Here is a 144,179-nt window from a genome sequence, read left to right on the forward strand (position 1 = left end):
TTAGACTCACAGTGGGAAAAGTAACCAAATTGTAGTAACCAAATTGTATTCAAGTAAAAGTATTGTTACTAGGGATGTAAAAATAACCGAAATATTGTGATATTGTATCGTCAAAGTTCTCACAATAATATTGTGGACCATCACAATATATAGAATTACAAGTCTCTTTGCTTAAATGAAGAGTTATGGTGCAGAAATAGCTAAAAAAAAAAAGACAGAGGGTATTACATAAACCATGATCCTTTGTTCCATTTAAGTGTCGACTACAAGAAGAAATAACAGTTCTAACACTTTTAAGTCTTAGTTCTTTGGATTAAGTCTTGTCAAGGCGTTTTAAGAGGAAGAAGTAGCATACTGACAGTTTTGTTCGCCTCCACAAAATATCGCACTAAATATCGTACCGTGAGATGTATATCGTGAAAATATCGTACCGAAAGATTTGGATATTGTTACATCCCTAATCATGAGCTTCCCCACCATATCGTGAGCTTTCCCATGATATCGCAATAAATATTGTACCGTGAGGTTCATACGGTGACGATATCGTATCGTGAGACTTGGATATCATTACACCCGTAACTGTTACCCTGTCAAATCTATTACGTACGCACGTATAAGTAAAAACAAGGGGTCTAGGAATGATTCTGGGAAGTAAAGCTGTATGTCACTCAAGTAAATGTGCTGAGTATATAACCGTACTACACACATCTGCAAACAATCAAATCAAATCCAATCATTTATATGTAAACCTCCAATGAAGCAAACCACTGAACCACAAAATATTGTTGAACTACCTACTACTACTGATTCAGCACAAAGTGATCAAGTACCTATGGAGTATCTACAGAAAGACCGACCAGAGCATTTATCAGGGAAGTATATTGTTACTATTTTCGCAAAGAGATATTTAAATGACCTCCTATAGTAAATTATGTTCCAACTTATTCTGCGACCTCCCAGGAGGACTATTTGTAAATGTTTTATATTTAATAACATTTTAAAGCAAATATTTAAGCCCCGTATAAAGCAATTATTTACAGTTATTAGTAATTTATTCAAAGTCATGCGCGTCCATAAATCATAATAGAGGCAGTTGCAGGAACACGGCCGAACATGTAAACTGACTCCCTGTGCAGGGGAAAGTTTGTGGATATGATATACTTGTGTGAGACAGCACACGAATAACAACACAGTCTCAAAATGAATGAGTTTATTATTTCGGAGTTTCCTTGAAAGCCTCAGAAAGCCTCCCAGATGTGCTGCGCTGCTGAGGAACTTTGTTGTTTCTATAAATTATAATGAATCATTGTGATAGATGATAGCGGGGGTAAGTGTGCGGTTGACAGAGAACCTTTAGTTTCCAGTGTGCAGCCATCATAAATGACTTAGGCTCTCCATCTGCTCATTCCAATGTCTTCTGTGCATTCCCAAACAATGTATGGTCTCTGCACTGGGGAGAAATATGTCTACATTAAAAACTTTTTTAGGAATGGAAATGTTGTGGAAATGTTGTGAAAATGTGATGATTAAAATGTGCCATCAGAACTTAATTCAGAACTTGCAAAGTATACAAGTCTGTCCCTGTGCCAATCCCATGCCTGCATAAATGAAGGGTTGCATTAGGATGAGCATCTGGCATAAAACTTTACCAAAACAGCAACCAGCATGAGTACTTTTAATGTTGTGTACTGTCAGTGGATTCACCTCTCAACTGATCTGATCTATAACTTAGCCTATGTTATTGGGTTCTTTTTTCAGACCAAGAGTTTGTTTTCATATCTGACAGTTTCGACTGCTCACTGCGTTCTTCCTCAGAGTAGTCACGTGATGTTGCTGTGACGTGTCTAGTCAGCTGACTTATACAGGTTTTGGCACTGTCTTCCTCTGTATAAAACAGAACAAGGGGATTTTTTACTCTGACACACCTGGGATACTGTCCTAAGGAAGTCAGACTGCAGATATACAGGTTTTGGCGCTTTCTTCCTACCTATAAACTACCTGACATCCTACCTCCTCCGGTAGGAAGACAGCGCCAAAACCTGCATAAATCAGCTGACTGGACATGTCACAGCAACATCACGTGACTCTGAAGAAGACCGCAGTGAGCAGTCGAAACTGTCAGGTATAAAAACAAACAAAAGAACCTGATAACATAAATTATTGGAAGACCACATGAACCTCATTAGACTGTAACTTAGCCTGTTGGGATCTCAGTGAAGATAGATAAGTTTAATGCTACTTTGGAACATTATAAGCAAAGCAATAACATCTCCATGGAGACAAGCAGGTAGCCGATATTCTACCAAAAAATTACATAGAGCAACTTTAACGCCTTTGTTCTTTTTCGGTTGTATAGAGTTTCACATTCTCACGTTCATGGAAGCATTTAGACAAAACTCTTTGTGTTTGAGAAATATGTCCACATTTATAGTGAGGCTACAGAACAGCAAAGTGAAGCAAATTGGAAGTGCTGGCCTCTGCTGAACCATATTACTGGAGAGCATATATCATTTTTTATAGGTCACCAGTGAGACACATCTGTTTCCACTTGGCTAAGTTTCCATAGCAAACATGTGAATGAGCCTCCTCACCTCTGTCTGCTGCTTGTCTCACTTGTTAGAGGTGACACATGTGTCATACAGCACAGGGCAGAGACAGAGCAGAGACAGAGCTGGAGCCGCAGCATCACAAAACTCAGGTCATCTTCAGAGTTTACTCACTCACAGGGCTCCCTCCAAATGACTTGTTTACTCTATGTGGTCTTTTCACAGTCAACTTATTTGACAGTTGTGCAGCCACAGCCCGGCGTGCCCACAGCGGAGTAGACCTGCCTCTTTTTTTCAGTTCTGATCTGCGAGCCCCTCATGTGTTTGACTTCTTTTTAATTGCTTCCTGTCTGCTGGGTCAATTATGAGTCCTGGCCCTCTCTCTTAAAGGGGCCTGAGGAGGGCAGTCTTTGGGCAGACGAAGGATTAAATAACAGAAATGTGAGAGCACACTGATTTGATCATATTTGACTGGGTGACACTGTGCTGAATATTAAGGGTCTATGTGAGTGTGGCTTTCAGTACTAGGGCTGTAGTCAAAGAAAAGGAACTGAGACAAAGAGGAGACTATTGATCTGAAGAGGCTTAAGACTGTATTTGCTCATATTGATTTTAGGTCAGGTGCAGCCTGGTGAAATCCCCACTAGTATTACTATATTTAACACTAAAAACCAGCTTAAGAGTCGTCAAACACAACAAAGACAAAATCTTAAGGTGGTTTAAAGGCAAGTCATGTCTGTCTAGTGAAGTGGAAATGGAATTCAGCGAAAAGGAATAAGTATAAAATGTGTTACATAGTTATAGCAAGTTATAAAGTATGGCAAAACTGTTTTTAGAACCTCCATTGAATATTTATTAGAAAAAAGGTTTTATAGACAGCAACTTTACGTAATTGTTTCACTATAGTATTGTATTTTTATGTGAAACGTGGTTTAACAGCTCAAAAATACCTCGAAAAACAGGCATTCTGACAGTGAGAGGGCTCACCTCTCCACAGATCTGGTCTGTAACTTGGTTTGGTTATGAAGATAGAAAGGTTTAATACTGTACTGTGACATTCCAGACAAAGCAATAACATTTCCATGGAGAAAAGCATTTGACCGATCCTCCTCCAGAAAAGTTACACAATGCACCTTTAATGATGTCTTTTAATATGAATAGAAATAACTACTGCCTGATCTGAAAAAACAAAACAAAACAAAAAAACATCATCAATAATGTGTGCAATCTCTGAGCCCATAGTTGGACTGGCCCTCAGATTGTCTCATGCTGCAGCATTGAGGTCAGAGCAGCCTAGTTGCCCTTAGCTACATAAATATTAACTTGAGTCTTGGCTGTATGGAGAAGAGCTGCTTTGATTATGACTGTGCTCCGAGTCTGATATCCAAGGAGACGGCAGTGACTAAACTGAGGAGCGAATGGACAGACGGACAGATAGGAGCTGTACAGAGTTCAAGGATTTTAAAACTAAAGATGTCGATCCAATGCAAATGCAACATGGGACATACTTGCTTCATTATAAATATATGGAGTACGTGAGCTCATTAATTTATGTGTTCACAGTCACATCATGCAGTGTACTTTTTGTGCTCAATCTATCAGCAGAAGTTGCACCAGGAAGGGCATCTGACATAAAACACTGTATATTCATACTTTGCAGCAGATGCCATCAATATTCCCTGGGGTTGTGATGCTAACTGTAGGCACAGCTCTGTCTGAGGCTTTATTAGACTTTAATCTAAGGTTTATTTTAACACATTACTGTTATAAAGAATTGACTTAGTTGGAACTACAACAGGTGAGCTGCTTTGTGCTGTTAAACAAGCCTCTCACACATAAAATTTCAGTCACAAAATAGTTTTTCAGTTGCCTGATTTATCAGATGGTTTCACTTCGTGGAAACTGTCTGACCTTGTAGCATGAGAATTTGTTCATTCAACGGTAAGCGGGTACTTTTTTATATAACCAATCCCTGCTATTTGGTCGCTACGTATGTAATGCACCAAATCCCGTAGGAAGAAGGACAATAACATCTTTCCCCTTGTTAAAATTCACCAAACATTCTCTTTATTCTGGCTTTAAATCCTCAATCTTGAGAATCGTTGCCAACACAGAATGTATGGCTCTTCATCTACATCCATCTTGACCGCTTTGTTTACTGTTGTGCTATACCACAAAAGGGACCCAGACAGGCGCTTGAGTTTGATGTCATGGCTTCACAGCTCTTCTCTGATTGACCGGTGCGTGGTCCACAACTTCTGAGGTTCTTGCAAACCATCTTGTGTATTCCAATTCCTGACCTTGTCACTGGAGAGAAATGAAATTGAGTGGAGGCACTAGGTGGCCCCAGCCTGGATAGTTTTTCAGTAGTCACTCTCACCTTTTTATTGAAAATCAAACTGCTAAACAGGACCGTGGACACTTGTTTTGATCACAGGCTCCTGAGAATGTGTTATTTAAAACCATTTTATATTTTTTGTGTTTCTTGAATCTTTTGCTGATTTGTGCATTGTGTCACCATGGTAACGTTCTACCATTAGAGATACATGTAGAACACCCCCAACATGATGTAACTGCAAACTATTAATTCTGCAGTGTTGCTTCAGAAAAGCTCTAAAGGGAAAAAAGTTTGATTAAATACTTTGTGAATTGTGCTCACTTGTTAAAATGAATAAATCAATAAATGTGAGGACAAATATTTTATTAAAGTTCAGTGATCCTTAAATCCATTCGCAGCCTCGTTGTGGGGGGCAGAGGGCTGGGACAGGGTCAGCCTCAGCCCTGTGACTTGTCATGTGAGCTGGAAATGTCAATCATGTGCAAATATTTTGGGAGAGAACCAAAAAGCTGAGAACTTTTCAAAATTTGAGCTCATTTAGTTCAGATCAAAAACTAAACCCAGTGGATTCAAATCAATGACAGACTGATACTTTATTCATCTTTGGTAGGGAAAGTTAAGTGTTCAGTTTTCCGGATTTCCACCACACAAAGCACATTCAATAAATAAAATAAAGCTGATGAAGAATAATGAGTTTTACCATTTTTCCCCCACATTAAAACACAAATAAGAATCTTACTGTGCTGATGTATTAGTAATATCTGAAAAGAACAGAAACATTTACAAATATAACTGTGAGATATAATGGTTTATTATCTAGAATTGAATTATTCTTAGGGATTGGTTTGTTTATTGATATGTCTTCCTTTAATCCTCTGTCAGTGCCATTTATTTTCATGTTTTTTGGCTTTTTTTGCTGTTTTTTTGTTTTTTTAACTTAACAAAATTGCGTGTGTTTATGCATCTCCCCATTCACACTTTTTCTATACACCCTGAAATTGTCGGCATGCACAGGTCAAGGTCATTCTTGTAGAGCTCACATTAGTATAAAGGAACTGTTTATTCTCCATTCACACATACTTGTCTGTACCTATCTGTCCAATTATATCCATTCAGAAATTCAATAAAAGTCTGATGCCCTCTGTTGACAATGTGGAGAGGAAGCAGGCTCCAATCTATTCGTGCACTCCGGGCTGCATGTGTTTTTCTTTGGGGCTTATAAATAAACATTTCCCCAGATATGGATGCCTGCCACCGGGTGACCTTTTTATTACATCTGTTTTCTCTTTTTTGTCCCGTACATGGGAAAAGATGGCTGTATTATTATGTAAAATTATGCTTATGAAAACATAAGTTTGCCCCCTCTCCGTTGTTCACCTTCACCTGGTAAGCATGATTCAACTTTACTTTTTTCCTCACTGCAAAAGCACTTCTTATTGGAGCCAGGTGCGCAGCCACGTCCTTTCTTATAATGGCTCTAGTCAAACTTCTCAGAGCAGATCATAACATGTTCCCCAACTCTACAAAAAGGATGTAAACATAAAGTGTAGAATCATTTTCCGATGCAAAGATAGAGCACCTAATGAAAATAGAAAAAGGCAGCTGTTTCTCTGGCTCTGTTGAATATGAAAGGACTTGCATTCCACTCTCTTACACACACATGCGCATTGGATCTTTTGACAAGCCTATAGCAATACAAAAGAGCCGTATCAAAGCCTGAATACTGAGTGTGCATGGCTGCGGAGTAATGCGCCCAAACTGTAGCGAGTGCAGGGGTCAACGTGGAAAAGCAGCCCAAAAAGTGCCCTTGAATGTGGAATGGTGTCATGAATCATGTAGGAGACGGGGGCTGGAGAGAAAGAGAGAAAATCTACACTGGCTCTCACAATGGAGATACTTAGAAAAAACACAGCCAGCTCTGGTCAAGTTGCTGTGGCTGGTAGCAGAGTGTTATCCTGTGGGGCCAGTCGCTGTGAGGGTTAAAAAGAATGTCTGTCTGTAGATTCTGTTTGATGCATGGTAGTATTACAGTAGAATAAGTCCTCTGTCATTGGCTGAATGGGCTGGACTTCCTGTGACAAAGCCAAAGTATGAATAAACAGAGCTGTGTAAAAAGATAGCCCAATATCCAGACTACAGCATTACTTGTACAAAGTCTGGAGTGACTTTCTTTAACTGAATGTGATAATGTACTGATGTAGTGCACTGACGCACATGCACGCGCGCGCACGCCGTCTCAGTCCAGGTGATGCCTACCGCTCCATGCCGGGTTTTCATGCGTCCCTACGCTCAGACGGCTCGTGCAGACGGCAGCCTGTTCTCCGCTCGCTGCTCTGGCGCTGTTTACTGGAAGCCCCTCACCGCCGCTGCTTCCACCAAGTGTCTCAACCAGACTGTCTGCGAGCGGGATCTTCACTGAGCAACACGCGAGAATGAAACAAACTTTACGCACGCACACGTAGGGACAGAAGAAGGCATCGGCGCACGGGGAAGGGAGAACTGACCATTTTTCATTGACCAGAACAAAAATCTCCTCTCTTGTCCACATCCAGTCACTGTTTTTGGTCACTACTCTGCCGCTCCTCCGGAGCTGAAGGCACATTGCACTTGTACGGGAGAGTGTGTGGATGGAACGCCGCTAAGGTGCTCAGTTAACACGGACTTCTATCTTTTGAGTCTTGCCATGGAAGTGTTGGTCAGACGCGGGGAAACGTGTGGACTGCAAGGAGGACAAGACGACTAAGTACCCCCAAATTCTCAGACCGGTGTCCCACATCCGAGCAGGGATCATGCCTGATTCATACGCTCTCCGCTGCACTGGACTTCCCAACTGACTGTTTCTCTCTGAAATGTGCACTATTTCTTCAATTACATCTGAACTCGCTTTGGTTTCTCAACTTTCTTATACGGTAAGTTAAATTAACTTTTACTGATTACCACACACAAGTGACCTGTAACTTTTTGGTAGTCTATAATAACGGGATCAGTTGCAAATTAACAGTAGTAGCCCACATTGCATTGTAAACGACCACATTCTCACTAAATGCAATTAAATCCAGATTTAAGTTGATCTTAGGCGTGTTTGTAGTCTTTTAAAATTACCCGACCGGCAGCGTAGCTAATTGAAAAATGGTTAATCAAAACATAACCAGATGTGGATTGATATGTGCGGCTGCCGACTTTGGATGAATGGAAACTATTAAAAATCGTGTGTATGTGGGTAGCGAGGGAGAAAGCTACAGCGTATTGACGTGATGTGAACCAGAACATGTAAAGGGGCCAATTAACTGTTCTTTTTAAAGAATTTACAAGGCGCTCGAAGTTTTAAATGCACTGCTCGCTCTCCAAATGGAATTTTCTTCGGATCCATGCAGCGAAATCATTGAGACTCGAAAGCATTTTTGTTCTTTATTAAAGTAGCTCTCGGCGTATCGTGTTTAAGTAAAATCTAGTGCTCAGTATGCAATAATAAGTTTGTGCCATGGACTCATGTCCATCTTTACGCGGCACTGTAGAAATAGCCTGAATGAAACAGAACGATTGCGAAGAGTTAAAGTGCTAGCAAAATTAGATCCTTTTACCGGACATTTATTATTTAAGTCTAGCAATTCTGAAAGCATCTTGTCGAGAATGTGTTAAAGCGAGCAGCAATAGCAGCACTACCAGAAGTAGAGGCTTTACGCACAAGCCGCTTTACGGTATATGGTGTGCGTCCTCGTCTCCCTCTGACCCCGACGGTACAACACATGGCAAAGCAGCGGTGTTCGGTGATCGATCAGGGCGGCTAATGTAAATGTAGAACGTACTTTGGTATCTTATTTTAGAGCAGACACTCCCCAGGTTTTCATTGCGCTAAATCCTCTGATGCTTTTGTTACATTAGAAAGATTATTCTTCATTAAAGTGAAGAGTTATAGACACAACTGGGTGTCTATATCACATATACTAAGAAGACTATTAATCCAAGAGCAACGAGAAGCTTTTATCTCCCCTCACTATACATAACAAAGCATGCATTCACCTAAAACCCCATTGAAAAGCCCCTCTTGAAATTTAAAGCATGTAGTCAGTGTAAGCATTATGGTACCAGGACCCAAAAGCTAAATGAAACTACCATTTTATTTTGGGATAATCTGAGTTTTATTTGAACATGGTAGACATTTTGAAAGAGAGAAAAAATCCTGTTGCAGAGATGTATTAGCATATGAAAGTGGCCACAGGACTTCTTCAATAGGAGTCAGTGTATTTGCGACTTGATTTAAGCCCTGAGTAAAGGTTGTGTGAGCTTTGCCTCCCCTGTGACATCTTGTTTGTAAGATACAGGGCTACGCAGAAAATCTCTTATCTCCTAGTATGAAAGACCCCACACTGAAAACATGCACCTCCAGTATAACCAGAGGTCCAATTGTTATAACAGGTGTGCGTGCATTGTTTGTTAATTCTCACTTTTGAATGAAGTATCAAAGGACATTTTTTGTGAAGTTTGTCTATTGAAGTCTCTAAAAAGCCATTACAATTGTGACTGTACTTTTTTTTCGGGGTGGACTCATTTCGCTGGAAGTGCGTCCGGTTTCAAAGCGAACTGCAAGCTTCTTGATCTGCCAGAGTACTGAATTTCTTCTCTTTGCTTCATCTCAACAAGCAAATCAATACAGCACTATTCTATACAGCGTGTGGAATAGGGGAGATAGAGTGGGGCACTGCGTACATGTATCACTCCATTCTCAACTCTTGATATCACACTCTGGCAGCACATGGGACTCTTAAGATAGTGAGTGTGAATGACTGAGAAGGTGTGAACACATCAAAATTTGTGATATTACTGACTGTTGCTTCATATTTTCCTCCTTCTCCAGCAGTGAGCCCAGGCACAGACTAGACAACACAGCGGGATTGTTAATTAGCCTATTTTAAATAATACAAAAAGTGCTGCTACATTTTCTTTTGTGTGAAGGTGCCATAGCGGCGTACTGCCATGTTGCTCTGTGTATGGCGGGGTCTGGGGCGCTGATAGCAGTCTGTTGTCTTTGTGTTGAGCTGCGATTCCATATGACTGGTGTAAAGGTTGTGATGTGACTCAAAGGATTGTATTGTTTGAGCCTGTACTAAACCAAAAAGGGGCTGTGCTGGGCTTTCTTCTCTGAGTACTACTGTCTTTGTAGGATCAATATGTAATTCATACAGTAGTGTGCTAGCTTATTCATGCTAGTGAAAGGGGTGCGTATGGACTAGGACGTGGGACTGCACTGTACTGTGGAGGCGATTAAACGTACATTCCATAGCTTATTTGCCGTGTAAATTGTTTCTTGTTGTTTTCAGATGTAATCTGTTGTGTCGCTAAAGCAGTTACATGGAGCCATACTGTGCAGATAAGTGCACACTGTTTAAGGGACTAAACAAGGCATACATTTTATGTAGGCTAACATGCAGGCAGTGGTGGCCCACTATACCTACTCTTTTATAACTAATTTTATTTTACGATTAGTAATTATAGGGAAAAAAAGAAAGAAAAACTGTGCGCGGTGTGTTCTCTTCCCTTCCATTTTGTAGAACATTTGTTTCCACTTGCCAAAGGCCCTGGTGCAGCAGGGGACTCGGTGCCCCTGAAATGGCAGGTGAAATGGCAGGTGAAACTTTCTGCTTGCCTAAATAATTTTCGAGAAGCAAATTACACGGCAAGGACACAGGCGGAGGGGAGGAAGGGTCAATTCAAACTCTTGTGACAAGGAACAACATGGATATTAGGCGATGGCTCTCGTGTAGCTCTCTGCTGCGTTTAAGTGGCAGCTCCACTGAGCTTATCTGGCATCTCTTTTCCATTGCCTCATTCAATTCATTTGCCTCGAAAAAAAGGCGATGGGAAAAGCAAGTGCAAAGTGCAGAACTTGGTTGTAAAAGTGCTTTGGCCTGGTTATAAAATAACTGAGTGTGTAACATGTTAGCCTGCTTTCTGATTGCACGTTGAGTATTCACGTCACACACTGAGTGTGTCCTACATGGTGTGAGCATACTGCTAATGAAATGTACAGTACAAAAATTGCTTTTTTGACTCAAATAAATAAATACAAATATTCCGTACATATAAAAATTGTTTCTCTCAGATAACTTCTTTTTTTTTTGTGCACACACTTCATGTGCGTTGTGTTGTGGATCCAATGTTTTTCAAATGTAATTTAAACTATAGGCACACACTCACACATCGACCGTGCCTTTTGTTGCCCTATACATGAGCATGTCTGGTTCTGATCAGTGCACAGCTGCAACACTATAGTAGAAAATATTCAATTTGTGTGTGACAGAGGAGAACCTGGACGAGCGGCTCTGAGCAAACAGCACTTATTGCGGCAGTGCCTTAGCAGGGAGAGCGAGGCCTGTCTTGTGCACAGGCAGCAGCAGCAGCAGAAGAAGAAGGGGGATCTGCGTACGTCTGCCAGGGGAAGCACTCACGTCTCGCCTGGATTATAGCAGCGCGCTGCACATTCACACTTAAAAGCCCCTTCTCTAACAAGGCACGCCTGTTATTTAGGCATGGAGGGCAAACAAACCACAGTATGGCCCCAACATACAGCCAGGCGCTATGGTCAGCGGGAAACTGAAACGGATGATTCTGTTTCATTTTTTAAATTACGTATTGAGAATTAATACCAAAAACTAAGATATAATGGAAACACATTGATTTCTTTTTAAAAAAATAAATAAATAAAAAATCAGTTGAATGTGTTGTGGGATTTTGAATGTGTAGATGTAGTTGTACAGTCAGTTTATCCCATTTAAGAATGTACAAAATAATACAAGCATTACACAAACATTTAGATTTTCATAGCCTCATAAACTTATCGTTAAGCGATAAGAGACAGTGATGCTAATCTGTAGTGATTCCCCTCAAAAGTCTGTCATATGCATTCCATATGACACAGTCAGTATATTCTGGGCTATTTCTCCTCTTAGTTCAATTGGCTTGGTGCAGCCCTGTAACTCACTTTCTATTGTACAGCATTTAGTTGGGAGTGTGAAAGCTTTGTTCTTGCAATGCTGCTGCCAAGTCAGATGGAGTTGAGCGTCTGGTCTGGGACTTTCAGAGGAATATCACAGGCATGGGAAGTCGCTAAAAAACCAAGCTAATCAACAAAATAATTGTCTGTTGAGTTGCTGGCATTCCGCAGACATCAAACATGGGCGCCGTTTGAAAAAACAATCAAATTATCTCTTAATGATAGTTCACGCTGACAGACTTTGACTTTGGGGTTTTGTCGAACAGAGATCTCGTTGGTGTAAGTTTGTGGCGGTGTGTAAAGCGGCTGTAGATTGTTATAATTTACATACAAATCCATCATCACCTGTAATGAAAAACAATTGACTATACTATGTGGGTCTTGGCACAGAAACAGAGGAGTGTATTAGTCTATTACGTTCCTGCAGTGACTGGTGAATCATGCTGCTTTTATCTGAGCTCTAACCTCCATGTGTGGTCTTCCAAAAATGTTTCCTAAAGTTTGGAGTCCTTATGTGTTCCCTCTCCCTGGCTGCCCCCTCCTCCCCCCTCGCTCCTCTCTCTGCGTAGATAATGTCTCCGCAAATGATTTAACTGCCCTCGTTGAAGCTCCTTCCAGTAATTGTAGCAGAGACTTGGTGCTTTACAGGAAAACAATAGTGGTATTATCAGATCTGTAGCACTCCAGAGAAATTCTGCTAAGACACGGCACAGTGTGGACACTTTGATGGGCTGTGAGAAACACAACGAAAACAGGTTTGCTTTCAAATGACATTTGGCTCAAAGAGTTGCATGCCAGACCTCTTTGCATGTCTATTTACATTGTGCATAATGGTTGAGCAGTTTTGAGAGCATGTGCAAAAAAACATAAAAGCTCAGTAATTACTGAGAATTGTGTTTTGTCAGTGGTGGATTTCCTTGCAGCAATAAGGCCATAAACCAATATCTATTATAGAAGAATTTATTGCGATGCATCTATAAAATATTTGACCCCGCGCTGGCTGAGCGTTGTTCATGCCAAAACACGTTTTTGTTTTTGTCGTCCTTGTTTGGTACTGGATTGCGGTTGTCTGAGGTGGCCCGAGGAAGAGCTGTTTCTGACAGAGATGCATTGTTCGAGTCTTCCAATAAGCTCTGCTCTGAGTGGCTCCATGTGTGGAGCTCCTCTTGTCTCCAGTGTGGGGCTACAGTGTCTACAGTGTCTGGGGCTAGCATTAGCACAGGGACTGTCCCTGCTGCACCTGCTACACCTGCCGGCTCTGTGCGTGAGCGAGCCCTTCTCTGCCCATGGAAGCATCACTCTAGAGCTCGTGACAAGCCACAGGCAGCGTTTGGCGCAGGTCAACTGCACAAGAGCTGCTCGGGAAAACATTTTGGAAATGTCAGATAGAAGGAGATGTTAAAAATGTGGGTCTGCAGGCTCAGTGTGATTTTGAATGTCACGAGTACACAGCATTAGATGTTGTGGCTGCTGTATTTGAAGTTTGTAATGCAGGTGCATTTAAGTGAACTATTCTTCATTAGTCCTTTGCTTCACTGTGGGGAAAGACTGTATTGTTATGGAAAGCAATATTTTAGCCCACACCTGTTGTGTAGACCAGACAGTGGTTTATTTTAAACCAAATACAAGGCCATATGCCTGCGAAACGTGCTGGACAGGGGTGTGTGTGTGTGTGTGTGTGCATGTGCGTGTGTGCGTGTGCGTGTGCGTGTGTGTGTGTGCGTGTGTGTGTGTGCGTGCGTGCGTGTGTGTGTGTGTTTGTGTATGTATGTGTGTGTGTGTGTGTGTGAGCTATGATTCCACATAGTGTAGATTAATGCAGGGGAAGATTGAGCGACAGTGGCCACTGACTCTCCTTACAGCTCTGATTGTACAGCTGTGCCAGGCCTGGCAGTCGCTACCGCCTTTTGGATCCAACTCCTCCTCCACTCCAATGAGCGGAGTTAAGAAATGAGTATTTTAAATACAGCTCATAAGTCACTGCTTATGCCAGCAACATGTCAAATTATTCACTTGTATATGCTAAAAATCCAACTGCTGAAAATTGTCATGTTTGTGTTGCCAATTTTTCATGTATAAAGGAGCTAGCATGTACCCGTACAGGAGTGCGCAGGTCAGCATGTGTCATTCAGATTTTGCTCATTTATTCTCAGATTTATGTGGCCACCAACCTAACCCACAGAGAAGCAGGTTTCTCTCCACGGTTTCCTGCAGTATGCTTCTCCTTTGGTGTGGCCTATTCTTATGGTAATATAACTTGGGTTAGATTGTCATCAGAAATGTCAATAAGATTTGTGTATTGTCGTATTTGTACCTAAAAGTGGGTTAAAACAGAATATGGTAGCTTTAAAGCATCTGTATTTTTATGGAACAAACAAATCCTTTAAAATCAAATATTTTAGTCAGGACCTTGTAATTATTCATAATTTTGTTTGGGTTTTGGAGCTCATAAACCTCCCCCGAAATCTGTAATTGCATTTGAATTGCAAAATATAAAAAGAAAAAAATGTTTTCGAAAATTATTTTGCACCAAACTCATCTTATTGGAATATTTTTATTCAGATGAAAATGAAACTTGGAAACATTTGGTAAATTGAATATAACATTAGCTAACATTATAAAAATGTTACTATTTTTAGATTTTATCTCCACTGGTGAAAAAAGCAAGTAGAAGTGTGTATGTCTTGTACAAATTGCTCAGTGATAAATGATCATAAAGGAAAATGACAGATAACAGTGAGAGGTGTGGATTCTCGAGCATTGGTTCTATAGAGCGCAGTGCGTTCAGTTGTAGCCTCTGCTGTTCTGCCTCTGCATGTGTAGTGTGTTTGTGGTGCTCGCTGGTGCGTGTGTGGACAGAGGCAAAGAGGACACAGTGTAGCTGCATGGACCAGAGACACTGGTCATCAAGTCTGAGCTGATTACTGCTGGTCTGGAATGAAGGGACAGGATGCAACTCCAATTAATTATTCTACGGAACGACCACACATGGGACTGGGACAATTTAGGCAAAACATGCTCGCTTACCTGAAATGACCCACACTTCTGCCTTTTATTACGGCTGGGCAATACCAGTGACTTTTGTTTTGATCCAATGCCCAGTAAATGGTTTGGAATACAACATAATGTCAATCCAGTACTAATGAGTTTTGTATTAAAAATTAATTGCATTGTAACTACTCTAGTATAAAAAAACAGATCAAAAATCAAAATAAAAAAAAAATATCACAATGCTTAATAATTTATATTTTTGCATGGGAATGTATTGATATACTGAAATTAATTCATCCATCACTGCCTATAATTTTAGATTTTTAAAAGACTATTTTGAAGTTTTGCCAAAGTAGATATTTTGTGCCCAGACTATGTGTGTAATGAAGCTTTCACAATCCAATTCATACAACTAGGGCATGCAGTAATAGCCTCAGACAAGCACTAATTAACACAGGGGATGAGTCGTAAAAGGGAAAAAGTTGACAGACTAAAACATCTCCACATGGCTGGAGATACACTACAGTTTTCGGTTTATTATGGGATGTGGTGGAGTGTATGATTGTACTTCAAATACATACAAAGAGTCATTTTTATCTGTTACATTTTTATATTCAGTTCAAGTTTGAACCAGATTAGATATTTCCTTTTTTTTTGTTTTCGTTTTAGTGTTACACAGTAATTATATGGCATATGTTCTATATCCTGCAGGAAAATATTCTTGGTAAAATAAAAAATATATATAAAAAAAGCATAATAATTGCGAGGTAGAAGCAGTAACATCATCACTGTAATTGATGGTCCAATTAACTGCATATTACGTATATTTTGGCTGTCTTGTTTGACGATCTAATTAAAACTGCCTTCTTTGCTGTTGATAATTTCACAGAAGCCATCAAAAGTGAACATGATATTTCCTGTATATTGGATTGTCGAATTTCAAGTCCTTCCATTTTAAGATTACATCAGGACAATATTATCACTTTTTCCTTTTTGTTTCTGACTGCTCCCCGTCTTCACTGGAGAGAATCCTTCTCCAGCAAGAGCTCATGTCAAAGCCTATCTTTTCCTTCTCTGACATCTCACACTCACTTCTTATTCATAGCCACTCTTTTACTTTTCTCATTATTTTCATAACGTAGCAGTCGCAATTACACTTTAGCGGATTACCTATGCAGAGATGTGGAGATTAGGATGATTGCTTTATACTTGCTCTAGTTCAAAAGTGTGACCTGTAAGTCTATACGCTTTCAGGTTGGAAGTGAACAAAATTGGTCAACCTTTTCCGGGTTTGTTTGGGAATTTGAATCCCTTTGGTATTCAAAACAGGGGCCCGTAGAACAGCCAGATAATTTACCGCTGAATGTTTTATCTCAGACAGGTTTTGACAGTTGCTCCTATCTGCGTCTCTCCTTGTGTCTTTTAGATTCTTTGACTTTGGTCCAGGGATGAGGAGAGAGAGAAGGAGAGAAGCTAGCCCAGTTTGCCCCCCTGCCCGTCTGTCTCTCCTTCCTTTTGTTATCGCCAAAGAGCAAACACATATTAAACATACACAAGGTGGCGGAGCGGCGATTGCCCTATCTGCCGTCCTGCTGTGGGTGGCAGGGGGTGATAACGTAAGCCACCAGAACATTTCCATATTTTTTAATCATCGGCCCAATGCTGGACACATTCTTGTAAAATAATACTTTTGTGGAGGAAGACATTCGCCAAATAAGTGTCATTGTTTTTGCCATAGCAGAGCTCGTGGATTAGGGCTGGGTATTTGCAGCAACCTGCCAGTACATTATGTCTGACTACGCCGAATACTATTGGGGTTGTCAAAATAAATGTATACCCAGATACTAATCAATAATAAAAGTAGAAACATTCATTCATTCATTGATACTGAAAAAAAAAAATCACATAATCGGGAAAAGTTGGACATTCCCAAAAAGTGTTTGAATGGGTTCAACTACAATGCAACAAAAAATGTATTTCAGTTGAACATTTATTTATTCTTTTTTTTTTTTTTTTTTAAGTTTTACCCTACCTTCTGCAATTACAAAATTATATTAAATCATTATTATTTTTTTTAACATTTCCAATTTGTATGTCCTTTTACGATATAATGTGAAATTGTGTGCATTTTTACACCGTAAGCCCCTCCATAGTGTGACTGTGTAACTAGTTTTGACATTGCACTCGGTTGTGTAGCAAACCAAGCCTCCTGCTACTGTAATCAGCCTCACCTCCTACGCCAGTGTTTCCTCAGTTCTCAAACAGTGTACAGTAAAGAGCTGATATTTTTCTAATAACCATATCCCAAGAGGAAGTAGAAGTTTGTAAAGTAATCCACAAAGTTTTGGGACATTTGTGAGACTTCTTGTATTCCTCACTCCCCAAGTAGCTGCTGGGCTGACAGTGAGATCCTACACCATGTTTAGTTATTAAAGCAGGGGGGAAGGAGTGGGCCAATCTGAGCTTGTTTGCATCACAATCCCCCTCACTGTGCTGATGTTATGCTAATGAACAGTGCGGGGAAGAAGGCGCAGCCCCAAAACTGTCCTCTCTCTTTCACAGCGAGAGGTGGAGAGAGGCCAGGCTACAGTGACACCCAAACCACACAAGGAAATCTAATGATACAGCCTCAGCGTTAAAAGCAACTTAAATTAGTCCAGTTTGTCACAATAGTGTGGATGTGTGTGCTATTAAAAGCTTGCCTTTTTAGCCCTCTTTGTAAGCATTGACTCTTTGTGCAGTCATGGTTGCGTGCCGTTGAGTATGTCTTATTTATCCCTGTAACACTTTAGAATAACTGATACTATTAAGGTGATTTAGCCTAAGGTAAGGCTAGACTTTATTGATCCACAAAGGAAATTACTTCGTCACAGTCGCTCAGTAGCATAGATAATAAAACATCTGTAAACTCAAGCCTTGTTTAAACCCTTGGGTAAAAATGAATAAATAAAATAAAATTGGCTAATCTTTAAGAATGTGATTTTTTTTTTTTTTTCTAGTTTTACGTTACAGCTAAAACGATTAAACAGAACAATCATGACTAGTCAATTATTTAATTAATCTAAGTCATATTTTCATAATTGTAATATATAAACAATTTCAATTTATTCAAAGTACACTCTAGAAACCTTCAGTAAGAAAATACTCACGTTCTTGTAATATAATACTCTTGTTAATATTCAATAGAAATAATCGTCTCAATTAATGGGAAAAAAAATAAAATAATCACGGGCTGCTTGACTTCTAAAATAATTGTTGGTTGCAGCCCTATTGCACATTTATTAACTCTTTACTTTGTGGTGTTATTTTTAAATGTCACGAAAATGATCCTTCTTTCAAAAGGCCGATCTACCTTCATTAGCATTAACTAAGCGTCACCTGTCAGGACACCGAGTGAACATTTAGACTGGCATGTGATTGCACTGAGCCACGACTACACCCACCTCCTTTGTGTGCCCCTGACGCTGTAGTTTGACATGCAGCGTCTCCGTCTGACAAAGGCATCCGTACCATCTTATAGATTGAAAATAGACGCAACATCACTGGAATAGGAATGTGCTTGGGTAACAGAGGATACAGCTGTGCCTCTCTGCAGTAAGGATGAGGTCCTAAATGCTGTTTGCTATTTCGGTCCATGCTGAGATTATGTGGTCTGTCTTATTTTGGTTGTTTTGTTGCTTCAAGCCGCAAAAAGGTTAAAAGCCCCAATTAGTCACCGAGCCAAGGTCACCACATAATGCACAATGCCTCTAATCTGCGAAGATTTTCACCCTTGAAAAGTTTAAATATCTGTAATGTTCCAGAAGTGCACCGCAGATGTTTTCAGAGTCTTAGAATATTTATACAAGAATTTAGAAAGCTTCTTCGTACAAGTCTTCTTTGATAGTTACCTTGAACAAATGTGTACATATGAAAAAGCAGCATTAAAGCTGTGGAATGGTAAATCCACGTAAAAGCTGTCATTAAGCCTTTACTTTACTGTCACAAAGCAGACCTGTCGAGGAACAAGTCAAAGCATACACGAGATTTCAAAGCTTTTCCGGTTTTGAGTACTGCACTCTTAAATTTCTTTTGCGAATATTCAACCTGAAAATTTTGCATATTTGTCAATGGATTTCCGAAACATACACATTCTGTCACATATTTTTTCTTCATATTTGAGCGAAATGTAGTTTGCAGTACCAATATGTTGTATCCTACTGAGATCAAAATAGGTTTGCTGTGTACACTGGAAAAAAACAATATCTAGGTAAGTTAAAATGACTTAAATTAGGAACATTATACTTTATTTGAGGAAATTCAAGTAAAATTATATACCAATGGAATAAATAACAAGCAACATTTGATTTTGTTTATTATTTTAAGTGCAAAGAGTTGTTGTTTTTTTTATCTTAAGTGTAGCAAAATGTATTTTCATATTTTAAGTACAAAACGTCTTATTCCCCTGGCAGATAATTTTACTTGTCAAGTGAAATTTACTCAAATCATGATACTCTTAATTCAAGTCATCTTAACTTGACCAGATTTTGTTTTTTGCAGTGTACCATGTGCGTAATGCTTTTTTTTGTTCCATAACTGCTGGTAGGGCGTGGTTAGCATGTTAGTTGTTGTTGTACCTTTACCAGGACAGTGAAAATACGCTCTGGTTTTGTTTTTTCTGAAAGTTGTGAAAGAAGAGACAATAATTAGATATGATTAGGATTATCATAATTAAGGAATATCTTTGGACCACTGCAAACCATTTCAAATGAACTAGATTTTTTTTTTTACTTTTTTAAGACAGTAAAAATCAGGTAGCTTACAGTGGATTTAACCAGCGTTTCAGTAATATCTTTAGTTCCATTTTTGTCCCAGTAACAAAAACACCATTCTGTATAGTATATACTTGGTGAGTGCATGTCTAATAGATCATAGAAATGTTCTTTTGGCTGTTGAGTGGCAGTTTTTATTACGGACCAAACCAAAGCTGCGCCCCATTCAACGAATAACTTCCTCTTTTCTAAACAAATGTGATGTTGGACTAGCACCAGAATACAAATGCTATTGTTACGCACAAACTACAGTGACCGCAGAGCTCTGACCCCAGTTGATTCTTGTTCAAACAAGTTTAAATTTGACATATTTAGTTTCACCCTGTTGCCGTGACAACTGGACATGCACAGCTGTTTATGTTTTGGTCTCTGCTTGTTTGACTTCATTACATTAGTTTTACTCGAATGACAAAATTGTTGTTATAACAGTTTGGGGCTGCTCCAAAGCGAGTTTTGTAAAGTGTGCAATTGCCGATATAATGATCTGTCCAGGATAACACATACTTATTTTATGGTGCCACTAATATAATGTATTCCCTGTAGCGACAACCCTTCAAAGCATTTCTGTGCACATGCTAATTGGTGTGGCAGAGTGAACATGGGGGAGTATCCATTACACACTGCATAGGCTGAATCCCAAGGTGAATAATACTATGTCAAGGGCTTCTTGGGTCTTGATTGGCACCCACTATCACTGTAAGATGCCCATATAATAGCAGGGCTCCTATTCCTGACCTTCCTATTTATCTTGCTGTATTAATGTCAGCCCATTAATTCCTAAGCGGAGGAACATTTGGCAAAGACACCGTTTAACAGTCCTGGCTGCATTCTTATCTCCAACTGGCCTGAAAGGAATAGTTTTGTGCTATCAGCAAGTGGAAATGACATTTTGAAATTTCATTCGAGATAATCCACTTCACTCCCCCAGAATAACATCAAAATTACAAGTACAAATGTATGGAACCTGTATTAAAACTTTGTCACGGTGGCAAATCATTTGGCTATAATCCATACGGGCAGACAGGTGTAGATATCTTTAGCTGTAATAGGATTTGGTTGCACTGCTAACGTGATTATAGCAATATAGATTCAATGTATTTTCGAAGGGCAGTGTATCACTCGGTGCACTGGGAGATGTTGAAAAATGAGTATAATAAAACATTTTTAAATTAACGTTTTCAAATTAGGACACAATCCAAGAAGCGTCTGGGATCTTATATCTTTCGTACAGGGAGTTTCCCCACAACACTTCCATTTTAGTTCCCATAAATGTATTGATGAAGCCTAGTGTTCCAGGGCTCATGATTGCTTTAAATAGTAGCCCTATGTCCGGACCAGTGGGGAGTAGTCTAATCGATTAATTGAGTGCCTCATAAAAATGATAAATGGTGCAAACAGTAAGAGCTATAACCATGACGAAGTGCACGCTCATGTCACACTCTCAGCCCTGCCTCTTACGTGAATCTCAAATACATGAATGAATTGTTTATTTCTTTGGACTAAATTTGTGTGTAGTTAAAATGAACACTCAGGAAATGAATTATAATAAATCAAAGTATAAAAGCAAGCACAGTGTGATGTAATTGAGTGTAATGTAAAAAGTTTATCTGGAATAAATAGAAATAATAATGGCCTGAATATACTGAAACTACCGAACTGAAACTAATTTTTGTGCCAATTTAAGATTTTATAGTAGTTTTTCCTTCTAGTACACAAATGTCGGGCATGTAGTTTTGAGAAATTGAGTATATTTGTATCCTCTCACTGTAGTATTTGTCATCTCTGTGCTGTATATTATGAAGAATAATATTACAACATGTATTTATTTTTTATTTTTTTTGCAAAAGATTAATGTTAAACTGTTGACTGTCCTGAAAATCCAGGATTAAAAACATCCAATAATTGTTTTTTAAACCTTGTACTATTACCATCCACCTGTTTCCCAAGCCCCTGTGTACTATTAATCTTGTCCCCATTCCTCCTGTCGTTCGTGTCTAGCCGGGCTGTTCTGTGTGTGTGTGCCCTGGTATTCCTCTGGCTGGGGTCAGGGACTGTGTTTGGGGCACCCATGTCACGGTGTTTAGTTGGGTGTCATTCAGCTCCTCTCAGGCTGGTGCCTCTCTCAATCATCCCGCGGGTGGAGAGGTCAGCGTCTGATTCGTCCCTGCCCCATATCTGGCTCAGCGGGGGTCTGCGCTCATCCCATCTCAGGACCAATCTCCACAGCCCCCACCCCCCTCCGCTCGCCAAATTTTCTGATTTACGCTTGCAAATTGTACATCTTCAGCACTGTCAAAGCGCGGAGCAACAATCTCTTTTGGGAATATATTTCTTCCACGGCTAAGCTTGTGTGTTCTGACACTGAGCTGTGCGTCCCCAGGTACTTCAGTTTTTCTCTCAAAATGGCGAAGAGAAACATGGATAAGAGGAGGCTTATACTGTAGTACTGTACACATGAATTCATGTATGAGGCTGTTGTCCAAAAGCCCAATAGAAACCAAATGTGATTCAATCTCCTCAACATAAGGATTTCAGTTGTATGGTAAAACGAGGAAAGTCAAAACAAGAAATAGAACAACTATTAGACCAAAACTAAGCTTTTTGTTTGATATGCCTGATTACCATGGAGTCCAGTTTTGAATATAAAACTTTTTTTAATCATGTATATATTGTATTATTTCTTTTTTTATGTTTATTCATTCATGTTATGTTTTCATTTACTTTTATGCTTATTTTTTGCATATAAACTCTTATGAAGAACGCATACACTCTTTTTTTTTTTTTTTTATTTCGGCTTTTTTAATGTTAAATTTGGCTTATTACATTATCTGCTTAGTTTATACTTATGACATGTTTTTATTTATATATTGTTATGGTTTTACTTTTAATTAGGACATTTTAATACTTATCTTGAACATAGAGGTCGACAGATATGTTTTTGTTTTGTTTTTTTTCATGACAGATGCCGATAATGAGTGTTTGCACAGGCAATATGGGGCAATATGTAGAGCCAATTTGGATTATTTTCCCGAAGTCATGTAATTTCAATTTACTCCAAACAAACCTGCAATCCCTTTTTTAAACATAAACCTTCAAGAGAGCTGTGTAGTGTAGTTATTTCTTTGTAGAAAACAAAGCTTTGTGTGAAAATACTTAAGATTTAAAGCTGATATGTTAAAAAGTGCAAATATCGGCTCGATGTATCAGCCAACTGCTGTATCCGCCAACTGTCTATCTCTACTTGACAGACTTTTTCCTTTGTTGTCTAGACACACAGCAGGACTTTACAGTGTACATATAGCTTTACATTTGTGTCTGTGGCCAAACTTCCCCTTCCTGTGCATTCCTGTGATGTGCCATGACAATTAACATCCCTTGTCTTTCCCCAGATTTGTTGAATACTTTCGGGGCTAATTCATGGGTCAACCAAGTCTTAAAAGCTGTCAATCTTTTATTGTTATGCGTGGCCCTCCCCCCGCTGAAGTTCTGACCCCCCTGTTTCTCCCGCCTTTTCCCATTCTCTTGAGACCTCATTTTTGGAGAATGGGCCTGTTCTTCCATGCTCTTCTTAACAGCCAGGGAGGGACATGGAAAAGCTTTGTCTGAAGAAGTTGTCCATTGTCTTACATCTGCCACTTGTTTTGAGCCCCCCCGCTGTATTCAAATTTCCCAACTGTCCTGTTCAATCAAGCCACATCCCCTTCTGTCTAATAACCGCTCTCCTCCCTTAAAAAGTTTGTCTTTTGAGGAGAACCAACTGGGCGCACGCAATTCAGAATTTTCCTCATAAGTGTTGCATCGTGCGGTACATATATCAAGCCTGCATATGGTGAAAGCCTGTGGGCGCATGCTCCTGTGGCTTCTCCATTTCTGCGAGTGCTTAAACATCTGTCTGAACCCACTTTGTATTTAGCCCCAACAGTGTGACGCCTGTTAAGTTTTTCAGCAATCTGTGCTTAACAATCAGTAAACAGAGCCCAGATTTGAGTTGTTTGGTAAAAATAGCTTCAACCATGAGGCGTGTTGACAATAATTTTGTGCATAGTCTGTGCGTCCACAATAAAGAAATGTATGAAGAAAAAAAAATGGAATCTAATTTTGTTCAAGTAAGTTAAAGGTGCACTATGTGGGTCCGTCACCTGCTTGTTTCTATGGACATGGCATTGCTCTGCTTGGAATGTTCCACAGTATGACATTAAATCACATGACCATAAATTTTTTTACATGTACTATTAGAGCTCAAAAATACCTAAAAAAAACAAGCATTCTGACTGAGCGGGATTGCCTCTCCACAGATCTAACCTGTAACTTGGTCTGGTTTGGTTTCCATGAAGATGAGGCTTAATACCACACTGTCATACATTCCAGTCAAAGCAATAACATCTCCATCGAGAAAAGTGACACAATGCACCTTTAATGTTGCTACTTGAGAATTTAGTGTAAATTGCACTACTAGTATTGTTAATGCTGCTGTTCATACTTTTATATTTGCTACTTTCCTTCGCAGCTCCAACCTTTTACACTATTTTACAAACCACTCAGCCAACAAAGTAAAAAAAATTTTTTTTTTATTCTGCATTTTGTTTTTTAAAGCTATCCAGAAAAATGTGTAGGTTCTTTGTCCCTTATCCTACTGGTTGAAAATCGTGAGTAACACATTTTAAAGTCTTTCCATCATCCCAAAACCACACCCAAAGTTGAGTTTTATTGAAGAACAGAGCCAAGGTGGGATAGGGGGCGGTTTCTGTTGAGATGCGCAGAAGAAAGGGTTACCCCCAGCTGTGAGCCGAGACCTCCACATGTGTAATGAGCATCGCACCAGTCTCCCAGTCTCCCTCCAGCTTGCCTCAGCATGTTAAACGCTCACAGCACGACACCAAATATATTAAAGTATACCACTGTTATCATCGATTTACACAGAAACCTAGCCCGTGTACTACCAACTACATCACGCATTTTATCAAGGCGGGGGGTCTGGACTGCCTCAGAGCTGTGCATGTTTAAATCTTTGTCTTTGAATCCTGACACTGGATGTCTGCGCACAAAGCAAAGATGACAGGAGAAGAAGAATAATCATATTGATTCTACACAGCGCTCCCAGACTCCAGATGTATAGAGTTTGTTGACATACGTAAACAGCAAGCACCCACATCCAAGCATGACAAACAAATAGGAATGCTGCTGGTCTGTCTACTGCGTATTTATAGTGGTAGGAATTACTTTACTTTTCTAAACTTTTCTATACATTACTTTTTGTTTGATAAAAAAAAACTAAAAACTTTTTTGCGCTTTGCATGCCCCACATTGCACACACAGCTCTGTCCTTGTTATCTTGGCCTTCGTCATCAGACTTAGACTTAAACTAAGACAAACTTTATTGATCCACAAGGGAAATTATTTGGACACAGTAGCTCACAGCATATTATAATACTGAAGAGAAATGGTATAATAAATTCTAAATTAGTAGCAGAAATAGCAAGAGACTGATGTCAAATAAGGCATAATTACATAAGCGTATGAAAAAATAAAATATAAAAATATAGTAATAAAAATGTAGCTCAGCTATATACGAGAGGTCATAAGGAAAACAACGATATAACAATGATAATTTTGAAATGATCAGAGGTATAATACTCCCTACAAGCCTTGAGGATTAATACCTCTTCTACAATTCTCAGCCATATCATTTTATTCTACTACAGTTTTACCTTGCATTACTTTGAATTTCTTTACATTATACCATACTTTACTTTCCTAAATAATGCATATGTATTTAGACTAGCACAGTGCTTTCCCAAATATTCCATAGGCTACTTTTGATTAACAAAATAGAATGCAGCATTCGAAAAAAAAACTTTCCAACCCTTTATAAAAATTAAAATTCCCCTGTATTTGTTTGTTCCTTTGGTCTTTACAAATCAAAGCACAGTAAAGGAATTGTTGTGCTGTGACAAAGCCCTACCCAGGACCATTTATTGACTGAATGGATGCTCACTGGCTCTCAGATCCCATTGTCGCTGCTATCTCCATATTATCTTTCTATGTGGACAAAACAGCTTATAGTCTGTGTGCACCAAAGATCCTTAAGCCAATAGTACAGCTTTATATACAATCTCCTTAAGGTCTCGTTATTCCAAATGAACCTAGATCAAAGCGAGATTATTCACTTGCCTGATAAATTTAATTAGGTCCACAGCCATTGGTCAGCTAAAACAAAGGCTTTGGGATTAAACGAAATGCTATACTCCCGGTTTGTTCAGTCCGGGCTACTTTCATTGAGAATATCCAGACTGCATATCATTGCATTTGATTTAAATACACCTTGGCTTGATGTGCTCCGCTCCTGTTAACCTCCATAAACGCTCTGAAATGAGAGGTCTCAGGTGAGGCATAATGTCATAGGAGATGAGCTGATTATTGCAGGCTTAATTAGAACTATGTTGGTTAATGTGTGCGTTTTCTTAATGGCGATTATTATGAGACTGCAAGAGTCGTGAGTTCCCTCCAGCCTGGAAAAGATGGTACGCCACTTGTACGCCCCTCCATGCAATTTATTAAACTAAATTTTTCGTATCACTCAATAATAACTACACTTATTCAAGTCTTAATAAAGTCTGAACTAAGACTTAATTCATAAAAATACATAGTTTATTAAGAATGATTCAGGCTTTTTAACTTCTTAGTGAATACTTAGACAAATTTCATTGATCCACAAGGGAAATTATTTGGACACAGTAGCTCACACAAAATATATTATAATAACAAACAGCAACAATGTAAATGGTCATAATAAAATAGCAAGATACTGGTGTCAAATAAGGCATAATTATATAAATGTAGACCTGCACACATAAAAATGAAATATAGAGAAATATAGTAATACGCATATATCTCTATACAAGAGTGGGTAAGGAGAGGTAAGGAGTTATGTTTTACATAAGGGTGAGATGTTGTATAGTTGTATGGAGTATGGTATAAATATAGTCCTACATCCTAACCCAGTGTTTCCCAAACTTTTTTTCTGGGGACCCATATTTTAAAAGTCACAAATCTTCGCGACCCAAGTCAACAGACATTATTTGTAAATCACAAAATAAATTTGACCATTATTGAACATTAATGAGGATATTTTATTGTTGACTATGTGATCGTGTCTCTCTGAACAATTAGTTTTACTCAAGTTTTAAACAATGAAAAACAGTAATTGAAAACAGAAAATTGGTTAGGCAATGCGGTGCTGCCAAAAAAGTGAGGAGTGGTTAGGGAGGGGTTGCGCGGAGATTCCGTGCGATGACCGTAGTTTTGTGAGGATTCACGTGGTTCGGAGGGACGTAGTCAAGGCAGGGGCTACTTGTTGTGCTGCGGGAAACACTCGTAATTGAACCAGCAATAAAAGGTTTCCATAAGGAGCCTATTTGGACCCAAAAAGGCGACCCAAAAAAAAATCTCCTATCTTGTAACTCCTATCCCATTAATTAGGTAATCACTAAGCTTGAATCATTCTAAAACTATTTGTTCATTATGAGTTAAGTCTTTGCTCATGCTTTATTGAGGCTAATTAAGGTGTATTCATTATTAATTAGTACTCATTTACTCAACACAACATTTATCTAGCAAAAAGGTTAAGAAAAATAAAAAAAAAAATTCAAGGGGTCAAAATTACCCAATCCTGAATCATCCAATTGTAATTTTGCGAGTCCTGATACATAATGGAAGCCTCCAAAAACATGGAACAAGAGATCTATAAAAGAAATTGTCCTAGCATCGCATCGGGAGAGTGGTCTCAACTAGCGCCTAAGGACCACCTCAACTCATCTCCCCTGAATTCCCGGTGTGTTTTGTTTTAGCTTCAAGTATTATGTGCCGCATCCACTCCTAGCAAATCTTAACCAGCAATCTCGGACTGGTGGACACCCAAATGGAACGTTGTTTTTCAATCTACTAAAAAGACGAACAGAAAAACAGTTTCTAATGGGGTCCTATGTGCCTTGTTGCCGGAGCGATGCCTTATCCCATGGTGAATGTGCTAATGGTTGATGGGAGTGAGAGAGCAGAGCCTGGGCCGGCAGTGTAAACATGCAGACAAAAGGGAGCCGTTCGGAGTGTGAAACGCATGCCTGGGCCCGCGCAGGTAGGCATTAGGTTTCACCCACTCTCTATCTGTGACAGGGAGGAGGCCATTTATGCCTTTGTAGCACATAGAGCAAAAACAAACACTTGAAAAACAAACTACCATAGGAACAAGTGTGATGAGAAAGAAAGAGGATTTAAACTTGAGTCACTGTGGCGTCTGAGTACTGGTGGGTGCAGGGAAGGGAGCGTAGCGGTCAGTTAAAATATGCAGACGTAACCAGCCAAGAGTTACTTTGTTTGCAGAGGCTTCACGGGCCATAAAGTGTCAAAAAAGTTTCATATTTGTATAGTTTTTTGCGGGTTTCTGTTAATATTTTGTTGCAAGTCCTTGGCCAAATCAGGAAATTAAATCTGTTTGTGTAGACCACAAAATCAGTTATTTTTGAGATCGAACAAGTCACAAATCTTCACAATATTTTTCCTTTTTTTTTCTTTTTTTTTTTTTCAAGGTACTGTCTAACAGAATGTGGTTTTGCATGTTTAATCATTAATAAGCCAACGTCAAAAATAGCTTTTATATGCTGCTAATTTTGAAGCATAGTTTTTCCCATTGATTTTTGGACATCTGCAAAGCTAATGCAAACCCATATTACTACAACATGTGGAGAAGCTTTTTGGATAATGCTTGCAAAGCTATTACCACGGATAATTTTAGCATTTACTGTTACCGTCAGCTTAATGAGCATTTCCTACATGAGCTTGTAATGTGGATAGTTTCCCCAAAGTTTCTTCTAGTTCCTCAATACATTTTGCGTTGTTATATATGATCAGTGTTGGGAAGTAACTTTATACATGTACTGAAAATACATATTCTGATCACAAATTTCGAGTACCTGTATTCCAGTACAGTTATTTGTCATTTGGTGTTATTCAGAATACAGTTATAGTTACAGTTATAGATAAAATCAAAGGAACATATGGCGGTACTTCATTTTGTACTTTTAGCTATGAATTGCACAATATCATTAGCCTGACTCATCAGCCGGTTTTACTTCGTTTCACTTCGGACAAATCGTCTGGCCTTAGATTTCGTTCACTCGATGGTAAGCGGGTACTTTTTATCATTTAACCAATCGCTGCTATTTGGTCGTGATGATGTAATGCGCCACTAACAGGGCTAACTGGTATATTAAGCTTTTCCCAAATCCCTTAGGAAGAAAGACAATAAAGTGTTTCCCCTTGATGAAATTCATCAAACTTTCTCTTTATTCCAGCTTTAAATCCTCGATCTCAGGAATCGTTGCCAACACAGACCATATAGCTCTTCACTGATTGGTTGGTGCCCGAACTTGCACTTCCGGGGTTTTTGCAAACCGTCTATTGTATTTTGATTCCTGACCTAGTTGCTGGAGAGAAATGAGCGGAGGCACTAGGTGGCACCAGCCTGGCTACAGTATCATAGTAAGACAAAAAGAAAGCGCGTTCTTATGGTGACTGCGTGTGCTACTTTTCCTTCTCTCATTACAAATAAATGAATGATTAGCAAATAAAAGCTATTTGTAATTATATGTGGTGTTTTTTTTTTTTTTGTGTAATATAATGCATTTAAGTGTAAAAGTATTCAGAATACAATATTGGCTCATCTAATTAAATACATTACATATACATTTTACGTCAGGTATTCAGTATTCTGTAACTAAACTGTCAATATTGATGATTTGACAAGAAACATGTTGCATATGAAATCCAGGGTTTTCTACAGGAGGCAATTGCAGCCCTCTTTAGCATGAACACCAAAATGTAACCTGACACAGCTCTGATAAGGTTAACATCACTTAGCTATGGGTCATGGGAGCTGGACAGGCCGTGCTTTATCTGTTTGATGACGATACCAGACAAAGCTAACCCCCCTCTCTCTCTCTGTCTCTCTCTCCTCCCTCTTGCACAGTGAAAATAGTTAGCATGCAGCTCTCATTTATACCAGGATGTCTCTTCACGGCAATATTGACCTTCTATTCTATTGGCTTACATTGGCTCTGCAGCGTGTCACCTCTCTGCCTGTGGAATGTCTACATATAGCATCTTGTGATCTGAGTGTGACTGGGAAAATCCCTGTATCTAAGAAGCATGTTTGTCCCTCTGCTGTCCAGGTGAAAGGGGGTCAATGATGAGCATCACAGAGAAGGCCTGGTGTGGACTTGTTTAATCCTGAACTTTGAAGCACAAACCCTGTCCACGGACCACCAGAGCCATGGCATGTGCTCTGTGGAAGTTACCCACCCTCTGCTGGTTCATCCTTACCTTAGCCCAAGTCCACTCTACAGAGGGTAAGTCCGATTCCTTTATTTCTTTTTCATTGTCTAAGATTTCATTTGGGTTGATTGTCTGCATATTTCTGATTGTGATTTGTGATTCACCTCATGTCAGTTTATGATGATGCCATTAGTTTGCACCTTAGGGAAAATTAATATGTGTGTACCTTGTGTTGCGTACAATATCGTCCAACAAGGTTCATTTAATCTTCCGATAAATTATTTTATTCTGTGATTTTTTTCAGACCAATGTTTAAAGTCTAGTACAATATTTGCGATGATTGAATTTAAAGAATGAAAATTGGTATGGACAAAAATGAATATCATGATATGTTTTGTCTTATCCCGATGCCAATATTGAGACAATATGCTTTAACAATATTTATAATTTTTCAATTTATCTTCCTGGTGTGAATGGAATACAGTTATGTTAGCGATATTAGCAGAGATAGATATAATGATTTACTGATATAACAGGCCGATATTTGCACTTTTTAGCGCACCGGCTGTCGGTCTAGCACAGGCCGATTTTAAACACGTAAAGCGTCAGTTGGACACTTCAGTACAAAAACATAACTTCACAACATGTGCCTGAGTTACATTCTTAAAGGTTTATGATAAAAAAAAAGGGCTGTGGGTGAGTTTGTAGTAAATTTAAATTAGATAATTTGGGAAAAATTATCTAATTTGGTCCTCCTTATTAACCTAAAGATATTGGCTCCTCAGGATTTAAATCGGCATCGGCATTGATCATGAGAAAAAATATGTCTGTATCAGTTGATCTTTAAATGATAGCAGTATACCTAATTCTTAATATTACTTTGCTTTAAGGTATTGCCTGCTATACTTTACTGCTTTATTGCACTGGATTTATATACAGGTGAAAAAATGTGTCAGCAGCCCTGATTTTTCGTATGCTAAAACATGTTCCTTAAAGTTGCTTATTTTAAAATACACTATATCTCACCTCATGTTTCTACGCCAAACCTGCCCAGTACGTGTGTGTGTGTGTAAGCGGTGCTGCTCTGAGGACAGCGTGCACAGACCGATGGGGGATAATCTGGCGTGCTTTCATTAGTTGGTAAATTGTGATTTGTCTGAGATTTTCTGCTTGGAAGCATAAGTTGTTCCCAGTGGCATCAGAGCTGGATCCATTTGTAAAACTCCTTCCTCTTAAATGTTCTGTCTCGTGGCAAAAGCGCACGCACTGATTCAACACCTCCAAAAGTCTAAAGCCTGAATATGTTTTAATCATAGTGCGTTTAGCGTAGATCTAATCACTCTCGGCAGTGTCATAATTATCATTTGTAGGCTGTAACTACACTATCCAGGGCTCATTCCTGTTTAATGAGAAGAATAACAGGCCTCTATTAGAGATATTGAATGACTGAGTTAGAAACCTGTAACGTAGGAAGGCAGGCGCCATCCGATTACTGTTCTCTTTTACCTTTTTTGTTGATTTTCAAATATCACACTAATGTAGGGATATTGATTCAGGTTAGGACAATAATGATTCCCCAAGATTCTTCATTTACACGGCAATCTGACTTGATATACAATATTGCTTGTGACATTTTGCCCAGGCTGGAAATTGATCATAAAAAGTATGAAATCTGAACCTTAAAATGCTGTGACAGAGTTTTATGATTCTCTAATTTTGACTTAATTTGGTAGGATAATACATGTTGTAAATATAAATTATAGTTTTACACCAATCAAGAAGCAATTTGGGAAGGAAAGTTGAAAAATATGTTTAAAATTACAGGAAGTAAAGAGTTCTAAAGCATATTGATGATATCGCCCTAGGGAGAATTCTGTCCAAAGGTACAGCACAAGTTACACATAAGAAAGACCCTTTTTTTGACATTTTAAACATGAGTTCAACAAATTAAAGATGTTTTCTTATATTTGTGAGATAATTATTTCTCTGTACATTAGAGGAGTGAATTCCCTAGTGTGATGTCACAACCAGGAAATACAATTTTAAACCAAAAAGTTGCCAAATTGAAAGTGTGAATGTTTTTTTGCAAAAATCTTAAATATAATGAATTTAACAGTGTTTTAGTAAAATGAGCAGCCTAGTCCTGACATAGGCACTTTAAGAAGCACGAAAATGAGAAATGCATTTGCTCGGTTAGGTGTTTGGTTGTTGTGGCGTGGTGCAATGATAAACCTCGTACAAATAGGACAGAATTGACAGGCACACTGTGAGCTTGTATTGACTTTGGCTTTACCAGGCAATACACAGAAATCAATTGGCAGTAGTCGGTGAGTGATGGTGTCATTAAACTCCCACTGGGTGCACTGGGTTTCCTCTGCCAAAAGACTGGAGCAGGGTGAGCCATTTTTCTCTTTGGATTTGAAAAGTATAAGAATTACAGTCTGTCAATGTCATTCAGTCATCAAGATCACAAAGATAGACTAGTTATGTCTGATCCATCCTAGCCCGCATAATTGACAGTCAGATTTGTAATATTGACAAGTGGAAAAATAAGTCCACCACATTTTGACAAAATTTTGGACTGAAAGCTCCAGAGAAACAGCTTGAAATCCACTTATTTAAACAATTTATCATTTACCTTCAACCCATTCCCTATTTGTGGTGCCGGGATCAGCCCAGACACTGTTCATTACAAACAATATCCCCAAGTTAACATGCTTCATTAAACGGCATCTACTGCTAATATCTTTTTAATGCATTTTTATAATTAAATGAAATGGGTTACTGGAATGCTGTCAGTGCTTTATTCTGTGGTCCTACCTTCTATTTTTGTTGTTGAGTCTCAGCCAAGATCGATTCTGTCTAGCAGGGTTAGTTTCTCTGTTGACCTAAACTATCAATACATTAGTGATTCTTTTCATATGACTTCCTGCAACAATCCTCCTCTAATTCTCTTCAGCTCAGCCAGCCATAAAGACATTTTAGTTATTCCCAATAGAACACCATATGAGTGTCTCTAGTCTCTAGTCAGTGTGAATTATTGTTGTCCTTGTATGTTTTGACATTTTCTGATGGCGGTGCCAAGTGGATTTTTAGATTATTTGAAAATGACATTCAGTTGTATAAAGGTGTCTTTATTTTGCCTCGGATCCAGAATACACACTTACTCAATACTTTACAAAGAGTCGGGTCAGCGGTGAATCTCCTCGTTTTCAGTTGGGTGTGATCGACAGGTGGATTAACCAATCAGGGACATGCGTGGTACGTCCATATCAGAGAAAGTAAAGGAACTAAAATATCGCTGGGAGCTGAAAAACATTCCACATTTCTTTAGAAGCAATGAGAGAAGCACTAAACTGTTCATCTGAGGTGAGGTTAATTTGATTTTATTTGTAAATCATAGATAACCAATGCAGTCCTTTGTTTCACATGTGTCACTAAAAAAAATCTGATTGCACAATTGACCAGGCTTGAGATTCAGCAGAGGGGATATCAATAAAGTTTCATTATGATTAAGGTATTGAAAATTGTACAAAGCCTTGACTATATAATAGAGTGTCAAATTTTAGTATATATTATTTTTGCAATATTATGATAACAATATTCAGACTACATTTGATGATGCTGGAATAATGTGCTAAAATGTACTTTGTCTTGGTTAAGATTCAAGCCTAGTACAAAATGTGAGTGGACAAACTATAGCTGTATAATTCCCACCTCTAGTCATAGTGTTTTAATTTATGCCTATTGCCCCAGTCTGTGTGCAACTGTTATTATCAGTTTGACCACCATGTACTTGCATTGTTGAATCTTTTACAGCAGTTAAGACAGGTTACAGACAGCAGCCACACCTTCGTCTGGCTCTAATGATGGTACTTTCCGTCCAACTGCTTTGAAACTATTTGCTTTTAGCCCAGGTGTTCCCCTTTGGCATTTAGAGCGTTCTGTGCAGCAGGTCTACCGTATTTGCCATTGTCCAATATGCATGTCACCATAGCAACCTGGCTGAAAAAGAGGTGAAGATGTAATTTGTAAAGTAATTTATTTTAGCCAAAAACACTGATTTATCCGGTGCAACACATGATTAAATTGGCTCACATGTCTTCCAAAATAATTTAGTCAAGTCTGGCCCGGTTGAAAGGATTTGTCTGTATCAGAATAACAATTCGCACCTTGCTCCCTTCAAAGGCTTTCTCCGCTGTGTGTGCGTTCACTGTGATGAGCCCAACGAGCTGCATTCTGGGGCACTCCTCTCACTCTCAGTATCATTGGTTTTCTCTTTTGGTTAAAATGGTTAAAACTGTAGTACAAATATAGAAATGCAACATGTCTCAGTTGTGTCCCTGCATCAGCCTATTTGATTTGTAAACTGAAACTGGAAAAAGTAAAATGAAATAAAAAAATATATATAAATAAATAAATACTAGAAATTTTATAAGATATTATTGCTGAAGAGGCTTCCTGGAAATCCAGACTGATATCTCTTTGTATTTTTTATAGAGATCAATATGAGTGTGGTCACCAACCCCTCTGCCAAATCTCAAACATGATCATTCAAACACATTTCTTTTTTCATTGACACATGTGAAACAGAGGAGCTCTATGATTTACAAATAAACTCAAATTTTTCTTACCTCAGATTAAGATTCTGCAGAAATTGAGAATGTTTTTTAGCCCTCCTGTGATATTGCTTTCCTTTATTTTTTCTGATATGGACAGACTATGCATGTCCTTGATTGGGGACATGCATAGGGGGAGATTCAGAGGTGAACAGACTCACATATTTGTAAATTATTGAAGAAATGTGTATTTTGGATCCCAGGCAACTGAGTAGGTGTACACATAAGAATGCACTAATATTAAAAGATCTAATATACTCCAGCTTTCCTTATGTAGAAGGCCTGTTTCAAATGTGCTATGGAACAGTATGGCAGGTGTTTATGTCACCATGTTTTGGGGTAGGTTCTGGCTGTGCTGGCTGTGTTTGTGAGCTGATTGCCATATAAAAGGAATGTCACAGGATAAAAGCTTTTCAATGGCACGGCCTGTACGAACAAGCCTAGAACAGGCACTTTTTGTCCGGCCCATAACAGCTCTAAACCATTCCATTGTTTCTGTGGTGAACTTAAAATGTTTGAAGTACTCAAAATTCTCAAGGGCAACAAGCAAGGGCACCTTTAAAAGTCCCATTTTTCTCTGGCATGAATGGAACGAGAAAGACTTTAAGTCTCAGTCTTCCACTTTCATAGTCATTGGAATGAAATAGACAATCAAGGTGCTCTGAAATGTAATTACAGCAGGTAAAAGCTCAGGGCTCAGTTTGAGAAAGAGCCTGTGAGAATAGGATCTGTCATCAACAGTACAACTCTGACTTTTCACAGAATAACAGGTATGTCTGTTTATTCAGGGACTGCAGGTGGAGTCTTGGCAAACAACACAGCATTAAAATACATTTTTTTATGCTAACTATAACTCTATACAACTGCATACAGTAAAGTCATAATTTTATAATATATTGAATTAAGTGCATTCAAGGCCATTGTACTAAAATCATTGTTGTGTAAAATATACTTAAAGAACAATAGAAATATTGGGAAATGTTTCTTAATCATGAATCTGTCCGGTTTTAATAACGGAGAGCTGCTTTGAAATGATTTTAGCCAAAGAGGTGAGCTTTCTCTTTGTGTGCATTTGTGTCTTTAGTAAACAGCCTGTGTTAGCTTTGTCTCCTTGCTCCCTCTTAATGTCCGGGGTTTGTTTGTTGGGGGTATAGGCTGTGCTTCCCTGTGGAGACGTGCCGGTGTGGGGCCTGTGTGAGACCTGGAGAGCTGTCACGTCTCTTTCATCGGCCTGGGCCAATAACAGATAAGGAGACAATAGGGCAGGGTGGGGCCACGCCCCCTGGTCCTCTCCCTGCAGAGCACTTCAAATCCTCATTAGGATTTTCAGCAGAGGAAGGAGGGATTTTCAGGATTAGGACTTGTCACTGTTGGCTCCAAGTCTGTGTTTGTCATGCATCTTTGAACCACTTTTATCAAAGCTCGAACCTCTATCACCTACTGTAGCACCTAAGAAAAATCTACTGTACAATAGGACCAGGCAGTGTGACAGTAAATATACTGATGATCTGATCCCTGAGACAATCTAGAGATTGTCAAATTACTATGCTCAAACCCTGAGACTTTTACCTATTGGTCAGCCTCTGAGTGGCAGATGCATTTAACCAATAACAGTGAAGTATGTACTCTCCGAAGAAACAGATGGTTTTAGTTACATCTTGAAAGCATAAACATACCATAAACATTCCAACTACATAAATCATGATAAAATTGTAATCTAGACTCTAGAAAATCGTCATAGGATCGGCATGGGCACTATGCCATTATGCCACTAAAAATGAATGGCATAATGCCCACCCTTACTGTACAGTATGTGAGTGATTGTGAAGGGCTTGTAGTGGCTCTTCTCTCACCATAGAAATGTATGTGAGGGTCATTTAAAAGCACCGTACAGGCAATTCCATTCTCTTATTGTTTTTTTTATGCCGTTTGCCAATGAGGATAAAATTTCCACAATTTCAACAAAAAATATTTCAATGACATGGCTAGATATTGTTCACTAAAATCAAATTACCAAGCTCAAGTTCATTTATAGCCTTAGTTAGCCTAGTTAAGCTCACACTCATCACTGACTATTCTTTTCCAGCCTTGGAAATGACCATGAGTTTAGAATTCTAAAGTTATAAATAATTTGCTTTTACAAATACTATAATTAGCAACACTAAAATTATGAAAATGTTCCCAACCCACTCAGTAAATTGTAAAAAAAAACAAACAAACAAACAAACAAAAAAAAAAAAACAGAAGCATGTTAAAAGTTTGTCCATTTTTGTTGCTCATAGTGCAAAAGGTCACGAGAAAACCAAAAAAATAGACTTCGCTCCCTTGCATTGAGTTTCTAATGCCTCTTTACTGACCTGAATTGCGCTTCTATCTAATTCCCTGAACCTGCAGCATCAGCGTCCTCCTAATGCTTATTTATACAGAGATAACCTTGGGAAGCATCATTAGTTTTTGTTTGCTGTCACTGTCTATAATTCACACTGAGATCTTTGGCCTTGACATGGTTGCAGGATTGTTCAACTCTACTCATCTTCCTGTCACAGCAGGGCCACCTCAAATTACATTTTTAACCAAGCAGCCATGACTAAACCAGGCCTGTTTTGGTTGAAAGATGCGGCCATTTTTGTTTTGCTTGAGGAACAAAGTATTCGCTGGACTATGCAACATGTGTCTCGCTCAACCTCTACCATGGGCCTTAATTGGTTTTCAGTCTTGTCTGGGAGAGTGGTCGGGGTTGACAGAGCTACAGACTGGCTTCTCCAATCATTGTCAGCACTGATGTTTGTGGATAATGGGTATTCACTCTGGTCCCACGAGGCTATGCAGGAATCCCAGGCACCCCACATTAGCCGTTTAGCTCCCTGTCCCTATCTGCCCTGTTTCGCTTTGTCTTTCTCTCTTTGCACAGGTAAGCATGCAGGTTCCTATTATGCGTATTCAGACCATATTGTGATAACCATACAATGTCCCTTATGAAAGCAAAACAACGGGAGAGAGATATCACTTATCTTTATGCTGTGGTCGAGCCAAAGAGCTTTTATTTCTAGAACCTCTATTGTTGCTTGATCTCAGGAAATGGGACTGTAGTAGTGAATGTGGGCTTCTTTGTATGGACAAAGTTAAATTGTTCAGAGTAATGTATTGCATTTGTTTGAAAAGTTGTGTTCCAGTATGCTGCTCACTCAGATTCAATATTTGGCACACTTCTACAGTATATAAGGGCTGTTTCTGAGTAATTGGGTCTATTTGCTGAACTTCTTTAGAAATTAGGATTTTGCTCGATTTATATTTCATGTAATTTTATAGCATTGCCTTATTTCAATTCATTTTATGTTTTATTAGTATAAATCCATTCATTATAAACAGCGTCCAAGCTTCTTTCAGATGTTGCTTTGAAATATACAAGAGCACAGCCTCACTTTCTATATGTTATTTAGAAAAAAGTGTCTTCCTCCCAAGCCTGGGTAAATAGAGAGGTTTGCATCAGAAAAAAGCATCTGACATAAATTACTATATGCAAAGTAGTGGAATATTTCCAGTGGCGAAGGGGAGCAAAAAAAGATTTGCAAACCAATGCAATGTGTCTTTGTTACAATTCTACCCAGAGTTCCAACAACGCTCTGTAGACAGGCAGCAGTGTATGTAACATAAAAACAACCTTTAGATAACTGAAATAGCACATTGGTGTCTCTTTAGTGACTGTAATATTTCCATTTTGGTGCAGCCTGTGTAGTGGACATCAAGGAGAGCGCCTGGGCTCATGTGAGGACTGCTGATGAAGTGCTGCGTGGAAGGGGCGGGTGGAGACTGGTTCTGATTATCCACTATAGATGGAATATCAAACAGGAGCCAGTGTGCTGCTCATGGACACGCCAATGGAACTAGGCCGTTTGACTGGAGCTGTGTCCGGTTTAGAGGGTTAGAAGGCAGGGATCAAATGAAAGACTGAGGATATTTTCACTCATAGAGACACATCCAGACTCAATACAGACAAAGACCAAAAAAATTTAGGGGTTTTACTTTTTTCCTGTAAATATATTTATTTTAATGTGTAATATATTTATTAATCATTATCTCTAGAATGACAGAACAAAATACTTATATTAAGATCCTTTGTAACAGGATTTCTTAAAGAAATGACAATGTGGTAACTTTTATATCAAAACATATCAAACAAATAACAAATATACATTTTTGGTACTAGTTTTTGCTCCAATTTTTTAACCGTTACTGTAGTGGTACATGTTATATATCCTATGCTAAAATGTTTTTGTTTACGCCAGGTGACAAAATGCGCACACTTTTAGTCAGATTTTGTTTTTGTGTGTGTTTTGTGTTCACACTTAAATAATAATTCCCCAAATAATGAGCATCATAGTCCTTACAGCAATTCAAAACAAAATAATTGTTATATTAATATTGAGTAATTATGTTTGCATCTATCATCTCGTACCAGCAACAAAGCCCAATTAATTTACAACATGCATGTGGTTAGTGGTGTGTGATCCCCATTATTTTCCTAATATCATAACGGTAAAACCAAAGAACATACTAGTACAGTGTAGCAGTCCCCAGTCACTGTCTAGGTTGGAGAGTGAGTTAGCAGATACTCCTGCTTGCCCTTTGTGGAATCCTTTTTGTCCTCTTGCTTTGGGTCCTGATTTAGAGCAGCCATAAATCGTGGAGAGGCTCCTGTAAACGATGGGTGGTGAAACTACATCCATAAATATGAAGAATTCAGAGGCAGGCCCTTTGAAGCCTCCCTAAGAGCCCATTTATGAAGCTTGTTCCTGGACTCGGTTACATGGTTTCAAGTGCATCTGCTGTTTTCCTTCAATTAAATGCTTTTAGGCCAAGTCAGCTTACACATGGAAAGTCTGTTCTGTCTATATGATGTGACATTAAACAAAATATACCTGGTTGATATGTTTATTTTTTACATCAAAAGATTCTGCTTACTCTTTGTACACTTTATTTGACATTTTTCAAATATATATTAGGGTTCAAGTGAGTAATTTGCTGAACTTTTTTGCTTGTTGTTCACTTGTGTAACCATTTAACTGTAACTAAGTAATTTCTGTAGAGATTGCAAAGGAATTTCGTTCATGCATTGCAACTGGAATTTGAGTTTAAGACTATAAATAGCAGCAGCAAAAATAGTTTGTAATTGTAGCAGTCATTATACCATAAACAAATGAGTATATAAATGATTTGAGTAATTCTTCTTCCACGTTTTAAGTGCAAGTTCAGGTGCTGTCAGTTACAAATTGTGCCTGACCCTTGTACTTTAACCTTTGACCTTGTGTGTCATTCTGACCTCAGGTCATGTTTGCTTGTCAGGAGCTACAGCTTACTCTACTGTGAATGATGGGTGCAGAATAGAGTCAAAAAGTAACTTTGGCAACACTAAAAATCTAGTACTTAAATTAGTTCACTATTAATTATTCCCTGACACCGGCACAGCTGGACAATTCCCCTTTGCTTGCAACTTGCTGTTTTCTAATTTACATAATATACTTATTCTTCCCACAATAAAAACAAGCTATAATTAAAGTTGATAACCACTAGAGACGTTTGATAAATCCTGAAATGACAACTTGAAAGTGCTCTGTCCCTTCAGTGTGAAGCCTAGAGACAGATGGAAAGCAGTAATATACTTTCCATTGAGAATTTCTTTTATTAAAAAAGAGAGAATTAGGAATCTGTATTTATAACATTATAACAATTACAAAAACAGAGAGATGTTCTAGTCTTTTTTATCATAATGAATCAAAGCCAGATCTGTGATTAATGTGCGCCAGACTGAATTGAATTATTTCTTGGCTTGTTTTCTGTTTGATTGATCACCTCAAGATGTAAAAATGTGTACATTATTAGATTATCTCAGAAAAAAATATTCTACTGCAACAACCATGTTTGTTATTGCAATGGTTAACTGGTTTCACGAGAACTGCTAAAACACCTCAACTTGAAATGGGCTCTTGTGATGTAATGTAATGAAAAAGCCTCTTGGATGAGTGGCGAAACATATTCACAAGGCCTGTCACGATAACAAATGTTGAAACACAATGTTTTGCTACAGAGATATACTGCGATAAATGATAATAATGAAACTTTTTTATGCCCCTGACACAATGACAACAAAGCAGGATAATCCCAGTGAAAACATATTTTTAAATAGGCAGTCTCATTAAAAGGAATGAACTGCAACAGATAAAGAAGAGAATGAACCAAGAATTAGCCATAAAAGTCACTTATTTATCTTTGCAAAGCTCAAAAATCTCCCAAATTTCTTCACTTTTACAAAGAAATTGTACACACGATAAATATTGACCCCCAAAATATATTGTTCCAGCTTGAACGATAAGACATTATAGCAGTTATTTACTACAAAAATCTTTGTCCAGTTGACAGAATTAAATTTATTTTGTGATGGAAACTACCTGGACGACACAGGGATTACACCTATTTAATGCAAGACTTCGTACTTTTTTAACTTAATCTGTTCTTAAAATGTACCTTAAATGTAATACCACCTACTTCCACCTCAGAGTATTAGCATTTGTCGCTGAACAATCATGTGACATAAATTCAGAACAAGAGCTAGGTGAAGAATTCAGTTAGAGCTGCTGTGCATGATGTCGCCAGGGCATGACTATCCGGTTGGTCAGGGAATTTAACTGGCAGGCGGGGGTCAGGAGAGGCAGGAGCTGAATAATGTACCACAAATACATACACATGAGACAGGGAGAGAGAGAGGAGAGAGGGGACGTGATGCTGAGGAGAAGGAAGTTCACTTGGGGAATGCAAAAAACCCAAGCAGATGGACCCTTCTCATTTGTGTGTACTGCCACTGGTGACCCATTGGGAAACGCTTCCTTATTGAATCGACGAGCATCAAACGGTTCATTGAAGCAGAGAAGGAAGTCTGGGCCCTCACCATGTATCTCAGTCTATTTATTGTAATGTAGGGTGTGATGGAGAGAATCAGGACATGGCAAAAACAACAAATCCAGCAGGAAAGGTGCTATAGGTGAAGTGTGCTGTGTTATGAGCTTAAGTGGCTGTCAATGGTAGGACTGGTCCCTTATCTATTTATGCATCAAAATTCTGGTTGTCAGTAAAAGTTTCTATAGATATTGATGGAACATGAGTGCTATTGCTTTTATACTACCATTCAACCAAAAGAGAAAATCCTGTTACTGCTCTACTCACTTTTAATACTGAAAAAAAAAAAAAAAAAAAATTTGATGACACAGTATCAGTATCGGGGACTGCTGTATCGATATATTACCAAGAGTTTTTTTTTTTTTTGGTATATTTTACTAAATTATTTTGTTACAGTGCTACAGTTTTGTTGCTTGTTCAGAGGAAGAAAACTCATTTATGCAACACATTTGACATTTTCACTGTTTTCATGATTTAAATGTTTGTGTTTCATATGAACTCTGCACAAGAAATGGTTTAACAAAGACTTTTAGTATCACAGCCATGATTTAGCTTTTACTTTTTACTGAACCGTATCGAATTGATATGAAATATATCGTATTGAACCGAAAGTGCACTGTAACGAGATATGTATCGTATCGTGGCCTGTGTATCGAGGTATGTATCGTATCGTGGCCTGTGTATCGAGGTATGTATTGTATCGGCAACTTCTTAATGATACCCAACCCTAATTGAGAAATACAAATCAATGAAAGCGATATACTGTGTTTCTATTTCACTGGCTGGTCTTGGCAATTCTCCAACACAAATATAAAATAGGAAATTAATTCATGAAGTGTGTATAATTTATATGAAATTACAAGTTATTATCACTGAAGGATTTTTGCTGAAAATATTAGAATTCTTATTAAATTCTTGACCCACCTTTGTTCTACTTAAGGCCAATTTCATTATCCGGTCTTTTACTGTCTGACCATTTGTTAAAACTGAATGGCGCACACTTCTTGGTTACTAGAAGATGTCCTTGCTTTTTGTATGTGACCTAAAAATGTGTATTCTGGTGTACACACGGATACTTACACACACACACACACACTTACACACACTGCTTCAGCTCCTGGCCTCAGGGCTATCCGATATTAGACAGTGAGATGACATTGTGCAGTCGTAGTAGCGCAGTGCTCCAACATGTGCTGATGATGTGGAGTCAATAATGCATTATGAAAAAAAGGGATTTATGACCTTGATGAGGCCCACAGAGCTTAATTAGGCCTAAAGGTTGATTTACATACAAGAGTACATGGAATCTGATGAGCCTGTCTTTTCCGCTACTGCTGCTGCTGTGCATTTGGATTGAGCTGATCTGAAGGAAATGAACATGAAAATATGAAATAGACTTATATAATATTCTTTTTTTTTTTTTTTTTCCTCCATGTTACTTTATTCCATGCTCTCTTATAGGGACATCACCAACAGCTGTACTTGCAGGGAAAGACATTAGTCATACAAATTGGGAGCTCAATATAAAAATTATTATTATAGATTAAATTTTATGAGAGACTGGAATTTGGTTTTCAACAAATGTCGACAATTTCAATTAAATTTGATACTACCTTGAAATATTACACAAAAGCTATTATCTTTAATTAGATTTGAGCAGCTCATGAAATAGTATAAGCAAATCTATTTATCTGGGTTTGATAATAACCACCACTCTGCACCTCTCTACATCGCAATCAATTTTTACAGTTTTAATGTTTTGGCTGGTGGGAATCCAGTTTGAAAAAAGAACCTGGAATAAACAGTACCTTTTTACAGCTCATGTTCAAAGCAAAATGACAAGATATTTTCTCGAGTCATGTACCTATATCAAAGATGCTGCTGATAGCCCCCTGCTGTTGCTATGGAAGTAGCAGAGATGTAAATGAACTGGAGTGAATTGGCTGGTGGAGAATACAGATGAGACGGAGGTGCTCATTCCCCTGCCTACTCCGAGCCTTATCTTTGCCCAATAGTGTTCCCTCATCTCCCTTTTCCCCTCTCACTTTCAACTACAGCCCTCTGGATCACCCATCATTATTCACACTAAAGCAGCTAATTCTGAATGTAAGAGAAATATTCATAGTGAATTTAATGGGAAGAATACTTTGAAAATGTATTTAGTTACAGAATACTGAATACAGACATTAAAATGTGTTTTGTAATGTATTCAGATACATGGTCCAATCAGAGTACTGTATTCCGAATACTTTGAATACTTTTACATTGAGCTGCATTTGAACTATAGTGTTAAAAACGCAGCGTAGGATTAAAAATCTGCTTGTTTGTTTCACTGTTTCTTATGCATTTCCTATCACTGACTGCAAAAAGAAAAATCACACATGAATTCACAACAAAAGTGGTGCTTTGTGTTTTTCTCACTAATTTAGTACAGTTTGAAGCCTAAATTGTGAGATCAAGTACCAGTTTTTATTCATTTGATTTTTGGAAAGTCACTGTATTCTGAATACTATCAAATGAAAGAGTAACTAACCATAATAGAGTTACTCACAGTTAGTATTCTGAATGCATTTTCTCAGTACGTGTATTCAGTTACTTTCCAACACTGATGGCTTTATAGTAGTGAAAAACTGAATACAACAAGTAAACAAAAAAGTGGTATTCAAAACTACTGGAGCACAGATATGGCTATTCTTCAGGTATTATAGCACAGCGCCTCTCATGCAATGGTAAAATCTATGGGTAAATATTCAATTCTATTAAGAGTTTTCACCGCTAAAGATTCCATTACAACAAACTTTTCTGAATGCAAATCAAGTGTACACTGAAAAACACTGAAAAACAAAAGAAAAAACATATGTACAAGTAAAATATAACTGGCTACATAATTTTATCCCACAATGTTCAAACTTTTGCTTATTACATTCTAACCATTATAATGCAATATTGTCAGATTCGTTTTCAATATATAGCCTTACTTACAATCTCATATCTTTTGAGGTTTAGATTACAAGAACTCCACACACAAATCTCATTTCTATAGATGTCTCAAAAACACATTTAAATCAGAAAGTTTTGCGAGCGTTTCCCAGCCTCAAAGTCATAGTTTGGACATTGCTTGTCACAAACTTTAATAATGTTCAGATGTTATGGGCTGAATTACAGGAGAAGCCAAAACCTCAACATAACTGACTGTCTTTTCCTGTCAGCCGCTTCCAAAAGTGACTTCAGTTTTCAGCATGCTACACAATGACACATGGACGCAAATAGGAACCCAGTGTCCAAGCGCGTAAATGAGAAATACGAAAAGGCGTTCAAAGAGTTTTTTTCCCCCCTGCAATGGCCACACAGCGTCAGCAGACCAGCCTCTACCCCGCTGTTTCCAGGAAATTTGCAATATTTTTCGTCTTTACCTCCCCTGCGTAGAACTGCCATGTTAAGAATACAGGATATCTCGGGATTATCGAATCAGCTCTGTTGGAGAACTTTTAACGTAGAGGTTTGCAAGTGGGGCACAACCTAGCTCAGACCTCAAGCTGGGTTTTCCTATGTCTCCACAGCTAGCGCCGTATACGCCACACTTTTCTTTTCACCTCAAATCCCCCCAGCAAGTAACCTCTGCTGCCCGTGATGCTAGCTCATTTACAAGCAGCTGTTTTGCCCTCATTATAAAGAAGCAGGCGAATCAAAGGCAAGCGCTAATGCAAGTCGACAAGCTTTCGGAGAGTGGACAAGCATTGACCGGGACCTCGACAGGAAAAATTATCTGCTTTCACATCAAAATAATCTGGAGACCCCCTTTTGTCCCCCCGGTCACAAAGATGGCAGCAGTGGAGTGGACTGAATAGAGCTTTTGATCACTCTCTGGGCTAACTCTAGTGGCATGAGCAACTCAGATTACAAAGAGGGTTTTGGAAGGGAAAACTTACCAAACGCGAAAGAAGTTAAAGATATTTTCGATCCGTTGCAGTGTTAAACCCACATTTTGAAGCACGGTTTATTGCAACACAGAAATATTGCGATAAATGATAATACTGAAACTACTTTTTGCAACTGTCAGAAAGCAAGATAATTCCAGTAAACCATTTTAAACAGGCGTGGGCCGCAACAAATAAATAACAGAATGGAGCAATAATTACCAACAGAAGTTATTTATTCTACTCTGCAGCTCAAATCGTATCGCCTTACAACTAAAATGACACAAATCTCCCCACGTTTGCAAAGAAAAAATATTGAACCCCAAAATATGTTCTTCCAGCTTTCATGTATTAAATGATATTTCAGTAGCGTAATTAACATGTCAGAGCTACGTGATATACAATAAATGTACGTAACAACTGAGGAATAAGATTAGTCTGTAACTTTTTGAGTATAGTATATACATTGAAACTACTATAGTAAGACTAACTTTTCGATGAATAAGGTATGAGAATAAATAAGTACTAAACTACAACTTTCTAAATATGTAAAACAAAAAGTATACATGCTTTAAAATTTTGGTGTATGTGTTCATATTCAAAAAGTGAAAAAACAACACCAAAAAATAGGGTATACCAGTAAATATAACTCAATACCACCATCAAGTCTCTATATAAATTGGATTTTCTCTTTGCGCATGAGCTGATGATTCTGTATTGACCCAACATTATTTTAAAGGTTATCCAGGACATGGCAGTTGGTGAAGTGAAAGACATACCTCATTAGAGCAGTGAAGTATCATGACCTATGAAGTGAGGGAGAATGGACCATGTTTGAAATCAATGGCATTTACCCATAGCATGCTCATGTTAATAGACTATTACATTAAGGTTGCCATTAAGTTTGAATATGAAGGAAAGCAAAATGAAAAACTGGCCATAACTGTTGAAAACTGTAGAAATATAATAGTTAGAGGGGACAGCATCTTTGCATAGTGACTATAACTCAAATTTAGCGCACAAGCTTTTGATTTTCAGCGCAGAGGTGTCCAAATTTTTCACTGAGCGCCCTGTGGTCAATATAGTTTGCCATTCTGATGCATTTTACAAAGCTATGATAGAGCTCTGTACCTTTTAATAAAGCTTCGAACAATAATAATAGGTCTGTTTCACAATGCAATATAATGCCATTGAGGTTATAGTGGTGGAAATACTTAAATTTGATGAAAAAGTACTACATCTGAGCTCTGAGAAACCCCTGCTGCAAAGAATAAAGTGACGTCTGCCTTTTCTATATGCTCTTTTTGATAGTTCTCCTCTAACTAGATAAACATTGCTTTAGTATTTTTGATACCATGTGTAATTGGACCCCTAAGCCTAATCAGACGTTTACTAGGCCCTATACAAAAGAATACTACTGATAACAAGCTTTATCTATGCTGCTGTATTTGAATCCGATTTTCTATAGATAGCTGAAGAGAATGCCTGATTAATACTTCTGTCAACAAGGCCACGATGAGGATCCCGCTAGTTTTGTCTCTCTGCTTGTTGCCATGGCCACCAGAGCGGGCGTCCTTCACTGCATCACATTGGATGTGATTAGTGCCTATAGGACATAGGTACATGTGATGGGGTTTGATTGACAGGCAGAGGTTGAAGTATTCTAATGGCAGCCTTCTTTGATATTTGGAGGAGGTGTTCTACATCCTGTGAAGAGGAAAGTGCTAAGTTTCCCTGGCAGAGTGTGAAAAGTGTGTGTGCGTGTGTGCCGCTGACAATCATAAGGGAACACAAATAAGAAAAAACATCTCTGCTTTTTAATCGCACAGATCTGTTTTTGCACCTCGCGCCAGTGTGTTGTGTGGACTCTCATTCTGTTGGCTCAGCATCCCTTTTCAGCACAAAAACATACCTCAATTACAGCAACAAGTCTCTGCAGCTTCTTTCTTCTTCTTCTTTTTGTGCAAATCCCCAACATATAGGAAGATTCTGTTTATTTATTGCCCTGCAAATAGCAAATAATTTACAGATCATGTTTTCCATAAATAATTATGCTAATGACACACAAGCTAAATCATGATTACTTTTCAGGCTCATTTGAATAATGATATTATTTGGATTAGCACGTCGAAGCATTGGGTACAATTTGAACATTGTGCTACATTGTGCTAGCAGATGATCGATGATGTTTGGCTGTCTTAATATTATCTGTATGAAAACAGGGACCATATAAACTCTGATTATACAATATAAAGGGATTTATGCAATTGTATTAGGATCAGATTTTGATTCAGCGTTGCAGAGTAAATATTGCGTTGTTATGCATTATAGATAGATCTCTTTTATTGCTTTCCCTCCACTATTTATAAAGCATTTGATGGCTCTTTCTAAGTTATGCTTTATTACAATAATGTATTTCTGACCATGCAAATGAGATGTGTAGAGTTTGAATCATGTGTCTTTATTAGTTTAATGCTTTGACATTGAAATACACTTAGCACTAAAGCGCTCGGCAGTTTTAAAGCTGGGGTCTGCACTTTCTGGGTCATTGTGAAAAGATCAATAATATCTTTCAATTATAATCCTATTGTCAATCTGACAGTTGACCCTATTACAGCACTATTGATAGCTGCTCTCTGTTGTGTAATTGAAGCAATAGTGGAAGAAGAGGGAATATATTGTATGTCTGGTTTGTGTGGAATAAAGACCTCACAAGCGGAAGGATCTGAGCATGACTGGGTTCAAGGGGATTCAAGCTGAAAGGGATTATATTTTTTTACATATTTTATTTAGTTGTATTATTATTGTGAAAAGAAAAATCACCATGTTTTTATTTATTCAATTTTATTTACAATTTGATCATGATTTTGACTTGGACTGTCACAAGAACACAGTTTGAAATGCAATACACTGCTGAAGTCAATATAGACGATAAACAATAATATTGAAACCAGACCGCAAAGCAGAATTATCCACAAAAGTATTTTAAATGTACAATATTGTTAAAGATTTTTGAGCTGTATAAATAATTTGAAGAATGTAACACAACACTTAAATTAATTTGTGTAATTTTTGTTCATAATTCAATCGTCTACAAGTTTTACAGCACAAATCTTGACATAGTGCAGACATAACAAAAAAATTTCCACTATTACAAAAAAAGTACCAAATCATAATGCAGTTATGCTGTCAATATAATGAGATAGCACATTTACAAAACATGTGGTGTCTATAATTTTGTATGGACTCATAGTTACACTGCAACAATATCTTCATGCATATAATCAATAGTGCAACATATAGACCAGTTACGATAATTACTATATGTGTACATTTTCTTTGCAATACTGGGAAATATATATATATATATTTGAGCTGTAGAAGGTTGAATCAATAACTTCTGTTATTCATTATAGACACAAACTCAGTACAGTAAGTGTTTAATTCTGCTTTTTCTTTATTACAGCTCATGTTTTTTGTCACAACATTGTAGATTTAGAATAGATTTTGTGGTCTGAATCTGCTGTTGGGTTTTTGTGTCAGTGGCATTAATTTGTTTCAATATTATCGTTTATATTTAGCAATATTTCACATTTAAAAATGTGTTATTGTGATAGACTTAGCAGCATATAATGATTTAACAGCAAAAGTTAAGATCTTTTTGGTTGGGTTTCCTTCACTTGCCACAGTATGACATTAAGCAGCTCTACCTTACATTTATTAAATAACAGGTGGTTTATAGCTGAAAAATACATAGAAAAACAGACATTTTTTTCGGTGAGTGGGGTTGTCTTTCCATAGATCTGACCTGTAACTTTGTCTGGTTTGGCCTCTGTGAAGATAGAAAAGTTCAATACCATACTGTGCAACATTCCAGACAAATAATGCCATCTCGACGAAGAAAAGCATTTGACAGGCCCTCCACGAGAAAAGTTACACAATGCACCTTTAACGTGTGTGTGAATGGCCGGTGGGGTTATCTTTGTCCCTTTATTGATTCTGTCTGTGTCATTCACATATCTCCTGCTCCAAAAATACCCGTCAACAGTGGAGTGAAAAAGTAGTCCAGCCTCGAGCACAATCAATGAAGAGAGAGAGAGGCTGTCCACTGTTGTTTATGACCACGCTTTGGCTCTGTCAGGTCTAAACCGTGCTGACAAATAAAATGTCCTTTAAGCATGGCCCATTTAGTTTGATTTGCAGATATTTGAACTGAAAAACATCATATTTTTCGAGTTAGGCCATCAGCGCATTTGTAAAGTTGCGAGTACTTTTTTTTGGGTTGTTCCATGTTTTGTAGCACACGTTGCGTCAGCCTGTTTTTGTACTTTGTTTTAAATTGTAGAAGCAGAAGTAGAGTCAGCCTTGCCGACTCATTTAAGTGTTTTAGCAGCGTTCCCGGGACACAGTGAGCATCCGTGGTTTTGGAGGAGGATTTGGAGATCAAACCCAGAGGACTTAAACATGGCCCAAGAAGTAGATCATATGCAGCTGCAAACTAGGCCAGAGTGAACGGGCGGATCTCACCAAGTACATGACGACTGCTTCACTGACCCATGCAAACTTCTGTAAACAAGAATTTGAATGAGGATTAGCAGCGAGAGAATCACACTGTGAAACTACAGAACTTGAGGCAAAGTTTTTGGACCATGCCGTTTTGATATTGTAGCATGCGAAGTTAGTGCATTTTAAACAAATATCAGCCACATTGAGTCCCAGTTAAATATGATTTGTGTGTTTGGACAAAAATGGATACCAGGATTATTTACACAGTCTAATTGTAAGAACAGAATAAAATAAAATAATCATTAGAATGTTTAAGTAAAAATAAGCCGTTTCAATTCAATCTTCACAATAAAAAGTAAACGTAATTGTAAAGTACTTTCTTATCTGGCTGTTTGTGTCACATTAACAAACTTTTTCATTCAGATTTGAGTTTGGTGTCGGTGTCAACAATTATAAATAATTTTAAATCATTATGTTTCTTGTCACAATAATCGAAACATAAAATTTAGATATTGCGACATCCCCAGGGACAAAATATCAAAAGGAATAAAATCTGATTCAAGAAGTATTGTCAGAAGAGTACTTTGACATTTTTACCTGAGTACTAGTCCTGCAAATCACTCCATAAATCTGTAAATGTTTGTAATGCATGATATTTGCATTTCATTTCCATCTGTCAGTGTAATTAGGCCAGATCTATTTTGATGATGCGACATGTGAAAATGATAGTGGAGAGTTATTCATTTAAATTGAATTCATTACATCCTCGGAGACTTGGTGGTTTACAGCAGCAGGGATCTCTGTATTTTTAAACAGCCGGCATGTTCCACCAATTAATCAAGTGCTTTAAAACTTAAGATTTATTATTGTCATAATTGGGAAGAGGAAACCACCAAGGACTAGAGAAAAATCTACAGATCTGCCGTGAAAAGACTGTGGTATTAATATAGCCGGAAAACTAAGCCCAAAGAGACACGGCAGAGATGCTAAACGGGCATAGAAAGTTTTATAATGGAGATTTTACCTTTTCCAGAGATGAATTATGTGACCAACCAAAATGAGAAGCTTCAACAAACCTCAGTATAGCTTACAAACCAGTAACCACATGTATTATTGTCGTAATTACAAACAGTCAAATCACCACATTTTATTTTATTGTTGGTGCAAAAGTTTTAAACCAGATACCCTTACTGCAAACAAATAATTTAGCTTACCTTGAGGAAACAAAATGTAACTTTTACATGATTCATGGTTTTAATATTTCATATTTTATAATCAAAAATCAGTTTGTTCAATTTTTCAGTGTGACAAGGGTCAAATGTGTTTATGTAAAGGGAATTAACATTTTGTATATGCAACATTTTAATAAAATGTAAAAGGAAAAAAAAAAACACACAATAAAATGCATTTAATACATCACGTGTGTTTTGTGCCGCTCTGCTCATAAAAGTGAATATTTGTAGATATAGTATTTGATGAAACTGCACATAAACTTGCATACAGTATGTTTTCTGCTTAAACATAATGTTTTTTACCCCCATATTTGAAATAACCACATTTAAATATCTCACATTCAACATATGCATTCAGTTTCTATATAGTGTCTCATACACTGTTGTAGCCAGTGAGAGCAGTGCCCTGTCTTTCACATCTGCTCCTTCCTTATCACTATTTAAGACATGTAATTTGACGTTGACTGATGTTTTACATAGGCCTATAGCATGACTACACATTGTATTGCTTGACTTTTGACGACGCTGCACTGGAGTGCATTGACAGGAACTCGAAATTGCTTGTCAGCTTCCCTAACACGTCATTTTTTTCTTTTTTTCCACAAGGGCTTGTATTTTTGTTCAAAATATACTTGCACAACATATCTGATAAATTGTTTATTACCTTAAGCAGTTGATTCTGACACTAGAAGGTGAGAAAGGCAGCAAAAATAAAATATGGCTGAAATATATCATATTTGAAAGCCTTTAGCCTGTTGGCCACTCGAGTAAGCCTGCTGTCAAGAATAGAGCAAAAAGACAAGAAAAATCATTCCCTGCAGATTGCACACACCCAAGTAAACAGTGCTGTGAAGGTGAGATGATATCTATTGTATATTGCTATTTCATAGCCCTGAAGTCTTTAACCTGATTGGTCCACGATCAGGAAATACAAAATGACATTTATCTTCCGTTACAAAATACCACTGTAGCCTTTTGCGAACAAGAGGTGCTCTACAGAATGCAAATTGCTATTATAGTGTTCAATCAGACTAAAGATAATTGTATTTAGGCTTAATTGATGAAGTATTCCAACAAAGTAAAATGAAGACAGCCGCTCAGCGGGCCAAGTGCACTGAGGTGAACTTAAAACAATCAACACTGAGCTTTGTAATTACGCACCACATAGTTGTCCGAGTGCTGAGGAGATTAGCAGTATGCTCATGTGGTGTCTGCAAATGTCTCATTTGACCTGTCCTTGTTGTCGGAGGAGATACTAGCTTGTTTTTAGGGAGAATATAGGTTAATTTTGCATCAGTTATTGGTAAGGTTACATGAAAAAAAAAAACACATAGAAAATTGTGTTAAGTATTATATATTATATTTATATTAATAAAACTAGTGTTGCCACAACTAACATTTCAAAGTTCATATTTGTACTATGTATGCTCTATACCCAAGTTTTTGATTCCCTACAAAATGTATATAATAAATATAATCTTTTTCTACAAGTTCTGATATTAAGAGACAAAAACACAGAAAGGTCTAAATTTGTTCTATTTATATCTTCCAATGAGTATCTTTTTCAATACTAGTTTTAGTATCAATCAGTATCTGGCTACTGATTTTCTCGTGGCTTTTGTCTGTAAAAAAAGAAACAAACTATAAAGAATGTATTCCTGTTATTCTTGTGTTTTGAAAGTCCCGTCTCCTGTATATTTCTATGCTGAGCCATGCTCTCTTTGTCTCCAGGGTTTAGCCGGGCTGCCTTGCCGTTTGGCCTGGTGCGGAGGGAGCTGTCATGTGAGGGCTACCCCATTGACTTACGCTGTCCAGGAAGTGATGTCATCATGATCGAAAGTGCCAACTACGGCCGCACGGATGACAAGATCTGTGACGCCGACCCCTTCCAGATGGAGAACATCAACTGCTATCTTCCAGACGCCTACAAGATCATGTCACAAAGGTGAGGATATAGAAACACTACATGGACTCGAGTGAATCTGATTTGACACAGTTATGTTTTTAATATGAAATTCACCTCTGGGCGTTACAGACTTGGGCACTTGTCAATAGTTGCAATTCCATGGCTTTTGACACCTTTTACATTTGTTTCGCCTTTGGTAGAAAAACATCTGCCAAAAACTGTAATAGCAGGCGATGCTGAATTGATTTATTCCATCAAAAATAGCAAACTGGAGTTCTAACTGCAGAGAAAATAACTGCAGTTTGTCAGTTTGATTAAATTAAAATAGAGGAAAGAATTGAGCAGCAAATAACCTGCTTCCTAGTGCAATGTTGGTGTGGCAGAGGCTTTAGTCCAGATGCCCTTTTCTCATACAATCCTCTTCATTCATCATACTGGCACTAATGGTACACTTGCTCTCTCTGGGTAGTACACTATTATGCAATTCACTACAAACGAGTAATACCAAGATCCTTTCGTTTCTAAGCTTTATTTAGCTGCACATTGGGAATGGATTGTATTTTTTAAAGAATTGTGTATTAAAATTAACGACCCTTAAAAGTACTTTGGGCACTATAGTCCCGATAGTTGCTGTATTAATGTATGCGTCCTGGAAATACCTCAAAGCCTTACTTAGCATGACATTTGGCTATACAAAACTGCATCTCCGGGCACCTTGGAAAGTACAGTAGTTTGTATAAAGCAAAAAGCAAAATCCATTTTCACACGAGATGAGCGCTAGCATGATCAGATAAAGTGAAAGAGCATGAATTTTAAAAACACAGAGGAGCTTCAATAATTACAACATGCTGATGTATATGGCAGAGGCAAGAGAGACAATCTCAATATACATAATTACTGAAACGTGATGAGTCAAATAAAACACAAAACACAACTTTAAAGATGGTATTTATAAGATTCTAGTATTATTTTTATATGCTCAAAAGCGAAAAAGCTCAGTTTAGCATATAGAAATATCCATGGGCTGCAGCGTGATGAAAAAGTAGCTTGGATGCCGTAGCAATTGACAATTCAAAACCAAATATTCGATCTTCTGAATGGTCAAATGTCCTCAAAATGTCACTTATAAAAAGAAGGCAAAACCATTAAACAGGACATATAAAAAACAGCTCTCCACACAATTTCCCCAATACTATTTTATACATCCCTCTCTCCCTAATCTAAATGTGGTTGCCTATTGCACAACATGGTCTTTATTCCAAACACATTTCCCTAAATTCAAATGATGCTCTTTTAGCCTGTGTTAAATCCTGCTTGGTCAGATTAAGGGCAGCTTCTTTGGCAGGGCGCACTCTTAAGACGCCTCATACATCTTAAACTCCCACTGATTGATCACTGACATCCAACCCCGAGCCTTGAGCTTTTCTCCTCTCCTCTCTCCCCTCGCCATCACTCAAAACCAGGATTATTTCAGGCGGAAAGTCAACCCCGCAGCCGCCAAGGTGTACGGACTTGCCCCACGAGCAATACCATCTGCATGAGACCTTAGACACGAGAGCAGTTGTCGCGTACAGAGATGCCATCAGAGCCCAAAATACAGTAGATGGAGGGTCATATGAGAGAAAGGGAAAGAGATATTGGCCCCGCTCCAGGAATGTCAGCATGTCTGTGGAAATGCATCCTGGGAAATAAAAAAATAAGAGGCGTTGTATGCAGGGGTTTATTGTCAAGCCAGGTTTGATGAACGCGGATAGCTCTTTTCTCACTTGTGGTCCAACGTATAACTAGTGCGCTAATGCTAAACCCGTCTGCCCAGTGCCGCTCTTATTGACTCGACAAAATCCAGGGCTAAAAAAGTTCTCACCGAGCTTTACAGACGAGTAGTTCTCAAACTTTTCACACCAGGTCAGAAAATATTTACCTGTCCTGTCTTTATGTCAAGTTCCTGTAGTGTATAGAAAGTTTAGGAGTGTAGGAATTGTGGGTTTTTTTTACACTATAGTCATATAAAATTACATTGTCCTATAGTTAAATAAATACTATTGAATGTATGTGTAAAAGTCATATATTACACAAAATCAATTCTTGTCCGCTTTAAGCCTTGTTGTAATGTTACCTCCTCAAAAACATACCCAGAGATTTAGTTTCATTCACACATAATCACATAATCCTTTATTATTAGTCTCTCTGCATCCTGCTCAATAGAGAGCGGCAATTCCAGGGCTGAAATCATCTAAATGATTCTAGTGAAGGTGTATGGAGTTTAAAAACACAGTGAAGCACTTCCTGTATTACCACATGAAACAAAACACAACTCTAGGTATGTTTCTAATGAGGAAAATAGAGTAATGCATGTAATTCATTCACAAAAGGCAACAAGAAGAACAAGAGCTGTTTCATCTATACATGTTGTAATGCTCTAAAACAAAGTGGGTTAGGGCGTAGAGTAGCCCTACAAGAGGATCTGTTGGACAGGTCAAGAACCACTTTTATGGAAAACTCAAATCTCATCCATTTTCTTAAAAAGCCAGGGGCCTAGATCAGAAGTTACTTTAAATATATTTTGGCATTTCAATGTCACTGAAAAAGCTATTGTACTATTTGAACAACATGAGAAGTGTGTGTTTTAAAGAAAGCTACTGGATATGAAAGGTCTCTCAGGTGTGTGGGCGGAATTATTCACACTCAAAATCCAGAGAGTGAAACATATTGGCTTCCAAAGAGAGCAGAGCTGTGCAATACTAATGCTGAAATGCCAGAGTGGGTTTACTACATCTGGGACATGTTCTTTGCATTTTTTCCTTTTATAATTGCCATAAAACTTTTACTACATCCTATGGTTTCTTAAAATGCAGTTTGTCATTTTGGAACATGACAGTTTGTTTTATGCCAGACGCCTTGCAAAACACTGCTCCTTAGCAATGAATACTGGATTCTTCTAGTAGATTTTTCTTCTTCACATCATTTGAGATTGTTTAACTACTATTATAAATATCTGTGTATTCATTAACTCATCAAGTTAAAATCAAATATTTATTTTGCTAGTAATTCTTTGTGTTTATTCACATTTACAAGAACAGCTACATGGTGTAAGACTTATTTTTGTCTACATTTTGTCTTGCTTTTCAAACCAATTGAAAACAATCAACCAGAAAGCCAAATGAGGTCTTCACATAGGGTTGCCAGATCCCACGACTAAAACCAGTTTCTAGTAAGCCTAAAATGGCTCTAATGATGTGTCAGCTCACAGCTTCTGTTTTTGTATTTTTTTGAACTATGGTAAATCTTACAAGTCTTACTTGTCATATTTTACACCACAATATACAAACACACAGCTATTTTCTTTTACGTGATTTCAGCGATTTGGACTGAAAATAGTGATAATAAAGTACACAGACGTTTTGTTGAAGAGAAATATCTGCCTTCATTTTCCAAGGTCCTCTATATGACAACATTATTTCCCAATTTTATCCATCAACAAAGCACGCCACGCAGCTGTATCATCCCATATGCAATTTGAACAGGGAGAAAACATATCTACTGTACCGTCTCCATTACTAACGGATTGAAGAGGCTAAAATTATTTGTTGCCATAATTACCCCGGCCTGTTAATTTTCAGCGCGTGTGTGGGGGAAAATCACATTAGCACTTGTGGAAAGCTGTGTTCACTTTTAAGCATGTGAAATTGATGTGGTCCTAAAGTGTGGAGAATTGGATTGAGGCATCGTTGCGTTTGAAACATCCTGTTGGCACACTGGCTTGTTTTTTTTTTCTTATTGTTTTTTTTCCTTTTTTATATCTGGCTGGTATTTTATATTCATGAGCACAATGATTTTTATGAAAATAGCCCTAGGACTGTTGTGGCTCAATTAGAACATTCAGCTGCAAGCAATTAGTCGACTCAAGTGGGTGATAATCTGTGGAGGAATTTTTCACATGGACACCTCCCCGGCAGATGTGAAACTGCAAGACTTTGAAATAATTAATTCAATGATAATAATATTCAGCGAGAAGATTTTTTTTTCCATACCCCCCCTACATTTTTTGTTTTTTTTTTCCCCAGAATTTTTAAATAATTACATATCTGGCTTCATAATAGCACTAATGATAATGGAAACAACTGCGGCCACTGATGAAAACACTTTAAACGCAATGAAAAAATGTATTGCAATCATATTTCTTAGTGCACAGCGTACACACTTGCCCATCTGGTTAGTTGTTATTGTTTCATTATATTAGCAGCCTGTAGGAAGCCGTAAGCAGGAGCAGAGAGCAGAGCGGTGCGTCTTCACTGATCATTGTCACTGGAGCAAACACATTAGGATATACAATATGAATAAGTGACCCACATCTATGGATTTTCTTGACTAATGAGCTTCAGCCTAAGTATTTGATAACAACATCATTGATTGCTGTAATATAACATGGCCGGTCCCTGCCACCACCCTGCCTCATGCGATATCCAAAGAGCATATGACAGACACTGTGATCAATGCAGATATGCCACTAAATGACTGCAGAAAATTGAATGGAAAATGACACAGAGCACAATATAATGAGAATATCCATTTTTCACATAGTCGCTGAATCCGGTCAGAATAGAAGAAAACGCTGCAGTTAGCGCTTAAAGGTGCACTGTGTAACTTTTCTGGTGGAGGGTCCGTCACCTGCTTGTCATCATAGAGATGTTTTTGCATTGCTTGGATGTTCCATAGTATGCACATTACTCTTATTTGACTCAAGCAAGCACAAGCAAATGATGCCAAAAGGCCAAGTTACAGGTCAGTCACAGAAGAATTCATGTTTTTAAGTTGATAAAAATGTAATTGTGCAAAAGCAAGATTGATATTTTAAACCATTCAGTACAAAGCAATAACATCAACATGGAGACAAGCAGGTGATGGACCCTCCACCTGAAAATTTACACAGTGCATTTTTAAAAGTGTTGTGGTGTAACATCCAAATCTGGGCTTTATAAACCCAGAATATTTTACACCGGAAAAAAAACAAACTACTTCTTTCTTCTACTACTACTGTCTGTATTATTTTAAAGCAGTTTGATCTCTCGAGTCAGTTCTCTAGTCTAAATGTTTCTAGTTTGTAAGTTTTCTGTCAAAAATAAGTAGGAATTGTTGAACATTCCCCATTGTAGTTTGGATTATTTAAATTATATTTATTTAGCTTGAATCGTCTTAACATTTACCAGGCCACAGTCAATATTGTGCTGTGTTTCTCAGTGCAGCAGACTAACTGCTGCCTGAACACTATTTATATCAGTGACAGGACTGCTTGCATGGCTCTCAGAGGAGGCACAGTGTGTCCGCCTGACAGCACTCTGCCTTGTTCCTGCTCTCCCTACATACAACCTCAGTGTTTATTTAAAGCTCTGCAGATTAACATTTTATAAAGAGCTGATGAGTTTCACTGGGACATTCACAAGTTCACCAGCCATTAAACCTGGCTTCATTCTCAAATAACTCAAACGCTCTTTGGTCAGGGTCTGTTGTAGGTTTGGGATGCTAGGAAGCTTACACTAACTTTTGCATTTTGTACAATGTTTTTTTTGTTTTTTTAGTCACATTTCCTTGGTTTTACATGTTATACTTGTTCAGAGTTTTGTTAAAAAAAAAGTAAGGGGACAGTGGCCATTTTACCTTTGTGGGTGAGGCAATATTTTGATTAAAAAAATTCAAAAAGAAAACAGTTCTGTCCTAGACAATACAACCAGAACCCCATAACAAATGTTAAACTTTTGGGGTATGACATCATATTAACATGATATAATGCAAATATATAAGTAATACAACCTTTCTGCCCAAACTACCTCTCTCATACTAAACATGACGCCTCTCTCATACTAAACATGCTTTAAGCTCATTCCATCAAATGTCACTGGACTAATCCCTTTGACTTTAGTAACATGGATTATACCTCAGCTAGTTTAAAAATCAATAGGTGTAAGTGATGGATGTGAGTCCGACAGGACCGTCCTGAAGTCCCCCTCCTCAGTAATAAATATAGTCCTGACTCCAGCATATGACAGTAATTACACCATTCTTGAACGCCTTAATCCAATATTGGGCCAGAGTCAAGTGGAATGTGAATGGTTAATTCCTAACTACCTATTTCCTGAACTGGACTGAGGCACCACTAGAGAAACAGCACAAAGTGTACTGGTGCTGCCAGTGATTGCACGTGTGATACATGTGTGTGTGTATAATGCGTGTGTGTGTGTGTGTGTGTGTGTGTGTGTGTGTGTTATATGGCGTGTGTACTCACCTCGACTGTTTTCTTTGCTGCCATCACTGTGGCCCTGGAAATGATTTAATTTTTCAATGGCCTGTCTGCTATCAACAGGCTTGCCTCTTGAGAGAGATGTCTGCCTTGATAATTGTGCCATGAACCTCATCAGCATTTCAGATGAAATGGAGCCAGACGGGTCACTTTGAGTTTAAGAGACGCTAATTTGATTGAAATTCTAACTGGGAGCACCAGGAAGTAGATTGTGCCTTTGCCGTAATGCGCTGCCCTCACTCATGCCGCCTCTGTGCTCCAGTTACACAGCGATTGTCTTCACTGCAGCGATTCTTTAGTCAAATTGAGTCTGTGAGGGAACTATTAGAGGGCACACAGGGAGCAGCCATAAACAACCTTTTGGCTTTTCAAATCAGTCTAAATTTAGCTGGGCTTAATGGTCATCCCATGGCAACCAGTACAATTTTATGTAATGTCAAACTGATTGTTCAAAGCTCACTTACTAAATGTTTTCCATTTATCACAGAACAGCAGTTGTTTTCAACGTTTATTTTCTTGAATACATTTGGCTCTGTTGTCGTTATAAAAAGCAGCTGAACAATTGGTTTCACCATGGAGCAAAATTGCAACAGCCTCATTTTACTTCACATTCATTGCAACCCATTACATTATATTTATTTAATTAGCATGTACTTTGACAACAAGCCCAAAATGAACTGACAATTATATGCACACACTTGTAAATTGAGACCTAACACAAGGCACAGTACAAGCTATTTGGGCCTGTTTCTATTGGTCTCACGAGGAGCCTGAGGTTTCACAAATGAGATGGAATCACATGGCCATAGATCAGGACACTCCGGCTGCACTGCGCCAAAATGAGGGCCATCCATCACAGAGCACTATCAACGCTTATGTCAACTTTGCTTTGAAAGAAATATGAGCCATTTGAGCTTATGTGCTGTTGTTTAAGACATCTGCTGGCAACATCTTTGTCTCATTAGTGTCATAAATTAGAATTTTGATTTTATTTTCTGTCATAAAAGTAATATTAAGTATGTCTTCATTTCCCAAATGGATCTGATGACTGTTTATATGGTATTCTTTACATGAGGAAAAATGTCATAATATTCAAAAAGGCCCTAATAAATCCAAGTTATGCTTCTTAAAGTTATTCAGACACGGAATTTAATGCTTGAAAGAACGAAAATTATAATAAAACAAACATTACAAAAACATGAAAGAAAATAATAACAAATACATTGATATGAATCATCTGACCTGATATCTTTTATGTCTTTGTTTTCTTTGTAAAGAAACAGCAGGAGTTTACTTACAAATCTCTAATATCTTCTTTTAATCATTCTAAAACATTTTTGTTTGTTGCCTGGTGAAAACAGCCAGTGTGTTTTACTTAATGATTCATTGCACACAAAGGTGCCATGCAGCTGTAGCTGTTTTAGAGCCAAAATAACACCAATTTCTGGCCTTTTGTCTGCGCTCTGTTGCCCACACCTCCAGAGTAACCAGTGCTAAAACACCTAATATTATATTAATAACATGTGGACACTGAGCAGTGATTACCTCAGCAACCCAAAACAAAGCCAGCGCACTCACTGTTCACAGTAATACATTTTCTAATGATCCACTGTGAGTGGACACACTGCTCTGTCATAAGACACAAATATTCTCTCAGGCCCCTGCTAAATCAGCAGAACATACTTATTGATCGGCCTCCTCACATTGCCAATAGAATTTTAAGTCCCAGTGGTAGCACACAGTATTGATGTCATTATCATGGTTCAGTCCAGCACAGGGGTCGTCACTGCATCGGCTTCACTACAATGCCTCTTATCCACAGTTGTTCACATATTCCTTTGGTACATTGTGCAATGTTTTCAAAGCTCAAGTTAAAATGTATGCTTTAATTAAAAAAGTATAATTCAGAAAACACCAGCTTGGTATAATCACGCTTAAATATCTACAAACTTATCCTCATGATATTTTCATAAAGTCTTCCTGAGGCTCAAGGATTTACATCATATTCTGTCCTTCGATGGGTTTATGTGGCAGCAAAGCAGCATCTATAATGAAAATGATTAAATCCAAGAGCTTCCATTAATTAAACGACATACACTGTCTACCACACAGTGAATTGGCAATCAACGCATATATTGTCTAATACTATAGCTAGATATTATAAACATGATTTACTCGCACATTCTAATAGCTGTGATTTGAACTCTTGAGAAAAATTTGGAGAGGTGTACAGAGCCTATCTTTCACACAGAGGAGAACACAGCTGAGGTCTGAGTGAAAAGCACTGACCCTGGCTTCAATGCTAACACGCTAAATAGGATAGCTGCAGCTTGTGGTAAAAGCACTTCACTGCACCTTTGTTTCCCTGTAAATGCAGCTGCCTGAGAATTCCTTCTCACCTTTATTAATAGGTGTTTGCATGAGTTATTTCTATTGAATCCAGCATTAAATGGACAGAAGAAAATAAAATGGTGAGTTGGTTCTAGGTGCAGACTTAAATGATCAAGTAAAAGAATGTCACATCAACCCACTGAGTACATGATGTGACAACCCTTAAAATACAAATCTGAACAAAGTATATGTACAATAACAAAAATATATTATGAATTATTTCGAGGAGGCAGGAAAATTCTAAAACCGTTTGAATGTGCTGATCAATCCCAAACCTAGATTAAAGGTCCTATATTCAACAAAATTGACTCTTGTGAGATTTTAATGTTTTCTCCTCATAAACATACCTGGATTTGTGTTTTACTTTATTCACACACATACATTAATCCATCTAGATCTTCAAAACGCAAGATGTTCTGTTCCAAATTGTGATGTCACGAGGCGATAGTTTATATCTACTTTTGGTCAATGGTCAATTCTAGGCCTGAAATCATCCAAAAGATTCTAGTGAAGGTGTATAGAGTTTAAAAACGCAGTGGAGCACTTCCTGTATTACCACATGACATCACAGGGTGCAGTATTTTATGCCTGAGAGAAAAAAACTTAGCCTAAATATGCAGGGTTTGTGTGTTTAACATATGTGAAAGAAACAAAACACAACTCCAGGTATGTTTTTGATGAGGACAAAACATTATAACATAAATCAGAAAATAGAGCAATATGGACCCTTTAAAATGTGGGTTGTGCCATCTGGTGTAACACATGTGGCTTCTGAATGCACCGAATACACATGTTTATTTTTCACTGTCATTGCTCAGTCTGGGTAAATAAAGACATTCATAGGTATTACAAATCTGCTTGTTGACTTTCTTGCAGGTAATTTCTATAGAACATACATCACATTCTATAATTTCTTTGTTTGTTTTTTTGTTCTTCCAGATGCAACAATAGAACCCAGTGCATTGTAATCACAGGGTCGGACGTCTTCCCTGACCCCTGTCCAGGAACCTACAAGTACCTGGAGGTCCAGTATGAGTGTGTCCCCTACAGTAAGTATAGCCTCCTGTCATGATTTGTACACCACCTCACTTACCATTCCCTTCACTGCTCCTTAATTTGTCTTTTATTAACTCCACCGGCTTCTTCTCTGTTCTCCTATAAGTCATTATTTCAATTTTTTCTGCCGTTTTTACCTCGTCCAGACACTCTCGCAACACCTTCCAGCGATATTTTTTTTTCTCTCCCCATCTCGTCCTTCATCTGTGTCACACTATGAACTTTTCATGAAATATGACCTGTGAAAGCCTTTGGTCCTCCTCTGTACTGCCTTCTATTATTGATGTACTCACCGTGTTTTCAGCCTGGACCTACAAGCCTGTTTATAGGAATGGGTAGAATAGAAGGGAAGGCCAATGTCAGTCTATGAGGCAGAAAAAGCAGTTACCATGATGTCTTAATATACATCCATACAACAGGTGTTCCGATATGCGCACAGATGTTTCATTATGTAACAGGCTTGCACTTGTAAGTCAACAAGTTGATAATTTCACCCATTTTCTCCACTCGTCCCATGCTAAATTATTCATCCCCAAATCACCCAACAAATAACATTTAGTCTGCCCTTTCAATTAAACACCTCTTTGTCCTTTAAGCTTTGAATGTGTAATTTTGACTCACGCCTTAAGTAACATTTACAAGATAGTTATTTCGAGCCTTTTTTTTTATTGATATGACAGTGAAATAGTATTTAGTTATATCTATAGATAAGATAAAGCCTGTATATAAATAACATTTTCAACCTTTTGCAACACACATCCCAGACTGCTCATTACTATCCAAGCTGTCCGAGTACATCTCCCTTACAGCTAAATCAGAACACATTAGTGAACACCATTAGATGGGGAAACTCATTACACCTTAAAGGTTAACCTCGCCAAGGCTTTGAGCACCTGTAATTAAAACTGGAATAAGAAATAAGTATTCCAAGTCACCTTTTTGAGCGGGCCCAATTTTAGCGCCCTTTACTTCTAGTGTTTTTGGCTGACTTGTGAGTGAATGTCTCATAAGTGCAGTATCGATTCTATGTCTTGCTACCTCAAGCCTTAATAGCAGGATTAGCCCAGAGGTGCATTTTACGTCCACCTACTGTTATCATCATTGTATTCTGCCACTATTTTTTTTGCACACTTACTAATCTTCTGCCCAAGGACTTTGTGCCCTGGCCAAACTTGCAAGCCGGTCCAATTCCAACTCACTTAAAGTTTCAGAAATGCATGTCTGTAGCCCCTCCGTCTTTTTTATGCTTCTCAAGGTCCATGCCCAACCAGAATAGGATCAAGAACTCAGAATGTTTCGTATCGCAACTGCCCCGGTAAGTGCTTAGTGTTCTCCCCGTCTGATTCAGTCCACACAAGCCCAGTCCAGTCCACTTCTCCCCCCTCAAGCCCCAAGTATATGTCCCGTTCTATATTGTCTTTTCTATAGGCAGTCCTCATATGATTTGCCCCTTACCAATCTCCAGTTTTCACCGATGTATTTCGTCAAAATTTTCCAAAAGAAATTGCGTTTAGTGCCATATTATTGTCAAATATCAAAGGTGCACTGTGTAACTTTACTGATGTAGAGTTCATCACCTGCTTGTCTCCATGGAGGTGCTATTACTGTGCCTGAATGTTCCACAGCATTGCATTAAACATGTCTCATGGGTGTTTTTAGTGCTTAAAAAGTTTCTCCAAAACATGAGTGCGATTGCCTCTCCACAGATCAAACTTGGCTTGGGGATGCAACCTATGCGTCTCTACGGAGATAAGTTGAATGCCATACTGTGGAACCTCCTAGGCAAACAAGAACATAGTAAGTAATTCAAAACGCTTCACGAAAGCCAAATTAAAATTCAATCATTAAAAATACAAATAATCATTATAAGAAAATTACACAGTGCACCTTTTAGGTTTTACAACTAACACCGTAGCAGTGGGGTCTAGCAGCTTAGGATCTAGCGGATTTTCTTTGGATACAAGACTTGAGAAGTTGTTTTGTAAGAAAACATATTAAATCCCTATTAAGCTGATCAACGACAAGCCTCTAGACAGTGCCCTATTTTATTTTTCTTAACCAAAGAAACTGCCATTGCATCTGTCTCGTATAAATTTACCCAGAAGTTTACCACAGTAGCAGATGTTATTTTTATTATACACTAATAAATAATAAACCTAGTCTTAGTGCAATTCCTGGAGATTCAAATTGCAAAGAAACGGCCAACATTTTCTACCGTTTTGGGGCTGTAATTCAGTTCCTGTCATCAACTGCCCTCATTAGCAACATTATCTCCATGTTCAAGCCAAGGATGTAAAATGCGCTTCCACCTGGCACTGACTCACCCTTTTGAATTGGCCCTAGTAATTGCACAAATCAGACGACATAAAAGTCAAGATGTTTCTTTATTAAGGTTGTTCAGCGCTCACTATGTTCAGATAGCAAGACCTAATAATCCCCAACTATCCTTATTTCAGATCGCATAAAACACCAACTTGAGTCATTGGGCACGCAGTCCCCGATGCTAAATATCTCATCTTACATCAAATGTCAGTAACCCTTTGTAACGTACAGTTCGCACTCCCCTTTATATCGTAGTTCGCGTCTCTATAAACAATAGTGTGACTGCAGAATCCCACGAAGCATCTCACGTAGACTAGCCTTTAATGTCTTGTGATTTTGAGTTCTTTATGGTTGGCGTGGGCTGGGTTGTGCCATGTCTGTTCTTGAATGTTGCTATTTTAAACTACTGATTTTTCTTCCCTTCCTTTGTGCAATTTTCAGGAAGCCTCATCACCTTTCTGAGATCCTTTCTGATTCCACTGCTCCGCTCTTTACATGTCTACTAACGTCACCACGTCCTTCGCCATGTCTCGTGCTTTCCCTTTCAGATGCTCACGGTTTCTTTGCCTGTTGTCTTATCGTCAAGGACACTGCAGTAGTTTAATTTGTGCGCTTGTTCACAATCTCTTTGTTAACAGGGCCGTTGAGTTTCCTTGGCAGAACTCCTGCTTTTGTGTTGCATTTTACTCACATTCTTTTCTTTTCTCCCTAAAGCTTGGGTCAATCTACACATCCATTTAATTAATTTGAAGCATTTTGGGACAATAAAAATGCTGCTTTCTTCTGCAGTTGGTAATTTAAAGTCATATGAGCTATAGTCTGAGAAACCAGTGACTTCAGTGGAAATTGTAATATAACAGATTAGTATTTGAAAGCTTCAAAGTCCAAAATGAGTGGAGCCTAAAAAGTTTACAGCAAATTATGTAAATTATGATTGTGGAACAGCAATAGCAACAGAACATTTTTTCCCTGAGCATTCTCATAAATTAAGCTATATGAAATGCATTAAAAGTGAATAAGTTATTTAAACGGGCCAAATGTGTAGATGATGTGTGGGTTGACCGGGCATGTCTGTAACATACACTGTCTCATGTAGAATTTTAGTTTTGCTGTTTGTCTGTTTCGATATTACATGTTAATATATGAGAAGTAAAGTCAGATTTAGTTTGTAACCTCATAGTTCTGATTAACTGCTTGGCAGAGTTTTAGCAAACTTAAATGAGTGCCTTGTTAAATATTTCTTATAATGTATGGAAGCCTTGCACACAAAAGGACAAAAAAAAAAAAAAAAAAAAAAAAAAAAAAAAGACTAATTACGTTCTATTGCTGAATTAATCCATGTTTCAACTGCCAAGTGCTTTAGAAATGGAGCTTGGTCCAGTGATTAACACTGATTACTTGTTTTCTTGATAAGGCCAAGTAGAAAGTTGGTAAATTAAAATGGCAAAACCAAGCCAGATTTGGCTTCTTGTGGTCTAATTGCATTTTACAAACATAGCAATTTATTAATTCCTTTTTGGTGCCCGCTCCAATGGAAGGCTTACAGTGGTGGGTGGATTAGCATGTTCACATTAACTTCATGTTGTTAAAATGATAAATATTTTTTGGCTTGTTTAAATAACCAATTTAGAAGTCCACAAAATATATCAGAGTGACAACTAGTTAGTATTGCTTTAAATAGATTATACAAAACTTTTATATTATACAAAACTGGTAATCTTTATGTCAACAGCAGTATAGTGCGTGTCTATCCTTATTTCAGATCGCATAAAACGCCAACTTAAGTTACTGTACTGTAGTACCCATGTAAAAAGAACAGAATGAATATTGAATTCATAGTCATTACATTCTTGTCATATTTTGGACATCCTCTATGGCCCCGATGCTTTGCGTTCTTAATAAAGTTGACTTGAATTGATTGGAAAAGCCCAAAGAAATGTCATTATTATTTGCAATGGACAATCTGCCACCCAGTTAAAATAATTAATTGTACTGATTGTGTGCCATGTTAAATCCACAGTAATGTTAAGGTATAAAACCAGTATGCTTGGAAAGTCATAAGGAAAGTCAAGCATAGCAGTAGCAGTTAAAGGGCCCATATTATGCTGTTTTCTAATTTTTGTTATAATGTTGTTTTCTCATCAAAAACATACCTGGAGTTATGTTTTGTTTCATTCACACATTTTAAACACACAAATCCTGCATATTTAGGATTAGTTCTTCTCGCAATCTAAAAACACCCTGTTTCACCTTGTGATGTCATATGGTAACATAGGAAGTGCTCCCCTGTGTTTTAAATCCATGTACCTTCACTAGAATCATTTGGATAATGTCAGCCTGAGTATTGCCCATCTCTGAACAAAAGGTAAAAGGTAGCTGTTAACTTGAAAACTACCACTACAGGGCATAACAAGGTGGAACGGAGTATTTTAAGCTTTGGTGAAGTAGACAGCATAACAATGAAAGGTTACTCAAACATGTATGAATGAACCTAAACACAACTTCAAGTATATGTTTGATGAGGTAACAGTATTATATAACAAGGCTAAAAGCTCACAAGAGTCAGGAGTTGCTTAATATTAGACCTTTAAATGATCCTGCCTCACACCACTGTAAACCTTTCATGTACTGATGATGACCACATGATAATATACACGGCCTTGGCAGTTGAATGCCTTGTATCTCACTAATACCTTACCTTCTCTAAATAGGTCTCCTGGACTTTGTCAATGTCTCCTAACGTTTTTCTGCATATGTAATCATATAGCTCTAGTAGTTAATTCATATTAATCTCTTCTTTTTCCCTTGCACCCCTTTCATTCTCTCTCCAACGCTTAAAATAGAAGTGGAGCAAAAAGGTAAATAACAGACACGATCCAAACCCTAGCTCCTTGTTTTGTGGCATCTGGTTGTAAACTTCCTATTTCTCCCATGGTGGCCCCTACAGCCCATCACAGACTATCTCCAGATTGGTCCCGACTGTAATGCTAAAACGCCTTTTGTAGTGCATCAAGGGAAGTGAGTCTGGTCATTGCAAAGACAGCACAGAAGCAGCCAAAAATGTAAATGGGGGCATGTTGGCTGCGGTCCACAGGGGCTTCCTTCTCTCATTCTCCCTGGGTGCTTTTTGCTACTCAGCAGAATCTCTCATATTGCCTGGCTTTCAAACCCTCCTCCATAGCATGCCATGGTAACAGTGATTCTTGGCCCTTGTTCTTCAAAGCCTATTGCTTTCTACTGTCCCTATTTTTCCTCCTTGAGCCCACATCTCTTCACTCTTCTCCCCATTTTTCCACACCTGACCACTTGCTGCTTTCTTCTCTGTCAAGACGAATGCCTCCAACAACCAAAACCACCTCAGCAGATATACAAACTTGCCTTCTTTAGTAGTTCTTAAAATTTTCACCACTTGACAATGACACACACCACAGGTTTATAGTAAAAAGGTGGTGCTACAGATACAACTCTGCGTATACATTTTTCAGACTGTGGTGACTCCTGCTCTTTCATAACCTCTCCCGTCTTGTTGCCAAGTGACTTTAGTTGGCTGCAGTATTTTTTGTTCACAGGACCAAATGTTTTTTCTGTATTTTTTATTTTAGTTTTTTCCCTTATTTCTGTTTTTACTCCCAACAGTAGATGTCTTTGAGGCTTCTTTTTATTTCAGATTTTGTAATACCTCTATATATACATCCACATTCTGCTTAATAACTTCTAGTTCTGTTTTTCTTTCTATGCACAATGCCAAACACCTTGTAATACTTTTTTTTTAATTATTGGCTATAGTGTTAGTTGTGTTTTTGGCCACTTTTTAATGTGTGTCTGTCCCCCACTCCTCATGGACCTGCTAAACAAACTGGACATAGAGATTAACATGATTGTTTAGATGCAAATTATAATGGGTTTCTTTTCACATGTTAACCTGTATTGTTTTTTATTTTACTCTTCTTCCACCACTAGTTTTTCTTTGTCCTGGGACTCTGAAAGCTGTTGGTGATCCTTCATTTCTGTTTGAAGCGGAGCAACAAGCCGGCGCCTGGTGTAAAGACCCCCTTCAAGCCGGTGATAAAATCTACTTCATGCCTTGGACTCCTTATAGGACAGACACACTAATAGAATACTCCTCATTGGATGATTTCCAAAACGCGAGGCAAACTATCACGTACAAACTGCCCCACCGAGTAGACGGAACTGGATTTGTGGTCTACGACGGCGCTGTGTTTTTCAATAAGGAACGTACGCGCAACATTGTGAAGTTTGACCTGCGGACTCGAATCAAAAGTGGAGAAGCCATCATCAACAACGCCAATTACCATGACACATCGCCGTACAAGTGGGGCGGAAAGACGGACATCGATTTGGCTGTGGATGAAAATGGCCTTTGGGTGATTTACGCCACGGAGCAGAACAACGGCATGATGGTGATCAGTCAGTTGAACCCTTACACCTTACGATTCGAGGCAACTTGGGACACGGCCTATGACAAACGCTCAGCTTCCAACGCGTTCATGATCTGTGGAGTTTTGTATGTAGTGCGCTCGACCTACGAAGATAATGAGAGTGAAGTCAGCAAGAGCCTGATTGATTATATTTACAACACCAAACAGAACCACGGGGAATATGTAGACATCCACTTTCCCAACCAGTACCAGTACATCGCTGCAGTGGATTACAATCCCAGAGATAATCAGCTCTATGTATGGAATAATTTTTACGTCCTGAGATACAATCTGGAGTTTGGCCCACCTGATCCAGCTCACGGTAAGAACTCACATACCCCTGTGTAGAGCTTAATTTCAAAATGTCTTCCCGCTGTCTTTGATAGCATGATCTGATTTGTTGCTAACGTTCCAGGAACATCTTTCTATTTCCAGTAAAGAACAAGCCCACTTTTTATGATGTCATAAATCTGTGCTGTCACCAGTCACTTGACAGAGTTAGTAAAATTGTAATTGAGCTTTGACTCTGGATTGATTTAGGTTTTAATGTTGAGCTGTAGCATATATTGCAGTCAAATCGAAACTGCAGTTTGAGTTGGGGCAATTCTCAAATCACAAAGGCTGCAATTATTTAAGATTAGCAAATAACAAAATATACAAATGTATTTATTTCTTTATTTATTTGTTCCTGTAGTTTAGACCTCTATAAACATATTTAGATGTATTTATTGTTAGATTAATGGTATTTTAAGAAGATGACTCCTTCTTTACCTTGGAAAAAGAGACCACAGGGATGTTCCTGGAAGGTCAGCAGCATGGAGAAATCAGATCTAAATCCCATAATGTATGTATCAGGTTCCTCAGTCGACTGATTTTTAATTTAGAATGCAATATGTTGTAGGTATGTTATGGTTGCTTTTGCAGTCAGCAGCCTATATAGGGTAAGAGTGACTGGACCATAGTGGTAAACAACACCTCAGAGCCATTATCTTAAGGGACTGGCCTCTTGAGGATTTGGGCAGGTTTACTCTCCAGGTTTTCTCTCAGTCCCTGTTGCCTACCATACAACTTGAGGGACCCCTGCTAGCATATGCCTTTTTTTAGGTACAGCGAGAGAGAGATACTTTCACCTCTTGCAAACATACATGTCCGGACAGGTGCAAAGTCTGGCCCCAGGCAAGGTTGGATCATTGGCCCTGTGATGCCAAAGCTCCAAATCTCCATTGGCTATTATAAAAAGACACTTCTGAAGGTGTGTGGATTCAAGGTTTCTGAGCTGAAGTGAAAGAAAAGTATGCGCCACAGAGCAAAGGTTCAATCATCCAGGGTCATATCAGCAGGGCATATTTTTCATTTAACTGTCAAGAGCTCCGGCACAGCTAAGGCATGTGATAGCCTTTACACTGAGAATATAATAACAGTAATTACGCTAATCCCGTTCACACCCACCGTCCTAAGTCCTCGTAATGCTCAATACAAACGCTGATGAGGCAACTTTTCTGTCGATAATCCCAACAGCTCATTTTTTATAGTGTTTGATAATCCACTTCTGTATTGACAGGAGTGGGAAGGGGTCGCTCTTAAAAAATAACAACAATAATTCATGATTCTGTATAGCAAGGTAAAGCATCTTAGGCTTCTCACTTCTGTGTATTCATTCCAGATGATACACAAAACAGATGAAGTATAAAACTCTATAAATAGATGAGAATATGATATCAAAGTTAACTGCTCTGTTCTACACACAATTTAATTAATAGTAGCACCTTTCTGTTGCAGTATCACTTTTCAAATGCAATAGTATAGATAGAAGTCACTCTGAACATTTTTCACTTTATTCAACAATAGTGTAAGACATTTCAATATACAAACTAAATCCTAAATTGTGTTTGCCCTTAGTATTTCAACACATGTGAGGTTTTACCACTCTTAAAATAAATAATTTTTCATTTACAATGTCTTGCTTTATCTACATTGAAATGAACAAACTGTAGTTGCAAGTATTATCTAGTGCTGAAAAACCAAAACAGCAATATCCCATAATTTATTCACAACAATACATTAATGTTGTTATTATTAGGCACTGTAACCTACACAATTGCTTCTATTCCTGGTGTGGCTCTTACAGATTCCTGGAATAAGCTGTCGTAGAGGCGAGCTGCATCACAATTGATTTATTCATTTGTTGAATAGACAATGAGCACCGACTTAGAAATCACAGTGCTACTTCCCATTGAACATCCTGTACTATACGTTTAAGAATGCACACGGATACGGACTCACTGCATTAGCTCAGGCAGCTGCCACGTTTACAAATCTTTATTCCACTGTCAACACCAAGCCTGCTCCATCCTCTTGACAAATGAAAGATGCAGGCCGGCCACGCTCCACACTAATGTATGTTGAGGCTGCAGTCGATGAGTGCAAGCAGAATGGTCCAGAATGATCATCAAGATGTCAATAAACTTGTCCTCCCACATGGCTGCTGTTGACACATAAATGATGGCACTTTCTTCTGCCTGTCACCGGACGCCCTCACGCCTGATATCTTGATGCTCCATTCTGTGCCTGCTTCGCTACACACTGTAACAAGCTCCAAAAAAGGACCCCATTGCTTTTGTGGTAGTTGTAGTGAAAAATAGCTATATTGTGGTAAATCTGGTGAGTGTGCTAAAGGAGCTAGGGATCAGATCTGACCTAATGAAATCCACTTCAATAGAGAAGTTACAGTTGCCCTTTATAGGAGAGATCCAATATTGTTGTCTAGATGAGAAAAGGCTTTGCAAGTGGGTTATGGAGTCAAACTGGAATTGAGATTGAGATTCAGTTATGTGTTATGGTCAAGGATATGTTTTGAACTTTTTATCCGAGTCTAAAGCCTGTCTTCTGTCCATAAATGTATGTGATTTGAAGCAGAGTTCAAACTTCGAGGAAAGAAATGTAACTTTTTTTTTGTGTTAAACTGCAATTATTAAGACATTTGTATACTTTTTGTTCAGGAAATGAATATTGAAAGAACCTTTTAATAAAACAAAAATTGGTTTGGAAATCGTGAGTAATATGAGGAGAAGATATTTTTATGATGTCTCCTTGCTTTATTTCAAATACCCACGTAGTGCTGTTAAGTGTAGGTGACATTGCCTCTCATGAGTGAAAATAAAAGTGAATGGTTGTTAAAAATTGTCCAGCTATGAAATGTACCTTATGCAATGTCCTGGCCATGCCCAAACCACTCATAATCTCCATGGTGATAGTGATAGATAAGTATAATACCATACTGATCAACATTGTAGGCAAAACAAGCTCCATGGAGATAAACTGACACACACTCCACCAGAAAAGTTCCACAGTGCACCTTTAAGCCTCAGTGCAGTATTAGTTCACAATCATGTCACAGCTGAGACCCTGTTAAACGCTTGCGTCGCTGTCCAGTGCAATAACCGACGGGTGTTGAGGCCAGATCATCTCTTGTAGGATTAGGGCTGAGGGCGGATGGGGTCACAGCTCACTGGAAGTGGACAGTAATTGGGTCAGTAAGCCCCTCTTTTGGCTCTAAGCAACATTGTAATCCATTCATTTAGCTGCGCTTTAGTTGCCTCTCCTTTTATATCTAGGCAACGAAAGATAGACTTATTCCTTTGTCATATGTTTTCAGTTAAATGTTGTATTCCTTTCAGGGATGCACATTGTATTACTATTGAACCAAAATCACAGTTTCAGTTGGTGCAATTAGTCTCAAAGGCTGCAATTATTTAGATAATAGAATGTGCTCTGCAAAGAACATAATATCCAGTCTCGTTGATAGAAACATTTTTGTTCTACCTGTAGTTTTGGTCTCTTTGAACATGTTCTGAAATGCATGGGATTCTTGTATTAGTTTGTCAGCTCATATTTCAGTCTTCTCTCATGAACAGAACCCTATTTCTAATGCAAAACTTATCACATTTGCAATATTGATCAAAAAAAGAAACCCCAATTTGAGTTTTCCTTTTCTTCTGATGTACATGTTGACAAAAACGAATAAAGCCTGATGACCCATAAACAACTACTGATGTGGCAGCAACAGTTATTATCAGTATTACTTTTGAAGAGTACATTTGCACGTACCAAGACCATTTCTCGCTAAATTTCTGCCAAGGTTTAGTGTGGCCTCCAACCACTAAATAAGCGTATAGAAACACATTTTTCATTAAGTATGCACAAATGGTTCTCTCAATGGGACGCAGGTGAGCTTTGAAAATCCCTCATTTATCCCACATTGCAAAATTAGATTCAGAAGCTTACACCCACACAAATGTAAGTTTTTCAAATATTTAATTGTTGGAATGTCTGTTCTGAACGAAACAAGAATTTAACAAACAGATGTACAAAGAGGAGAATAACCCAATTTGTTGGAAATTACAAGCTACTTCTCACCGACGCTACTTTAGCCAATTCGCTCCCCAAACGCGGTATGTGGCCACAACAATACTCCTGGAGTTTGTGCACCGCAAAAATGCTTCCCCGTGCAAACCCGCTCAGCTGTTCTGGACCCCCGTGAGTTGTGCGCATTAGCCGTTACCCCTGAGAGCCCGCCTTTTATAGTCTGATGAATATACAGCTCCTCTAATAAGCAATGCATGATTCATCCCTGTCCTGAGCTGTGCTTACATGGAGGTCAGCATCGTAGCGTTTAGAGACAAAACAGGCTCAAACAGACACAGACAAAATGAATTGCGAAATAGTTGAAATTTGAAGTTTTTTTTCAAGTGGCACTAAGAGCAACTATTTAGTCCTGTAGGCCAAATGTCTCTCACCATTGTGTAGAAAATAAATATGAAAGCAATGAAGTTACAATTTTATGGATCAGATTTGTAATATAAAACCAAAAATCAACAAGAAGTCTACTCAACTTACAGGTATAATTTTGTTTCTCTACAAACATTAGTAATACAAAATAACAATATTTATAAATTATTTTGTGTAGAAAATAAAAATGAAAGCACTGAAGTTAGAATTTTATGGGTCAAATCTGTAATATAATAAAAACTTCAACTAACAAGAAGTCTACTCAACTTACAGTTCTCTCTATAAATTTTAGCAAAAAAAAAAAGAAAAAGTAATAATTTATAGAAAAAACTCTTCAGATTGACTTCTATGGCCAGTTGTGCATTATTACATTTCATCAAATCATAGTTTCTGCCTCTAGTAGTTTGTGCTGCCCTCTGCAGTCCTATTGTCACTGTTATCCCTTACAAAGCACAGTTCATCGATCATTTTTACTACTTGTTTCATTTTCCACTTTGTAGCCATTGTACAACTGTCCACACCTTACTCCAAAAGACCTACTATGACTTTGTGGCTGTATGGTGAATGGGAGTAGTGTTTAGAGCTGTTAATACCCGGCCACACCAGGCAGTGTAAAAAGCCTGCTGTGAAAGAGGAGAGACAGGAAATTTGTTTTAATACGGAATAATAGCTTGGACTTTCCTGGAAGGCCAGAAATCACATTGTAAACACAAAACTGAAAGCAGCCTGACCTCACTCCCTTACCAACTACCCTGGCATGCCACATAATCTTTTACTAGCTGCATGAGAAAAATGTAGTAGCAAGATCAGGGATTGTAGATTCGGTAGATTTTTTTTGCAAGTGTGTGACAAGCTCCCTTTGTTAGGCCATAACTTTGCCCTTGAGTCCTTTCTTCCGTGGTCTCTCAAGCGTGCTGGGCCTTTGCAGCTTTTGTGTGTGTTCATGTGTGTGTGTGTTTGTGCGTGTGTGTAATTGTTTGGTGTCCCTCTTGAAGCCAAGCTAAAGCCCAGCTCAGACTGCTCAAATCAAGTTCAATGAGGGCAGTAAGCAGCACATTCCAGGATTTAGAAGCATCTTCAGACTCGGCATTTTGAGAAAGTAGATTAAATAAACAGATTTTACAGACTTTACTAGGATTACATAGGTTCATTAACTGGACTATTGTGTGAAATTATAGCTATAATTTACTATAAGCAATCTGATCAGTTACAATTTGTACTTATTTGGATCGAGGCAGATATTTTTAGGGAGCGTGAAGGCTATTCCTTTAGTTCCTTCCAACCATCCAAATGCCTGAGAACTGGCAATGCTAATTCACTAATTGCTAAATGTTTCCCCAATGCAGATCATAGGATGTTTTTGGAAAGTTGCGTGTGTGTGTGTTTATGTACATATGCACAAATGCTGTTTAAGATACTTTTCCCCTAGTGTTGTGGAATATGTTGCTTTTCTGAAGTTGCCAGCTATTCAAAATTTATGACTCAATTTATGATTGTAGTTTTGTTTCTTTGTTTTAAACATTATTAATACAAAATTTTAAATTTGATTTCTCAGATCCACTTCAGTGACAAATTGAGCATTATTATATTTCACCAAATCAGAGTTTCTACCTCTAGTATTGATTATATTATCTTAGGTACATTTTAGCCTTATACCTTTATACCATGGGACTTCTGACTTCTTTAATTTTCTAAAATGTAAGAAAAAAATAGAATTATACTTTTTCCTATATCTTTCCTGCTGCTAAACTACCATGCACACTGTGCCCACTGACAGCAAACAAGATTTAAGCAGAGACAGCCAACCCAGGGTTAGGATTTACTGTGTCAGACAGAGATGTTTTATATTAAAAGAGAAAAGAAGCTGCTGAGATTATGGGCACACTGAGTCCCACGTATAGCCAAGGGGATGCACAGTCTCTTGTTTGATTACCGTCTGACTGTGAAACAAACCATAGTGAAATAATTATTACCAGACATCACAACGCTCCCTCCTCTCCCTGACATGTGCGATTTATATCAGGGAGTTTGCTGTGGCGCTATATATTATCTGATGCTGAGTTTCAGACCTGTACCTCCAAACAACCAAGCAAGCATACACTTATCTGCACTATATTGTAATTAACGATCTCAATCATTTCAATTACATTTAAAGTTGCTCTATGTAGCTTTACTGGTGAAGGGCCCACCAAATGCTGGTTTCATGGAGATGTTCTTTCTTTCTTCCACATATAAAACCTTGCATTTATTTCATTAGAGGCCTTTTTGTTGCTAAGAAACACCTCTCCAAACATGCATTCATATTGTGATTGTAACGTCTCTCTAAAGATCTGACCTGTAACTTGACCTGTTGGCATCACCTGCATATCGTGTTGGATATAGTTGGATATATGCCATACTGTGGAAAATTTCAATTACAGATTGTTAAATGAATTCCTTAAAATAAGCAGCCAAGCTTCTTTGCTAATCTATTGGCCACTATTATTACAAGACTGATACTTCTAATTGTACAACAAATATTTTACATATTTATGTAGCAAGAAAAGCAAATATAGCTGTGTATAGCTGGTTGAGATAGAGACGCCTCCAAGCTCAAGTCAAGATCTAAGGTTTGATCACGTTTTTATTTGTTCAGGTTTGCATATTAATGATCATTTATGTAAAAATACCAGAATTAGTCCGATGGCAGATGTTAAGGTCAGCTCTGTGTTTTGTGTCCATGCTTTGGAAGTCTACACATACACAAAAGGCTAGATTTAATGATACATTTTTCTGGATCTTTTTGGTTCATTGACTTGTATGTTGAAATACTGTAACAATGCTTACATGATCTCTCTGTCATGTTCTGTTCCCTTTGACAAGAATCCATGCAGCTCTCCAGGACACGACTCAAGGGAAAATAATATGAATTTCACTCAGCTTTCCTCATATTTACTGCTGATGCACAAGCAATCATGTGCCACGCTCTCCTCCACCGCCGCCAATGGAGCTCGCTGTGAACGACGTGTAATCCAATTTCCTTTGTGTATTATTGTTATTATTTGTTGATATCAAAATGCATCACAAATGTATTATAAATCATTACAATGTTTTATAAGACGGATTTCCATACGATTTTGAGTCGGTGCAACTTGGGAAGGAGGGACAGCAAGCATCATTCAAAATTTGTACCGTCAATATCCACACATAACAAAATATGCAATGATTTTTTTCTTCCCCGCAGCAGATCATGAAGCTATTTTACACATATTACAATTTTACTGGTATTTTTTCACAGGTTTTGTCCAATGGCAGCGGACTGAAATACATTTGAATTGACTGACTTATTAACTTGTTGCATTCCCTTTTTCATTAGGAGATCATTACCACCAGGAGCTGTGTAACGCGTGTCATTTCTTTAACTTAGCTTGAACAACTCCTCGATCAACACTGCGCTACAAAACGCTCTGTAAAATCACAGCCGCCGGAGCGAGAGACTGCTAACTCCCAATATGTTTAAATGTGGCAAATTAGCTACAACAAATGCTATCCGTGTGTTACCTTAGCTCTTTGACTCCTTTGCAAGATAAACAGCAGCTGATAACGCACATGAAAGATTAGCCTGACGAGCAGCGTGCCGTGCCTGCTCAAAGTGAAGCCATTAACCATAATATAAAAGACACACAGGCTGTCAGATCGCATTTGTCACCCTGGCAAAACTACAGAGGCCGGCTCCTCGCATGTGTGTGTATGTGGCTGTATACCGTGCATATGTTGGCGAGGCTCCTTTCATCTGATTCCTGTTATCTTCTCCAGACCTGTAGCACCAGTGGTAATAATAACACAACCTGAGTACAGCCTGTTCAAGAAGAGTACCAATGTGTGTGGGTGTCCTATCACAAGAAGCACTTATGAACAGAGCTGAGAAGTAACTGAATATATGTACTGAAAATACGTGTTACGAATACTAATTTTGAGTACTGTATTCCAGTACAGTTACATTTTTATTTGGTGGTATTCAGAACACAATGATTTCCCTAAAATCAGAGGAATGCATGACGATACTTCATCATGTAATTCTGGCTTTGAACTGCCCACTATTAGTGAGAAAAAAGCAAACAGCTCTTTTAGTGCATGCATATGTGTTTTGACATAAATTGATGCATTGCAAAAAACAAAAACAAAATATATTTAATTATATTTTTTACGCTATGATATAATGCAATATTCAAAATACAGTGCTCTGATTGGACCATGTATCAGAATATGAGCATTAATATACATATTAATGCTCATATTCAGTATTCTATCAGTCAATACATTCCATCTCAGATATAGAAGGCTCTTGTATGAGATCTAAGAATTATTCCCTTCATTTGTTATGCCTGTCCAAATGTAACAAAGTCAATATATTGTAATTTAGCATTAGTGTCAAGAAAGTTAAAGTAGCTTTTCCTGCTTGTCTCCATGGAAATGTTATTGTTTAGCCTGGAATGTTCCACAATGGCATTAATCGTCTATATCCATGGAAAGAAGCAGGTGACATCACCAGGCCAAATTACAGGTCAGATCTGTGGACAGCTAACTCCATGCTTTTTAAGGTATTTTGAGAAGTAAATCGTAATCGCAATTAAATAACTGCTAAATACATTAAGTTTAAGGTCATACTACAGCACACGTGTAGTATCTTCTGATGTTGGCTGTAATCCTGGATAAATGCAGAGGATCACGGAGGTACTGTGCTATTTGTAAAGCGCCTTTCATTGGATTTTAAAGCACGGAACCTTCACCACGTAATCACAGTAGGCTAATCCAAAGAGGGAATGGAAATAAGAACATATACCTCAGATTAATCAAATTTATTGATGATGTACCAGCATAAACTCAAGTGTAATTTTTTATTATGAAGGGAGCAGACAGAACGTTGCTAAAATGCCATCCATGGGTTTCAGAGTGGTGGATAATTAACTTCATAGCCATAGCAATTAACATTTCTAATTGAATGAGCAGTCCTCAAAATGCCACTCGTAACAGAAAGTTGAAACCTCTGACTAAGAATAGGGTGATTCCATATTCAGAAGTAGCAGGACTAGGAGCAGATCAATAGTCATCCCTCACCGTGACTTGTGTTAAACCTATCCCCTCCGATACTACTGTGGAGAATGGACTGCCTGCTAGAATACCTATGGGTTAATTCCTGCAGCTTTGAGTGGATTACATTAAAGCAGGCCATAGTATAAAGGTAATGAGATTATTGTGTGGCTGTCGGGATTATAGGCGGCACAGACTGGGCAGCAATGGTCAGAGGTGGCATTGTTTCTGCATAAATCTCTGTAGTGTGCTTTGTGTTCACATTAGCCTGTTTAGTACAAAGGCAAAAGGATTAATTGTGTCACAGACCAGTAAATGTTCCTGACAGGATTATTTGAGTGTTATGCATGTTTGCTTAATGGACCTATTTAATGTAGAGAGATGTACTGTAAGCCTGTGACTACAGAAAAACCATTGTTCTGTATTGTCTCCTTTTATTTATTGTTAGCTCTCATTGTACTAAACCATTAGCAGAACTTACAATTGGAAAAATTTTATGAATTTGATAATACTTTTTTCACAATCTAAACTATGTGAAATATTGCTGCTGTTTTCTTTATTGCAACTACTACTACCCCAATTGAGGTTTTGACCCTCATATTGATCAATAATGATTTTCAATTTGATTTTTGTTTGTCTTATTAGACTTAGACAAACTTTATTGATCCACTAGGGAAATTATTTGGACACAGTAGCTTACACAAATAACAATAAATAACAAAGAGCAAAAATATTATTGGTAATATTAATTAAAATGGTAATAATAATTAAAACAGATAAAAATGCCTTGATGAAAAATGAGAAAATGAAAAATACAGGTTTAATAATTGCCATTTAACACAAAAAATTGTCAAATATCTCCTTCTAAAGTGTGAACTCTGCTACAAACCTCATTTTCTTTCTGACAGAGGATTGACAGTTGACCTCTCAGTTACAATGATTTGAGCAAAACTGGATTAAGAGCACAGCCCTACCTTAAAATTTGAGTTAAGTGTAGTGCAGATTTGCCTCTAAGCACAAAAACGCTTTAGTTTACTCCACTTATTATTTAGCAGAGATTTAGGTGGAGCATCTGGCTGAACACCTGCCCCAAAGAAACACTGAGACTAGTCTGACTTGAGTAAAAGTATCCCATTACATTCTAATTACAACTACAGCGCGTTAGGCCGACACAGATATACAGTAGTTGAAATGAATGATAAAAACGCACTTCAAAGGGACTTAATTGTGCAGGATGTAACTGGAGCACGAGCTGCACCTCCCAGCGAGCCGTGACAGGCAGCTCTCCTGAGTGAGGGGTGAAGACAGGATTCAGTTGTTAGTTGACATGCCGAAGGAATGTGCTTGGATTACAGCAGATGCCTCTTTGATTTATAGCTGGTAGTCGTGAGAGCCTTATCTTAAATCACCCTGCCCAACACCGATTCATACTCATTTTATTTCTGTCTGCTTCCAAAACTCCCCACCCATGGAGAGCACGGCTTTATCGTTATCATCTTTCATACTTTGGAAATGAGAAACCTATGAAGGGCCTCACGGTTTCTAGGGGAATCTGCTGGAACTTTGCCAAGCAACGCTGACTTAGATATTTCTAAAAGGAACAAATAATCATTTACACACTTTGTCAGAGCGCATTTGGCCGCATTTGTCAAAGTTACAGTTTGTGATGTAGTGTGGGAAAGTACACCCAGTGGATATGCTGTGTTATGTGCACCTGGCTATATGAACTAAACTACTATGTACGCTGACACATTACTGGACTTCGCATGAACTTTCACAGAAATTGGATCCGACCCATTGGATTGAAGCAGACCGCATCATTCCAGTAAAGCAGTTCTGACTCATCTAATCATCATTTGGTGCTTGACAAAACTCAAATCATGTACTTTAGCACACTTTTCTTAGTTCACCCTTATTAAGAAACATGTAACTTTCCTGGTGGATGATCTGCCTTCTCTTGCATTGCTTAGACTTAGCCAAACTTTATTGATCCACAAGGGAAATTATTTGGACACAGTAGCTCACACATCTCAGTAACTATAATATCAAAGAGCATAAGTGGTAATGGTAATAATAAATTCAAAATAAGTAGCAAAAATAGTAAAAAGGCGAAAATAGCAAGAGCATTACCTCAAATTTTGGAGATAGAACAGGTGCACATTAGCCAGGCTCGCGCCACCTAGTGCCTCCACTCAATTTCATTTCTCTTCAGGGACTAGGTCAGGAATTGGAATACACTAGACGGTTTGCAAAAACCCTGAAAGTGCGACTTCGGGCACCAGCCAATCAGCGAAAAGCCATACATTCTGTGTTGGATCGAGGATTTAAAGCCAGAACAAAGAGAATGTTTGGTGAATTTTATCAAGGGGAAAGATATTATTGCCCTTCTTCCTACGGAATTTGGTAAAAACTTAATATACCAGTTAGCCCCGTTAGTGGCGCATTACAGACCAAATAGCCGCGACTGGTTAAATAAAAAAAAGTACCCGCCTACTGTCGAGCCAACGATTTCTAACGCTGCGAGGTTCACGAAGTGAAACCAACTGATGAATCTTTTTGAATTTTTTGATGAATTTTTTGGCAATTAAACACATAATTGAGCTACATAAGTTTAATATCATACTGTGGAACATCTCCTGGAAATCTCCATGAAAAAGCAGGTGGCACATTGTTACTGTAATGCATTAACAGGTGTCTCAGTGGTGTCAAGTTCTCTACACCTGTCCATATAGTCATAATGTTATGCCAGATTGGAGTACACTGCGAATCATTTGGTTTCACTTTCACCTTTTCGAGTCTTGTTTGAACAGCGTTTTGGCTATAAAAGGTTATTGGTGCAGAATAGAGACAGGTGTAAATGCCAGCGGTTGACGGACACTAAGCACAGGTTGTCTTCACCGCAGTGACAGACCGAAAAATTCAGCGCGTTGAGTAAAAGGATACAGGTAGGGGGTGACAGAGGTGACAGGAGAGGGAGGGGGGGTGAGGCCAGTCAGCTGCGTGTTCCCTCTTCTTCTCTGCTGGAAGCCAGTGTAGGTTCGCTGTCATACACGCAGGGCTCGGAGTCGTGGCTCTGGTCAGTGGGACCTAATTCACCGCAGGGAGTAGTCAAGTTCAAAGGAGATTTCCCTTCATCTTTCCACGCTCCGCACTAGGTGGTGACAGTGACAATAGTAGTCTCTGATTGGTTGGGGGCCTTCAGGGGTGGTGGTTGGTTGGCTGGTGCAGTTCTATAATCATGCTAATAGAATTTAATGAGAATATAAAAACAAATTCTTATATATTCTGATTGGGGACACACCGATAACAATAATGACGCTGATCCAAGAAATTTTACTGGATCGAATATTGGTTCTAGATTATTATTATTATTATAGGTTAGTATCAGGTATTGGCAGGTACTTATACTTATACTGATACTTACTATAATATTGTATCAGAGCTGAAAAAGCTGGATTAGTGCATTCCTAACTAATACAAATTGTTTACACTGTTTAGATTTTTTTTTGTATTAGAATATACCGAACCGTGTATCTAGTATTTCACCATGTCTCACTATGCTCTCTTGATTTAGCTTATGCATTAACATACACATTTATTACTCTGCAGAGAAAAAAAATAAATAATGTATGGACTATCCAATATTTGTCATTTGAGCTTTATCACAGAAGATTTTTCTGCATGACTAAATCCATACTTACCATGTGTTTTGTTTTATGTCCCACAGCGTCTTTTTAAACCTTGATTTATGGACAACTGCTGTATTTTGTCATCACGCTTTGCTTTTGGGTTTTTATACACACGCACATGTTAGAGCATATAGGATAATACAAACTAAATGACTGTTTCCTCTCAGGACCTTTAATTATGTTAGTCTTGCTGCATCATCCATAAACACAGTCTTTAGCATGCTGCCCTTATATTTGTATATATGTAGTATACACCCCGACAAAAACAGCATTGCTTTGTTGATTCAAAAACTATTGTTGGGCTGTTTGGGGAATTACGCATATCCTGGCTTCACCTTCTTTGCTTTCAACTGCACTTGTATGGTGCAGATTTATGCTCTTATTCCCTTACGGCACAAGCAACTCATAAAATCAAAATCTCACTGTCTGCTTCGAGACGTGGCTGCATCTGTTGCCTGGTTAGAACCTAAACAGTGATGTCCCTTGTCATTTTACATTTGTTTGATTTGCACAGAAAGGTGTAATAAAGCTATTGCATTGGAGACTACAGCAAAATGCAAACAGAATAGAAACTGCCATCTCTTGGATGAATTCATTGTTTTATAATTTCCCTGTCACTGGCCGTCTCATCCTCCCACCTCTCGTGCTGGTGGTGGCGGTGCTTTGTGTGCTGGTACAGGGGCCCTGCTTAGCTGAGGCAGTGTAGCAGCCCCTCTTCACATTGGCTGCATGCTCCACGGGCAGCCTAATGGAGGAAATCAAAGCACTCAAATACGATTAGATCCACTACGCACAGCGCATTCAAATCAGAGCCTCTGTGATTGATGTGCCGCTGCATTTCAAATCTATGTACACATATTTTTAGAATATCAGGGTGCTATCATTTTACTCGGAGCTGAGCAGTCTCGTTGAGGAAGTCAATTTCTTGTTTTCCCCAAAGACTTTTAAAATTTCAAATATTAAGCTTTAAATTAAAGGGCTCGACAGAGGCTAACCTGCAATGGGATAACCAATGTCCAAAGTACAGTTGTTTTTTAGTCCAAAAAACACATTTAAAATTTGAAATTGGCTTAATGTTTTATTAGCTATTAACATTTTTATAAAGTTTAAAATTTTAAATAACTTGCGAGGTCTTCTGCTAGGTACTCTTTACTATAGCAGATAGCAAACTTTAAATTTAATCAGTAGTTTTTTTGTTTTGTTTTTTTTGTGAAAAAAATATCTATATTTTTTTATTTTTAAATTTATCATGAAAATTAAGGGGAATTTGACTTCCATAACCTCAAAGTGGTCAATTACTCTTGTCTTGTGTCCGCATTGCATATATATATATATATATATATATATATATATATATATATATATATATATATATATATATATATATATATACTTACACACACACACATAGGTATATTAGAACTCAATTATTATTATTCATCCATTAAACAAGTGTGAAGAGCAATTAGATCATTATATGTATATATTGAATTACATGATTTACTTCAATATCTTGTAAGTAATCACACTTACAATATACAGTATGTTAAAAAATTTTCCGAAAATTAAACATTATCACATTCAGCAAGTCTATAAAGTGCATCTTGGACTATTCGGAACATTTAAAAATACAATACTTTTAACAGGTATACTATGCATTTAAATTGATCTCAAATATATTTTCAAAGCATTGCAATGTCACCTTTTGTAAACTGTAATTACCGTTTGCCTTGCACTCCTCCACTGCACACCTCCTGAAAAATATTGTTATAGATTTTCCTTAGTGACTTTTGTTAAATGTACAGGGCCCACTGTTTTCTCCCAGACATAATGCTGTAGCCTGGAGCGCTGCATGAGTTACTGTGCACCTGGTTTATCAGTCTGTGAGTTGTGGTGGTACGAAAGCAACTGCAGCTCCTGTGAAATGGTTGTCCAGGCAGTACACGATACAAGTTTGGGGTTGCACTTGTGAAATGCAATCAGCCACGGCACAAAATCTCCAGTGCAGAAATGATTGCCAGACAGGTCGACGTTACTGTAATTATTGTCTTGTTTGGTGCAGACAGAGAGGCTTGAATGAGGCATAGTCGCTCAAAAGCAAATATGTTTGTGGCACTAGGCACTTAGCAGCAATTTACTCAACGGGAGACTTGTATGTATAAGCAAGGCCAGGGAAATAAATTGGAAATGATGGGTACATGAGGGAGTGTTAAAGTTTGGAGTGGACATATGTCTACCACTAGGTCAAGATTGAAAATGCGTTAAAATGTGCTGAGCTGAATACTTATTCGCTCCTGCACAACGGGTGTCAAACTAATGAGTTGACCTTACACTCAAGCAACGGGACAAGAGCTACATTCGGATTCAATTTTCGCCACTACACTTTAAACTGTTGTACGTTTTGTTTTGACTGTTTATTCATTCATCTTCTGCTTATTTGGGTAGAAGATGCACCTATACAAAAAATATGTCAAAGCTACTAAGGACGTTTGGTAGAAAACTATTTAATCTCACATTCATTTGCTCAGGGTGTCACCAATTCACCACCAGTTCTGTCCAAATATTTAGTTCAAAATGCCTTTAGTTTGATTAGTAGCTTCATATCTTATTCTTATATTTTCTTTTGCCCATTTAATCTTGAAGATGAGCATTTATTTATTATTAAATTTTCCTGGAAAGTACCAAAAATAGGGCTGGACATAATATCACAATCTCATCTAAATTGCAATTTGAGTAAGTGCAATTATCAAGTCGCAAAGACTATAATTGTTTGCGTAGAATTTCTTCTGTAAACAACTGATGACAGCTGACTCGTGTGTTTTTATTGAGACAAAAAACAACAAAGAAACAAAATCAAAAACTAACTAACTAATGCCATTAGGATGTCTTAATCATAACGCAGTATCTAATGGTATATATACTTGAGTTTGTTTGGGAGTGCATGCATTTATCCATATGAATCATGATGTGCAACTTTTATATTCCTGTAGTTAAACATTCTAAAACTGCTCATAGAAAATGTCCTAAAATCTCCTTTCTTTCTTTCCTGCCTCAGCAGCTCCCACATTGTCTGAAACAGTCACGTCTCCTGTGCCCATGAGGACCACCACCACCACCACAACAAGCACTGTGCACAGAGTGTCCGGCAACACCACGGTCACCACTGTCATAAAGGGGGGCAACCGAGGAGCCGCCAAGCAACCCCCTCAAACCACCTCCCCTCCAACCACCCAGTCCTTACCCCTCCCTGTGCGCTTCTGTGAGGCCACGGAGAAGAGAGACATCATGTGGCCCCAGACCCAGAGGGGCATGCTGGTGGAGCGGCCCTGCCCCAAGGGAACCAGAGGTAAACAGGGCTCCTCTGTGGTGCCTGTGCTGCTTTAGTGTGACCTTATGAGTCCAGGGAGAGTGAGCGTCGTGCATAACAATCTTTATCTGTAGACAATGCTGTGCAAGCCTTTTAGTCAGTGCTTGTATAACATTATTTATTTTTTTAGGAAAAGGTCATTTGAGTGCTAATGCTAAGGGCAAGAAAATTCCTTAGTACATTATATCAATTACTTCCATTATTTTTGTTTCACACTATGCTCCTTGATAGTGGAGTTGTCAAAAGCATTGATAGTCAGACGCTGATGGAACTAAATTTGAACAAAAAAATCAAAACTAAAGACAAAATTTGACCTGGATCTGGAGCTATATCAGAACTAGTATATAATCACTTTGCAATATGAAATGCATAGGAAAGTAATTCATGTCAAAACAATATCAGATTAATGCAGTATCAAAATCAATATTGAGCATCAGACCTTTTTCTTGGTATCAAAATCAAGTTTGAAAAGACAGTATTGTGACTACTTGCTACTTGATATTGTCATTTGTATCAAAGCACCATGATGTAAACTCACGTTAAACTAACCATTGGAGAAGCTCATATTATTTTAACTAATACTCTGTCACTGAGAGAGATTAAAAGTAGAAGTGCCGGGTAATGGAAAGAGCTTTTACCTCTTTCTCACTGCTCTGTTTATGGCTCATGAGTAAATGCTGACTAACAAGAGTGTAGAAAGGCTTTGGGCTTTTGCTGTGTCATTTCACATAGAAACATGATTTAGCAGTGTGTGACGGCGGGCTCAGCTGTGTGTCCCTGGAGCCTGCCTGGAGAAGAGCATCCCTCATCTGATTGTGTGTGAAATCCTGTTAGCGTACATCAGACATAAGGCTAATTAGGACAAAGAAAACAAAGCGGCGGGCATTCGTAGCAATAAGGGCAGGAGAGATCGGTACCATTCTGAAGGAAGATGGATCTGAGAATTAACCCATCACGCTTTAATTTACCCTCTGACTGCACTGAAATTATTTTTGCATCAATGAAGTGAAGGCGCCTTGTTTATTTGTGTGCTCTTTGCTGTTTTTCATCCGCGTTCAGTTGCTCTATAAAACATATCATCAGGAAAAGTCTAAATTGGATCTTGCTCGATGATACATGACTATTCTGCTCTTGTTTTTCCCCGTCAGGCACAGCGTCTTATTTATGTGTCCTCTCCACTGGGGCCTGGCACCCGAAGGGCCCTGATCTCAGCAACTGCACCTCCCACTGGGTCAACCAAATCGCCCAGAAGGTTTGTATGCATGCTTCGTCTCGCTGTGTGCTTTCAACTGACTCTCTGTATTTAAATATGATTGATGTAAACATTTCAGTTAAATAAATCAAATGCAAATGCAGGTGAATTAAAAGTGGGTGTCCTCATGTGGCTTTCTGCAATAAGTTTGATGAATTAGGCAGTTATTAAAACTTCCTCTTGCAAAATACCTTTCAGCACAACAGAAGGGACAGAATTAGCTAACATCAATAAGAATGGGACTATAAAGCATATTTTATAGACATAACATTATGATCACACCATCCTAGCGACTAGTTATGTAAAAATTAAACTGTAATCCATTGTACATGAGCATCTTCTTCAATAACATGAACTGTATGTAGCTGATTTGTTGTTAGAGATCCAAGTTTCAGAGGGACTCACAAATATGGACAGAACACTCCTTAAGGTGAACACATTACAGGCAAAAAAAAAAAAAAAATCCACTTTTTTTGTTTTTTTGGTCAATTTTTGGTCTCATACAAGCTTTCATGTGAAAACAACAGAATTCTGCACTGAGATATGATGAAGAATATTTAATTTAATCAATTTGCCTCCATCTTTATATGGGACAATGTAACTTCAAAGGTCGCTTTCTGAAAATGCATCTACATACACCAAAATTTCCAGTCTTGTACAAAATTCTGACAAAATGTTCAGAAGGATTTTTTGATATCTAATACCAAGCCTGATTTAGGAAAGTTTTAACTCCAGAAAATTCTAATTTTTGGCAAATTTTCAGTCAGATCTAGTTTTCTTAGATGCTAAATAAGGTCCCCTCTTTTCATGTTTCTGTTTTGAATTTCCCAAAAATGAAAATGAAAACTTGTAATATATTTTTCTTTAACTTTTTATGTGAGTAAACTACAGAAAAAGTTTCAATTTCAATCTATGGAGATGTGCTATGTTGCTTTTATAATTATTACATTTTATTTTTATATTTCAGATTTCTCAACACCCGAATATCATTTAGGTATTACCTAGTACCATTTATTTCTACAAAAATTAGCCCTTTGTTCATTTTCAACAGTCACACCAGGTTTTTTATCCTTCCACGCACCGTAGCAACCACTATTTCTTTTACCTTTTCTATTTCAAGGACTCATTCAAGTGCGATTTAAAGTTCGAAAGCAACAGCGAGATAAAAGTTCCTCTCAAAGTCTGTCTCCTTGCATTCTGCAGAACATTATTCACTGTTTAAACCCCCACAGATTCGGACCGGGGAGAATGCGGCGAACTTGGCGAATGAGCTCGCCAAGCACACCAAAGGGCCCATCTACGCGGGCGACGTCAGCTCCTCCGTGCGTCTGATGGAGCAGCTGGTGGACATCCTGGACGCACAGCTGCAAGAACTCCGGCCAAGCGAGAAGGATTCAGCAGGACGGAGCTTCAACAAGGTAACACAAGTGTCCTTACACTCTTATACTCATCTTAACTTAGTACTTAACTTATACGGAGGAGAGTGTAGTTCTAATGAGTGCAATTGAAGTGGTCCTGTAGTTTTCATTTTGTTACTTTATTTTGAGTGTAAAACATGAAAAAAGTAAATTAATTATGTACAAATTAGCAATTACATACAAAGAGAACTAGAAACAAACCAAAAATCAGTGGGATCAAGTATGCTGTATCTACTTATTTATTAATCATAAAAGCCTATGAAACATTAACAAAGAACAGTGTGCACTACAGCAACATGTGTATCTGTAAGTAAAGTTTTAAGTCTGAGAAAACCAATTAACAAGAAATGACTTGTTCTTCTTGTAACACTAATAAGACCATGACTTTGGAAATAGACTATACATAGAAAATGTGTAAACAAAAGCATCAATCTATTAGTCGATAAAACTTAACCTTAAGAGACTATTTTCAAGTACATACAAAACAATCATTACACTTCAGTCCCCAGAGCTTGTTTGAACCTCTAACATTCTGGTGATAGTGAACATTATTTTGACTAATTTCAGTCATTTGTGTAATCGTCATTTGAATATTCCACATCTGATACAGCCTTCTTCCTAATAGTGAGTCCTGCTTTTTGCACTGTTACCCTGTACACTAGAGCTGTGTGTGTGTGTCACGAGGTGCTCAGATACAATTATGTCCTTTGGGTAAATAAATCATGAGGCCTCTTTAAAGTGTCTCCAGAATTACAGTGTGTGCCTGTTTGTGTTCTTTCTTTCTAATAAAAAAGCTTCAAAAGCGTGAAAGGACATGCAGGGCGTACATGAAGGTACTGAAGCTACAGCTGCAGCCTGCCCCCCCACCCCTCCCCTCTCTCTCTGTCCGTGCATGGGCCCTGTGCACTGTCATGTACCCCCCTCTCTATCTCTATCCTCTGCTTTTTTGAGTAATTGCTTCACACATAGTTATTGTACTGTAGTTTGCCAAAGTGATTTCGAAGTCAAAAAGAAGTCATATCCAAATACAAAGCTGCCTTTTGTTCTGCGCTGACTGTTTCTGTGTATTTTTCCCTCCTCATTTTCAGGTTCATGACATTGTGTATTTTTTCTCCTAATGTTTATTTTACCAGCGCTGTGCAATACATGTTGATATTGTGGAAGTAGATTTCAGTTGTTCAGTTCAAAATGAGAGAACCATATACACACACAGGCTACATGCAGTATGGCATTTCAAGCATTCATTTATTTTTATTGTTCAGGAATATATTACCCGTAAAACCATCATCATGATATGCATTTTTTTCTGTATTTATATTTTGATCTAAGTTTGACTTGAACAACTGAAATATAACTTTTTATTTGTGGTATGATTTGTTTGCCAGTAGATTTGCATGTGTAGCTTTAAAGATGCACTGTGTAACTTTTATGGTGGAGGATCCGCCATCTGCTTGTTTCCATGGTGATGTTATTGCCTTGCTTGTTCCACAGTATGACATTAAAGTATTAAAGTATAGCTGGTATTTATTTTTTCAATTCAATTCATTTCAAGTTTATTTATATAGCTCATTTAAAACAACTTCAGCTGACCAAAGTGCTTCACATACAAGTCAACAAAAACAGAAGAACAGTTACATATACATATACACAGATAACATTATTCAATTACAGGTGTTGTTATTTCTAAAAACTACTGCAAAATTATGCAGTATTTCTGTCAGCGGGTCCACTTCTCCACAGATCTGAGCTGTGACTTGGCCTGGTGATGTGGCCTGCTTGTCTCCATGGAGATAGTTAAATGAAATGCCATACTGAAGAACACTTTAGGAAATGGAGACAAGCCGGTGGCAGCACCTCTACCAGAAAAGTTACACAGTGCACCTTTAAGCTCTGTTCATTCTCATCCATGATCCACTACTAGGTTAAGTTCATCAATCGTTTGTATTGTCTAACAGGTACTTCCTTTGCCATAAAACTGCTTTCAAATACAATAGTGATTTATCTGAGCTGTTTCACTCGAGCTCTATCCTTAGTCCCTTTACTGTGTTGTAAAAGATTCTCACGTTTCACAAGGACACATGTAAGCTTTTATAGGTCACGCAGGTCGCTCGGTTTTCGGATGTAAGCCTTAAGATGTACGCAGCTAAAAGGAGGTCAACTGATTTCTGCGGATTTTTATTGTTGCAAAATTCACAAATCAAAACCCATAAATATCCCTCCCTTCAACCATTAGGGAGATCAGTGTCCTCCACCTGCCACCAAAGTCATCCCCCTCAATCCAGATACATCTCCTTTGGGAGGGCATTAAAATGGATTGCGCTAATTAGCCACTCAGCGGCCGTAAAAGAGCCAGTAGAATAGGTACTCGTTTCGGATAGCACCAAAATATTACATTCATCTATTCTACATACACGCGCTCATTTAGTTTAGCTGATTGGAGAGGCTAGGCTTAAAGGTGCAGTGTGTAACTTTTCAGGTTGGGGGTCTGCCACCATGGAAATGCTATTGCTTTGCCTGTAATGTTCCACAGTATAGTATTAAACATATGTCAGATGCATTTATTCAATTATAAGTGTATTTATTGCTCAAAAATGCCTTTAAAAAAAACATGTGTTCTTACTGTGAGTAGGATCACCATTTCACAGATCTGAACTGTAAATGGCCTGGTGGCATCTCCTGCTTGTTTCTGTGGAGATGAATAAATTTAATGCCACACTTGGGCACACTGCAGGCAAAACAATAACATCTCCATGGACACAAGCATGTAACAGGCTCTCCACCTGGAAAGTTACACAATGCACCTTTAACGTGATTGCCGAATTTTGAATGAAGTTTGCCTGACTCAGCATTATTTGACACCTGCCAAACTTGATGCGCCATCACATCTGAACCACCCCGCCCTCCCTCACCGCCAGCTGTCACCGGCATTGATTACCTAATTAGACTCATTGATTTGATTTCTTTTTTTCCCACAAGGTACAAAAAACTGCACTGTCTGGCTACGGACAATTTATTCTGTCTGCGCCAGGTTAGGGTGACTTGGGGTTACAAATAAATTCAGTCCATCTCGTGTGATAGATATAGTTTAATTAAGCTATTGAACTCTTCCTTCCAAATAATTAGAGGTTAAAGACATTCTTAGTTGCTGTAGTTGGTGAGTTTTAGAAGACTTGTCAGGGCTGTGATTGGCTCGGTGCTGTGACCCCGCTGTGTGGCCACTGATGAAACGTCCTTGAAACTGAATCTGCTGCATCTCCCGTGACGCTGCTACCCCATTTCTCCTTTACATTACGCCTTTGTCAATGATACAGAAAATTACGTTAGCTTTGATGACTTTCTCAAGTACGAGCAGTAAATAATAATGTGGAAACTTTTCAAAACTAAATCAACTGTTTTAAGAAGCACTGGACGGTCTGTTACCTACTACACAGATTGTATCGCTTTGTCCAGAATGTTCCACAGTATGCCATTATGGCAGTATGACATATGTATCTCCATGGAAACAAGCAGGTGAAGCCACAAGGTCAAATTACAGGTCAGATCTGTGGTGAGGTGACCCATCTCACTGTAAAGTAATGCAGTCATGTGATGAAATAAATGCAAAATAAGATACGTTTGTGCCATACTGTGGAACATTCCAGGCCAAGCTATAACATCTCCATGGTAACAAGCAGATATCCAGACCCTCAACCAAAAAAAGTTACAGTATACCTTTAATCTCACTGTTCCACAATATTCATGGATGTGCCTATTTTGTTCACCCATGTGTTCATTCATTCATTTGTGCGCATGCCACTTTTCCTCCCCATCCATGTGATAGTGTATTTACTAATAATAATAATGATAATAGATTTTATTTATATTGCACTTTACATTTGAAGAACAGATCTCAAAGTGCCACAGTCAGTTTAAAATCACATAGAATATATCTCTTCATTATTTTGTCTCTGCATTTTGTCACTCATAGGCCATAGTGGACACAGTGGACAACCTGCTCCGGCCAGAAGCTCTGAAGTCCTGGCATGACATGAACAGCACGGAGCAGACCCACGCAGCCACCATGCTCCTGGACACTCTGGAGGAGGGGGCTTTTGTGCTCGCAGACAACCTCATGGAGCCTGCTATAGTCAAAGTACCAGCAGACAACATCAGTGAGTGAACTTTGTGATATGTTGTAGTCAGTGGTGGAATGAAACAAAGTAAAAGTAGGAAGGTATTGTACTTAAGTTTTGGTATGTGTACTTAATTTTCAACAGGACTGAAAAGTAAAAGTATTTTTTACTATAGTTTGAGACCTGCTAAAAAGGATGAAGGGTCTATTTTTAACACATTTGTAATTTGAGCAAACACAAATATACAAATAAAAATAGCTGGAAAGAAAAAAACAAAAAAACAATTGAACAAAATTCAACACATATCACTGCATGTGGAGCTTTATTAGACCTCAAAATCTGCAACATATTTTTTACTTTTACTTTTACCACTTTTTTAAGCGAGTACTTTTACTTAAGTAGATTTTTTTCATGTGACTTTTACTTTTACTATCACTCTAGTATCTGTACAAAATTGGATACTTCTCCCATGACCAAAGATTAATTGATAGATACAGACAAAAGTTACATATGTTATATTATTGTGAATATAGGAATGTGCAGTGTTTCTGTAGCTGTAGGCTGTAGATTTATGCATGTAGATTTATTACATAAAGGGATTTTACGTTGTCAGTTGGAAGTGGTGTACGAACAAAGTTATTGCTTTTGGATATTTGAGCTAGTAATATTGCAAAAGACAGATAGTATAAATACAGGTGGCATCAGAATATTAAAAAACACTCAAAGAACAACTATTTTAGGAAGCTTTTTACCAGTTCTTGTCCAAATAAAAAAAATCCACTGAACTAGCAGAACTGCAAAGTCAGAGTCTGTGCACTATTTTTACCATCGTGAAGACAAAATGCTCCCATAGACTTCCTTCTATCTGATTGTTCTTTTATTGCCATTTTCTGCACTTCCTCTATAGACATACGTAGTCAATTTCTTCATATGGCCTTTCCTAACAACCAGGCTATTTGCACAGTACTGTACACGGGGCATTTTGTTTCTTGTGACGGGAAAACAAGACTACATTAAAAAGAAGGGACTTTGTTTTTCATAATAAGCATTTAAACCTCTGGGGAACAGCCAAACAACGCATATTAGGTTTAACGAGTCGCTTACTGACAAAGTGATGTATATCGGACAATTAAAGGGCCTGGATTCTGTGATTGCGCTCGCTTAGTTACAAATGTGTGTGTCTAGACCTTGTAACTCTATACATTAATGTGAACATTAGCCTGCTGTAGAGTCAGAAAACTGCATTGTTTATCTTACGCATCCTCCTTGGCAGTTTTTCTTTTGATGTTTGCATATGAAAGAGAAAATTCGCCGCCATTTAAGATTTTGATCATATATTACTCACGTCTATTTGGGTCTTAATGGGATGAAATCAGCCCTGGGTTTGTGAATGGTGCTTTTATCATTGAGCTCATTGTGTGATTTAGTGAAGCCATCAGTGCGCCCCCCGCCCCAGCACTATAAAGACTGAACAAAAAGCTTTTGTATCAATATAGTCTTATTTCAATTTTATGTCTTTGCAAGTAAAATGTTGACTCTGATCTTAACCTTTTCCACTTTCAGTCTTGGACGTGTATGTACTCAGCACCGACGGCCAAGTCCAGGATTTTAAGTTTCCACAGTCGAGCAAAGGGGGGATCTCCATCCAGCTGTCAGCCAATACAGTAAAACTCAACAGCCGTAATGGTACGCACCTATACTTTACAATTCTTTCTTATTGTTTCTGTAAAAATGGAACGACATGGTATGGATATTATATGAGCAGTTTAATTTTGTGTGTAATTTCTACAGTTTCTTCTAAAATACTACTTTAAAGGTGCACTTGTTGCTTTTTGGTTGGGGGTCCATCACCTACTCATTTCTTTGGCTATGTCATTGCTCTGCTTGGAATGTTCCACAGTATGACAGCTCTCCCTTGCATTTATTAAATTACATATCATTTTATAGCTCAAAAATACCATTCTGACTGTAAGTAGGGTTGCCTCTCCACAGAACTGACCTGTAACTTGGTCTGGGTTGCTTTCCATAAAGATATAAAGGTTTAACACCATACTATGAAACATTCCAGACAAAGCAATAACATTTCCATGAAGAAAAGCATTTGACGGACCCCCCACCAAAAACTTTACTCATTGCACCTTTAAAATAGTGTGTGATGAAGAACTGTTCTTGATAAACTGAAATATTACAACAATTACATCAAACTCCACAGTTCTACAAACTGAACCTGGTGTGTTTTACAAAATGTTTCAAATTATGCTACAAATCTGTATTCTTCATTAAAATTCAAATCACCGCCCACAGCCCAATAGTTTCTCTACAGTGATTCACAGATGTACTATTTATAACATATTTATGATTCATCCATTTCCAATCTCTGCTATTCTCAAACACAGACAGAGATTTCATGCTTTTATAGTTTCCTCTCTTTGCTTTGCTTCATACCCTAAAATAAAAAAATAAAAAAACTCCATTAAGTACTTTTGGCTGCATTGAATCACAGTCTTCACATTTCCTCCTTCTTCTTTTTGTGTAGGAGTCGCCAAACTTGTCTTCGTGCTGTACAAAAACCTGGGCCAGTTCCTGAGCACTGAAAACGCCACGATCAAAATGGCCAATGAGGTTTACGGGCGCAACGTCTCTGTGGCTGTCAACTCAGACATCATCGCTGCTTCAATCAACAAGGAGTCCAGCCGCGTGTTCATTAACGAGCCTGTGGTCTTCACCCTGGAGCACATTGACGTGAGTGCATAGAGCAGACTTCTCATATTAAAAACTCCAGGAGGCATGATCCACAGTATGCACAGATCCGCCATTTGAATTGGTAATGTCTGGCGGAGGTCAGGCACTAGATTATTTAAGCCACCGAACATCAAATTAAAAGTCTTTAAGTGAATTCTTAATAAAACATAATTCGTTAATCAAAATTGGGATATAAATGATTTTCTTTTATAATGGCTTGAATTAGAGCCTAGATTAGCCGTACAATCTTGGATGAAATTACTTTAGTGCCCAATTATCTTTTTAAATTTGTCACCATAGTTCCCAGAGGGGCACGCAGGACTTCATATTTTATCACCGAATTACTACAATTGCAGAGACAGACAATCAAACAATTCTATTATTAAAGCTCTTATATAGGCAGTGATGTCGTGGTTGATTTGGCAAAACGTGTGCCAAATGAGATCCAATGTACGGTAAGAACTGCCTCATAAGAGCCGTGGAGTGAAAAATCTCTATTCTTATCGACAATGAGTGAATACTTTGCACGAGTAGGGGGTAAATGGTCTCTGTATTATACATGTACTTCAATTGGAGGCAGTCAATTATTTGGACACTTAAGCATATCTGGTGTTATCTGCAGATGGAGCACTACTTCAACTCCAATTGCTCGTTCTGGAATTACTCGGAGCGGAGCATGATGGGATACTGGTCGACTCAGGGCTGTAAACTGGTGGACTCCAACAAAACCCACACCACCTGCTCCTGTAGCCACCTCACCAACTTTGCAATACTGATGGCACACCGTCAACTGGCTGTGAGTCCAGAATCATCTTTCGTTTACATTGTATATGAATTTTTATCGTATTATATTTTTGGCTTAAAGGTGCAATGTGTAACTTTTCAGGTTGGGGGCCCGCTACCATGGAGGTGCTATTGCTTTGCCTGTAATCTTCCACAATGTGCTTTTAAACTAATATAGGATGCATTTATTTAATTATGGGTGTTTTTATTGCTTAAAAACCCATTTATAAACATTGTTATTGTGAGTGGGGTCGCCTCTACACAGATCTCACCTGTAAATTGACCTGGTGGCATCTCCTGCTTGTTTCTATGGAGACTGAAAAGTTTAATGCCATACTTTGAAATACTGGAGTCAACGCAAAAGCAATAACATCTCCAAGGAGACAAGTAACTGGCAGGCCCTCTACCAGAAAAGTTACACAGTACACCTTTAATTAGACTGTTGTGGCTGTTTCTTGTATGCTCAGTTTATATTTTACTGAAGTGCTGCCAATTGCAATTATGGTTGGACTTTATAACTATATTTACTCAGTGTTCGTTATGACTTTACCATTATAAGTAAGCTTTTTCACCTGTATTATTCAGTTTGTTTACCTTTAATTAAAAATGTCCCAGTCTCAAGTGTATTGTGGAAAAGGTTGGCTAATGCTTGAACGCAACTGTCCAAATGTTGTTTTAATTACTTAAAGATAAACAGATAAAAGAAAAAAGCTAAAACAAATGATAATAAAACTAGATAAAAAAAAAAAAGCGATAATAAATTATAATTCTATTACAAACAGTACTCAGAAATTTTAATATATTTATCCTATTATTGTGAATTAACCCCCTAGCATTTGTCATGTCTAATCTAATTCAGAAACCCTGTGTCTGTTTTTCTGACAGGTGAACAACAGGGTGCACGAGCTGCTCCTGACGGTGATCACGCGTGTGGGCATCGTGGTGTCTCTGGTGTGTCTCAGTATCAGTATCTTCACCTTCTGCTTCTTCAGAGGCCTGCAGAGTGATCGCAACACCATCCACAAGAACCTGTGCATCAACTTGTTCATCGCAGAGCTCATTTTCCTCATTGGCATCGACATGACCGAACCCAGGGTAAAGACGGGCTTGTATTATAGTAGTTTGACTCATTCACCTTTTATTACTGTCACTTTATAAAAAGGCTGGTTTACTCAATTCAAATAGCTCTGCTTCAAATAATTTAAATTTAAGCTAAAGTAAATATGTCAATTTTTTAAAGGTGCATTATGGAACTTATGTGGTTGCTTTTCCTGCGTGTCTTGATCAAAATGTTCTGTCTTTACATGGAGTTTTCCACAGTATGGCACAACACTTATCTTTCTCTACACAGCACGATGCATGTTTTTCATAACATCTTTTACCATTGTCAATACCTGTAATTTAAAGAATAAATGCAGTATAGTTCAAATTAATGCCCTACTGTGGAACATTCTAGGAAAACGGATAACTTCTCCCTGGAGAGAAGCACACAGCAGAAACCTGCACTTGAAAAGTTACTTCCCATACCATTTAAACATACGTATCATTTAGTATCATGCGGTAATAGTATAATTTATCAAGTTATACATGATTGCAACTTGCTCACTACACAATTAAGTCTACAAACTACAACTACCAAATCCCATTGAAAGACTGTTTGTTTCCTAGCCTCCCTGACATGACACGACGAGGCCAAAACCATTAATATAGATTACTATGGGACCATGTCTTCCACTTGACAGCTCTTTTCTCCTCCCTCACTTAAAGCCACACGGTTGCCATGGCTCTGCCCACAGCCGTAGCATTTTGAACACATCTCACCGTTACATTTTCGCTTGACGTGAAAGCATTTCGCTGCATACAGGTGGGAATCAAGGCTTCAAACGGCGAGCTGTGTAATTAAATCTTCTAACACTAGCTTTCCAATAATCCCCCTGACGGAAATCTAAACCTGTGATGGTGGAGGATGAATATTCATTTATTTTATCATTTTTCACTGGCAAAGTGCTTTGCTGAATAGGTGAGGCAGCAGCCGGTGTGACATTTAAGTGGATTTATTAAAGGGCCACTAACTTTCCTTTTACTTTGGAAGAAATCTAGTTTAAGATCTTATAGTGAAAGAGTCAAAATAAAGTCATATAAGGCAACTAGGTAAATGGGTCGTGAAGGGCGAAAACTGTGACAATGTGAGAAAATAACAAAGAAGTGTATTTACCATATATTTTACAAATGCAATAACTCTATATCTGAAGTCTAAAACTCCTAAAAAGTCTATATACAATTTATAAATGGAGGAATAGCTTCTATCAATCTAATCAAAATGTCAGTTTATATGTCAATTTGCAAGTTGTAATATCTGTCTGTAAAGTTGGAATTATATTAAATCCCATGTTTTTGCTCGGCTACATTGGCTAACCCTGTTATTTCCTGATTTGGTTGTTGACTCAGATCGGATGTGCCATCATCGCGGGAATTCTCCACTTCTTCTTCGTGGCTTCCTTCACCTGGATGTGTCTGGAAGGGGTCCAGCTGTACCTCATGCTCGTGGAGGTCTTTGAAAGCGAATACTCTCGGAAAAAGTACTATTACGTGTCTGGCTACCTCTTCCCCGCAATAGTGGTCGGCGTGTCTGCTGCTATCGACTATGGGAGCTATGGGACTAACAAAGCGTGAGTGTACTTTGTAAATAAAGCTTTTCAAAATAGTGCATGCTACAGTTTTAGACTAGTTTGTCTGTTTTTGTGTTAGAAGAAATCCTCTCATCATTTTAGCCTGTGTATCCCTGGAGAGAGCACCAAAACATTTGAGCTCTTTTGCCAGGGCTGAGATGGGCAGCTCTTAAATATTTCATGTCATTTGAAAGGGGCTGACAGACTCAACACTGCGGTTTCAGAGGGGTGCATCTACATTAAGGCTTTTCTGCACAAAGACCCTCCAGTGACCTCTTGTTTGTAAATGCTTTTTTTTAAAGAGACAAGCCCAGAAAACACTGATTAATGGACATGACGCACCAAGCACGGGGTCTTTTTACAGACAAAAAAAATTTAATTTAAGTATTTTTTGAAAATTATAAGATTAGTTATTTATAACAGAGAATAAAGGATTCAAATGCATTCATACTCATAAAACTAAAATATGCATTATTTCACCCTTTTTACCATATATGCATTTTTGTATCTTTTTTTAACATAGGTCATAAATATCCGTACCTATTTATTTATCCTTAGGTTAGATACATTTTAATTATTAGGATTTTAGTCAGAAATGCTTCCTATATATATATTTTTGTACATTAATGGTCCTTTTTTGACTTAAACAAACTATTTATCCACAAGGGAAATTATTTAGACACAACAGCTCACACATCACAATATAATATATATATAACAAAGAGTAAAAATATAAATGGTAATAATAAATTTGAATTAATTAGCAAAAATAACAAGAGACTGGTGTCAAATAAGGCATCATTATATAAATGTGTATGCACAAGCGAAAATAAAAATATAGTAATGCAAATATGTCTCTCAGCTATATATACGAGGTTATTCTCAACCATGGTATTCTCTTGTAATGTTCAGCATCTACACTGTACAGGTGTAGCTCCTGTGCACACTGTCCCAGGGCTTATATGTGTTTCCTTGTCCCCTAGGTGCTGGCTAAGTGTGGATAATCATTTCATATGGAGTTTCATAGGACCTGTCACCTTTATCATCATGGTAAGCTGCTCTATCCTGCTCTGAATGTTGGGCCTGAGGTGGGGGAGGGCTGTGGGGCTCAGGTCAAAGTGATGCTGTGAATGGCAGAATTGAAATCAGGAAATTTATAGGATTAGCCTTATGGGGTCTCACTGGTAGCAGACAGGTTAATTAAGCTGAAGATCTGTTTGGCTCTACTTTGGAAAGAAGACGATTTTATTTTTACTGCTATCTTTGATGGACATGGTTGCTTTTATGGGTGTGCAAAAATATCAATATATCATGATACTGAGTTTGGTACAGCGATACAGTATTGTTGTGGGCTGCTGCATCGATATATATCGGCAATATGTCGGAGTGTCTTTTGATATCAATTTTTGGTTCTTAAAAACAGCATTATATCTATCACATATCCCCTTATTGTGATAATGTTGTATCATCATTCATGTATTGTATTGAATTGTGAATGCCTGTCATTCCCAGTCCTAGTTGCATTTATATAATAAATAATAATAATAATAATAATAATAATGATAATAATGATAATAATATAATAATAATAATAATAATAATAATAATAATAATAATAATAATTATATTATTATTATTATTATTATTATTATTATTATTATTATTATTATTATTATTATTTGTAAAAGGATGATGATAATGATCACAAACACATATACTGTTAATACTAATTCCAAACTGGTATATCTGGAGTCTTTCATTCACAAGAAAAAAATCTAAATGTGCATAATATGTGTTTATACTAGAAATATTTGCACATTTTAGCATATGGTCTATCTGCCTTAAATATCCAACAGAGGCTGATATTTTGTTTGGCCAACCAGCTGCTTAAATATGCATAAAGAATGAATACATAAAACTTTATTTGAATACTTTAGTCCCAAGAGCCTATTGCAAAAAATGTGACCACACAGCTTTCTTATCCAGTTTGTGGTAAAACAAGGTTGGGTTTCACTTTATACTAAATTCAAATTAGATCATTTGGAGAAAATGACCAAAATCGGTCCAAGTTGGCCCAAATATATCAGCAAAGTTTATCAGCGATTGGTTTCTTTGGATTCTTAATAATCGGTATTGGCATGAAAAAAAAAACATATTAGTTGATCTCTAGTAATGTATATACCAATATACCTATACTAGTAGGCTGAATTTCTCTCTTGATCTGCGATTTTCTTTTTGTGTGTAAAAGCCATCTTTGTAGCGAGAAGAGGGGTGTCAAAGGCACCTCTGTGTTTGGCCAAGACCTGCTTGGGTGAAGGACATACAGCATATCATATTGACATATGTCCCATTGAGGCATGCAATTATTTACTGGTCATGACATTATTATCCCCCGCTCCATCAGAGAGGCTTGGAAGAATGAGACCTCGGGGAGTCTTAGAGGCGCACGCGAGGAAAACGGGAGAGGGAATAGCAGGAGGTATAGTAGCGATATACGGACACGTATTGGTTTGCCCTTCTCACAGAGGGATGAGGAAGTCTTCTATAGAGATGTTTGTTCAGCACTGTGTTCATTATGTGGCGTTTTGGTCCTTACAGTATATACCGATGACCTCTGCCTAGCATCAGACTGACACTGTGGATATAGCAGAGACAGGGGGCTCCCATGTCAAACTGTAGCCTGTCTCACTGCACAATGAAGAGCTTTTAGAAGTGAGGATACAGAGCGGCTTTTTGTCTGCAGGATAAATAAAAAACGAGGGAGATGAGTTGACTGGACTGCAGTTCACAGTTTGTTCAAAAAGAGACATGGCTGTTTCTTGTCTGGTTTTAAAAATGGAGGAGGACAGAAGGAAGGCTGGAGCTGGGTAGAGATGCGTTGAAAGTTGAGCGGTTTTCTTTCTTTCTACTGTTTCTGATACTACTCTTGATGTGCAAGCTTATATAACCCCAATTTTAAAAGCCAAGAGTTAGGCTACACATGTCAAACTATTCAGGATGAGGACAACAAGATATAATGATGTTTTTTTCCCTGTAAGATGCTTGGTAAGTTTCAATATGATATAATAGAATGAACAGATAGTGGTTGTCTTAAAGGTGCATTGTGTAATTTTTCTGGTGGAGGGTCCATGGAGATGTTATTTCTTTGTTTGGAATGTTACACAGTATGGTATTAAACCTGTCTGTCTTCATGGAGATAGACCAAGATACAGGTAAGATCTGTGGAGATGCAACTCCGCTCACAGTCAGAATGCCTGTTTTTTTTAGGTATTTCGGAATATAAAAACTTTAAATACAATATAAAATAAAATATAATCATCATCATATATCATATAAAAAATGTAATAAAAGTAGAGGTAGAGCTGTTTAATGTCATACTGTGGAACATTCCAGACAGACCAATGACAACTCCATAGAAACAGGCATCCAAAAAGTTATGTTGTGCAATTTTTTTTCATAAAATCATTCCAAAAAAAAAAAAAAAAGACAGATGTTGGATATAGTTGTTACCAAAAACCAAATACAAAAAAATAAAGCATTTTCCATTGTGTTATTTCTCCTTGTCTCAGCAAATGCTCTGTCAGCCACACAGGAACCTTCATCTAAATTAGGGCCTCATTGTTTTCTATTGTATGTGGGTGCTTTTGTAAAGATTTGCATGAAAAATGTGTCTGCAGTGGAAATGATGATCAGAATCCCAGCGGTGATGACCAGAGAGATAGAAGCATGACCCCGTGAGCGGCTAATGTATTGCATCGCAGCTAACGTGTCACAGAAATTAGCTTTTTTGGCCGTTCTGGCTTGAGCTCTCCCACACCACGCTGCTTTTGTCGGATTCGGTGCAACAATTGACTCAAAAAGACAAAGTGCTGTGGAAAGGGGCGTCTCAGGGGAGCAGGCAAGAGCGAGGTTTGTCTACAACATCCCTGACCCCGGGGTTCTGCTACAAATTGGCTTTGTCCTTGTCAATGAGAGAGGCAGAGGAGAAAGGAAGGAAAACAGAAGCGATAGAAGAAGTGTGGTCAGCTGGAGGCTGTCTGGATCACTGGTTCTCAAACTTTTCACACAGGAGTACCACTTCATTTGGCTCTTAAACTTTTATACTATTGGTAAATGAGACATATTATGCAAAATCATCTTTTATGAGCTTTTAACCATGTCACAAATGGTTCATCCTCATAATTAGCTTTTACATAGCCGTATTTTGGTATGAGTAATCTTAATGTCTTTCTAGACTGAAAATGTTCATTTTCACCTATCCCCTATCTCCATCCACTTCTCTGTATTGTCTTGATATTGTGTCATCTCTAGGTCAGACAAAGCACCTGATGCATAATGTGGAGAGCTAGAAATAATTTGGTATGGTTGTCTAGAATTGCATTAAAATAAGAATATGATTATGTTAAGGTACACTTTATTATCCGCATAGGAAAATTTGTCCTCTGCGTTTGACCCATCCTTCAGTGCCTCTGGGCATTTCTTCAGGAGCAGTGAGCTCTGCAGCGTAGTCAGGTCAAGACTACCTTAGTTGGAGGATTTGACCTCCAGTGCATGTTTTGTGTTGGTTAGGGAAACCGCAATGCCCAGAGAAAACCCACCCAGGGAGAAGATGCAAATTCCACACAGAAAGACCCCAACTCCCAGAACTTGAACCTGGAACCTTCTTGCTGTGAAGTGTGAGTGCCGGCTGCTCAGCCACCAAAAGCCAAAAAAGTAGTAGCAGTTCAAATCTGCAACAAAACTCGGTTCAATCCAGGTCACAACTGCAGTCAGTCAACTGTAAAAGCACAGTTTGTGAAGCACAGATGTAAAGCCCTTCTTTTGACCATGTACTGAAGAACATGAGGACATGTTTTGACCCTGGATGATCCTGTTTCTTTTGTTTTTCCGACACTCGTATTGCCTGTATTCTCTGTGTTGCTGCTGTCTAAAAGTGCCTAAACCAAAGCCTCGGAGATGCCTTTAGATGTGCTCTTGTTTCTCGTCTCAGGGCACAGAGGGCATTAGCTCCATGAAAGGGGAACATGGAAGTAATGAGTGGTGGGGCCAACCATTAGTATGCTTGAGCTACGCTGCTACACAAGGCCTTTTGGATCATGACACGTCGCAAGCAGTTCCTCTCATCTGGACAGCTCCATCTGCACCTTTAATATTTTATCCCTAGCAGTTCATGTGGAGTTCACTGTGTACACTCAAAAAAAGAAAAAAAAGCTTTCTGCCCAGTCCCTGTGTGGTGATGGGCTTCTGCTTGGCTTGCAGTGGTGATGCAGAGGCAGAGTGAAGGGTGGAGGGGGCAGCGTTAGTGAGTTAGTGAGGGGATCCCGGGGGAAAGCCAGCCAAAGCATGTCGGTGGGGGCGGGAACATGTGCTGCGCTGCTAGGTTACTTTAAAGTCCTGTGTCCTGCTCCTCGGTCTCACTGGAGCGAGTGTGAAAGGCCTGATCATCCATTTTGGGTCTCACAGGTTTATTATTATTGCAGCGAAAATAAAACCGGGTCAGTGCAATATGATGGGATTTTTTGTGGTAAATTTTGACCCAGTTTTGATTCAATTCTAAGGCTTATTTTCCAGATAATTGAAAATGTAAATGTGTTGTCAAACAGCAAATGCAGAGTAGGGTTGGCAAAAAAAAACATAAATAAATAATTTACCCTAAACCCCCTTTTTGAAACTATAGATTTTTACAACATTTCCTATTTTGATATCTAGTTAGATTAGATAGATATTTATCAGAACCAATACTGAAAATATCACCAAACAAAATTGGAATTTGATGTAAATGAGATTTTGTACAACACCCCATGGTAATATATATATATATATATATATATATATATATATATATATATATATATATATATATATATATATATATATATATATATACAATATGATTAATTTAAAAAAAACAACTGTTATTATAGTGTTTCAGATCCCTCTAAATTGTCTAAAAATGCATTATTATCATTGTGGTATTAAAATTGTATTTATATGGAGGCATTTTCTTTCTGAAATTGAGTTTGCACTGTTAGTATTAAGACAATCCTAAATTGCCAATATATTAGCATGTTTATAATTTAGATCACATTTTTTTTTATATTCCAACCAATTAGTTATTTCTCTGTATTTTTCTACTGAGATCAGATTTGTTTTTTTTTCAGTGGTGTGTGTGAAATGAAGGAGCCCAATGGTCACTATCATTTACAAATGAAATTTAATTGATCTCACCTTAGAGATTAGTGCTTAGATCATTAATTCTGCAGAAATCTCTTTTGTTTTTGTCAGCTCTCTGTATATATATATATATATATATATATATATATATATATATATATATATATATATATATATATATATACATATATTATTATTATATAAATTTATTTTTCCGTTACGGACCTGATTGGCTAGTCCACCTGTCAATCATGCCCATTTGAAAACAGGGAGATTCGCCGGTGACCAGACTCACGTGTTCAAAAACTATTGACGAAGTTAGTATTCTGGATCCCAGGCAAAACAATTAGCATACTTGGTTTCAGATTATATGTTCAGGCCAGTGTTTCCAAATTCTTTGATTTTAAATGAATGCCCTCTTAGCTTTGTTTTTGTCCTGGTGCATTTGTATTATTATGTCTCAGCTTCAAAGGCGTATTACCAAATGTATTGGTATTATAATATCCAACATTGTGCTGGCTGCTTTATTTTGGTTTTCCGCTCAGCGTATTGAGGCTCTCTCTATGAGCTGATTGCATGTGGAGAGGTGATGTATTGATCACAACAGTCTTTTGATAGCAGCAGCCGTACACAGCCCATTCTTGTTCTGGAGTGAATGTCTAAGGTCTGCAGTCGGGTTTACAAAGGTCACTCCTTTATTCCAATCCATTTTTCTTTCCACAGTGTTTTGACATTCCTAAGATAACATGATAAAAAGCTGTATTTACAAGGCCCTTTTTGTTCCTCTCAAGCTGAGATACACCATTCCTTACTCTTTGAAATTCATATTGGAGGCACATATTTCTATTTATTTACTTAGAAATTCCTTGACATTATTTATACATGCCTAGCTAGCAGAACAAACACACTGCTCCCAGCTCTTGCGCTTGCTGTGTCAGAAAGACTAGTTTGGCCCCTGAATACATGTTTTTGAACTAAATTATTTGGAGCAGGTTTCTTACTAGCCGCTCCTGCTTTTGTGTTTCTAAAATCAGGCTATTGATTTTTTTAAGGGTACTGAATAGATGCACGCAGATATCTATGTCCATGCCAGGGGCGTGTTTTAGATTTAATACATTAACACAAGAGAACAGGCCGCGTATCTCTTTCCTTTTGTTCCCTTGCTCCATCCCTCCTCATCTGTCCAAGAATTGAACACAAATATAGTGTAGCGTGCTCCCTCCAGCTTCTCCTTACAAGATTTCACTATGAGCACCAAATGATATGCAGTTGTTTTAACAAGAGGGGCTCTGATTTCTACTTTATATTCCCTTTTGGGTACACCACACTGGCATGGGCGCATATTTTTTGTATTTCTGTTCAATTTGACTTGTTTTTCTATTTTTTCTCTTTTTTATTTTGGCCCTGATGGATTTTAATGCGTTTTCATGCTCACATTGATATAGAATGACACTAAATTTGGCGCCAGTCAGCCTGTCTGAGGCCAAGTGGAGCAATAGATGTTTATTGGATTAGTCTGTGGACATGCAGACATCTGAAGGCTCTCCACTCTATAAATACGAATTAACAGATTTTTTCCCCCTCTTGTCTTATGCTATATTTGAATCATTCACTTCCATGTATCCACCTTGATACTGAACAAGCCCAGTGTCTTATCATGTATAACATGTCATATAGGCCTTTTGTTTTAAAGGAGACATATTACACAAAATAGACTCTCAAGAGCTTTTAACCGTATTATAATGGTTCTCCCTCACAATAAACTTACTTAGAGTTGTATTTTCATTGGTTAATGCCTGTCTGAGTAATCCTCTATTGTCCTGCATTTGAGACTTGAGTGCTCGAGACATTTCTGTTTTCACCTACCCCTATCTCCCCCCACTTCTGTGTGCTTGTGATTAAAGGTGTTAACTTGAGGTCAAACACAAATGATTAAAAATGTCACATGGGAATTTCTCAACATTTAAATCCACATTTTGTTACACTGAAATGCCACTTTGAATCAGTTCGGTAGTTTGGAACAGTCAATGGACCGTTTCTGTTACCTTGTTTTAGGACAATATTGTGGTTTACACTGAACAAAATGTAAAATTAATAAATTGTAATATTTGTATTATATGTATGTGTGTGTGTGTGTGTGTGTGTGTGTGTGTGTATATATATATATATATATATATAAATTTATTTATTTTTTTTACTAGTACATATACATTTATGTAATTATGCCTTATTCATTTATTTATTTATCTAGTTATTTTTGCTACTTATTTTGAAATTACCCCCCTTCATATTTTTGTTCTTTGTTATTATATTATATTGTGATGTGTGAGCTACTGTGTCCAAATAATTTCCTTTGTGGAGGAAAGTTTGTCTAAGTCTATACATTTTAAATTGAATACCTTCAAAAGTCCAATCATTTAGGAAAGGAGAATTTGGTACACTTCTACTTCTGTGATACCATTTTTATATTAAAAATATCACATTTAATTGGATGATCAGTTTTTTATGAAAACAAAAATGACGCATTACTATTTTGTTATTTTTGTTTCATTTTAATAAACGTTATAAGCATTAACCCTGTCATCTGTGTGTTTCTGACAGCTCAACCTCATCTTCCTGGTCATCACAATGTACAAAATGGTGAAGCACTCCACCACCCTGAAACCAGACTCAAGTCGACTGGAGAATATAAAGTAAGTTAAAGAGTCACATACACAAACCCACGCACTACCAACATTTAACACTGGTGCTGTTCTGCTGCTGTAGCCTGCAGCAAACCCCTTTTATTTCTGTGATAATGATCTTACTCATAACCGTGTGCTCCAAAAGAATCATATAGACTTTGCTTTGTCCTCGTGTGTTCTTTTTGCGGGGAATAGACAGATCTCAAATGCTGACTGCTCATGACTTTGTGAATTGTCTGGTTCGTCCTCTGTTGTGTGGATCCAAGCCACAGACTCGAACGAGGCCTGACTCACATCATAAAGCTGCTGGAGTTTAACTGTGTGTGCTGGAGCGCGGTGCAGGCTGTGTGTGCGCCTTTACATACTACCAAGTGAGGACACGTCAATCAATAGTGGATTTTTAGAACATATTTGACTGGAAAATTATGTGATGTTTTTTTCTGTACATTTGTGTTTGGAGAAACAATGAAAATTAAGGTTTCAGCTTCTTTTTACTGGCACCATTTTGAGCACTTTTATCCTTTCAACTTCATATTTTGTCTCAAACTGTTAATTGCTTTGGCAACAGCGCTATTTTTTCATCACTTAGAAACTCATGGATGATACTCAAAAACCAAGTTCTAGTATTATAAGTGAAGAAAGTTGCGCAGGACATTCCAGGAAATTCCTTATTCCATTTTCCCCACTTAAATAACAAATACAATTGTGTTTATACTTGCCATTTAGCAGTAAAAATTCCATCTTGGATACAAATATACAAATGCGTAATTACATGCCAAATCGCAGCGAATGTCCCCACGTAGTTATAATGACGAGTGTGTGTTTTGTTAGAGAATTTACTTCTGGAACACGTCAAACACCCCTTTTCCTAAATAGATCTCAGAAGAGAATTTCAGACCGCAGCCTTCGCCAGACCACCACCCGCTTCCCATACAGTTACAACTGCTTCGCTTTGAAATGAAAACCAATGTCTTTTTAATTGTTGTGTTTGGTGGTTGCCGCTTCCCATGAATGATGTATTTATTGTAAGATAGAACGCCAGAGATTTCCAATTTGCTACTGTACGTGTGTTTGTACTTGTTTCATTACTTTTTCCTTTGCAAACAGGAATCACAGCAGTAGCAGCTCTTCTATTTTTACCCTTTGTTTATTTTTATTTTTTTGTTTCCCTTAATGAAAGCGTGCAACATTACAGCGTTGTGGTAAAACTGCAATCAGGGCCGGCATTGAGGAAAAAGGGCTTATTTTGACTTGTTGGTTTATTTGCGACAGCCTAGTGCCTCATCAGAGAAACCGCAGTTAGTGAACATAGTGACACATGGATCTGTGTGCATATACATGTATTCTTTTGTTGCTGTTGTGTTAGTGAACATAGCACCAGTGTCACTGCATGCTGCATGTCAAGCCCAAGTTAACGCATTCCCTTTTCTGCTCTCTCTCTATCTCATTCTCTCTGTCTCTGTCCTGCGCTTCACAGTACTTATCGCGTATGTGATGGCTACTATAATACAGATTTGCCTGGGTAAGCTTGTGCTGTACATTGCAAATACACTATCACTAAAAACTATCACTAAAATATGAACCATTTTAGATGCTTTGGAGTGACACACCATAGTGAATAGTTGGTGATATTTTGGAGTAATTCAGTTTTAATTAGCCTCATTTCATAATAAACAAATAGTGCCTAACCCCAACCCATCAGTTAAGCCTGAATCATTCTTAATAAACATATTTTATTTATTTATTTCAGGGACAGTGAATATTAATGAATATTTCTGTAAATATGCCAGAATTAACCAGGAAGACTTTTTTGTGTGTAGTCCTTTTGACAGACGTTAATGTTGTTCTAATGACAAAATACAAAATCAAAAAACAAAAAAATGAAAAAATGAAAATGAAACAGTATTCAGAGAACAATTGTTTACACTATTTACACTCCAAGACACAGACACATCAGTCTTCCAGCAACAATCCTATAGAGACACATACATCAGAGACACTCATCATAATGTTATTGTTTGTTCATAATGAATTAAGTTGTTTTCGTTCTTTATTAAGGCTAATTAAAAGTAGTAGTAGCAAATAGTCTTCTTATGTCTATATCCCCTTTAGATATGCATGTTATTTACTTATTTATCATACACATGAAAAAATAAATAAATAAAATATAATACTTGGATAGATGATTTTTCCAGGCATGGTGCAAAAGTTGTACCATTTAAACTGCAAATTTTCTCAATATCGAGAGATTTTTTTTCATAATATTTGCAGAATTTGGTTTACAAGTAAAGCATTTGCAGCCATACATATACAAGTCTTAACCTTTCAGTTGATCAAACATCATACTAACATACATGGCCACTAACCCACGCTTATTCTAACTGTGTCTCTCTTTTCCTGCTCATCCTGCTCTCTGTAGCTATGAAGATAATAAACGCTTTATCAAGTAAGGACACGCTGGAAACCTCTAGACTCTAGTTCTTACTCAGACTTTTCCTGCTCCCTCTGTCTGTCCGATGTTCCTCTCGCCGTTTCATCCTCTCTTTGAAACTCACGTCCCTCCATCATCATCAGTGTGGACATATGTGTTTGAATAGTGGTCTGAGCTGGTGTGTGAAGCAGGGATGTAACGATATCAAAATCCTCTGATACGATATTTTCACGATATGCATCTCACGGTTTGATATTTTTTGCAATATTTTGTGGAGGCTTATAAGAATATGCAATTTTTTCACTTTAAAAGACTTGGAAGAGCCTTTGGTACTGTTATAATATGAACAATTAAGATTTAAAAGTGCTCAGTTATAGTTATTTCTTCATGTAGTCTTCATTGGCAATACCAAAGGATCATGGTCTGTGTAGTTCCTTCTGTTTTTTAGCTATTGCTGCACCATGGCAAGGCAAGTTTATCTTTATGGCACAATTCATACACAAAGTAATTCAAAGTGCTTTACAGAGTAAGGAAAACATTACAGTCACCATGACAACTCATTTAAGCGAAGAAACTTATAATTCGATGGCCTCCGATATTATTGTGAGACTTTTAGACAGTTATTGTTACATCCCTAGTGTGAAGGCCCCGTAGACCTTCACACACAAGCCGGGAATCTTTGTCAATTTAAACCGACTTGAAGCACGCCATAGATAACAAACAGGCTGATTCCAGAGTTATGCCAAGCTAAATTACATCAAAAACATCAAGATTCAAGGCAGGACCTGTGGATATTGAAGTAGGGGTATTAAATTACAGGCACATCTGAAGAAATCTGAATATTGTGTGAAAGTTTATTTGAAAAGTGAAACATACATGGATTAAGTCATAAAACATAATATGGAAGTTCAATCTATAAAGATGAGATATTAAAATGTATGTTTTCTACAATATTTTATTTTAAAGATGTGCCTGTAACCTATATCATGTACATGTATTTCTCTCACATGGTTCATAATCTTTTCCCTTCTTTCTCATTCTTAGCCACAATCAAACCCATAGCAACACCACAGGCCCTTTATGTAATGGCTGTGTTTGATTTGTGTTGCAGGTCTTGGGTGATGGGTGCTTTCGCTCTGTTGTGTTTGCTGGGTCTGACGTGGTCCTTCGGCCTCTTCTTCATCAACGAGGCCTCCATCGTCATGGCGTACCTCTTCACCATCTTCAACACTTTCCAAGGAATGTTCATCTTCATCTTCCACTGTCTTCTGCAGAAAAAGGTAGGCCCCACGCTCTTTTCTTTCAGGTTTAAAATGCGGTGAATTTTAAACAGGAGGCTCTGGGGGAATGCGCTGGGCTTTGTATGCTGATATGAAGAATCAATAGAGCCGGCGTGTAGATTCCAGGATCAGTCATATGTAAAGTCAACATGTAGTGTAAACTGGTGCCTGTTTGCTTATGCAGGTCCGCAAAGAGTACAGCAAGTGCTTCCGCCACACGTACTGCTGCGGAGGCCTGCCCACCGAGAACTCCCACAGCTCAGCCAAAACCTCCACCACCAGGACAAGTGCCAGATACTCCTCTGGGACACAGGTAGGACAAACTGTATCATTCGCTCCCGCTTCCAGTGAAAGTGACTTGTATTAGGTCTACAGTCAGATCAAGACTGCACCATGCTCTGTACTGCATGAGTACGTTTGTTCGGCTGTGCCCCCCTCAGCACTTGCTTTTATCTTTTCAACACTAACGTCACCAGCATGAGAAATATGTCACTGTTTAAACAGCACTGCCAGCACTTATGTATATGAGGAGAGTATAGGCATTGTGCTTCTACAGAAGGAGCTGCATCCATCGCTCAGATGGCCTTTGTGAATAAAGTTACTAATGGACATGACAACAAACTTTACAGCTGGTGGTCAGCAGCTTTTTAGCAAAGCTGACACAAGCAGTGATATACTGAAGAATATATATATATATATTTAAAAGCATGAGACAAGCTTAAAACTGAAATAACATTTAAAGGTTAATGTTTGACTGGTGGAGACTTACATTTGGTGTAACCGTTGGGACTTTGTTCATAAACCCAGTTCATCCAACAGATAACTGGTATAGGTTAAAATACTAGTACACTATATGTAGTCAACCAAAACATATATAGGTCATCTGAAAAACACACATGTATTCATAGCGCCCGTGTCCCCCAGTACAGTTAATGCCCCACTACTTTAAGACATAAATAAAATAAACATAAAACAGAGCTAATGGCCCTTGTCCCTTGTTGACCTGGCAGAGTCGAATCAGGAGAATGTGGAATGACACCGTAAGAAAGCAATCGGAGTCCTCCTTTATCTCAGGTGACATCAACAGCACCTCCACCCTCAACCAAGGTCAGTGCCCACCACATCTCTGCTCACACACACACTTTATGCACACGCTTCATCATCCAGCTAAAAATACCTCCCTGTGGTTTCAGCCATACACTTCTAGCCCTGGTATTCACAATAATGTCTATAGAGTAAAGGAGTGGAGAGTCTGCTGTACTATGTGGATATGTCTTTTTTCTTTTTTTAGATGAAAGATTTTATTAAATTTTAGTATCAGCCCTGGACAACATTATTACTATTATTGTGGATCGAGTATACACTGATACACCTATTCATAGTTTTGCACAGTACTGCATAGTCCTGCCAAAAAAGGATTAAAGAAATCTGTTAGCAAATATCTTGTGCTATCTCCATCTGACCAGTAACATCTGACTTAAATTGGGGCAAGTTCAAAGTTTGTGTATGAAAAATCCGGCTGACTCGAGCTAAGATATTATCAGCAAAAATACATTTCAGAAAGAGCACTATTTGTCGTGGGGCATCTGAGGTGACCTGTGTTACTTTAGAGAGGGATTTATGAGTGAGGCTAGAGGGAAAAGGCGCTGTCATTTATTATTTAGCTGGAGCACAAATATGATGATGAGAAGATGATGTTCAACTCTGGCTGACCTGGAATGCGTAGTGCGTGTTCCCTGTATCTCAAATGGCTTTCCGAGCTCGCCTCTCCTCCTCTCCTCCTCCCTCTTGCGACTTCTGATGCTGCAGCTATACATGTCCATTTCCCTTTTCTTCTGTGGTTCTGCGGCTGTCGCGTGCCACAAAATAAAACACACTGGATCATGCTTTGGCCCCATAATTCTTATAGACATTTTGTTAATGTAGAGGGTTTGTATTGATCACTCAAGGGGGTAATGGTAGTGGGTTAGAGCACTTCCCTGTCATTAAAAAGATCCCTGGAGACTTAAGAACATGACAGGTGGCATTTAGCGCGAGTGATGGATAGCAGGGGAATACCGCAGTACCTTAGGTGGCCACCGGAAAGGTTCAGTAGCTTTTAAAGGAAAAGACGTCTGGTCAAAATAAAGATGTTGTTGGTCACACATTCTTTTACACCACTAGATTATATACTAGGGATAGGAAGAGAGAGATTTTTACATTATTCCTAGTATATAAAATTTACGAATTGCCAGTTTCCAATATTGTTTTGATTTGATTTATTTAATTTTATATTTTGTTACCATTCTAGTACTACTTTCTGGAACTATAAGAGGTGTAACTCAACAACACTTAACCTATTTTTGCTCAGTCTAAATGTAAAAAAAAAATCTCACAAGATTATTTTTTTCTCTTCATTTTTTTGTAAGATCTTGTGTCCTTTCCCTATAATATACTGTATAATCCCTTCAGCCATATGCTATACAGTGTTTAAATTATGATTATTATGAGTATTTAGATGGTAATATTCATAAAAAATATGAATTGAATATAAAGTAATTGTGTAATTAATGTACTGTTACTATGCTTCACTATGTTTGTAATGTTTCTTCATTAGATAACACTACTAGCAGTACGTATGGAAAAATATGATGTCTTATAAATGTGTTTACAAAATTTTTTATGAGGTGACAATTCGAGGTTTGCATTCAACACTGATGAATTGTGTTTAGACTGTGGTGTAAAATAAAGTGTCATCCAACTTTTATTTGGCCTCCTAACCCCCTAAACAAACGATCCAATTCAAACTACACCCCAATGACATTCACTGGCTCTTAAAACAGGCTTACTGCATCCTCCCTCATCTCTCCTCACTCTATTAAATGTCTCCGTCTGCTTTGTGTTTGCTATATGATTTTCTGAAATGTATGCACTTGTCTTTACACTTTGTAGGAATGACCGGAAATTATCTACTAACAAACCCTCTTCTGCGACCTCAAGGCACTAACAACCCTTATAACACCTTACTGGCCGAGACAGTCGTATGTAACACCCCCACGGCTCCAGTCTTTAACTCGCCAGGTGTGCTTCTTTATTCTTCACTGCTTTCACTCTGCTCTGCTTGTGTGTCTTATAGAAGGTTACAGCCATCCAAGAGCTGCCAATAGTCTAGCTTCACTGTTCCCTCTTAATCATTCTCCCACAAATCCACACAGAGTTTTCTAATGTTGTCAAAATCTGAATAAGTTGGGGTACTGTTTATAACATGATGTTTTAAAGGTGCACTGTGTAACTTTTCTGATGGAGGGTCTAGCGTCTCTTTTTTCTCTGTGGAAATGCTATTGTTTTGCCTGAAAACAACGTTCCACTGTATGGCATGAAATTTATCTGTCACCCTGGACACCATGCCAAGTTACAGATCAGATCTGCGGAGATGCAACCTCAGTAAGAATACATGTTATTCAAGGTATAATTGACCAAAAATGTGTGATTTATTAATGCAAAATAGTGGAACATTCTAGACAAACAATAACATCCCCACAGAGAAATGCAGATGGCAGACCCTCCACCAGAAAAATTACATACTCACACTCATCTTTCGCTGAGACTGTGTCAAATGCAGCATTGTCCCAGGCTTTTTGATTGAGGCTTTTTTCAAATTAAGTTATTATTCATTTGAATTGAACTTGTAAAACTGTTGTGTTGACATTCACAGTGCCCCACCCTATTCAGAGTTGTGTTGGTACAACATTAGAGTGTAATAGTCCTTGTGTGGTAGTGCACATATCCACTGTGTATGTGTAAAGCCCAGCACATGTTCACATTGTGGGTGCAGATTCCTGTGGTTGGTCCTGATCCACCCAGGGCACTCTCGGATTTCCCTTTTCCAAACCCGGAATGAGACATAATGATTAAGAGTGGAATAGGATACTGTGTGTTCAGGCTGGAGATAATGTAAACAGTGGTAAAGACGTGAAGCTCTAGTTTAAACTGCATGCTTATTAAGATTTATGCTGCACGGTTTATCAGGTGATTCATTATTTGTGCCTTAAAACACATGTTTCCTAATGCTTTTGCGCTAAGCCTTGGGTACATACATATGAAGATGTACTGTGTGGCTAACAATGAAGAATGCCCTACTGTAACTGTGAAACTGAAACAACATCTTCCATTGTTTGTGCTCTTCCCTTGTGCTTCCCCCTATAGTGACCTACAGAGAGACAAGTATGGGAGTAAAACTTAACTTTGCCTATCAAATGTAAATTTTTTTCAGCATGCTTATTTAAAAACAACCGAACCAACCCGGCACAATCACTGGTTTTACTTTTGATTTAGGCCATTAACACACACTCAATGAGCAAGTGGTTCATTAAATTATTCAAACGTACTCTGGCAAAAAAAATAAAATAAAATAAAGCAAAATCAAGAAATTGCCTTTGGTCAGTTTCCCAGAAATGTTGATGGCATCAGTATTAATAAAATGCACAAATAACTATAGCATACCTCCTTACTATTCAAATTCAGTCCCCCCACACCTTAACTAAGAAAACGTTCCCCACAGCAGCTTCAATTCGTCACTGTTAAATGTGACTTTATGGTAGCTGTGAAATCTCCACATTAATCTGTTGTTTTACAAGCGCTCTATCTGAGCTATGGTCCACATTCTTCCTTTATCTGCTCACTTAATCATGAAGAAGCTAATATTTATGTTTTTGCTGGTGTTTGGCCTGACCCTCATGCCCAAAGACATTCCTGACATGACCGGCAGTGACCCCAGCCGCTCCTCTGTTATTCTGCACTGGTTCTGTTAGGGACTCGGGGAGCTGTCAGCGTGACAGATGCCAAGTGCTGGGCTGCGGGCGAGATCTGACCTTTACCAGTTTTGGAGACTCAAACCACCAAGTAACGCCAGCAAGCCCCCAGAACAAAGAGCCCACAACAAACGTAGCATTAAATTTGTCAGACAAAAAGCTCTTTTAAAGCTTGTTTCCCTAATTTGCTGAACCCTTGCTCCCGCTAAGCTGCAGTTAAGACTTTGTTTTGTTGTTTCTTTTTCATGTTCCAATAAATCATTTTACTTTCTTTTGTACATCAGCTGCTCTTAGACCAGATAGGCTGAGCAGACAGACATGATGTGAGTGTCTTCAGTGAGTCTCTTCACCTGCTGTGTGTGGTGATGGTGGAGTGCTGCTTGTTGGCTCCCCTTGTAGTGAGAACAAAGATGGCTGTCCCATGTTGATACACAAATATTTTCCCTTTCTTGTCCATGTCATCTTTTTCATCTTTGTCTCTTTCTTTCCCTCGGCACAACCAAACCCATTAGCTGCTAAAACCTCTTGAGTATTGTAGCTCGCCCGCTTGCGGCTTCATTCCTGTGGACATCTCCTTTGCCCCATGTGTCTGTGATAGTGATTAATGTCCCAGTTTGTCACTTAATGTTGTTTGGGATCTTTTTCATCGCTGTGTCACGTCTGTGGCGAACTAAAACGCATAGTGCTCTGCTTTTAAAAAGCAATTTTTCAAAGGGAAAATAAAGTATAAAAATGCCAGAAAGTAAAATGATTTCTCACTACAAATGATGCATGTGAGTTTATTGTTTGTGAAGGATTGTGCCTAACTAACCAGTTTATGGCATGGCTTAATCTGACTTGTGACACTGCATCCTAAACAGCATTAAACTTGCTTGACATTTGCTGCTTTTTGCGACTGACTAATGTGAAATCCCCTCACGTCTCTCTCTGTTTGCAGGGCACTCACTGAACAACGTGGTGAGGGATACAAGTGCAATGGATACACTACCGCTAAATGGTAACTTTAACAATAGCTACTCGCTACGCAACGGCGACTTTGGCGACAGTGTGCAGGTAGTAGACTGCGGCCTGAGTCTGGATGACGCTGCCTTTGAGAAAATGATCATCTCTGAATTAGTACACAACAACCTGCGTGCCTGTAACAAGAGCCACCCACCCCCACCGCCCCCACAGCAGCAGCAGCAGCACCTGAGTTTACACCACCCGCCCCGGCCCCGCGCGCCCCCGCAGTACCACCACCGGCACCACACGGAGCGGGCTCCGCCGAGGGTGACCGTGGTGGGCGGCAGCAGCAGCGAGGACGACGCCATCGTGGCCGACGCCACGTCCCTGGTGCACGACCCTGTGGGCCTGGAGCTGGAGGCTCCGCTCATCCCCCAGAGAACTCACTCTCTCCTGTACGCCCCCCAGAGGAAGGGCAGGGCGGACGTGGACGAGGACACCTACACCACACAGCTCACCACCACCACCAACACAGAGGACAGCCCCCAGTCCCCTAACAGAGACTCACTATACACGAGCATGCCAAATCTGAGGGACTCTCCTTTCCCCGAGAGCAGCCCTGACGTGGTGGACGACCTGTCCCCGTCCAAAAGGAGCGAGGCTGAGGACACTTTCTACAAGAGCATGCCCAACCTGGGCTCCAGCAACCAGCTCCAGGCCTACTACCAGATAGGCCGAGGGAGCAGTGATGGCTATATTATCCCCATCAACAAAGAGGACTGCATCCCCGAAGGCGACGTACGGGAAGGACAGATGCAGTTAGTGACAAGCCTTTAAATGTATTGAAATCAGCCCCGTCCCCTCGTCCTTTTGCAGCCCCTGCCTCTGAGAGGACACTCCAGTCAAGCTACCCGGGCGCAGGTTTTATTTTTAACAGAGCTTAGCAGCCCCTGGGCATCGCCACCTTTTGGAGCCTCACCTCCCCCATCTGCGTTGCCATCTCGATTCAGACATGCCACTCGACCCACTTTGTCCTCAGACCAACAGACTCTGATGGCATTGCAAAGTTCTAGACTGTACATACAATGCAGAGTGGAATTTAAATTTAAAGAGACAAACCAACTATGTATTTAAATGTGCTGCTGCTGTTGAATAAATGAATTTTAAAGTACAACAGTAATAAACACTAAAAAGGCCAAAAACATAAAATGGTACACTGAATCAGAAATCTCCCAATCTAAAGGCTGTACATACATTCACGTCCATCTTTATGAAATCCTGGTTTTATTGTAGACAAACAGCACACACGGATCAGCACACGGACTCACATATTCCCTCAGACTTTTAAAGGTGTGGGAATATGCAGGCCCAGTCACTCCCATCACATGAAGTTTGGATTGTATAACCACTAGCAATCAAGCCCCTGGCCTTATATTTTCTCAACTGTACATTTGAACTGTTGTCGAGGAAATTGCTAAATGATATATTTTGTTGTATTGCTAGTGTAAAAATCCTGGGAGACAGTAAATACGGAGAAACCTTTTACTTTCAAAATTTTAACATTTGAGAGACTATTGTGTAGAAGGTGCACATATGTTAAACAGCGTGTCTATGGTTTTAACACTTCATTCATGGTAGTAGATTTGAGAGTTTAGGAAAATATGGAAGGTCCAACAAATGGCATACTCACCTTATCCACTTGTGAACAGTGTTTTGCTTACGCCCATTTAAGACTATTGCTTTGATTTCTAGTGGCATTAGTAGAATGGGATAAACAGGTTATAGGGTGAATTGTACGCATTGCACAGTTTTTTTGTGTAACTTAACTTTATACCGGAGCGACGGGAAGAGAGACTGAAACTGACTTGACAATAAAAACGTTGCTTTGATAAATGTAGTTCTTCCACCAGGTTTGAACCGTTTTAATTTATTGAAAAACTTTCCAAATGGACGGAAAATGTGTGAATATTTTCCAGCACTGGTATATTTGCTGTACTGTAGCTCATTTTTTATGTAAACATATTACCAAGGGGCTCATCACTTAAGACTGATGTAAATTTCAACACTTGTTTAACAAATAAAATAAATGTGAGATTTTTTGTCAACTGACAGTTTCTTTTTTAACAGTTGAAAAAAGTCATTATTTTGTTATGAATGAAGTATACTTTTTACTCAGGTTGTAAGTATGTCCCAAGCACCTTGAAGCAAAATTTGGTTTTCTAGCAATTTTATTTAACTTTTTTGAATTGCTGCATAGTAGATAAAGCTAATTTCTCCATCTGTGTTAGAAAAGCCAAATCCCCATGTGATTCAAGTTTAAGAATCTCAGGTAGGAAAATTGCATTGTAAAATTATGTTCCCTATGTGTGGTTGTAACACTAATAAAGGTTCGAAAAATGACACTGGTTCCCCGCATTGTCCACCTTATCACATTATTGAACAAGTACTTGTCCTATATAACACCATTAGCCGACCATAGGCCCATAGAGCTAACAAGGGCTGCAATGTTCCACTTGGCTGGCGTCGTGGAAATACATTACCCATAATACATCTGCATATATGACATATATTGGCTTTAATTAATGTCTACTGCAGATGCCGGGGCTCCTAGTCACGTCTGGTTCACTTTATGCCTCAGGTAATGCTAAATTATGGAGCATTTTAATACAACACCAGTCGAGGCAAAGTGACAGCGCTCAGTGGGGAAGCTGCAAATTGCACTGTTTACCATTTGGCTTTGAAGGAAGTGAGTCAGGAGTTGGCAAAAAATAAAAAAATAAAAACCTAGCACTTTATGTCAGAGTGGCTGCACATAATGCCGTGTGGGATGTGTGTTGTTTTGACTTTTTTTCCACAATTAGGTGACATTTGGAGCAATTATCCGAGGCTACAAAATTGTCACAGAAAAAGAGTTATGGTGGTTTAGGTGATCCTGCGCACAGAGCACTTGAATGTCAGTCTGTGTTGAGGTGACTGACTGTTGAAATGGCAAACATAATGACACAAGGCGTAATAATGACGGAAAATCATAGTCATTTTTAGCAGCTGCTAAATAGGATACATATACGTTTCATAGTATATGAGTCCAAATGGAAGAATATGCACAGATTGTGTTTCAGTGGTGGTGAGGCAAAATGACTACAGGACTTATGAGTACATTTATAAAGTTTTTGTTTTTATGTGCAGTACAACGTATGCCGTAAATCAGGACGTGAAACTGGAATAGAAATGTTCCCAATTGGGAATTAGACTTGTGTTGTTTACAAAATACCTGCAGCCAGGTGAGCCATGGAGGCGTCCTCTTTACTTTACAGATGCCAAATATACTTTTCTTTACACAATTATTCATTTATTATTTTTTACTAGTATGCTATGTTATTAAAATCTGTTGTTATAATAACAGCAGATTTATTTTAATATTTCAATTATAAAAAAGCTATAAATAACAGCTCTTATATAAAAGTAGCACATCATAAAACTGTACCTATATTACACAAAGTTTTATTAATTGCAGAACAATAACACAGTGTCAGTTTTGGCAGTGACCAGGGTCCGGGCCAGACAGTCTTGGTTCTTTCATTGCAGGACACTGTTGAATTCCTCTTGTTCTCCTCAGCTCCAGACAGTGGGTCTATGTCAAACATGGATTCAGAAATAGGCCATGAGCCGAGGGGCCGCAGCTCCTCTGGTCCCACTGAGCAGCGCAGCAGTGCTCTGTGGAGCACAGAACTAGAAGCCTGTCAGCAGAATGGAGGTGAAGCGCTAAAGACGGATGTGTTATTGACTAACACACACAAGACTAATGTGAGAAAAACACATGGAAATGAAAGAGCTCATATTTTCCATCGGGGGGGCTCTCATGGAGATGATGCAATTAGTGGAAAGTCATGATCCAATTGATGAAAATCATAATGTAGTGTAACCAATGCAGGTTATTGCTAAACAGACAAACTATGACAGAAGCTTCCCTGTGATGTATTTTTCAAGGTTTATTCATAAAGAGTTAGTGATTGTGTCAATACCAAGCCTTGATAAATGCAGAGGATTGTGTTAGAAAAGGAAACTGACATCTAAAGTTCTAAACAATCATTAAATCTGGAGATAGATCCTGTTTCTTTGTATTAGTTCCAACCCTGGACAAATGGAGAGTGGAGGAAGGGCATCAGGTCTAAACTCTGTTATTATAAACTTGCAGAAATTGAAAAATATTTTGGCAGAATGGATAATTGTTATAAATACTAATGCTATACACTGGGGTAGATCTGATGAACCTTTGCCAGTCCCATGCCTAAATAAATAAACTATAAAACAACACTCAAAGTCTGGTATTTAGTGTTGTGGAATAAAGGGAAATGACACAAAAGATGTTTTTTTGGGGTTTTTTTTCAGATTCAGTTCATTAACACCATTTTGCCAGCAATAAAAACATCTTTCTTAAAAAGCCCTGAGGGGGCATGAATAAATATAAAAGTTTCCTCTTGTAATCAGGTGTATTCACCCTCTTTCAAAGTTTTATTCCCAATCCTTCAGCACATTTCAGAGGTTATCAATAACTAGTTTGGGAGTCACTCCACTGACTCCTCAGAGTGGAAAACACAACTGCAATTATAGATGGCATCAGCCTCAAAGTGAGCCGCCACCTCCACGCCAAAAACACTCTGGCAGCAACACTAACTTCTCCAAGTCTTCAAGTCAAAGGCTCTCACTCCTTTCTTCCCTCCATCTCTTTTGTCCTGTCCCCAACTTCAAACAGCCACACTCACGGCCCATAGGCGACTTAGATCTGGTCCCGTCGAGGTGAAAAATCCAATTAACCTGGCGCTCTGGCTGCCTTCGTTATAATCCCCTCCCATAATTATGAAATTACCAGATGCAGGATTTCAAATAAAAAAGGATGAGAGCGACAGGCTCATAAGGAGATGAAGTAAACCATTGGCGGCCAGAGTTTACAGACTTCTCATTTACACAAGAGGAAGCACTAATTCTACACAGTGTGAAGGTCAGACCCAGTAATAGGACACATCTACAACAAACCACCTTCAGTTATTGAAAAGATGACAAGTGAAAATGTATCATGCAACAGGGCTTTGTGAATTCAAAAGAGTGACGTGAGGAGTCCACAAAAGCCTCAGACAAAAGCTTACATGTTCAAGGCAAAATAAAAAATAAATGAAAAGAAACGTCTGAACAATACTCAGTGGAATTAAAATATATTTTTTCTTTTTATTTAAAGGTGCAGTATGTAACTTTTTGGTTTGGGGTGCGTCACCGGCTCAATTTTATGGATATGTCAGTGCTCTGCCTGGAATGTTCCACAGTATGACATTAAACATTTATTCAATTACAGGTGGGTTTACTGCTCAAAAATACCTAGAAAATAGCCATTCTGACTGTGACTAGGGTTGCCTCTGCACAGATCTAACCTGTACAAAAAGGTAGAAAGGTTTAATGCCATATTTTGAAATATTTCAGATAAAAAAGCAATAACATCTCCATGAAGAAAGTATTTGACAGACCCTCCACCAGAAAAGTTACACAATGCACCCTTTAAGCTTCACAATTATGCAAAACAAACAAAAAACCAACAATGAAATAAATCACCTCCCAAAATGTAGCTTCAATACTTTACTTTTTTTTTGTTTACGCTTTTCTCTCTGTTTGTTAAACCCTTATCAACAAAGAAATCAAAGTGATCCAGTTTACCTGTCAGTACAGTCACAATGTTTTACCAGATGGTGTTTTTCCTTCCTCACATCAGTCTATGAAAATCGCATTATTACAGAATCTGCATTTCAATTTCGAAACAAATTGCACTTTCTCTCTCATTGATGAAGACAGGGGCGACCATTTTGTTGAGATAGATAGCTGGGAGCGCAGAGTACAGTATTGGTTGTGCTCTATATCGGCCTGCACAAGCTTGTACATGGCAGGAGATCGTAGTTATTGCCCGAGGCGTACTTCCAGCAAGTGCCAATGAGTTTATCCGATGAATGTTAGATCTACTGATGAGACAGACACCGACTCGCATGTAGCAGCCCCAACTCATCAAATGAAGAAATGCATTGCCCCTGTTTACTGCGAAACAATGTGATAACTCTCACTGTTAGATCAAATAAGTGTTGTATTTATTATGTGGCTGGATGGTGGGTGCTCGCTGGTGCACTGAATAGGATTTGTCAGAGTCCATAAATAAGGCGTGTTTGGGAAGTGACTAATAAAACCACATCAGAATTCATCTCTATTTGCTCTGGCTGTTCCTGGTTTAGGATGTGAAATGGTCTGTGTGATTTATAGAAAAGACAAAATGGATTCCTTCTCATTTTTCACTGTTTTAATTGTGCTCATTAACAGTTATTTACTTTTGCTCTATAGCGCGGATGACACTTTGACAAGTCCCAATTTCCAACGCTTTAACAATTACACTACATTTTAATACTAGATGAAAAGACGGGAAGCCATATTGTGATAAATTTTCAAGTTTTAAAGGCAGATGAAATGATAAAATGTACACAATTCCAGGTGCATTCATATTTAAGACAGATATATATTTTTGTTTGTTTGTTTGTTTGTTTGTTTGTTTGGCAGGGACTGTACATAAATGAACATCTCTGTAAATGTACCAGAATTAGCTAAAGAGGTTTTTTCATCTGCAGTGCCTAGACAGGTGGTAAACATGGTCACCCTAAAAGCACAATAATAAGAACTGTTTAACTAATACAATAATCTCTTGCAATTCAGAACATATCTGTAGAGGTAAAAATGTTGACATTGGAGCGCTGCACTGGATCAAAACTTACACATACAGGTGCGCTCAGACCAGAGGGCGTGAAGTCTTGTTGGCAGAGGCATTCTGATTTGTGATGTTTTTATTAACAGTCATGTTACTTATGAGTTTTCATCAGGGTAAATAGAGTGAGCAGAAGGTATGACTATTTATAGGGGTCAACAAAACTCAATCCATAAACAGATACAGTACATGTTGAATCCCTGTATATTGACAACATACTATTCATAACACAACAGATAAAAAACACAGTAACACTTTATAATAACTACACATTATTTAGCCTTAATAAAGCATGAACAAAGACTTAATTAATAATGATTCATGCTTAGTAAATGCTTAATAAAGGATAATTAGTCTTCACTTGAGAAAAGCTCTCAAAAAGACTTAACTAACAGATAAAAGCTGCCTGAATTATCATTGCATTGCATTATTAGTAAATCATTCTCTCATAGTTTACTAATGATTAATAAATGCTCAAATGGTTCGTCCATGAGTAATTAAGTACGAAATAATTATGAGTAACTATTTACAGCACAGGCAAATTAAGTGCAAGTGCAGGCCTACTAGGTAGTAATTAAGTAGTTACTAAGCGTGAATCATTATTAATTCAGTTTTTGTTCATTATTAATTAAGCCTTTGTTCATGCTTTATTAAGGCTAGATAAGGTGTAGTTATTATAAAGTGTTACCAAAACCACTTTTCTGTACAGGTTGGAGTATAGTGAACGATACATATATCCCTTGGGTTACACAGCACACTTCATCAAGAATTTCAAGTTTTCATCAAGTTTTAAGTTAACATTATCGCAAGTAGAAAGCACCAGAAATTTTGTAAGAAAGGTTATTAACAATTTATTTGGTGGCCAATTGTCAAGAACGGACATCTTGTCTTCTGGTGACAATTGGCAACAATATGATCTAAAGACACAACATCTTGAGGCAGTAATTAACAAGAAGGCATATCTGTAGAAGCCTGTAGTTATAGAGCAGCTTTGTAATTCAAGCAGTTTTTATGGGCATCATTGTAGTTCAGATAGTTCAAAGGAACATATCTGTAGAGGTTTCAAACATAAAGGGTTAGGAGTTAAGAGAAAAGTCAGCATATTACAGTGAACATTTTATTATCTAAAAAAAACAATCTCTGCATATAAATCCACTCATTCAAACTGCGGTTTTGATTTTTGAAATATATAATTTTGAAATATCATGCAGCCCTACAAAAATATATCTAACTAATTAGTGTATTTTACAAAAAGCTATCTAAATGTTGCATATAACTGGAAGCTGAGACCTGTGAATAGGCCAACGCGTCTCTCCCTTAAGGCAAAGAAACATGTGAGTTTGAATATGGACAGCCCCGTGACAAGCTCAAGGGAAGTATGTTTATATTAATGTCTTAGCTGGACTGTGACAGATACAGGTAGATCTGGTCTGGAGTCCTTATTGAACCATCCGTGTAACATCTTTCAAACATGCATATACATGAACTTTAGTGAATGACATTTTCCACAGTGTTCTCATTTATTGATGCTTGCTTCATCTTTTCTCATATGAATGCTAAGAATTTTATAATTAAGACATAAGCATTGATTGTGCTTGAGCCTTGCCCCCTACCTGTTCAATGTATGGTGACATATAGATAGCAGTAGCGGATCTATGGTTGTGGTTATAATTGATACGATGAAGGAAAACACCTGTAACCTTGGGCGCGGGTCTGATTCAGAGCTGAATATTGATTGTGAGTTTCCTTGCTGATGGCAAAGGGGCAAGGAGACTGAGGACAGGAGAGCAGATATATTATAAATGTCTCTATTGGACGCTGTGTTCTTATTAAGATTCAGGGAGGCCCATGCACCAGGACCTTGTCATGCTAATCCTGGCCAAGTGGTCCCACCGGGTCCAGCCAGCTGTAAGTGAGCTGCATCTGAGTGTGATCTTTGCAATGGTGTTTCCAATGCCTCTGCGCTGTCCTATTTGTAAAATAGTTTGTCTGTGTCAGAATAACAAAGTGGATTATGCTAAAGAGAGGCTTTAAGGGCATTAAGTTTTATTTTGGTTTATGTTTTATGCATATTTAACCATATCTGCTGAACCTCAGGTCACTTTCTATAAAACAGCACTTATGCAGGCATTTAATCTGATATGATTGCATTAAAAGGTGTATGCATTAGGAGACATCAGTGGCAGCTTTGTTTTATATAGAAATATTTTTACATTGCAGAGACACTGGTGCTGGCTACTCGATACACATTTTTGTCACCAATTACCACCAAATACTTAGATAAATAGAAAAGGATTGCTAAGAAAGTTTTTTTTATGATATAGTGGCTGTGCCCAGTTTTTAACCCTGTAGGCTACTGTAGTCTTTTCCTACAGTAGCCTACAGATATATTGTAAAAGTCACTCTTAGAGTAAAAGTGAGACCATTGTGTGCTTTCTGCATCAAAGTTAACTGTTTTATTGTCTGAGAACCAGGAAGTGTCCACTGAGCAGCATGGCGTCTGAGTAACTAGCAGTCACGCTTCACAGCAAGGAGGTTTGTGATTCGATTCCTGGTGTAACAGAAAGGTAGTCCTGACCAAGCCTTGCAACAACATCATGGAGATGGGTCCCTGGGCACAGCATTGCGACCCCCACTGCTCCCACCCCAGCGCCAGCAATATTAAAGGTTGTATGGAGGATTTTTTTTTGTTTCAAATTGTCATTGATAGCATTATAGAGGTGCAGTAGCCTTGTAATTATGATGACCAAAAAAAAGAGAATAAAAATTCATCAACTATGGACGTGGTGGGGCTAAACATTTGCCAATAGATAACGACACTGCCTCGTTATCTGTTAGCTGACAGGCTGTCAATCAATCTCCCTACGTTTCTAGCGTAACTGACTTGCCTGCGCGCCGCCGGTACGTGGTTTACGTACGCCTGTCACGCAGACGCAAGCCGCACAGACGCTGTTTACTCCACCAACGCAACAGTTCTTAGCGGCTTTTTTTGACCTATATCTTCCTCGCAGTTAGCACAAAGTTTGTTGCAATGGCAGACAAGAATCCAGGAGCAGTTAGCCGCAAAAGAAAGTCCGTTTTTGAGGTCGCTGAAAGAAGAAGACAAGGGGAAAAGCAGCGAAGCCAAACTAAGGTGATTCTTGAAGATTCATTCCAGCGATGGCGCAACTGAAGCAGACACAGGGTCTAAAGACTGACGCATTGGTCGCCAAATTACTCCTGGACAGGTCACTTCTGCTTATTATGAAAACGTACTTTATTTCCAAGAGCTAGTCAAACGTTTTTCAGGACACGAAAGTGATATCCTATGTCTGAAAACGTAATTTTCAATGCAAAGAAAGAGTCCGCTTGCTGCTGCGTGTTGTAGCTAGTTCATTCGCACTGAATCTCCGCGCAACCTTCTCTGCACCCCTTTCCTGCTCCTGTCCCCGCTGCCCGATCCGCTCTTCCCCCTGCTCCTCACTTCTCCGGGCACGGAATCTCCGCGCACCGCTCCCCTCTCCTCTCCCTGCTCCGCTCTTCTCCCTGCTCCTCACTTCTCGTCCGCGCATGAAATGTCCGCGCACCCGCTCCCCCCGCTCCTCACTTCTCCGTCTTGCCTAACCAACACTGTAGTTAGTTGTTTACAAGTCATGTGCAGCGCACCGGCTGTAAACAACCTGTTTCTGGGGTAAAGAGGAGGCGGGAGGAGGCGTTTCTACGTAGGGAGCTGTAGGGGAGGGGGGGTGGTTTCACGCATGCGCAACATTTGAAAAAGGACAAACAGTCGCTGGATTTCTCGTTCCTTGGAAAATCCTCTATACAACCTTTAAGCAACAATAGTCTGCCTTAACCATAACATGCTAGTGACAGTGACAGTTGGTAGTTTTTCCACATTTTACAGGTATTAATTAAAACTACAGCAAAATCAAGGGGCGGGTCATCTTTGGTGGCGACCTTGAAACCACTTTAGGTGTCTAAAAAAGGGCTTTAGTTGTAACACATGCCACAAAGGACCATAAAACTCATTGTGATTAACGTCTTCTAAAGGGAAAGACCTGTGAATCTATTCCCATTTTCTTAGCTGATGAAATGACTGGGCTGACCTTTTAAAACTTTCTAACAACCGCCTCTGAACAAATGACAATAAGATGTCTTGCCAATCATGTAAATTACATCTCCTATTCAGTGGATCTGGTTGCAGATAGGAACAGAGGCAAAGCATTATGTTGACTGAAAGAAGGCAGGACAAGCAATTAATGATACCCGAGCCAGGGGTTTCATATCTCTCACAATCAAAAATAGATTTAAATGATCAGATGAGCTAATGTCAAGCACTTTCTCCCCTTTCAAACCCTCCTGTCTGCCTAATACAGGAGCCTAAATTGCATGGAGCTTATTTGTGATAATCATAGTATTGATACCTGCTGCTATGAATGGCAGCTATTCCATGTTAGCGGCAGCCCTGGAAATAGACTTTTAATTTGAATGTATTTCAATAACATGCGGGCTAATGGATTACGGAGGCCGTGCCGTCCCATTGATTGGTTTTTGCTTTTATGTATGGTACAGTCTGGTGAAGCTGCTCTGGTGTGTTCTCATTGAAAGATCGTGGTAATAACACACAGTGCTATGGTGACAATATTGTACATTACAGTAATACTACTGTCTCTTATGCACGCACCACTGAAGTGTAAAGCAAAGCCAGGGGGGATTCTAACAGATGCTGATGAGATGTTCAGTCTCGAGTTTATGCGTTTGAACCACATTACAACGTATAGCTTACAGCTGTGGTTTCATGACATGCAAATGAGATTTATGCTTAATGTGTGTGCGATCTCATCACAAACACATTAATGTTACCGTGTCCTAAAGTGAACCTACTGATGGTGGACAACATCCAGTTATACCTTATTTTATGTTTAAAATAGTAAAACGAGTATTTTCTTTTATGAGTTGTGTCTGTATACTGAGATGAAACTATGCACTTATGATGATCTGATTTGATCTGTTAATACATTTACTGATAATTGTCACTGCAAGAGAAAGTCTTGATAATATCTCACTGTGAAGGATCAAAATCACTAGGGCTGTCTGAAAGAATCACTCTAATGATTCACCTACTGACTGTAGATACTTACATATTGAGAAACAAATTTTGTGCCGCTGAAATACAACTTAATACAACTTTATAACATTTACAGAATATTTTACAAACAACTACATATATTTTCTTTTCCTCAGTTTAATCTGGTAAAAAGTCTGTACTACTTTATACAGCCTTTTGTCCCATGCCCTTGGCTCCAAACACCACTGCATCTGCCCTGATCTGCCCTGGCTTAATGATTTCAAATGAGATCATTTTATAGCCCCGGCTCCGTCCAGCGCTCTGCCTCTTTGCATTCCTATTTGCTTGTGCCCTGTTGACATTTGGACCTGGGATGGGGGAGATAAGCCCCTCGTATTTGTATTCATATAGCAGGCTTTGTCTTTATGTGGCCAGTCTGCGCCAACAGCAGTGGACAAGCCCAATCGCTATAGAGCACTGGGGCTACAGCCTAGGTATCAACATGTGTCATCGCGATAGACATGTCAATTTAAGTGCGGCGCGTGCCGTGTGCAGTGCCCAGAGCCCTGCATTCATTTCCTGTTGTCTGCAGTTCAAAGTCTTTGTCACCCTGCGCCACTCACATCACTGCCTTCCACTCGCCAGCCGCTCTGGGGAATGGGTCCAGGCTTGAGGAAATGTTGTTTTCCCCTTAATAGTACACTGGGTCACTTGGTCGATAGTGGCAGGGGTCCAGCGGGGTCGGCCGGAGCTGACAGGGAGCGCCCACAGTTGCCATGGCGTGATAAAATGCTACGGCGGATTTACAACCTCTCTCTCCTACAACATGGAAAGCCTCTAGACGGATGAGGAAGAGGGGAAGGTGATTTGTGCCTGAGAGCGGAGGTGTGGTGTGGAGAAATGTGGTAGTAAGTGCTTTGTCTGAAGACTTTTCATGTGTGGAGTAAAAGTTTGTTTGTGCTATTAAACGTTCTATATATTTTTCTAATGCAAAACTGTGATTCATGTTAGAATGTCGTTACCTCCTCAAAAACGTACCTTTTGTTTCATTCACACATGTTTGAGTAGCACTTTGTCAATGGTCTGGCTATATGAGATTTTGGAATATTCAGTATGCCATTAAACATATCGATCCTGCATATATTCAATTACAGGGGTTTCAGTTGCTCAAAGAACATCTTGAAAATTATTTTTACTGTGAGCTGGATCTCCTCTCCACAGATCTTACCTGTTGGCCTAGTGGCTACATTCGAAGCAAAGCCTTAACATCTCCATGGAGAGAAGCAGGTGTCGCATACTATACCATACCATACTAGAGTGATGATAAAAAAACAACAGATTGTACTTCCCATTTATCTATATAGTGTAAGTGTTAATGTAATTATAGTATATATTAGTGTGCTGTCTGTGCTAATATAACAGAAAAAGACTTGGTTTCCCCAGCAGAGCAGCAGAGAGTGGGCGTGCATACAGAGACTGAGTCTGAGTCTGCCGCTTGAGTATTTCTCCATCTTTGTAGATCAATACGTAATGACTATGCACAAGCGCTGGGCCCTGGGCGAGGGAGGCAGCTGGACAAAACAAAGGTCCACTTGATTCAAACAGCAGTCACCCTGTACACACACTCTCTGGACGACCATCACACACAGATCCACTAGTTTGAATATAAAATGTGATTATGTGCGGCTCTTGTTCCTGATTCTTGGCACGAGCCGGTTATGAGGCACTCGTCAGTTGAAAGTGATATAACAACAGCAATTGGGAAGTACAATGGTAAATCAGCAGCAATCAGCATGGTTTATACAGGGACTGCATGTTTTCTGTGGGAACATGATCTAGTAATGGCTTAATTTAGAATAAGCATTAAATCAAGCTAACATGCGTGGGGGATTTGATTTTAATGTGTAAATTAAACAAATTGTTGTTACACTAAAAGATTTGATGTCAGTTCATTTTAATCGTGGTTTTGACAGGTTGTTTTGGCAGCAACGGATTTTTAGTAGTGTTGGCAAACACAGCTTTTTAGGATCTTTTTAACTGTGTGAACAAAGAGGAATGTATTTTTAGTCGGGCATGACACTTGAAGGGCCCATATTATGCTATTTTCTTATCTGTTTTATAATGTTGTTTTCTCATCACAAACATATCTGAAGTTGTGGTTGGTTTCATTCATACATGTCAAACGTACAAACTCTGTTCCACCTTGTGATGTCATGTGGTAATACAGCAAGTGCTCCACTGTGGTAAAAGGTTAACTAACTACCGCTGCTGACATCACAAGGTGAAACAAAGCATTTGATTTTGTTTTGATTTTCAGAACTTTTAACCTCGTACGAGCTCCTCCTGCAGCTTTAGATCCTCAGGCAGGTCCCTGTTCACTATTCCAGGCTATTCAGGCTCAGGACGAAGAGTGATCGAACCTTTTCAGTCCAGGTGCCTCAGCTTTGGAATGATCTGCCTGAGGAAATAAGGCTCGCACCATCAGTATCATCTTTTAAATCACTTCTTAAGACTCATTTTTATTGGTTGGCCTTGATTTTAATCTTTACTTATTTTTATTATATTTCTTTTTATAATTTATTGGATTGTTTGCATCATTGTCTGTTTTTGTATGCCTTCTGTGTGCTATTTGTATTCTTTTTGTATTGTTCTTTGCTGCTTGTATAGCACATTGTAAATGTTGTTTTTTAAAAATGCTTTATGAAAAAAATGTATTATTACCTCCGCCAAGGAGGTTATGTTTTTGCCGGCGTTTGTCTGTTTGTTTGTCTGTTTGTCTGTTAGCAACATAACTCAAAAAGTTATGGACCGATTTTGATGAAATTTTCAGGATTTCTTGGAAATGTGAAAAGGAAGAACTGATTTCATTTTGGGGGTGATCCAGAAGAAATCCTGGATTCTGGATCACTTTGAAATTTTAGTTAACATTGTGGTAAATGGGGCCAAAATTTTTGTTTCTCAATATCTCGGTTAATTATTGACCAAACCCCATGAAATTTGACTCAGGGATGGACAATGGGATCCTCTTTCATATTCCAAAGGCTGATCCGGATCTGATCCAGAAGACTGATTTTATCGCAATTTATATAAAAAATGGGGGTAGTCCTTGGCGGAGGTCTGCGCTCTCTGAGTGCTTTTCTAGTTACAGTTATTATGATTTATTTATTTATTAATTTTATGGGGTGAGGAGACAAATTATTAGACAAACTAATAATAAAGAATTGCACAAACACGTGTGAATAAAACAAAACACAACTCCAGGTTTGCTTTTGATGAGCTAACATGGCTTGCAGGAATACATATTGTGTAATATAAGACCTTCAATAGTTCTAAACTTGACTGAATACAATGCTTAAAAAGAGTAATGTAAGAGTTTATTAATGATCATAATTAGGTCAGCTGCAGTATGTAAGTTTGATATCACATAGACTTTTGTTAAACACAGTTATATAAACAAGTCTGTGTATATTTAAAGAGGGGGTATTACACTTCTATGGGGTATTAATTGCTAATAACACATACATATAGATCACCACCACGTTACATTTAATTGCTTTGAAAATGCTCAATTTTGCATACTACCTCCTACAGAAATATGAGGAATAAAACAGAATGTTGTAGACCTGTACATAGGTTTAATTTGAATAAATAACGTGATGTGGTTCTTATTTTAAATGATAATTTTTACTGTAACACAAATGCGGTCGTGAAAAGGCCTCATAAAATAAACTGGACGCATAAGAACAGTAGTAGGACCAAAACTTAAAATATAATATCCTCATAATTGGTACTGAAGTGTAATCTGACACCTTGCTGCATAACACTGCTGTCCACAAGATGCCTGGTAATGAAAAGCCATAGTTTTAGCATATCCTATAATTAACCTCATGAATATATATTGGTTTGTTTCGTTTTTCCAGCATCTTAGATTTTCACCTTTGCATCCAATCAACACCCAGAACTGCAACTCAATATTATTAAGCCCCAAAGATAAAAAGTGCTGAGGCTGAGTTTTATAGTGACGCCGCATTCCTCTCCATATATGCACACATCTGAAAAGTGTCTCATATTGACTGCACTGAATCTCGTAAGATAAAGTTGACAGATGGGAGTCATTTTTCAAACTAATGCGAGCTCTCAGACAGACTGACAATGATCACTCCAAATCCACTCTACACGATTGCACCGCTACAAGACCCTGAGATAAGTACTAATTGGGGTCAGATACTCCAGTCATAAGTCCCCAGCTTGTACAAGAATATGGATGTGATTGCAAGGACTTGAATCTAGAGAGGTCCTCACATGGTTTGAAGAAGATGACAGCACTGTGGCTCGGCTCCCTAAGAATCTGTAATAAGATAAATTGAAAAGGATTAAGGAAGTAATCTGGAATATGTGAAAGTTAAGGCTAGATGAATGAAACTTTCAATATTCTGTGTTCGCCATGAGATAACCTGGTTATAAATGATTGGTTTCCCTTTTGCTTTTAGGTGATGTTAAAAAATGAGGTGCCCTGTACATGGCCTGAAGGGTCAGAGAAATACAGTGTGTCAAAGATCTAATAATTTTTTCACTAGAGGTTCAGTCTAAAAGTAAACCACAAGTTAGTTAAACATGCACTGGCAACTACTCTCTACAGTGTGCAGTATGTAGCCAGTTAACAGTCCCTCTTTAATCACTAGTTTTCACCTAATGCCAGTTGGACACCAGAATCAAGCTCACTTTCATGTATTGCTAAAACTCAGCACAGAAGACTGGAGTTAGGTTGAAGTTAACATTGGGCTCCCACACTGAGCTTTCACAACATCAATTAATGGGGCAGTTGTAAAATACATTTCAGTTTCCAATGAGGTATTTAGGTGTTGGAGCTTCCTCTGATGTCAGCAACAGTAATGACCAGTGGGAAAATAAACAAATGGTAAATGGTCACATTTTTCTATAGGGCTTTTCCACCTTCAAAAGCCACCTTTAAAGCCACTCACATTCACACACCAGTGTACGCAGACTCTGGTGGCAAGGTGGGTTAAGGGTCTTGCCCAAGAACACAATGACTTCATTCATCTATGGGAACTAGAATCACACCAGCCAACCTGTGGGTCAGTGGATCTGATCTCAACCCCTGATGTCTATGCTGAGAGTGGGATTCAAACCGCCAAGCTTCAGATCAGTGGACGAACGCGACCGAGTTACCGTCTCCCATATGAAGCCCTTAGGAAATGTGAATGCTTTGTGTTCATTGTGAACACTATTTGACCACAGAACGAGTCGGGAAATGGCTAGAGATGGTCTGGAGACACTGCACGGGAGAAATCCAGATTTTAACCTATTATGCAACAATCCAGGCAAAATGCAAACAGAGCCTTTTTGACTACTAGAGAAGATGACTTAAATGGATTAATCAGACAAACTCCATGTATGCTTTTGACGAGCTTGACTAAAAGGTCAAAAAAGACCATTTTGTATAATATGTGTGTTTTTAAAAGACAAAAGAATGGCTCCAAATCGACGTTGCTTAATATCCCCCATAAGTTAAAACATGTGCAAATGTATGGAGGAGCACAACCTGCGCCCAAGCGGAGCGCTCTCTTTAAAATTCAACACAAAGTCGGCACCGCTCGGAAGCTTTGACTTGTGATTTGTTTCAGCTGCACAAATGTGAGCTTTCCCAGAGCAAAAAAGAAATATCGCAAGCTCCCACAAGAATATTAATAAAAGCGTGTCTGGGTTTGAAGGTGTGCAAGGGAAGATCAGGTCACGGCGCACCCGCAGAGGGGAGCCAGGAGGGGGACCAGCGAGCCTAATGTGGGAATGAAGTGTCATTGTATTTCACCTTCATTAGCCAGAGTCAGCACACTCCCACACCCGGCCTTAGTGTAGTGAACCACCTCTGCTGCCAGAGCGCATAATGACGAGCAGCGCTAATAGAGAGTGAACGTGGCTGCTCCAAAGCTCAGGAAACTTCTTTGGCTTGAAAATGCTTTGAACTATTTCAGAAAAGTGGAGCAATTGCAATTTTGTACATGTTTTTTTTTTTTTTTTTTTTTTTTTTTTTTATTGATTTATTTGTTAAAGGGGCAATGAATATTAAAAAGCAGAACATGCAAAACCATATACCTGTACATGTGCAGGATTGTAAGACAAAGCTAATTTCCTAATACTTAGTCATTAGGGATTACATTTAGATTTTTATGCTGATTGATTGTTGTTTATAGTTAAGATGCACAATTTTCCCGTGATGAATTGGAACACAGGAAGAACTCAAATCAAAGTAAAAAATAAAAGGATGAAGTTGCAAAACACAAATTACAAAAATGTTCAAAGGATGCAAGTGTTTTATTGTTCTCATGAGTTTATCCATGGGTTTCAGATTCATGACAAATAAGGACTGCTGCCATAGCAATTAACAATAAAAAAAAAATATATATATATATATATATATATTTGAATAGTGAAAAGGCCTTAAAATGTTTCATATCACTAGAATTTTGCTCCGGATCAATAAAGTATCTCTAACAGGGAGCTGAAAACTTTAATTAAAAAATGTGAAGTCCAACCAAAATCCTATTGTCATGATCTTTCCATTACCATTTTCAGTGAATCATTGGACAAAACTAAGGTCTAGCAACTAGTAATAATAATGAGTCTTAAATAAATAATTATCTTTACAAAGCTAACCTTGACGGAAACACGAAGTCCTGACGTTGATATTTGGACCCAGCAGACATGTTTATTGATGCGGCTCTTCTGCTTCTCCTTTCTCTACATTTATTTATCCTTTTTATAGCGGCGCACTGCTTTATTGGTGCAGCTGTTGTTTTTGGTGTCATTGGTATTAGGGAATGAGGAAGCATCCTGCCATCATCGGGAAAACATGGACAACGCTGATTTATAATCCTCGTGAATAATTTGCAAAACAGTGAGATGTGGCTCCCCGAATGAGCGCAGGGCAGATATAAAGCTCCTCATTTGAGCTGACCCAGGGGAGGTCTAGGACACTGGTTTTCAGTGCGTGCACACTCTCTCAAGGAAGCAGTAATGACTCTCTCTCTTCAGACTACTTGTACTATTGTCATTAGAATTGCAATTCTGTGTTTTAAAGACATTTCTGGGTTTTGTTTAAAAGTTTGAATATGTGCTTATTGGCCTTGTTGGGAAACACATTTGGGGGTTTCTAAGCTGATTAGCTTTTATCCAACTTGTGATGTAATTGTATGGATATATTCTTTATTCTTTAATTTCTGTTGTTTGAAATAATAACATGCATTAGACAGAAGAGCTTTTGCATTGTATTTTGTATGTTGGTTATTGTGGTGACCATGTTCAACTAAGTCATTGGTCAGTAATTTTTTTAACAGGGCATGTATCACATTGCTGATTTTGGAAAAAAACAAACAAACAAAAAAACATGGTCCATAGTGACAGTTAAAGGAACAGTATGTAACCTTCCTTCTTACAGGTTACTACAATTACAACTGAACCTGGGACTGTCCACTCTCAAACTGGTAGCCATGTATTTATTTGTATTTCTACTCTTGATGCTTTTAGAATTTATTCGTGGTTATAGAGAATAGCTTTTAGCTGAAGACTGCAGTACTTGTGTCTGCATAAGAATTTGTCACCATCTTTATCATCACAGTCATTTGAGTCATTAGGCCAGAGATAAATATGTACATGATTTGGAGATGCTGCTGTTGAGCTTCATGGATACAGTGGTGTCCTCAGGCTCTATCTGTGAGCATGCATTAGCTCACACCTGGAAACACAGTGTTAAATATGTAACACTAGATCTGTGCTTGGACATTGGCTTATGTGGAGAATCAGAATGCCTTTTGCTGATATTTGGTAGCCTCCTGTAGATACATGCGTTTCAATCTCCTCTGAGGAGTGCCCTGGATGAAACAAAGCATACACCTCAATAGGTCTCAGTGGGACTGAAGCTATCTGCCTGCTCTTAGAAGATTGACAAGTGAGCATTATTTTTCAGCAGAACGTGGCAGGCAGTCCCTTATGTGATACAGAGGCAGTCTAGAGCCTGCTCTCTCTCTCTGTGTGCGTGTCTTTTTTAACACCTCTGCTATTCAAGCCGCCTCGGAGCATTTAAATGATCAGAATTCTGCAACATGGCTGTCTGCCCCCGTGCTGTCAAATTTGGACGGATATGTTTGAGTAAGTGAGAGAGGTGGACATGTACTGCACACACACACACACACACATTGCACACACAGTGCACAGACTGGCCCACTAGTCCAGCATCGCTCCTCCAGACAGGCTAACGCCTCTTGGCATGGCCAGCGTTTGAGCCAGGCAGAAAAGTGGAAAAATGTGCTCCTCGGTGGAGATGCAGTCAGTCATGCAGCTGTCCAAAGCAGCAGCTATCGCTTTAGTGAGCGACTAGAGGGCAAAAGGCCACAGTCTTTTTATTCAACTTTCACTCATTTGTCAAGTAGAGTGTAAATGTAGCACTGAGGTGCATTGTACTAGCCACAGTTACCCGGGTAAGGGAGGCCTAATGAATCAGGGGAGTAGGAGCACCAGCTCAAATCTGAACATACAGTGGATTCATGGATTCATTCACAAAGAGATATGCAGTGATTTCATTTTGGAAGATGTACATTTGGAATTTTGAAAATTATGTTTCAACATTTTCTCCAACATGATTTGCTGCTCATATTATATTTTATTTCCCGCATCAGAGACGAGACTCGGGGTGCTTTCATTACATTGTTTGAAGTGAATCAACGCCTTTCTTCTTGCAATCAAACATGCTTTAGTACATGTACATTTTGCTGGACTGTTGCATCCTCAAACACAATGGTCTAATTATACACCAGAGCCATATGACATGAAAAACACAAGGCAAACATAGGCACATAGATCTACACTGGGACCATTTGGATACTGCTGAGCACAGATGTCACTGTCAACACGCACTGATTAAAGCTGATAAGAAAATAAATACGCCACAGGCAGTCATTGTTATTGACAATACCATAGTGTGCCTCTAGTGAGCAAATGCTTGCCAATTTTATACCAAAAAAAAAAAAAAAAAAAGGCAGAAATCAGTTGTGGAGGCTAGATCTGCTTATGAGTGTGCCTGCTGGCACTAAAATGGAATATAGCTTTTCCCTTGCTCGTCCATTTGAATAAAACATGTTGATGTGGCTATGCTAAACAGTGGCTTATGAAGTCATTTAAGCTGAGATGGTCTGTCTAGATTTTGTAAATAAGAGGGTAATGTTATATTAAATCTGATGGAGATGGGGGTGATAACAATGACTCAGCACTGACAGATGTGGAAGATGCAGTTTAATAAAAATCTTCAATTTCAGCGATCACTCTGTAACAATAAACTAATTCTGGATGTGTCACTTACAAGTTGAGTTCATTTGTGCTGCTGATGAGGCCTGTTTATTAGCTCAAAGACAGAGGAACAGACAGTGGCACAGAGGAGCGCATCTGCCTGCCATCTCTTATACATGTCAGAGCTCCTAAATGCTGTGGGAGGGTCTGCACGGGCTCACTGGGCTGCTCCTTCTGCACACAATCCATCCACAAGTGTTACAAAAACAGATTTGGGTTATTTGTAAGTGGCAGATACTGTAGTTTTGTTCTTCAGATGTGGCATTGTTAGTTTATGTTTGCAATATGAGGTTGTGAGTCTGGATTAGAAATAAAATGAATTATTTGCAAATACATTTCATTATATTATTATTGCAAATATGCAACAATTCACAAGTAACAGTGGACAGTGCGAGTACCTACAAGAACAATAATTCAGCAAAATACTGAGTTTGTTTACTTTGATCAGAACTGTTGAAATTAATGCCCCTTTAACCATATTGTGGTTATTTGGCATGGGAATCATATATCATAAAAAAAAATCAAGTAGAATTAAGTATTAGAGCAAACTGCTGACAAGCACAGTTTAAATATTATAATAATTATATATATATATAAAAAAAAAAGATTCAAAAAGTGCGCATGCTTATACTGACTGAAGGCTCTTCTCTGTTCCAGCCCTTTCACCTGGACAGAAGGGGAGTCAGTCGTTTCCACAGAGATGGAGACACGAGTCTTTGGAGGGTCAGAACAACATGTGTCTGTTAAGAGCAGGAGATGTCAGAACCTGCCTGGCCTCCCTCTCACAAGCAGATAGAAAAAACATCGACATATTGGTCACAAATAGTTTCATCTGGGGAGGAAATCCAATATCCCCGGGATATCTCCAGGAATCATCCGTTTCAGCGGCTGCATGGGACTCTGAAGAGACCTGAGCGTCCTGAAGCAGGATATGTGAGCATTACGATGGCTATGATACAACACATTGAAATTCTTAAGGCGGCCCCTTCGGTGGATTTTCACCCAGGTGAAATTGAACAAATCAAATATACAGTATCTTGACAGTAATCTAAATCCTCAGAGCCCTTTTCAAACTATTTGGATATGAGATGCAGTGGTAACTTTGTGTGCGAGTGTCTCGGTATGCCTTGTTGTTGACTTTGAACTTGTCTAAAGGGATAGATTGAGTTTCCTTTTGGTGGGAAACACTTCTCTTTAGTGTCATTTCTTCTTACGCTCCACAGTTGAAATCACATCCCTTTAATGGCTCTGTATTAGGCTGAGTTAAATAAACATCCACTACATTTTCTGGTGTAAGTCTAATGCAATGTGGGCGTGGGATGTGTTGCAGTCATTGTTGGCTCTGGTGAGGCAAAGAAACAGCTGTGCTCTCAGTCTGTGTAAACGTGTGTGTGACATGGATGCAAAAGAAACAATCTGCTACATTAGCTTTAGCTCGACACAGTCGTCCTTCACAGAGTCCAGCTCTCAGATAGGAAGTAAGGTCTGACATGACTAATCCTCTAATTCTATGACAAATAATGTGCACCGTGTTGGGAGGATTGGGCTGGAGCACTCCATCAGCTTTAGTGTTGGAGAGATAAAGCTAAATGCTAAGCAAGGCCAGAATAGCCCATCCAAAACAGCCTTGGACAAGGTTATGAGTAATGCTACACACGAGGTGGGCACAATATGGGTTAAAACAGGGAATACTTTTTCTGCACACAAAAACCTGTAATGTAGAACTGTCTCCTGAAAAAAATATTAATTATTCATATTATTAATATAAGGGGTCATACTATAGATGAAAGAGTCACTGATTAGAGATCGGCTTTGGTTTTGTACAACACAGACATGGGGGTATTTCCAAATACTGCATGGATTCTAGCACAACTCTGGAAAAAAAGTTAAAAAGTATTTTAGGTGGACCAGGTTGTAAAAATCTGTTTGCCCCATTAGATAATAGAAATAACCACGGCCTGCTTGTCTCCATGACAATGCTGCTTTGCTTAAAATATTTAACAGTGTGTCACTAAACCTAAAACATCAGTCATTTTAATCAAACAAGATATTTTCATTTTTATTTTTTGTTAAAGGTACACTGTTTCATTTTTCTATTGGAGAATCAAATACCTCTTTGTCTCCATGGAGATGTTGTTGCTTTGTCCAGAATTCTTCACAGTATTGCATTAAATATATATATGGAGACACCTCCAAGCCAAGTTGCATGTCAGATCTGTGGAGAGGCAACCCCAGCTCATATTTTTTAAGCCATAGACACCTGTGGTTGCTTTAATAAAAAAAAATGCAAAATAGATATTTTTAAGTATAATGCCATACTGTGAAACATTTCAGATGAAGCAATAACATCTCCATCAAAAAAAGATCAAATGATAGAACCTCCACCAGAAATGTTACACAATTCACTTTTAATTATTTGTCTTCATTATGTGCTGTATCAAAAAAACAAAAACAAAAACAAAAAAAGTCTAGATTTTCCCACTTTAAAAAAGCCACACTGACTCAAAGCAGATCTGAAACAGAGACAGCCGAGTGTGATAACTGATGTGATAATTTATTAAAAAGTTTCTGTGCTACCATTAGGCACTGCGCTCTTTCCCACCGCACACACACAGCACACTACCAGCCCCACACACAAACAGAAAAAACACGGCGAACATTCACAGGCGGTGCACCATGTGACTCTTCTCCATGTCATTAGGCTGCATAGAAATGTGTCTGCTCTAAAATATGCTCTAAGTAGACTGAAATTCATCATCCTGACTGTGTTATCTTCTGAGTCATGCTGCTCATATGCTGCAAGCCTATAGCCTACACACACACACACACACACACACACACACAGATAGCACACACACGACGCAAAGGGAGAGGGGAAAAAGCACCAAAACTGCAATTTACAGCTGCACCGCCCCCCGCTGTGTTTGCATGTACAGCATCAATCCATTCTCAGTGGGGAAATATTACACAGCTCCATGCATGCAAAGCACAAACAAACACGGTCACTGGCACAAATGTCTCACCCCGTCCTCTATACATTATGCCTATTGTCACAGGAACCAGGCTGTGAAGTAAATGTTTTCAAAGGCTGCAAAAGTAAAGTAAGATTTGTCTTCTTGTAGATGTTGTGTAGATCTGGCTGATAAAATGTGACATTACAAATAAAAAGAATAAGAACACTGAAAGGCTTTATTGATTTATTGAAATTTTACTGATGCACAAGGGAAATTATTTGGACACAGTAGGTCACACATCACAATATACTGTAATAGCAAAGAACAACAATTTAAGTAAGTGTTAATAATAAATTCAAAATAAGTAGCAAGAGACTGGTGTCAAATAAGGCATAATTATTTAAATGTACAAGTAATATGTACAGGAGAAAGAGAAATGAGAACAATGAATTTCCCTCATAAGACATCAATAAAGTAAACCTTAACCTTATCGTTAAATAGAAAAAATATCGTTAAATCGTTGAGGCTGTCAGACTTTTGAACAGAGCACACTGACTTCCTGCTTGGGCTGCCTCTCTATCTTGCCATGTTTTATTTGTACTTGTCTATTGGAACTGCTAAATGTTGTTGTTTTTGATGTATTTACTTTTTAATACTGCTTATTTATTATTGTTTTTATCTCTCTCTGGATCACTGGGCCTCGGGGAGCACATTTTGTTCTGTCATGTGTTTCTCTCGCATGCTTGAATGACAAATAAAGAACCTTAACCTTAAATAACTCTGTTATTTACTGTGAGTATAGAACATGAGGACTGAACACATTGTGGTATTGTCCATTGATGCAACTGTTTTCAAACAAGTTAATTAAAACTCCAGGCATGTTTTTGATGGGAAAATGTTATAACATTCATCAGAAAATAGTGTAATATGGGCTCTTTAAACAATCCTTTGGTACTTTTAGTATTTGGATATTGCTATGGAGTGCTGTAATGGAAGGCTTCCCAAAGCGGTGTCAAGGGCATATCACAAGTTGCCTCTCTAAGTACCAAAGAAGTACTTGTTAAAAACCTACTGACTTTCATTGTACCTGAAAACTGTTGGTTTCTAGAATCTAGAAAACCCCAGGAAAAGTACCTCAAATTGACTACTGTACTTTTGTTGCAGCAGCAGCACAATGTAAAGTAGCACACAGCTGTTTTCAAACAAGATAACTGAAAATGTGTTCTTAATACGCAACCGCTTTACAACAAAAACACTTAAACATGAAAAGTTTCAAATTAAGTCTTTTGTTTTGATGGAAACCTACTTTTTCTTTCCCCTTTCTTCTCCACATGTGCGATATGTCAAAGTCCTATTTCCATGTCCTGGCGCCACTTGTGCTGAAAGAAAACACAAGGCGGTTCGTGTGTTGATGATTGTCAGCGCTGGCCATTTATCACCTGTCAAGCCTGTGTCCTCTGAGGAGGTAAATACAGCCAGTGAATTATGGTTGTTTTAGTCTGCAACCGGAATCCCACATGACAGCCAGCAGAAGGCCGTGACAAAATCATTTATGAGGAAATAGTTTATCATGGCCACCGTAAACATTGTCCGTCACTGCACATGAGAAGAGAGGGGGTCTTTTTGTACGTTTAGGATTGGAGGCGCTGTGGGAAGCTGGGGAAAGTTGTAATCCGTAGTGATGGAAGGAAAACATCATAATCACATGTTTTTGTTGTGTCTCATTTGTGCAGTGTTCGATGCAGCCATGTGTAAAACTATTGGTTTGAGAATCTGTCGGTGGAGAGAGGGGAGACGTGCACGATTCATTCAAAACCATTGTGGCCTGCTTCAGAATGTGTCTTTTGTTTTCTTCTGTCTATTCTCAAAGGCATTGAGACACTACTGTGAGCACAGCAATTACGCTCCATAACAGGCACAGCTCTCGTATAGTGAGGAATATATTTCACTCAATCAAGTATGCCCTTTGCGCTTTTGTCCAAAAAATCTCCATAATTCTACAGTTTACGACGGAAACCATTCTTCTTGGCTATTGTCTCAAAAGTGTCACATTTATCTTCAAGAAATTACCATCATTGTCGAAACATTTTTCAAGATTATATTTGAGAAAATATGATTAACATAGCAACCTTAATTGACTCTTGTGAGCTTTAGGCCGTTATATAATGCTGGTACCTACTCAGAAAACATATCTGGAGTTGTG

The 144,179-nt window shown here is 38.4% G+C and overlaps 1 protein-coding gene across 1 annotated transcript; it reads left to right on the top strand.

The window, feature by feature from the left end:
- The first annotated feature begins 7,283 nt into the window (after positions 1 to 7,283).
- On the top strand, positions 7,284 to 119,886 carry adgrl2a (adhesion G protein-coupled receptor L2a). Its single transcript, XM_055164668.1, has 20 exons — positions 7,284 to 7,793; positions 29,901 to 30,077; positions 52,960 to 53,173; positions 62,760 to 62,869; positions 69,159 to 69,959; positions 86,240 to 86,530; positions 87,700 to 87,803; positions 89,036 to 89,221; positions 93,189 to 93,372; positions 94,897 to 95,019; positions 95,870 to 96,075; positions 96,698 to 96,871; positions 97,744 to 97,953; positions 99,307 to 99,527; positions 100,511 to 100,577; positions 108,303 to 108,394; positions 111,928 to 112,096; positions 112,281 to 112,409; positions 113,107 to 113,203; positions 117,824 to 119,886. The coding sequence occupies exons 2-20, from the start codon at positions 30,002 to 30,004 to the stop codon at positions 118,663 to 118,665; spliced, it is 4,296 nt and encodes a 1,431-aa protein (XP_055020643.1). The 5' UTR covers positions 7,284 to 7,793; positions 29,901 to 30,001; the 3' UTR covers positions 118,666 to 119,886.
- The last annotated feature ends 24,293 nt before the right edge of the window (positions 119,887 to 144,179 follow it).

This window comes from Boleophthalmus pectinirostris, unplaced genomic scaffold (genome assembly GCF_026225935.1).
Source record: "Boleophthalmus pectinirostris isolate CB_2022bp ecotype Guang Dong unplaced genomic scaffold, ASM2622593v1 HiC_scaffold_7, whole genome shotgun sequence".
Taxonomy (NCBI): Eukaryota; Metazoa; Chordata; class Actinopteri; order Gobiiformes; family Gobiidae; genus Boleophthalmus; species Boleophthalmus pectinirostris.

Coding starts and splice junctions, on each gene's coding strand:
- adgrl2a (XM_055164668.1), top strand. CDS start 30,002: ATGGCATGTGCTCTGTGGAAGTTACCCACCCTCTGCTGGTTCATCCTT. Junction 69,960..86,239: donor CCCACCTGATCCAGCTCACG/GTAAGAACTCAC, acceptor TTCCTGCCTCAG/CAGCTCCCACATTGTCTGAA. Junction 97,954..99,306: donor TCGACATGACCGAACCCAGG/GTAAAGACGGGC, acceptor TTGTTGACTCAG/ATCGGATGTGCCATCATCGC.